This window comes from Pipra filicauda, unplaced genomic scaffold (assembly GCF_003945595.2).
Source record: "Pipra filicauda isolate LSUMZ 115617 unplaced genomic scaffold, ASM394559v2 scaffold70_size2993248_pilon, whole genome shotgun sequence".
Classification (NCBI taxonomy): domain Eukaryota; kingdom Metazoa; phylum Chordata; class Aves; order Passeriformes; family Pipridae; genus Pipra; species Pipra filicauda.
In genome coordinates, this window is record NW_024104876.1 from 1,767,354 (window position 1) to 1,874,024 (window position 106,671).

General features: G+C 50.1%; 4 protein-coding genes across 5 annotated transcripts; 3 read left to right on the forward strand and 1 right to left on the reverse strand.

The window, feature by feature from the left end:
• Positions 1-6,795: 6,795 nt before the first annotated feature.
• Positions 6,796-34,036, reverse strand: PLEKHO2 (pleckstrin homology domain containing O2). The gene is made up of 6 exons (XM_027714830.2): positions 33,826-34,036; positions 28,862-29,014; positions 22,493-22,609; positions 15,810-15,914; positions 13,585-13,683; positions 6,796-11,258 (listed from the first exon to the last, which is right to left on the reverse strand). Exons 1-6 carry the CDS (start codon positions 33,832-33,834, stop codon positions 10,038-10,040), a joined length of 1,704 nt encoding a protein of 567 aa, XP_027570631.1. The 5' UTR covers positions 33,835-34,036; the 3' UTR covers positions 6,796-10,037.
• Positions 34,037-38,886: 4,850 nt separating this feature from the next.
• PCSK6 (proprotein convertase subtilisin/kexin type 6) lies at positions 38,887-86,042 on the forward strand. Of its 2 annotated transcripts, XM_039389168.1 has the most exons (22): positions 38,887-39,107; positions 46,609-46,723; positions 56,689-56,793; positions 61,404-61,514; positions 62,136-62,279; positions 62,869-62,945; positions 63,621-63,709; positions 66,876-67,048; positions 70,791-71,003; positions 72,376-72,476; positions 74,035-74,138; positions 74,604-74,721; positions 75,656-75,844; positions 76,080-76,216; positions 78,152-78,331; positions 78,916-79,018; positions 79,576-79,772; positions 80,211-80,298; positions 81,339-81,430; positions 82,705-82,834; positions 83,842-83,954; positions 84,396-86,042. In XM_039389168.1, exons 3-22 carry the CDS (start codon positions 56,782-56,784, stop codon positions 84,491-84,493), a joined length of 2,469 nt encoding a protein of 822 aa, XP_039245102.1. In that variant the 5' UTR covers positions 38,887-39,107; positions 46,609-46,723; positions 56,689-56,781; the 3' UTR covers positions 84,494-86,042. The 2 variants fall into 2 exon arrangements, with proteins under 2 accessions (XP_039245102.1, XP_027570629.2); XM_027714828.2 differs by lacking the exons at positions 38,887-39,107; positions 46,609-46,723 and adding an exon at positions 51,373-51,591.
• Positions 86,043-89,766: 3,724 nt separating this feature from the next.
• On the forward strand, positions 89,767-95,618 carry SNRPA1 (small nuclear ribonucleoprotein polypeptide A'). Its single transcript, XM_027714839.2, has 9 exons — positions 89,767-89,898; positions 90,549-90,696; positions 91,199-91,277; positions 91,612-91,658; positions 92,365-92,467; positions 92,986-93,065; positions 94,342-94,417; positions 94,787-94,880; positions 95,456-95,618. The coding sequence occupies exons 1-9, from the start codon at positions 89,817-89,819 to the stop codon at positions 95,512-95,514; spliced, it is 768 nt and encodes a 255-aa protein (XP_027570640.1). The 5' UTR covers positions 89,767-89,816; the 3' UTR covers positions 95,515-95,618.
• Positions 95,619-96,065: 447 nt separating this feature from the next.
• SELENOS (selenoprotein S) lies at positions 96,066-102,158 on the forward strand. The gene is made up of 6 exons (XM_027714702.2): positions 96,066-96,201; positions 96,302-96,433; positions 97,926-98,032; positions 99,158-99,247; positions 99,338-99,413; positions 101,337-102,158. Exons 1-6 carry the CDS (start codon positions 96,084-96,086, stop codon positions 101,414-101,416), a joined length of 603 nt encoding a protein of 200 aa, XP_027570503.2. The 5' UTR covers positions 96,066-96,083; the 3' UTR covers positions 101,417-102,158.
• Positions 102,159-106,671: the final 4,513 nt, after the last annotated feature.

Sequence of the window (106,671 nt, forward strand, 5' to 3'; positions counted from 1 at the left end):
GCAACGGGCTGGGACCAGATGAAGCAACCACCAGGCAGAACTGGGAACAGCTGCAGAGTTTCTGCAGCTCCTGAGCTGACCTCTGTGGTCTGAAGGAGGTTGCTGGTGGTCTGTCTCTTAAAGGTGCTCAGTGCTAGGAGATCCTGCTTCCAGTGACATTGGCTTGCTGGTGACCATAAATCTGTCTCACCCACTCTCTTCCCACTGAAATAGGACTTGAGCTGTTTGGGGTTCTGTGGGCTGCCAGTCCTCAGAGGAAGGGATGATGTTTTACTTTGTATAGGCCTTTGTTGCACTGCCAGCTCAGGAGTCTCTGCTCCCTTCAGACCTGGGTGTTGCTCACTTGAACATAGTTTGTCTGCTCATCGGGGTGCAGGGAAACACCAGGCCCTGGTTCCTTCTCTTGCAGCATGATGGATGGCTTACTCTGTGCTAGAGACCGCAGGAGCATGAGTCAGAGCTGAAAACCTCACCTAAGATCGGGATAGGGAGGCTTTAGCTGTGAGGTGGGAACCAGTGCCTGCCACCACAGCTGGGCCAAACCCAGCCTTTCCCATTTCAGCCTCATTCCATGTGAAAACCACAATGCAGCCCTTCCTGCACTGCACAGGAGACCACAGAGCAAAACTCCAGGTGGGTGGGCTGTCCAGAGGACAAGGAGGATCTTGAGTCTGGAGCAGGGCCGTGTTAAAGCTGAGGCAGTTTCCTCTTGGCTATGGGAAGCTGAGGTTCAAGTCACAGGGCTGAGTTTTCCAAAGGGGAGCTTGGCCTTAAACCTGGCTCTGCCTTCTCAGCAGCCTGCTGCTGGGTGAGAGGCCACCCTAGGGTTCTGCCCTGTCATCATTCTCCTTGATCCATCTAAAGAGCTTTGATAAAAATTGTTCCACTGACTCTCAAATGAAAAGCTGGGGTTTTGGTTATTTTCTGGTGGAAAAATATTTAATTGGAAAAATTCCTGCATGGCCTTGGCATGCTTTCAGCTGGCATGCTGCCTGCTCCTCTCTGAAAATACTGCTGATTTTGACTGCAAACACTTGTGAGTCTGGTTTCTTTGGTTGTGATCCCTCACTTGGGTTTCTTTTCACCTCGAGCAGATGGTAGGAGTTGGCCTCTCATTACGTGGCACTGAAGTGACCTCCTGGGGCTGCCTGCGTGTCCTGCTGCCCTTCATGGCCGAGCTTGGCTGAGAGAGGCTGGAGTGGTTCTGTAGCATTTAAGGAGCAGGCACTGCCCTGCTGCTCCTGCCTGTCTGCTGTTAATACCCAACACCGCCCCCAGCTCTGGCAGCCGTGCTTGCGAAAAGCTCTGCGGGCAGTGGAAGCGAGCTGGTTTCATCATGACAATGTAGTTATCCTTTTAAGGGAAAATTCCCTCTGGGAGCCAACCCTCAATTACCTCTTGCTCCAGTGCCTTCTTGCTGGAGATGGCTTGTAACACAGCTGAGTTACAGACACAGGAACTCAGTCGAGTGCCCAACCGCTTGGAAAAAAAATAATAATTAAACTCTGTTGGCCTCCGTTGTTTGCTGAATCTAGAAATTGGGGTCAAAACCCAGTGGCTGGCTCCCCTCATCAGTGCATTTGTGCAGAACCAATCCGTGGACATGACATCTTCAAACCCAGATGCTATTCCCACGGTATTTATGGCGTGTGCAGACCCCTATGTGCACGTTCTTCCCTAGAGCAGTTTGTTGCAGTATTTGGGAGCTCTAGATAGGATGGACCTGGTGACAATTAGCCAATGCAAGTGTCTGCAAAATGCCAGGAAACTGGGGTAGGCAGTGGCTGCATTTCAATTTGCTGTTATTCACTGTGGTGAATGGGGAGGGTCCTCCAAGGGCCCTGATTCGGAGGCTGAAAAATTCCTTCTATTCTGCTGACATGTCTCATAGTCCACAGGAACGATGTCTAACCAGGATGGGGCTGTTGTGGAGGTTGCCCTCTGCCTCTGCCAGAGCAAGCAGAACAGGAGCTGTAGAGAACAGCCTGTGATCTTTCTATTCTATAGGAATGGTGGCCTTGGCTCCAAGCCCCCAAATTTACATCTCTTGTGTTTAGCACTGAAAATACTTTAATTCCAAACAAGCAGCTTACCAGAAGAACATGACAATCTTGAATTCAAACTTTTCACAGGAATGAGACCCAACTCCTTACAGTCTTCCTAGGGGCTCCTTCTTTTGATGTCTGCAAATTTACTGGGATTGTGTGAGAAAATGGCATTTTCTCTCATTTAAAAAAAGAACCCTGTACCTGTTCTCTTGAGCCAAAATAAATGTACCACAGCTCATGGCCTGACTGGATAATCTGAGAATGAAACAATGCTCCTTGGAGAAGCAGAGGAGCCAGGCTGGAACCCTGTGCCATATTTTGAATTAAATGCACAGGCATCCTACTTTGTCTGCCTAGGTCAGGCTGAAAAAGCTTTCACATCTTCTCAGCCTTCCCAAGGATTTAATTCTCTTCCCTTTATCTAGAACAAGGGAAAAAAATTTAAAATTTTAAAACTACTGTGAGCAAACAGGAAACAATTACATGAGCTCCATCAAAATACGTGATTTCGTACTTTTAAATAAAACTCTTTGGGTTAAATACTTAAAAAATTGTAAATTAACTAAAGTGTTGAAATTGCGTTTTCGAGCTGCAGAGCAAAACTGTCCCCTTTTGAAATGTAAACTTTTCAAAACTAATTTTTATGCTTTTTTTTTTGTCTATTGCACTTTTCCACAGCAGCAGCCCTCTGTTAGCAGCTTTGTGTTGCTGTTTTGACCTGAAAATGTTTTGCCAGAAAATCTTTCACCAGCAGTTCATGTGAGGCCCCAGTTCCACCCTTTGAGATGGGTGGTTTTGAACCCACCTGGATGGAACAGCAGAAGGGTGGCTAAGCTGAGAGCAATCCTGCCATTTGAATACATAACTATTGTTTGCACTGATGACCTTTCAGAAATTCATTAGTTCTTGGCAGTTGAAAACGAGTGGAATTTATTTGCCTCGCTCAGGAAATTCAACCCATGCTGTTGAAAATTCAGTGTTGCTCCAGAGAAAGAGCTGATCAGAGGCTCTGTGGTTGGGCAGGAAGGTTATCCCTGGGATGTGGACTGGCAGTGGAGAAGGTGGGTGCAAATCTCTATCTCCTGTGATCTCCCATATGACATCTGGCCATGTTTTTTCCTTTGAGTTTCATTTCCCCTTCACCACAGTTTCTTGCAAAGCCCTACAGTACAAGAAGAGCTGGGCAGTGCTTTGCTGTCATGGTGATGTGGTCTAAACAAACCAGGAGGATTTTGCCAGTGTTTCAAAACTCACTTCTCATCGAGAATGAAATAGCAGAGGAACTTGCAGTTTTGTTTTGCACAGATCCTTGCCCAGTTAGTCATGCTGGCTTTGCATTATCTTCTGGGCTTTTGGAAATCTTATCATGTTTTATAAATTTCAGTGTTAAATATCCCAGTGTAGGGTGTTGTACTAGATAACTTGTGTCTAAAGCAGATAAGCATTTCACCTGGAAGAAGCAGGTTTTTTCTGTGCAAGGTAGGTTTTTCTGGAAGGAAAAAATAGCTCTCCTCCAAAACTACTCGAGTTTTTGTGGAAGGGAGGGAAAAATATTAATATAGTTAAAACCTTCACCAAGCATCTGAAACTATTTAGAGACCAAGAGGGAATTAAATATTTCAATAAAGGGTAAAGGAAAGCCAGTAACCAGCTTTCAAATATCCTGATTTCTGGATATGGCTCTGCTGTGTACTTCTGAAGGAAAGGAGACTTTGGATCTGTTTGTGTTTAATAAATGTCATATCCTTATGCGAGAATGGGAGCCAGATCTTGGCATTGCATTCCCACGTCTTGCCCTCTTCCTGTCTCTGACCTCTTCTCCTTACAGTCTCTGCTCCAGATGGCTTTTTCTTTTTCCCCCAAAACATCTCCAAAATATTTCAAGTTCTTATTATTTTAAATGAACAATATGTCATATATAACAGAGCTATATAGTATTTTCATACTATGTCTTGTCCACTTATGGGCTACGAATACAAGTTCTTTAACTGTGATATTGCCCAAAACAAGCAGGATTTGGAGGTCCATTCCCATCCCTGCTAAGGGTTAGAAAAGTCATCAAAGGACAAATTCTCAGAATTGGCTTTTTGTTTGTTTGTTTGTGGTGTTTTTTTCTGGTTTTTGGAGCACTTCATGTGGTCATCTAATGTTCTGGTTATCTAATGTTTACTGGAAAATGTCACTAGTTCACCAATTAAAAATAAAAGTTAGGCAAAAAAAATGGAGGTAGTTCCAGCTGGGATTCCCTGCATTTTGACTTCCTTCATTTATTTATTTTGGGTTAATAATTTTAAAATTAATTGCCAGCCTTTGAAAAACGCCCATGTTCTAAAGCATAAACTTACCTCTCACGGGGGGAGGATGCGGGGAATATAAAAGTGGGGATTGTAGATGTAGGGGATGTAGAAAATGGCTTGTGAATGCGATGAGGGTGAGGAGTAAGGGTTTTCTTGGCAGCAGCACAACTAAAACTTATGGAAAGTTTCTATCAACACAGCGCTGAGCTTTCTAAAGATCAGTTGTTCTGGCAGACAAGGGGCATGAGATAAGAAGGTGGGTAGAGATGAGAACTGAAATCTGGAGCAGGAGAAGAGGATAAATTTGAGGAGAGCCGTCCAGGCTGCAGAGGTTTGAGCACGGTCTGCAGGGGATTTCTAGGGCACATTTATCATCTCACAGCTCCTCAGCGAGAGGAAAAGCAGGGTTAAAGACCTGAATAGCCTGTGAGGTTTATCATTCCCTGAGTCTGGTTGCTGAGGCTTCTTCCAGTGTTCTGTGGAAACCCTATGGCTGAGAAGGACCTCAGGCAACAGTTTGATCCACCTTTCTATGTGAAAGAAGGTGAGATACATTGTCCTTCTCTGCACATCTGCTCCTAAGAAATCCCAGTGATGGAGGTCCCTCTGTGGATCCCACTCTGGAATACATCCACCCTGGGCCTGGAAGGCTGTTCTAATTAGAAGTCTCCAAGGTTTTTTTGCAGCAAATTAAGCCAGCTTTGGTTTTTTCCTTTACCTAGTCACTGTGATGAGCTGTCGACAGCCATTCCTGTCGCAATAATGTCTTACAAATGGCATTTTGCAATATTCCAGTTTTCTTTTTTTTCCTATAGGTGTTAAGACGTGCTTTATGTATCATCTTTAGTAAAGATGCACTAAGGTAGGATTCTTTCACCATTTCTTCATATGTTGTGTTTACAACCTCTAAACTGCCAAGCTGGGTTAGCTCAGGAAGAGGGGACTGACGCTGCAGAGCTGAAGGGAAGCTGGTGGGACTGGATCCCTGATATTCAGGAGGGGATGAAAATAATGTGGCTTAAAGTACCTCACATTGATCTCAGACATCAGGATTGCTGCTGAGAACGAAATTGTTAATGTTTTGTGGCATCACCTACCACTGCTTGCCACAGGAATATTGTGGGTTGCTCAGGCGTGAGGTAAGGGCTAGGAGAACACAGTGACTAAGTTTTCTGGAATAAATCAAGCACTGGCTTTTTGAAGCATGTAAATTTTCAAAGCACAACAAAACAGGGATCTCCATTCTCTAAACACAGCAGGTACCTTCTGTGTCTACAGATTTTCTGACTCTTAAACTGGAAAGAGGAAATCTTGGAGAACTTCACTGCAGATGACTCATATTTAAGATAAAATATGCGTTTTTTAATAGCAAGAATAATTAGTCATCAGTGTAGGCTAGCCAAGGCTGTAGTAAATGTTTTGGCCCCCTGGGACTGGAAGAGCTCTTTCTGCTCCTTTTTAGTTGCAAATTATTGAGTTCTGTAGGATCACTGTAAGGAATCTAGGACCTGCATTTTCTATTTCAGATTACACAAGACAGTCTCTTCAAACCACTAACCCACAACTATCCACTGAATTAAAAGCAAATCAGGCAAATGATTCATATGCCAATACTATGAATATTTTCTTTTGTAACTTACATTGTTTCACATAGTGCTAGGCACTTTCCTTCCTTACAAACATTAATTTAAGGCCAAAATAAGATGTGCTGTGTGTTTTCTTAGTGCAAGAAGAGAGTGCCCTTCCTCTACAGAATATCTGTAGAAATCACCCCCATGCCTTGGAGATTCCTATAAGGAAGAGCCCCTTTCCCACCAAAGGGTTAGAGGGTCTGCTAACCACATTTTTTTACCCAAATGAACATTCTTATTATGCAATAAGATTGCATACTTGCACTCTTTTCCTTGCTTCCTTGTAACTTTTGGACCTACTGACCAGTTTGTGCCCAGTTTTCACAGAAAGGAAGCAGTCACTGTGATACCAGCTCCTTCTCTTCCTGCAGCTTCCTGGCATCCGAGCAGAGGAACAAGGCTCTGGTGTTGCTCTCCGTCACTGCTGAGTGAGCTCCACATTCTGTAGACACCCAAGAGTCCACATGAAGATGTTAAGGGCAGCCCAGCCAGCACTGCTGGAGACTGCACTTGGTGAGGTGATGCTTCCCACTGCTTTCCAGAGGGAGATCCTGGCCTTGGCTGTGCTTTCTGGCCAGGGCAGCCAAGCTGGCAGGCAGGGATGAGTCAAGAACTGCTCTGTGTGCAGCAGCAGTTCCAGCTCTGTGCCAGCCACAGCCCCCAGTGCTTCTCCTTCCTCCCATGTTGTGGTTAGCACAGCATCACCCCAGCCTGACCACAGCCTGTGCAACGTTCCCTCCTCCAGAGCAAAGCCTTTACGTGCTGCTCCTGGTGGCTCTTCCTTGCTCCTCTTTAGGACGAATAGCTCTGAAACAGCAGATTTTTAAAAGGAGGTTTTATTGCCAAATCTCAAAGCTCTTTACAAGCAGGAGACAAAGTGCTGCCTTTCCACGGGCTGCAGCAGCTGCTTTTCAGATCGTCATCCACACTTGCTCGCTTGCAAACTCACTTCCTTCCTGTCACAGACCTGTACCCTGGTGGCACAGCCCGAAACACACTCACACCCCAGCACTCCATGCCCAGAGGGCTTTCAGGCACAAAAAAAATAAAATAAAAAAAACCCAAATAAACCCTCAGCCTTAGTGCAGCCAGGAATTAGATGCAAGTTTAAATGTAAGTTTAAAGGAAGATTAAAAAAAAGTGCATGGTGGCTGGCAGGATGTTCGCCGAAGATGCGAGTTGCTGTAGAAGACTGAAAGTTTTAGGATGAAACTGTTAAACCTATTAGGAAATATAGTTAAAACCAAGAGTCTCAGAAGGAGAGTTACTGGGTGCTACAGAGATTCCACTTAAGTTATACCTATTTACAAGACATAATACAAATCTAGTATGTTCTGTTAGTACAGCATATACAGTAATTAGCTGTAGCTTGTAAAATGATTTAACTTGCCCATTTCCTAACAGATATAGGGTATTTACCTGTTAGGATTCCTACTGATGGGTATTCAGTAAAATGTCAGACATTTAATCATTAGAATATTCAGTATAATATAAAAATATACAGTAAATATAAGCACATCCTCTAGGTTTGGCTGTAACAGATAGGGATGTCTGGGTATTTTCATCAGCACTTTGCCAGATGAGTATCCACAGTACACACTGCCACAAGAAAACACTTGTGAGAGCAAAAAGCATTTGTATATAAATTAGGGGACTGAGCTACCCCATAAGCTGTTGGCATTCTCCTGGATTTCAGTTCCAGCCTTTGATTTGCCAACCCTGGAGTTTACGACTGGCTTCAGCTTTGGGATATGAACCTGTACCCAGAGTTTGCCCTGGTTTGTGTATATTCCTGTTAGTGTGAACTGGTTTTTTTCCCATCTAATTTATCTCTTGTTATAGAACTGCATCTTGCAAAAGCCTGCCCGCTCTCTGGAGCTGATGTCCCTTGACTTCCAGTGCACACCAGGTTCTGACAGCTCACATTCATACCACACAGTGTTCGGTAAACAAAAGTGCACATGCAGAAAAATACATTTAGATAGCAGATAGGCACTGAATTATTGTCTGTGTTCTTAGCCCTTGTCCTAAGTGTGTCTGGAAAGGTGAATATGACCCACAGTTCACATTGACTCTACAGCAGCAAATGACACAGATCCAGAGCTTGCTCCAGGCTGTGTGCCTGGGGGTGGGCTTAGGACATAGGAAACTTTTTTGTCTCAAAGCAAAGCTTTTTGGCACCCGAGCCCTGAGTGTTTGACTATGTAGAATTTTCCACTAGATAGAATAACAAGTGAATTCCCATGTGACATCTCTGCCTGTCTTGAGAGGGGGACAGACCACTAAAACCAAGGCCGTTTTAATCAAAAGAGACAGAAGCATGGGTTATAGTCACTACCTGTCTTACTGGCTCCAGGTGGTGAAAAGTAGGATGTTTGGAAGCCCAAAGCCAATATTTCTGTGCTCAGACCTGAAGTGCCCACTGCCCAGCCTAAGAGGAGGCTCAGATGAAGCTTTACAGCTGCTGTGGGGGTGTTTGCAGCCCACTGCAGCCTTGTGGGACCTGGGAAATTAGAAGAAGAAGAAATGGATGAACTAAGAGGGAAGTGCTGGCAAATGAGAGAAAAGAGTTTAGGTAGTGTGTCACTCCTTAGAACCAGACTGGGAAGGTCAGCCTTGCCTTTGCTTTCAGAGTCTGGCTCAAGCAAAGGAGAAGCCCTTTGGGCTGTCACATTCTCCTAAGAGCAACTCTAGAGAATAGGGGAGGGGACCCAGCTCGGGTACAGGGCTCTACAGCAGTAGTGCAAAGACATGATTTTGTCACTGCTGTAATCAATAAAGACCACAGGAACTGCGGTTGCTTTCAGCAGGTGGACAGGGAAGCTGTGGGAATTGTGCTGAAGCCTTCTGCAATTCCTTCCTCAGATCCTTCTGCAGCAATGCATTTTAATGTACTTCAGCAACTGGGACCAGCCCCAAAGTTGTGTGTGCACAATGCCTTTTCCTCCATGTCTGCCAGTTACAGAGGTCTGGGCCAAACCCTGGCTCTCAGGCTGGCCAGGACACTGCAGGTAGAGACATGTTCCATGGGAAGAGGGATCTCATCCAGACCCGCTGCCTGATGTGCCTGCTCCTGCCAGTTACTTCCCAAGACAACACTAAGGGAACGCACATCCCCAAAGCTTCCTAGTGACAGCTCTCCTGGGGATCTCCCAGAGTCAAGTTCTCCAAATGCCTGGCTAATTGTTCCCAACAATGCTGAGAGGATTCAGAGTTACCAGATGGGTATGGTCCTCAATAATAAACGTGTCGTGCTGCTAGAAGACACCTTCACAGGCAAAGTATAACCTCAATTTCCCTATTAATTTAAGAGGAACAATCAATACCTGCCTGGTAATGATGCCTTGAGACTTGTGTTCACGCAGGCAGTCCTTAGCACACCTAAAACTCTGCAGGACCAGACTCAGAGTGCCTTCATACAGCTGCTCCAGATCAGGGACACTACTTGGAGCCAGGAATTGGCCAGTTTGGTTTGCCTCTGTGTGAGGTCACTTTTTAACTGTGGATGTGGTTTTGAGAGTGTCTTTGGAGAAGATTAAACCGTTTATCTTTACATTCCTAAATGTCACTGGGCCAGGTGGTCTGGGAAACCTTGCCAGCAAGTGAACAAACACTGTCTACATTTATCCTTACATGATTTAACTGGGCAAACCAGATAGGTGCCAGTGTAATCTGGTATCTGCTTGTCTGTAAATACAGAGAGACAGGGGCTTTTGCTAGAATAGCCTTTCTGCTCCTTTCAAAAAATCTGGCTTGGTCGGATTACCAGTAATTTTTAAGGCCTGATCCATTGAAAGGACTTTGGACAGAGTCCTGGAAGAGCATTCACATTTTTGAAACTGTTCACTGTCCTGTAACCTTCTGCTGTGCTAAGAGGATTAGAACCAGACTGGTATGTACAACATGAAGAAAGATGCTATAACTGAAAGCTCAATTCTGCCCCACAAACATGGTGTGTGCACAGCGAAAGACCACCTTTAAACACTGGCCTAGCAATGGTACAAATCATAAATGGCAAATGTTTAGCTTTGATTTTGAGAAAGAAGTCTCTGCAGAGTATGTCAAGGAGCACTTCTCCTATAAAGAGTCACTAGATCCTTTTGCTTTTCTTTCTGTTTCTGTGTTGCTTCTTTTTTCAGTTCCCCAAGACCTTTAATTTCTTGCAAAACTTGTGTAGCTTGACGAAGTTGTTCTACTGCCTCATTGAGCAACGTCTCTGCCATCACTGGGGGTCCGTTCCCCTCCTGAGCCTGCTCCAACCCTTCACGTAAAACCTTCTGCAGAAGTTTTTCTGCCTTTTCCCTTTCATTAGCAACTTTCTCCTCCATTTTAGCTAAGCATTGATGGGAATCCTTCAGGAAACCTTGGCCTGCAAGTGCTCTCTGTTTATTTTTGGAATCAGACAGCAAGTCTCCCAGAGAAGAACTGCGAAGCTTGAGACCTGAAGTGCATTCTGTAGAATCTTTCTTCTCAATAGTTGCTTTTACACTTTCGTGGTCTGCTTCTGTAGCTAAGGAAGTCTCTGTCTCTTCTGCTGAAGTTTGCTGTTCCTTCTCAGCAGCAGTTCTCCCATTTCCTTCTTCTGTTCCAGTTGCTGGGGATGTGAACTCTGCTCCCTCGCTGGCAGAGATCCCGTTCACCGGGGGCTTGGAGCTGCCAGACTCCAGCTCTTCCCCTGCTTCCAGGTCACCATGGCTGGAGTTCACTGTGGCAAGCATTTTCTCTGACAGAACCTTAGGAGGAACAGGAGGCTTTGCAACATCTGCAGCAGCAACCTCAGCCAGGTTGTCTTTGCTGTCATCTCCTGATGATTCCAAGTCTTCTGCCTTTTTAGGCTCAATGGTTGGTTGGTCCCAAGCTACTTTTAGCTTGTCTGATACATTCTTAGGAAGTGGAACTGGAGGTTTTGCTATAAGCCTGTTGCTGACCTCAAAGAGGTTCTCCTTGTTTTCCTCACTTAGTGCTTGGGATCCTTCTGGGCTTAGAGAGTCCTCATCCTTGACATTTACATTGTCCTTTGATGTGACGCCTTCTTTAAGCTTCTTATCTGGAGGCACTGGAGGAGACAGAGCTTTTTTATGTTCCTGGTCAGGAACACTGTTGTCTGCATCTTGATTTTCTCTTGTGCCAGTGGGTTTTATAGGTGGCATAGGTGGCTTTGGAGTTTCTTTCTGAGGTGGCTCATTGTCACTTTCGCTGACAGTGGAATCAAAGGTCGGCGGTCCGTTGTCTACTATATCCAGATCCAGTCGCAGGATTCCATCGGATGTACACTTGGCAGCCTGAAGTACAAGAGAGAAAGCTTTCAATATCTCTCCCATCATCAGTCCTGTGCTCCACCCTTTAACTTCAAGTTAAAGTGCAAAACCCTCACAACCAGCATGGCAAGTGAGGCATTGCTGCTTCAAGCTGAGAGAGTTGAGAAGAGAAGGCTTCGGGGAGACCTTAGAGCCCCCTCCAGTGCCTAAGGGGAGCTTCCAAGAGAGCTGGAGAGGGAGTTTTCACAAGGGCATGTAGTGATAGGACAAGGGGGAATGGCTTTAAACTTATTAGGATTAGATATTAGGAAGAAATTCTTTACTATAAGGGTAGTGAGGCCCTGGCACAGGTTGCCCAGAGAGGCTGTGGCCTCCCCATCCCTGGAAGTGTTCAAGGCCAGGCTGGATGGGGCTCTGAGTAACCTGGTCTAGTGGAAGGTTCCCTGCCATGGCAGGGGAATGAGATGAATTTTAAGGTCCCTTCCCACACAAACCAGCCCTTGATTCTATAAAAAGCACAGAACTTATTTTACTACTTCCTTTGAGAACAACATCTCAAAGCCTGTTCCACCATAACCGTATTTCTTAGTTTTCCTGAGGGTGCTAATGTTAAGATTTGCCATATTTTTATCCCTTGTCCTGTGGTGGCTGTATCCCTCTGCCCCCTTCATTTACAACGTGCCTACCCAAAGGCTCACCTGCTTTCTGCTTTTGAGACTGTCATATTTTTACTTGAACAGATAAACCAAGTTGATCTTTAGATTGCATGGCCAGGGATACTACTGTAATCCTGTTGCCTTCTGCTTGCTTCTTCCAACCTGATGTCATCCCCATCTTACCAGGGCCAAGCCTCAGCTGGTTAAACCTCCTTCAGACCACAGGCTGTGTGCAAATAGCTCTAGTAGGGAGGTTTTCCTAAAAAGGATGGACTTAACAAAGACATTGCAGTGTGTAAGCTCAGTGGCCCAGAGGGAGAAACGCGGTGACAGTTCCTGTGTGAGGGAACCCAAAACCACACAAAGGCATAGCTGCAGCCAGGGCCAGGCTCCTGAAGTGCAGGGAATTTAGTTAAAGTCTCTCTTTGCATTTCCAGCCCATCAGAGAGACAGAGACAAGCTGCATCCTGGCCCTGACCTGTCCTCACCTGGCCTGCTTGAACACTGAAAATCATCTTTCATCCCATTTCCTTCACGGATCTGCAGCCAGCAGTTTTGATACACATCTTTCTGCAGGCTCTATTCCCTCCCTTTCCCCTCATTCCTGCTTCTGAATTTGTAAGCCAGTTTCCCCTGATTTTGGCTGAAGGTGAGAGGTCTTACAGGTATTAACCTTGGAGATATCTTGTGAAAATAGTGATCTGAGCAGAGAGATGTCTTTAGTGCCTAGGGAAGGGCTTCCCACCTTACCCAACCCATATTAGGCAACAGAGAATCCACACTTCACTGTTGCTGTGACTTTTGTCATGTTTTCTTCCGCAGTTTTATGGAGGAGTGGATGAGAATCTATGATTCATTCCCATGCATTTCTCTGGAAGAGACACTCTCCCTCCATTTCTATGCAAAGTAAAAAGTCTCAAGGCATCTCATTTTCTGCACAAGGGTCATCTGAGTGCTGTGCAGGCACATAAGTCAGAGTTTTGGAAGTTTGAAGAGAGAAGGTTTGATTTAAAAACCTTCCTTGGTTGAGATTAATGCTCTGCTCAATTATCAATCTGTCCGTGGAAACTTTTTCATAAATCACAGGAATCAAACATTAGTAAGAACCTTTCCCATGGAAATGAACTGCAGGTTTATTTTGTGATTTTGCTTTTTTTTTTTTTAAGTGACAGATCCAGAAAATCAGTTAAGAGTAGACAGGCTAGTCCATAAAACTGCCTGGGAGAATAATGTATTGTGTTTCAGACCTCAGGAAGGGCTTGTAAGCTTGAAAGCTCGTCTGCTTTCTCCAGTTAGCTTAATAAAAATACAACTTCTCCCCACAGACTGTGCAGTTCTTCTACCTTTAGACCACTGTGGCTACAAAACTGTCATGTCTTAGAAAATAAATACAGGAGCTTCGGTCTCTTCTGATGAAAAAGAAACTATAATGGTTCTCAACAGATGGTGAAGCAGCTTATGAGTTATGGAAAGCTAAATATATGGTAACTTGTCACAGAAGATACAGATCTATGGGAACCTGGAGCTTTGTTAGAGAGGTGCTGGCACAGTCTTTCCCAGAGGAAGTTGTTTCCCTCATCAGCTTTCTCTGGGCTGCACCTGGGGTTTTCCCTGGGGTTTTCTACCTAAGTGGAAGGAGCAGCTCTTGGTGATCCCAGCTGGTGGGATGGCTCACTGCAGGAGGCTGCACTTACCTCCTTTAGGTGACTTCTTGTGGGTGGTCTGCGCCCGTGGGACACCTTCACCCTGTCCCGAGTTACATGGTCCAAGGAAAGGCTCTCGTCTACTTTCACCTTTACCAGGGAAAGAAAAAAGCAAGAGGGTCATTAATTTCTCAAGATATGTCTATACTTACTGTCACACATGAAGGGATGTGGGTGAATCACCACTAGTCTCTGCCTCAGAGCTCAGTTACAGCCTGCCTGCAAAGCCCTGCATGTACATGACAGATATTTAAGGTCTCACAGGTTTGCAATGGCTGAGCTCCCCTCCACCTAAGGGGCAGGGAAGGCAAGACACAAGGAGCTTTGTTGTCCTCGCTGCTTGGACTGGGTCCTGCATGTGGCAGAGCACAGCACCAAAACTGCTGTTGCCATCTTAGAGGTGAAAGCTCATTAATAACCATGACCTGATGGTGAACTGTATCAGCAGTGCTTTGTTACAGCCCTTCCCTTCCACAGCTCTAATGACTGCAGGATGCTGAGGAGAAGGTGTGAGCAGTGACCTGGATTAATTGCAACTCCAGCTGAATTAACAAATTTATTTCCTGGAATCAGATGAGAAATCCACTGCCTCACACATGTAGGGAGGGAGGTCCCAGTGCCCTGACAGGTAGCTCTCTGTGACCACCCACCCACCCACCCACACTGCAATGGCCAAGGGCTGGAATCCACTCCATGCAGAGGGACTCCAGTGGCTGGAGATGGTGAAACATCTGCACGTTCCTGGTACCGCAGGTTTGTACAATAGGAAAGCTGGCAAGGGTGAAACAGGAATTTAAAGGGAAAAATGGGTCCCAACCTCTGGCTGATATGTGGCAGAGTGGTTTTACAGCTCTTTTAGCACAGAACAGCTAATCCAAGCCAGCTGAGGGCTTGACTCATTAGCCTGTGCCTGGCCTGTGTAGAAACACTTTAAATCTGAGGTTTGATCCTTACTGGAATGAATGAGAATTAAAGGCTGTATCCCTCTGTAAGGAGGATAACCCCAAGTCACCAGGCAGGAAGGTGACCTGAGATCCCACCTTGCTGTGCTGCTGAGGGGTGTGCAGAGTTCACTGCCCCCTGTACCCACCTGCTTTTGCCCTCTGCTGAACAAAAGCAAAGCCCAAGCTCTCAGAGTTCACACCTCTAGCATTGTATGGACAGCACTTAACCCTTTTCTCAAAACTTTTACTCATTGCTTTGGTTTCCTTTGCTAAACAGACGTTGCTGATTGTTTTGCCCCTCCTTACCCTGCTTGTTTTATTCTTGTGTCATTCCCGTGGTTTTGGTTTTGTGCACTTCCTTTCAGTTACTGAAACAACTGCAGAAGAGATGCTGCCCCTTTGGTTTAGCTCAGGGCTGATTCACAAGCTAACAGGGAGCAGGGCAAGGTTGAACAGGCTCTAGGATGTGCAGTCTTCATCCTTCCCTCTGTGCAGCAGGATGGGAGGAGAATTAAGGAGTGCAGGTGTGCTGGGGCCAGCTGAGAGACAGGCAGGTTTGGCTGGGGCCATGGAGTAACTTTCCACCAGACTTGTCTCTAGACTGCAGGCAGAATAGCTGGTGGACTGAGTCACTTCAGATTTTTCCAGTCTTGAAGACTGGGCTATGTCCTAACCAAATACCTCCATTTCCAGGCTGCTTGGTGCTGAGGATCATGGCAGCATGGGGAAGATGTGTCTCTCCAGGCTGCATCCCAACTCTACACAACTCAGCATTGCAGCTGCTTCTCTGCACCAGCTGCTTCCATTGGGAGAGGGGAACTCCCATGAATTCTCTGATCCCAAGCCCACTGAAGCCACCAAACCACCTCCCACCAACTTTAGTGAGCTCTTGTGTCCATGGGCCTCTTGATGTCAGCTCTTAGCAGCACAGTCCATCCCTCTGGCACACCATCTACTCATCCAGCTGCTCCTGCCTCCCTGCATCTAACCCTGTCAGAACAGAGGGAAAGGCAGCAAAGTGTAGGAGGGTACAAATGGCTCTTTCACATGTTCTGCCTTCTTGAGCTGGGAACTGAAGAGGCTAAAAGCTCCCAGCCTGAAGGGAAGGAACTTGCCTGGCTTTGCACACTGTCTTTCTCTTCCCTTGGACCATGGCTAGAACGCAGGGAGGACAGGGAGAATGAGGGTTCAGACAAGTTCTCCTTTTAGCTAAAGGAGCTGTGGATGAGAACTGACACAGAAACACAGGAGTTTGAAAACTATTTCTCTTACCTCATCAAATATTTTGTTTTTGCCTCTGTTGATCCCCTCATTAAGAGCTTTTATCCATGATTCCTTTTCTTCCAAAGTTGGAGCTTGAAATTTGATATCATGAACCTGCAAGAGCAGAGAGACAATTTTTCCCTGAGCGTTCCTTGTCAGGACCAGAGGTAGCTCTGAATCACTTCAGTTTCTATATAACTTCCAGTTCCAGCCTGTGTTTAAACTGCAGATTCCTTTGTGCTTTGGCATAGCTCCCATGAACAGGATTTTGTTATGCTGAACAGCCTGTTGCTGCAGTTTTATTTTGGTAACTAGTAACTAAAGTAGTAAGAAAGTAAATTTCTTCCTTCTGCAAAACACTTGGAATAGCTCTTAGAGCAGCAGTGAGTGGTACAGCAAATGTTTACACTGTGCACAGTCTCAGACTGAAAGTCCAAGTCATCTTGGGCTGGTTCAGATGGAATAAAATACTTTATCTCCCACTTCCCCCAGGCTGCAAGGAACAGAAAGAAAGGCTGCATGCAGTGGGCTCTGCCTGCTTCCCTGTTCCTGAGGCTCTGCAGAACAGAGCTGATATGGGAATCCAGGGCACTGACCTTGGCTGCACTAATCCTGGCTCAGCTGAGCAGGGACACGATGAGGCACAAGGGCGATGTAAGTGAAAAAATTCACTGTATCTTTTTCTGTTTGCAAATGAAATCCAGCAGTGAACGCTACAGAAATGAGCGCTCTGGGGGGCTGAAGAGCTGTCCTAGGGAGAAGGGAAGAACTGGCCATACAAAAGGGAGCTGGCAAGATGCATGGGTCACAAACAAGGAGGAAGGATGGATGATTGCATGGCCTGTCCTCCAGCCAGCCAGCTCTTCCCTTCTTCTAGGGCAGCCCCATGGCTTTGCTCAGTGTTTACAATCTCTTCTTGACCACAGCAGGGACAACAGATGTTATTTACTTCACTGCTGTTTTCTCTGAGCACCTCACCAGAATTGTGTAGCTTTGCCCCAGAGTACACTTCAGGTGAGGGAAATATCATCTTCACATTACAGGTGGCTCCGTGGCAGACCAGCTGGAATCCAAACAGCTCCATGTGGTGCCCTAATCCACACTGCCCAGGCACACAGGAATACTCCCGTGCTAAAGAACATCAGCAACGTTGCAAAATCAAGCCCTTAAAAATGAGACACTCCCAGTGTTTCTGGGGCTGTAGGGATTGTCAGCCTGCTGTGCGTGTTCCTCCCAGCACCATCCCTAATGACAGGATGGCACTTCTTCCTGAGTTATCCCATTGTGTGTTTTATTCTCATGGGTCAATATATCTTACTGATTGCACTCTGCTCCGGCCCTGCCCTGAGAACAGGATTCCTGATTCCCCCATCAGTATTTTTCCTTTCCTGCTTATCACTAAAATATCTGGGGGCTTCACAAGTTCCTTTTCAGAGCAACTGAAATAATCCACATCTTACAGGTGTAGAAGTGAGATACAGAGAGGCTCATTCAAAACATACTGGTGGGGTCTTGTTTGGAATAGGTTTTTTCAGGTATTTAACATCCTATAGGTATTCTTAACCTTCCCACTGCCTTCTACAGCAGTTGTAGTCTCAGTCTTTTTGTCAATGAGGCCCCACATTCTGAAATCATGGCAGTGTCTATATAAAACAGGGACTATATTAAATGAGAGGGACAAAGCTAATGGTGACTGACAGTCGAAGGCTCTTAGCAGCTCCTTGTTCATGGCACAACAAAGCACCAACTGTTCTGGGTCTCAGCAACTTCTGAAGGGACCATCAGAAATTCTGCAGAACTAAAGCCTGATCTCCTTACAGCCACTCCTGCTGTTAGAAACCAACTGTTCTTCCTTATGTATTTATTCCTCGTGTTAATGCCATGGATTTACATCTGCATAGCCACAAAGTGCCAGACCCTCCCAACACGACAAGCAGGGAGTTAAGGAGCAATTTGAGGAAAGATTATTTATTTGACAAGTTTGCATAGAAGGTAACAGGACCACATCCCTTCCTGAGAGTTCAGAGGAGAGGATAGGGCTTGACCCACAGCCCTCTGGAAAAAGAGCCCTTTGTCTGGGGTGCAGAGGGCCACTCTAACCAGGGAACTTAAGGGAAGGCAAGGCTCCAAAATGGAGTGACGGCCAGATTTTGTTTTAGTCCGAGCTGGCCTGGTTTTGTGTGTGCTTAAAAACTTTTTTTGTTTGGAAACGATTTTGCCCCAAAGCTTTGTGATTATAAAAGCTTATGAGAAAGCTCTACTTGTGAGCAGCTGAGCTGCTGCACTGCCTGGCAAAGACCTGGCAGCCTGCACTAGGGTTTACAAAATCTCCGTACATGTTGTTCAAGGGAAGGATTCCTGCCTCTCTTCAAGCTTCCTCTTCCAATGCCACTTTCTGTGCCTCATTCCAAATAAAGCCTCCCAGACTGTGACTAAGCGCTGGTGTCAGCAACTCTGTGGCAGGGCAGAGAGAACCTCGGGAGGGGGTGGCTCATCGTTAATGAGAAGCTGAGATGTCCCTCTGGCATGCAACCCTTTGCCATCAAATGCAAATCCAATGGATAGTGAGACAAGGCAGGAAGGAGCCGGGGGAGCTGGTCTCAGTCGTGCCTGTAACTGGGGCTCTCTGCACTACTCTGAGACTCCCCGGTTCCTTACAAACAAGGAATAAATGAATTTATCTTTTCTCATTTGAGTATTTACAAATATCAGCAGATGCACCTGAAGATGGATATTTCCCACAAAATGTTAAGCTGGGTCTGTTCTCCAGCAGGAATTTAAAGCAGAGAGTCAGTGACACCAATATAAGAGGGCAGCAGGCAGGGTAACACATTTACACTCCTTCTTGCTAAGCCAGCTGAGACTGAGTCATGCCATAAACAACAGGCTGGTGTGCCAGGAAAAGCTGTCATGGCCAAACCTAGTGACCATTGTAAGCCCTGAATACAGGCTACGCAATTTACTGTCAGTTGCTCAGAGCACAGCACGGCCAGTCAGCTCCTGCTGAATCACTGCCGAGATGTCATGAAACAAGAGCTCCCACACGGATCACTGTCCGTGACGGCAGCGGGCACAGGCTCCCTGACTGCTCCTTGTCTTCCTCAAGACATCAGTCTCCTCAAGCACTGACAGTCTGATGGCTGTGCTGAGCCTGCTTTCCAGGAAAGAGAAGTGTTCCCAGGGTCAGGCTGTTGTACTTGCACTGAATGATTTAACAGACAAGCTCTGGAGAACTGTGTAGCTGCAGTTTAAGACCTTTACCAGCACTTGCTCTTTGCTGAGCAATTCTGCTGATCTGCAGCAGAGGTGGGCGACAGAAACCTGTGCTTGCTCCTCACCTGTTCCAGTGCAAAGCCTGGTGTTGGGGCTGGGCTAAGCTGGACTGTGAACTGCTTGTGAACTGCTGTGGGGATGCTGACTGCTGACTTTTGCTACAGGGTGGTCACCTCCAGCGGAAGCTGACCAGAGCTGGGTCAGTAATGACTTAAACCACCAAGAGTGCAGCAGAGTCTCTCTCCCAAATGTGAGGTCTTTTCCTGCCTTCTTCTACATGAATTCATCTGGTTAGATCATGGAGGGAAAAGTGGAAGCCAAGGGACTCCCTGCCCGTGGCAGGGGAGACGGAACTAGGTGATCTTTAAGGTCCCTTCCAACCCAAACCATTCCATGATTCTGTGAGATGATTGTCAGAGTATTCTGGTGGTTTTCTGCAGCTGAACCAAGAGCTACCTCATCCCTGGGAATAACACAGCATCTCTGCCAGACTGGCAGACCCCAGGAGCAGACTCCTCCATGCCTCACTGCATTCTACTGCAGCTTCCAGGCTGGGCCCCTGGTGAAGGCAGTTCCAGGTACCTAACAAAGGGAAAAGTAAGCAATGCAAGTTTGCACCCCTGACTGCAGGTGTCTGGCCATGCTAGGGAGGAGCTGCAGGGCTTGCTGGTGGACTCTTTCCCTTACTATCACTACCTTCTTCCCGATGTTAAGACTTCCCTGCAGCTGAAGGCTTTCAGACCCACTAAGTACCAGACTTGTGCCAGTCTCTTGTGCCAGTCTCCAGGCACTTTACACCAAGCATCATTTACACTGCTTTTTGCATGGTGAGTACGTTTTAAAGTCCCCAGGCCAAGGCTGGTGCCCTTTCTTAGAAGGCCAGCTCTCTGCATCCAACAGTTTTCATTTAATTGCTATGGGTGGAATGAGGCATTTGAGATTTCTAAGCAGAACAGGGCTTTTGCATACTGCCAGCTTCCCTCCCTGAAGAATCGAAGCTCAGGAGGCAATGCTTTCTTTCAGTTCCATACCAGTGCAGGCGTGTGACATGCTCATATTGTCACAGCTTGACACAAATGTCATCCTTGTGAACAGGGCAAGCAGAATCTGGGGTACATCCATCAAAGGCCAGCGTTTAACAGGATAGTTTATTTATTCAGGTGAAACTTTAGCAGCCGAGTAGTTTTAACTGACATTCATCTCTGCTCTTCAAGAATTTCCCATCCAAGATTTAAACTGGGCTCCCTGTATTCAAGAGGGAGACTCTTATTGTACACTGAAACAGAAATGGCCTTTCCTAGCTTGTTCCTAAGTCCCAAAAACTCACTGGATTTCTACCTTCCTCAGCATTATACTCAGGAGATGGAGGGGGAAAAAAAACACCAACCTAGCAAGATGTGGTGGCTCACGGGGTGATTTTAAACTGTGGATGGCAGCAAGCCTCCCAAATGGAAAATGTTTAGCTGATATATATCACCACAGCTGCAATTTCAAAACAGAAGAAGGACAGTTGTGTACGTTTTCCTCCTAATTGAAGCCTGTACTAACATCTGCCAAAGTATGTTGTGTGTCAACACCCTCACCAGATTCCCAGCCAAAAGGAGGGTGGGAGGGGAGCTACAAACAGGGAACTTTTCATTTATAAAAGCCCTTCCTTTCACCAAAAGAGCCTTATAAAAAGTAGCCTCTATCTAGGTCTCCATTGAATCAGTGGCATGAAAAACAGGGGAGCTGTAAACTTGCCAGCATGCCAAAGGGATGAAGTTACCCTTTCGGGCATAATTTGGGCATATTTTTCCCATAGCAAGAAATAAAAGGTTTAGGAACAGTCTCACACCCTGTGTTGATTCATGGAGCAGTACAGAGACATATGCAGCTATTACACACTTCTCTCTCAGTGACATACTTGCAGATAATACTGATTCCTACCATGCTGCCCATCTCTGAACACACAGGGTTTTATTGGCCTTCCTACGAATAGGTGTGCACTTGGAATTACAGAATCCTGGAATGATTTGGGTTGGAAGGGACCTTAAAGACATCCAGTTCCAGCCCTTCTTCCATAGGCAAGGATACCTTCCACCAGCCCTGTCCAACGTGGCCTTGGACACTTCCAGGGATGGGGCAGCGAAAGTTTCTCTGGGCAACCCGTGCCAGGGCCTCCCCATCTTCACAGGGAAGGATTTTTCTGTGATGTGCTCTGGGCTCTGGTTCTGCACCAGAGCTCACCAGCCCAGGGTGGGGATTTCCAACCTTCCATCACTTTGGTGCATGGTGCTTAATATCACTTCTCTCCCTGATACAGACTGTGGCTACTTGCAAAACAAACATTGTTCACCTTCTCTCTCCATCCCCACCCTGGTCTGCGGGAGTGTTTTGGGGCAGGACAGTCCTTGTTTTGTTGTTTTGAACGAAGTTGAGCACAATGATGCCCTGAACTCAGCTGGGGTCTTATTATATGAATAAACACTAAGTGACTGAAGTGAAAGAATAAGCAACAATGACAACAAGGACTAAACAATCTCCATTTATTTAAACAAAATAGAGATGGGGGAATGCAGCAAGTCAGTATTTTTGCCTGCTCATGTTCTTATGGAACTGAATGTGTTTTGTCCCTTACAACCTCTCAGATTTGCAGGGGGAGATTTGGTAAGATTTCTTAGGGCAATAAAATCACACTGAAATTAGAAATAAGTCAAAGTGTGATGCCCCAAAGCAACAATGAAGCATCCTAGACCATAACAATGCTGAAATGGATAGCATGTAAGTAGGAACTAAGGAGAACTTCCAAGGATATGTAGTGATGATGAACCTGGATAGGAAGCAAGTGTCCTTGCATACAGCCAGTGCTCCTGTGAATGTACAATCTCTTTGCAACACCAGCCTTGGTTTTAGGTTCAGGATCTAACCAGATGCTGTGCAGGAAGCTAAAGAGGTGGAGTTTCATGAATTCTGCAAAATAAATCTTTTTTCCTAGGAACTGTTTGGCTGCAAGTAACTTTGCACTGGAATTTCTCAGATCACCAGTTCCAACTTCAGGAACTATCTCACTACATGGATTGGGATTATTGATTTAACTGGAAATTGGGCAAAGCTGCAGCACCTACAGCCGGGACAGGGACACATCCTCACCCAGAGCACATGGGGGAACCACAGGGAACGGTCATTCTCCACTGCACAGGGAGTACTGGAAGAAAGAAAGTGACAAGGCAGGAAAAATACCAAGAGGAAAAAGTTGAGCCATGGCAAGACCCCTTTCCCCATGACAAGAACAAAGTCTGCATGACAGTGTTGTTCCTCCTTACACACTCCCAGTTGCCAAGGACCTAAATCTCAGAGCCATTCTGCTCTGGGCACAGCTGCCTGGGAACTCATTTTGGAGTTAGCAGACTGGAGGGTGATGAGAAAGGCAATCCTACCTTCTTACCCGGGGAGCGGATTAAAATGAAACGGTTTTTCCTTTTTAGTAGTGCACGCAGCTCCTGGCACTTGTCATAACTCTCCAGTTCCACTGTTTCTATGCACTTCTGTTCATCCTGCAGAGAGGGAATGAAACATCATTATGAATAGGAGGCACTGAAATCAATCATATACCATCAAACTCTGCACGTCTTCCCCTTGCATCTGTCTAAAAGCTCTTCTGCCTTAAAAATAACCTGCATGCAGACAGCAAACCCCATAAATCAGGCTGGCACCTCACTAAGAAAACACCCTGGTCTTTAAGCTACAGTCCTAGTGGTCCACAGTGGCTGAGCAAATAACAGGTTATGGACAGTAACACCAGCTTCTGCCATAGCTGTTGGCCTCATCCAGGGATCTGCAGCCAGAAGTGACACTACTTCCTCCCCACAATGAAAGGAGGAGATGTCATCCTGCTTCTTCACAGGGAAGATGACACAAGCGTCACCACGGTCCAAGCAGCCCCCCAGGAAGCCCAAGGCAGAGCAGGGATAAGAGGGGAGCCCGGCTGCCACACTGAGCTGGGGCGGCTGCTCCTCATGTCAAAGAGGTCAGTGGGAGCCACGTGCGATGGACAGAGTCCTCTCGCAGCCACGCTCCGAGCTGTCAAAACGCTTAGGATTGGAAATACGGTCCCATAGAGCCAGCAGAACTGTCTGGGCCAGTGTCTCAGCAGGGAATATTTATCTCTGGAGTATCTCCACTGATGACTGCAGGCCACGATCTTGGCTCATTTTTCCCAGTAACATAACTAAGATTCCACACGTGGTGCGTGGCTCGGTTCAGCTGCGGAGCACCATCCCTAATAGGAATCGCAGCGTAACGCTGGGCAGATAATATTCTTCATGTCTCAGTAGCCCAGCAGAGACCAGAGCTCCCTTTAGCTAAGCACAAATGAGCAGTGAGAATCTCCGAGCAGCTCTTGCCGGTGAAGTGCTACAGTCAGCACAGCCCATGAACCTCTCTGGTACCATCCCAAATTAAAACTGCTGGCCATAACCAGCCCCAGCTCAGGCTCTGCTCCCAAGGCAGTTCCTTGCACCCGTATGACTTTGTATTTAGCAATTCCTGTAGCGGAGAGGGGGTGTGGGATGAGGAAACATGTCGTAGCCAGGAAGCTGCTGCGTGGCTGGAGGCAGGGAATGGAGAGTTCAGAGGGAAGTGGGCTGTGGGGAATTTCCTCCTTTTACCACTTGACATTTAAGTTGCTATGCAGAGCCCAGGCTGTGTTTCAGTTTTCTTAACCCTCCTACCTGGGGATGGGGGCCCGGCAGAGCCGATGCCGATACACAGAGCAAGGTCTGAGCCACCAAGGGATGTCTGGATCTAATTTAGGTTTATTATTTTAATGACATTACTGTTTATGTCATTTAACACTGAGTAGGTGAATGTGAACTGGGAAAATGCATACTAGGAGGAGGAGATTAATCCTGCCCAAACCTAAAACCCAGCCGATAAAATCCTGCTGACGCTACTGAGCCCTTTGAAGGCTCCTGCTGCAATCCTGTATTGCAATGTCACTGCAAAAGGACAGGGATGGAAATAATAACCCCTCAGCGGCCCACAAATGACAGAGAAGGGTGAGGTCAGGAATACATGCCTCGGGGATGGGTGATCTCATCCTGGCCTTGGGTGGATGACCGCCCACGTTCCAGCCCTGCTGCGGCCGGTGCAGCTCCAGCTCCTTCGCTGGGCTCAGGATGTGGAGGGCTTGGCAGCGCTCCGACCGGAGACCAGCACCACGGCTCCTGCCCACCCTCCCCGCTCTCAAGAGCAGCACTGTCCCCAGCAGAGCCCAGTGGCTCCCTGTCACCCTCCTTGTCCACACCATCCTTCCTGCCTTTTGGAACTTTTCCTCAGATCCCGTGCAAGCCGTCCTCCACTTCCTAAGGACTGTGGAGCACCGAGCTGGGGAGCAAGGAGGACCTGGCAGGGTGGAGAGCTGTGGTTTCACTATGAAATTGCCTCTTGCCTTCCAGCTGCCCCTCTCCTCCCTGGGGAGGCCCTGGGGACTGCGGCCTGACCAGGGAACAAGGGCAGAGAGGACGGGGACATGCAGGACCCTGTCTCCCAGGGACACCGGTTTGAGTGTGCAAGCTATGGCTCCTTCCTCTCAGGGGACCTGAACTTCCCAAGTGAGTTATCCTCTTCAGGGAGGGTGGGGAAGAAAGCAGCCAGAGAAATATAAAAACTCCAAGTCTGAGGCAAAGGCAAAGCATCTGAGTTCAGGGAGCACCAGAATAGGGCTTTTGTCTCTGTTTTACCCTTGGCAAGCAGCCATCCCCTCTCCGTGAGCCTACCTGGGTCACAAAGAGATCCTTTATGTCTGCCCTGCACCACCAAGATGAAGAATGAAGAATGAAATACCCAACCCTGTCGCAGGTCTCCAGGTCCCTTCAACCTCCTGGGATGTGCAGGACACTCAGCATCACACAGAGGTCACTTCCAGAGTCCTGCCCCAGCCTACAGGTGTCAGACACAGGCTCTGGACAAGCTCAGTCCTGGTACAGGAACCCCTACATTCCTGATTTAATGCAGAAAGACTATTCCATTAGCTATTCATGGAGCAGATCCTGTGACTTAAACATGTCTGTGTCTGTTGGCTTGGCCCTTAAGAAGAAAATTACTGAACACCTGGACACATTAATGCATGTGCTTAACCAAAGAATCACACTTGGCAAAGCTCCTTAATGAAAAGTTGATAAAAAGGGCGGAAAAAGACTCCTTGAAATTTTTATTTATATGAAGGTATAATGCTCAGCAAAGATCTCCTCACTGACACACATTCACGGGCTGGGACCCTCCATTCAGTGTAAAATGAATCTGAAATAATAATTTATTTCTGTACCTGAGGCTCTCAAAGTGTTTTAATAAATCACTTTTGGGTATACCTTGCTATCACTTTACCAGAGGCAAAATACAGATGATAACTGCCTGACTGTTGAATGCCAAGTGGATCCTTTGACCTCTAAAAGACTTTGTCTAGTAGGATTTTTCCCTGTCAAATAATACACTTACAAAAAAACCCTAAAACAGCAAGAAAACAACTCCAACCACTAGCTACACTGTTTAGGGGAAAAAATCAAACCCAAGACTGATGCTTTCTAATCCATGGAGTGATGATATTGATCTGTTTAGTCTCTCTACATAGCATTGCCTGGTCTTCAGATGCTCTCTGTAGGTTTTTTTATTCTGGCAAGAATATGTAGAGACAAGAAGACACGAAATCCCATTAGAAAATAACCTGCTTGGTTCTCTGTGGGCCTGCACAGTAGTTTCTCAGGATCCCAGTATTTGCATCAGTGCCTCCTTTCCTGAGATTTGGATATGTAATTATTATACAAATATTTTGCTTAAATGAGTCTTCATTTAGGTGAGGGTACAGATGTAGGGTGCTGTAGATGGAGGCACAGAGACAACAAGAAATCCATTTCCCTTCATTTCCCACCTGCTGAAAGAAACCTGAAGCCGGGTGGGATGACTTTCACCCCATCTGCTCCAGGGAACTTAAACCAAACCCAAAGCCTGACTAACAGATACAACATGGGGAACACTCTCCCATGGCAGGTCAGGAGCTCATTCCAGGAGATTACTACTGATGATGATAAATACAGTATTTGTGTGCTGCTCAGACTGTACTTTCCGGTGACACAGTACAACATTCCTTCCTGTATCTTGTGTTGCCCGCCCCCTCTGCTCTTGTTTTGCACCTAAACCTCAGCTACAAGTGCAGCCAGTCTCATGCAACTGCACCAACAGGGTGGCCTGCACAGGCAACAACTGCTAAAGGCAACATCAGCACCTCTTGGTGAAGGGCTGGACACGGGAGGGGCTGATAAAAGCACAGTGAGTCCAAGGCACTAGCAGTTCCTGGAAATCTGATGGGCTCAGACCAGCTGAAATATTCAGCCTCTAAACCTGCCCGCCCACATGGAAGCTGACCTCCCTCCCATTTAACCCATCTAGGTCTAATTTAGGATACATATGGAAATACGCCTGTATTTCTGTTGCCTGAGGTTTTATCTCCTCTCTTCTTCCAGGGCTCCAATTCAGGAAGAACTGAACAACCACATTTTAAAATGTTTCAGCCTGAGGATGGTCTGGGATGCTGTGTCCTTCTCCAGGGTCACACAAAGCAGGTATTTGGAGAAGATCCAGGGGGGGAAATGGCACCTTGAGCTCCAAAAATACAAACCACCACAGCACACTGCACCACAGACTCTTCTTATATGCTGCCCCTTCTCATCTCAAAAACTTAGTTCCCCAATTGTAAGATGGAGACAACTACACTGCCCTGACTCACGATAAAGGAAGATAAATACAGTAATAAACATGAACTGCCTCGATTCTGTGGCAACAAGACCCCTCCTGAGTGCAGAAAATTGCCATTTCCTTTGGTTCCCCTGTAGTAAGTCTGCACAATCACATGCTATCCTATTGTGCTACCAGATAATTTTGCAGCAATTTCCTCTCCCAAGACATCTGACTTCACTGTAAGCCAGTTTAATAGCCTATAGATATTAACATGATCCCTTATTTACAATAATGGGACCTTGCAGCTACTGTAGCTTACAGATGCAATTTATTACAGGATGTTACCACAATCCGCAGGCTACCAGAAAACATTATGCCTGGTTGTTACAAATGCCATTTTCCTTGTTTAGATAATAAAATAACCTTTTAAATGATTGGGATTTTTCCTTCTTCTGATTGTCTGTGAAAATTAATCTTACTTTAAAAGCCTCCTTTTCCCTTGTGGTAATGAGAGCCCCCATGTATCTTGTTTTTAAAGGCATGCCCTTTCCAAAAAACCTACGTCATATTCATAGATTTTGAATCTGCAAGTTCCTGAAGCTTCAGCAGGAGTCAACAGGTGTCCAGAGCACTGGAAAATGGTCTGCAGAGAGTCAACAGTTTGCAGGACCAGGCTGCATCCCTCTCTGTATGAGAACCCCTCCCGCTTTTCCTGCCTTCTGAGCTGTTCATCACCTGACATCGACTTCTCCTGTCATTATTCTTGTACTCTCCATGACATTTCATAGCTAAGAACAAACGCCTCCGGAAAGCTTTGGGATTTGGGAAGAGCAGGAGGGTTCAGCATAAGGGAGGAGGTAATACCCTTTCACCTAATCTGTTTATAACAAAATCTTCTTTATTAGGCAATAGTATGTTTTTAAAAAAAGAGAACCGAACTCACTGCTGGTCCCGTTGTTCCTGAAATCATCACAGCAATGCAGCTGCTGAGACATTTCCCCATTCTTCTTCCCTCGGCACGCTGCACAAGATGCACTACATGATTTTGCTTTTATATCATCCTGGTGCCCACACATGACCCAGACCCCCTTGGGTCAGACACCGCAGAGGCACGTGGTCCTTGTGCAGACCGTGCTGCCCCATCCTGCTGCACACACAAGCTTTGAGCCACCACATACCAGCAGGGCTCAGACTTATTCACCTCTCACCTCAAATACCCCTCGGTTGAAGCTTGTGCTCTGCACTGAAATTTCTGATTTTTGGGGCAAACTCTGCTCTTGCAGAAGCTGCATCCAGCCCAGGAACCGAGGGCCTCACTCAGGAAAGAGCCACCTCTGCAGCCCGGCAGGACCAGCCCTGCACTTTTCATTCTTCTTGCCTGAAAACGCAGCACAGATTTCACTTGGCTCTTATTTCTCATTTGTCTGGAAACAGCTCTAATCGCAGCCATGAACTCAAGGCATGCAGTTTATCTGGGGAAGTCCAGGACAAGGCTCCCAGGGGTCCTTTGCTCAGAACTGGCTCAAGTAAAGGGAAAAGATGAGCCAAATCCAGACTGTGTCCCTGCTTAAGGAGGACAGCAAACACAATATCTCCCTGCATCCATCAGTGGCTAAAAGAAACCCTGAAGAGTCTGGTTAGCAACAATTTGAGCTGCTTGAGGGGTGCCAAACAGCTGCAGGGTTGCCTGCCATCCCCTCAAGCAGCAGGTGGGAAGTCAGCCTGCTACAATCCACTTTTATCCTTCAAAAGCCAAAACCACATTGCACATATCCTGCTTCCGCCCGAAGCTTTACTCCGTTCACCTTCTCACAGGATGTCCTGCCCCCCTCTTTTTTTTTTCTTTGGCAATGGCACTGTCAAAATATTTACTGGCTAAAATATTTATGATATATAATATACTCAAAAACACAGCTGCTGTCTCTTTTTTACAGCATTTACCCTTCCTGGAGTAAACTGAAGAAGCCCTTTTGAAAGGGATGGGCTGCAGGGAAGAGTGAAAAACACAGGGACATACATGTGTCCCCAAGGGCCTGATCCTGCCCCTCACTGAAGGCTGTTAGCTGTGACCATACCTCGTCCTCGTAGACCACGAGCTGTGTTTTCCGTAGCTGGATGTAACGATCCTTCCACAATCCCAGGAGACCCCCACTGCTTTTCTTAATCCAGCCATATTTCTCTGCAGTTGGAGCAGACTTGGGTTTCTCTGACACCTCCTCCTTTGTATCCTGCAAGGAGAGAAGGGAGAGGGAATTATATTCAAAGCACTTTTCATGATGAGAAAGCCTTCCCAGAGAAGATCTCAGCACCCACCAAACGTGGTCCCTCCCTACCACATCACAAGGGAAAAGACTGGCATCTTCCAGAGGAAAACTCAGCCAGCTCCCACAGGACTGGAGAGTGGGCACAGACCCCATCCACCCCTGGGGACACTGTTGGGATGGCAGCAAGTCCACCTTGGACTCCCTCCTCTGTGCAGGTACCCCCTGCTCACTTGTGCACCAAGTGCACCTTGAAAATGAGCACCCTCCTCTCCTCTTTGCTTCTCCACCTCTCTGATGAATCCCACCAGCATGGATCCTGCTGGCATCAGTAGCAACACTCATATTTTAGCTCAAGACCACTTCTGCAAGTTTCTCCCCTGGGTCTACATTTGGTCATCATGCCCAAAACAACTCCCACGGGCAAATCCACAGCATGAGGGCCAGGACTTCATCCCATCTGCACTAAAATGTTCCTGGCAGGCTCCTGCGTGGGAAGGACTGGCAGAGAAGGCAGCACCAAGAGTGGGGGTGGTTTTTTTGTCCTCCCTTTAGCTCCTTGCTGTTTGTCACAGCCTGCTCTCGCCTGCCTGCATCAAGCATGGAGAGCTCCACTGTCCTGCACTGGGATGCTGCTGGCTTTCCAGGTCTGGTAAAAACCAGGAGACACAGAACTTCCCTGCACTGAAGAAACCATCAGAAAAATCCAGTATCAACATTCTCGTCAAACAGAGACAGGAAACCTAAGACAGGGAGCAGGTGCAGTTGGGCTTATTAGCTGATGCCTTCACCAGCAGACTAGTTAAAGATGAGAGCTTTCCTCCTCTCCAGTGTGCTGGAAGAGCCTTTGCAGAGGCAGGATCCCCCCCATATCCCCTCCCTTGGAGCCCCCTGCTTCTTCCAACATCCCATGGACCTCTCAATAAGCCTCTTTCCCTCAGCAAGGTGAGGGGAATCCCTCGCTGAGCCAAATCCCCGTACACAAACACCTTGCTAACCATGTGACTTGTCAGGAGAGGCCAAGCCCAAATCCTCCAGCCTCCTCCCAGGAACCCCACTGTCCCCTAGACTCAGTTTCCTCCATGTCTTCACCTCTAATAGCAGCAATCCTGCTGCAGAAAGCCGGCACACAAAAAGAGGATGAGTGACAAAGGAGAGTCCCAGACATGCCAAAATGGCCCTCACTGCTCAAGCTGGACTGGCTGGAGCTCAGACATCTTGTTTCATAACATGAGGAAATCCCACACGAATGGAAAGGAGTTGGAGCTGGACACTCCCATGGCCAGGACAGAGAGAGTAGAGACGGATGAGCTCCAAAAATTTGGAGGAGAGCCTTGCTGATGAATCTGTTTCCATGCACCAGACTCCCAGTGAACACACCCTTGGACAGCAGCTACCATTGGGGTAAGCTGTTATTCCAAAGCGGGAGCTTGCACCCATAAAAATAGGAAAACCATCTTAAATACACCATGCACCCACATTTATTCTGATCCCTGCTAAGGTCAGGAAGAGGCTGGGCTTTGCAGGTAGGCTCAGGTGCAGAGTGGGAACAAGAAACTCAAATGAACCCTGTTTCACCTAAAAGAAAACCAGGCCAAGACCTGTAACATCCTTGTTGCATTTTGCAGAAGTTATTTCAGTTGTACTGAGCCACATCTGAAATGGTCACAATACAGGATGACTGAGCACCAAAAAGTTTTCCGGGAAGCGAGGGGGGACTGTGTGGCGTGGGGTTTTTTTTAAACTTGACTTTTTAGGTCGCCAGGAAGTTGTATTCAGTTGAGATCTGCGACTTCAGCAAACATCAATTCCTGCACAAATATAGACCTGCTGGTTTCCTGATCGAGCACCCTTTTGATGTCATTTTTAGATAATTGGGCATGGACTTTAACCTCCCTTGTAGCAGTTTTGAATGGATGTAGCTGTATGAAGAGTTTATTTCAGTGAGTCCAGACCAACAATCAACAAAATGCTTTTACTCTTTAAGGCTTTTCTTGCTTGGCAGATAAATTTTTGCTGTTCTTTTTCCCCACCTGGCAGAAAGGCTGAAATCACATGGTAAATATGTCTATCCATGCTCTGCTCTGCAGAGTGAAAACTGCTCTGGTCTTAAAATAAAAGTACTCCTGTGAAGACACTGCACATACCATCTACCTCTGAAAAGCAACCCATCCCAGTAGAGCTGGGGCTCATGCTGACACCTCTGCATGAGGCTGAGCTGCTTTGGGGTCTGGCTCACCAGCTCTCCAGCCTTCCAGGGACAGCACCTCCCCTCCATGACATGGAAGGGTGGCCTTGGAGCTCACCCTCTCCCCAGGCCACTCCAGAGCCCTGGCTGGAGCCACCTGTCTAAATGGAGCTGTGCGTGGGGCTCCCTTGACACCAGACAGGACTTCCCGCTGTGCCAGGACCTGGGAGCATCCACATAGAGGATCCACGACTTCAAGCCCCACCTGAGCAGCCCAGGGGAGGGAAGATGAGATGGGATGCAGAGTGCTGGTCTCAGCAGATGACAGGGCATCTGCTGAGAAGCAAAGGGCTCTGTCCCTGTCACTGTGCAGGAGTCACCTGAGCCTGAGCTGCCTCCTCCAGTCTCCACTGTCAGGCAGAAGTGAGGGTGTGATCCTGCACTCCAGGGGGCTGCTGAGCTGCCGGGCTCTGGGTCAGCAGCTTTCCCCTCACACACCCAGCACATCCCCAGAGGGGGGGCAGGTGCTGTAATCCGTCATCTGCATTTTAAGGATGTAAAAAAATTGTGGATGCAACTTGTCTATTTGTTCCTGTGAAAGCAAGAAGAGTCCTGGAGACGGTTGCCTGACATTTTTTGCAGATTATTTTTATGCCACTCCTACCCTGAACCAGCGAGGGGAGGTTGGCTCCATCAGGATCGGGATATTGAGTCCATCCTGCCCTCTCTGCTTGCAATTCCACAACTAAAACAGGAGCATGGCACAAAGACATCAGTTGCTGTTGTTAACTCAGCTGTATGTGAGCATCATGCAAGAAACACCAACAAATCCTTCCTGGGATGTTCTTGTGCTGGATTCATTCCTGACACTGCAGTAAATCCATGAGAAGAACCCCTCTGACATCGGCCAAGCAAGCCAGGGTAAATGAAGGAAGAACTGAGTTATCCCAATGCTGGATCATGCCAAAGGCATTGCTCCCAAAACCAATCCATAACCAAGCCATTTTTGCATCTTATATCACGGTGGCATTAGAAGTGAAACACAAGTTCCACTCTTCCAGCTTGGTTTAGCCTCACATTTCGCAGCTCAGCAGAGATCCCAAATCAGGGGGACAGGATGGCTTTTTATTTAACAATCAGGCAGTTCTTTCTCCCCTCCCTGCCCTGTATTTTACAGGCCCACAAACCCACATACTCTTCATGTCTTCCAACAAAAAAAACCCCAGGAGTTGAACCGCGGTGGTACTTCTAAAGTTACACACAGTGCACAGAAGTGCCTTAGCCAGTTACAGCAACTTCATTAAAGCAAGCACCTCACTTACCACACAGTCCTCTCTAGCAAGGAGCAAATGAACAGGAGACAACCAGCATCCCCACACCTCCACTCTTTTCCTCCCTTTCCATTTTATCTTCCAAACCCGGCTCTTAGCACTTCCACTTCTCCCTGGCTCACAGGAGCAAAACTGTCTCACTAGAAATGAACTGCTCAGATCCACGTGGAACTTGGGGAACTGCATCTGGCACCCCCTTCCGCAAGTGCTAGATGGAGGATCCACGTATTGGTAATAAAGAGCGGCCGGCGAGACCCTCGGTTGATGCTGGGGTGGGTGTGAAGCCCCTTTGGCCAGTGGCCACCAGCTGGAAGCAGTTTCTCTGCCGTGGATTAATTTCATGGATGCCAGCGGATAATAACAGCTCTCAGCCACTACCAACCTGGGCTGCTTTGTCGTCTCCCTGCTGTTTTAAAAGAGCTTTCATTCTTGCCACAGAATGTTTGGAGCTGAAATAAGGGGGTGTGAGGGGGGAGAGACAACCCACAACTACCGGGATCGCATGTGCCAGAGCCTGAAGTCCTCGGGCAGTCTGTACTACTGGGAGCGAGCTTTGTGCATGACCAGCAAAACCTCATTCAAGGAAAGGAAGCAGGAATAATTGCATGGCCAGACGAGGGGAGAAAACGACCTGTTTAACTTGCTAACTAATTTGTGGCATCTTAATCAATCCGCACAGGGATGGATCACTGGGGCGTCATCCAATGGATGTGAAAAACTACGTGTGCAGGAGAAGCACTGCTGCCCTTCTCTGAGTTAACCCCGTCCCAAAGAGAGGAGAAGAACAGAAGTGGGGAAAGCTGAAGGTGCATAGACATGTCCAAGACGGCTGTCTGACCCAGGCCCGGCTCCAGCAGGGCAGGACAACACCCCAGCGGGAGTCACACGGGATGGCCCGAGCACGCGTGGAACCAGCGCTGGCCGAGCCCGGCAGCCCCTCCCCGGCCGGCCCGGTCCAACATCCCGAGGGCTGAGGGGATGCGCTGCCGAGGCTCTGCCCGAGCCGCTCCGGGGGCTGCTAGGTATGGGGACCCCCCTCCCCACGGTCTCTGTCGCTGTCTCCCGGGCGGAGAGGGGCCGGGATGTCCCAGCGCCGGCGGACATCCGAAAACACCCCGAAGTGGCCGGTGCGGTCCCTCCGCCCCGGCGGGCGCTTCTTCCGCCCGCCCCGGGGGGCCCCCATCCCCGAACTGCCCCGGGGGTCCCCCAGCCCCGTCCCAGGGACACTCCCCTCCCGTCCCGCTCCCGGCCGGACTCACTTGCTCCATGGCTCCTCGCCGCCCGCTCAGGGGCTCGGCCGCCGCCCCGCTGCCCCGCTGGGCTCCGGGCGGACGGTCATGCCGGGGGTGCCGGGCCGGGCCCCGCCGCTCTCGCCTCCGCAACAACTTCTCGGGGAGCCGGAGCCGCGGCAGCAGCAGCACCGCCGGGTTTCCGGCGGCTCCGGCGCTGCCAGCGAGGAGGCGGGGATGCCCCCGCCGCCGGCCCCGGCCCCGCCGCCGCCGCCTGGCCCGGCCCCCCCGCCTGGCCCGGCCCCGGCCCCCCCCTGCCGCGGGCGTGGGGCTGGGAGCCCCCGGGACAGGCTGGGACTGTGCCCGAGGAAGGGGGATGAACGGGATCCCTGCGCTCAGACGGCGGCTGCGGAGTGGGACATGGACTGTGGGATAGGACAGGATACCCGGGGCGGGACATGGAGCTGGGGTGGGAGAGGTCCCCAGGGTCAGATAGGGTCACTAGGCGTCAGGCCAGACCCCCGTGGTAGGACAGTGTATTTGAAATCGAAGGGTCCCTGAAATTGGAAGGTCCCCAGGATCAGGCAGGGTCCCTCGTGTCCATCAGGGTCCCCAGGGTCCAATAGGATACCCAGGGTTGGGCAGGGTCCCTGGGGTCCGATAAGGTCCCTGCGGTCAGGCCGGGTCCCAGGGATCAGACCAGAGCCCCGTTGTAGGGCAGTCCCTGAAATCAGCAGGTCCCACAGGTCAGGCAGGGTCCATGAGGTCTGACAGGGTCCCCAGAGATCAGATAGGGTCCCGTGGGATCACACCAGACCTCTGTAGTAGGACAGTATCCCTGAAATCAGAGACTTCTCAGGATCAGGCAGGGTCCTGGGGGTCAGAGGAGGTCCAGGGTGGGACAGTGTCCCTGGGGCTGAGGTCAGGTCAGGTCCCAGGAGCAGCAGGACAGGGAACGGGGTGCAGAGAGGTGAGAGATGCTCCACAAAGCTGGCATGGAGCAATGCCCAGGGCTCACGTGTAGCCACGTGGCTCCCACAGCCACAGTGATGGCTCCTGGCCATGGGGTGCTCTCTGGATAGTGGATTTCAGCAGAGGGGTGATGCCATTCCATTCACCCAAGAAAAACAGCTGGGGAATGGTCTTCAGTGGCAGAACTGGTTAACACAACTAGTCACGCTCAGAGCTATTGTTCTCCACTGGTATTCAGCTTTGCAGACTTCTGCAGCTATTTCAGGCCTGCTGGAGGGCTCATGTACCCAACAGCCTGCCTGGTTTTTCTTCTAATTATTTCAGTCAGTCTAAAAAAAGACATTACCTCCCTCTGCAAACCTTGCCTCCATTGTTCTCAGCAGAGAAAATAAGAGGGAAAAGAGAAGAAAAGTCTGACATCCTCTACCTCCAGGTTAAACCCTCTTCTGCATAGGTATGGCAAGCACTGGGAGGAAAAACAGGAGGCAGCTTCTGCTAACCAGAGGTAGAAGGGATAGCAGAGCATCCATCAGGGCTGGCTACCCCCATCCTGCAGGGCCAGGGGTTAATGGAGGAGCTGGGAATCACCCTGGGACACACCAGGACTTGAAATGAGAAATCCTGGTGCTGTCAAGGCGCGTTGACAGGAAAATGATTGCCATGTCAGCAGAAAGATATCCCACATGGGAGGGAGCAGCTAATAGCTGTGCTGGGTTTTGACAAGAGGCTGAGGCACCAAACACACTCAGAAAAGCAAACGGAGGACACAGTGTCTAACTGGCTGTCACTGGTGTGAGTGGGGAGAGAAGATCAAGAGGGGGAATCCATCACGCTGGCCACCATGGTCGGGGCATTGCCCACACGCTGCACTCACCCTCCTTCTCTCACCTGCAAGATTTTGGGGCAGGACCCCCCCCAGTTTGCTTTATTTGCACAGGGCTGCAGGAGCAGCAGGGGCAGAGACAGAACTAGAGCTCCTAAGAGAAACTACACACAAATAATTATTAGTGATAATTAGCAAAAGCACACTGATGACATCTCCTTCCTATCAGCTTAGCTCTGGGTTTGGCAAAGGCTCTGGTCTCGCTGAGACGTCCTCTTGTTGTGCAAACACCTTCTGTGGCCTCCCCTGCTTCTCCTCCATGGTCAAGAGCCAAAGTGGGCAAAGAAAATGCTGGCATGAATGTCAGTGATGGCATAGAGGGGCCTGGCCAGTAGCCAGAGGGTTGTGAGCATCCTTCAGATTCCTCCTTTACCCAGCACAACAGGCACCTCTGAGAGATATGACAAGAAAATCATCATTCAGAGCTGTCACCAAGCCAGGGTTAGCTCTCTGCTGCCTAAGACCAGATGAGAGCTGGTTTAAAAACATGTCTTCTTGTTTGATTTTCCGAGCCATCAAAATGGGGCTTTGGGTGGGGGGTGGGAGCATCCCAGCTCACCTACAGCCTTCTCAGTGGGAGTGTGAGAGCAAGACAGGGTGTCACAGTGCTGATTTGGCTCCAGGATGGTGCTAGACATCACAAAATGAACAACTGAAGAAAGGTGATAATTTAACCAGGCTTTTAAAATGACCGAAAAAAGACCCAAAGTACCAGAAACGTTGTTCAGTAATCTCTGTTTTCCCGGCAGGGCTGGAGGAGGTGAGGGGAAACCTCTGGCTGCACAGATAGGGTGTGGGCTGTGGTTCCAACTCTTCTGGAAAATTTTAATCGGTCAAAAAGTGGAGAATATTTTTAGCATGCCATCAACGTGCATGTGAGGACATGTGTGCTGTAAGAGCATGTGCTGCAGAGGCCACATCCCTGGGATTTATCAGCTATCCTCACACTTGCAGGCAGACCTGGAGAGACCCACTGTGATCCCACCAGCAAGAACGCAAGAGCAGCTGCTGCAGGGAGACCTGTCATATATAAGAGGATGCTCAGTGCAGAAGAACATGGAGGTTGGTCCAAAAATGCTGCAGGGAGAGGCTTTGGGCACCTGTCTGCAGGTGGGTCGGGCTGCCCTGTTGTCTTCTTCACTGATAAGAGATGGTGGAATGCTGCTGCCACAAAGTCCGAGTCACGAGTGACGCCAGGGAGGGTGGGCTGGTGAGTCACAAACTGAGGAAGTTTCCATGCAAGGGGACCCATGAGCCCTCCTGTTCCACACCTCACTGTCAGCATTTGGGGTCTGGGAAAACTTGGGAGGCAGAATGCAGAGGAGGATGGGGGTGCCGGCTGCTCTGGCCACAGAGACACAGCTTCCCCAAAGCTGAGACAGGACCGGGATGGGTGGGGAGTCCCTCCTGCCATCCCAAACGTGGGCAAACCAGTCTCTCCAGCCACAGACACCACATGAGAAAGCTGTGGTTGCCCTCCTGTCTACCTGCCATCCTTTCCCTGCTCCAGGCAGGGAGCTCCAGCTCCTGCATCCAACCCGAGGTACCTCATGACCAGGGTCAGCCACTCCACCTGCTCTCGCCTTGGTTTTCCTCCACCTCAAATGGCAATAACCCATCTCCGAGGTGCTGTGTAGCCAAGTTCATTAGTGCCTGGCTTTGTTAATTGCTTTCAGCAGGGCTGGAAGAACAGAGACAGAATTATGGCAATTGCCCTGTTATCTGCTCATCTTTGGGGAGGAGGAGGTGGACATGCTGGTGAGGCTGGATGGCAGTGCTGGGCTCAGTGTGGCCACAGGGCTCCTGCTCTGAGCTGGAGGAGAAATCCTCAACCCCTTCACATGCACAGTAAATTAATGTGGATGCTCTTAATTTCATCTGTTTGGTTGGGGCTAAAATAAAGAGGCCCAGAAAAAGTGCTGAGTCTGAATGGATGCTCAAGGGTAGGGCTGAATTCAGGCTCTTGATGCCAAGTAGAGCCCATGGCACCTTCTGCTCACGGCTGCAGTGTGTTTGTGGGGATAAACCATTTCTCAGGTGGAGCACAGTCCTCTAAACTACATGTGCTAGACAAGAACTGTGAAGGTGGCCACATCCTTGGGTGATGCACAGGGAATTAACAGCTGCAGAGGCTAAAGGAGATGTGAGACCACAGATAAGGGGCTAGCATGGAAGAAGGGCTCTCCTCACCTCCCTGTCTGCTTTCTGGGTTTAAATGTTTTGTTTCATGGACAAACCATCTGAAAGGTTGGTGTTTACAGTCATAGTCCCTACTGCAGCAGGGTAATCGGAGTTAGCACGCCTGGGTTTGGGTTTTGCCAAAGTCCTGGTTCTACCTGTTTTCCTCTTGGCTGATACTAGTCCAAGGTTCTGCCCAAATCAAACCTGGGCTTTCCAGCCACTCGTGCTCCCTATTTTAGTTACACGTTTGAAAGAGAAGACCCAGCTATCTGCCACAGCCATCAGCCTGCAAGTGCCTGCAGGAACTCGTGTGCTCTCCCTGCTGATCTTGCTGGTTTTGTAAGGAAAAGCAGTCCTGCAGAGGACATCTGGTGCTCACAGGAGGGACAAAGCAGATCCAAAAGTGTGGGTAAGGAGGTCACTTGCTGGGGAAAAATGGGGGAGGTGAGTGGTTTAAGTGATCTTAAAGCCATCAGTGAGTTGAAGGAACATGGCCAAGCCTTGTGGCACAATGGCAAGTGGGCCATGAGCTGCTTTGTTCTCTCTTCTTCCTTTCTGTTTTAACTCAGTGTTAGCAGTCAGCCCTACCAAAAGGCAGCGGGTGCAGGCTGGAAGAGGTGCCCAGTGATGTCAGAACATCGCTGCTGGTGTCCAGGTGATGTCCATGGTCTGTGCATGGGCAGGACAGGTGGGAAGAGGTGAAGAACCTGGTGGGTGAGAGCTCAGGATGACTGTCCCGCTCCATTGCTGCATGGGGTGAGTGGGAGCAGTGTGGGGCTGGAATAGGAGGTGGCTTGGATTGCCCATTCTGCCTTTAATCCTCAAGTCTTTTGCAGCCAGGGAGGTGTCCCACATACTGTAGGCAAAACCCAATCCCTGTGTAAATGGCTTGGAGCAGCTTCCCACATCCCTCATCTCATCACTCTGTGCCTGGGGCAGTTGCCTCTGGGCTTTCCCAACAGCTCTGTGCTGTTCCTCGCCTTCACTGACGTTTCCAACAACGACAAAATACGCCAAAAATAACCCCTGCTCTCTGGCAGGAAGATAGGATATAAACACACTGACTGTTTGTTAGTGTTAGTGTGTGATGGGCTTTCAAGCCAGGCTGAGCTTGAGGGGGATCGCTTCCTGCACCACAGTCCTGACCTCCCACTGCCTCCCTACTCTGTCTAGGCCGGGGAGCTCCCCAGAACACCTCTGCTCGGTGCATGCCACTTTGAGAAGGTGAGGCTGCAGTCCTGGAGGTGCTGGAGGGACTTTTCTGGATGAGGTTAAGGTAAGGCAGCATCTCTGGGTGCATCGCAGCCACAAGCTTTCCTCTGAGAAATGCAACACTGGGGTCCTACTGGAGCTGCTGGGATATATATATATAAATACTATATATATATATATATATATGTGGTAATACCCTCAGAACCTGATATTTACTATGATAAGAAGAAAACCATCAGAGAAGTGTCATCTGGCACCCGTGGCACTGATGACACCAGGTAATATGATGCTGCTTTGTGTGCTCTTGCTCTCAGGGCCCTCCCTGACCATGTCTATTCTCACATCCCTGCCTTATTCCTGGGGACAAATCCTGCTCTTGATTATGCCCAGTGCCACCTCTGAGGCTGGCAGGTGCCCTCTGTGCTGGCAGGGGAGCAGCTGGGGACGTGCCAACTGTCCCTGGGCATGCAAGGACCTGCTGGTTTTGGGGACCGATGATTTGCACAATGAGTGGTCATGGAGTTTGGCTAAAATTATGGTCTCTGTCATTTGGATGAGCACGTGGGGAACAGAGGGAAGCCACAGAAGGGGTTAAATCAATAGTTACATTTAAATCAATAATCTGATTTATGGTCCTGTCCCAGTGATGCTGCCTTCCTTTGTCCCCTGGTTTGAGGGCACAAACCTCAGTGGCTGATTCTGAGCCAATGTTTCTGTTGTGAACATGGATTTTGACACACACGCTGCAGGATTTGGTCTGGTTTGTTGATTTTTAGGGGTAGACAGAAAGCAAAAATGAAGGAAAAACCTGACCATGGCTGGGAAAATCCTGTCTCCTGGAACAGGGTTTCAGGGTGATGCTTTTCCTGAAGTGCCTCGTGCAGCAGCTGCAGATACGAGCTGAGCCTTAGAGTGAGCAGGGAGGGGAGTGAGATTTATAGCCATGCCCTGTGTGTTGTGGTGACTCATGAGGTAGGATTGGATCAAGTGAATTCTGTAGAATTTACAGCAAGTAAACCCTTTCACATGCAGGGTTTATCGTGTTGGCCTGTTGTGTCCAACAGGTTCTGGAGGTATTGCCCTTGGCTGAGCAGCCAAGGTGAAGCAGGGACTGTGAAACACTCCCCTGTGGTGGGTTTTCCTCCTGCCATGGGCTCATCCCTCTTTAACCCAGCGGTAAGGTGGTACTGGGACCACGAGCACTTTGCACCCCTCTCCCAGTGCTGTGGCCACCTCTCAACTTTTCCAGTGAGGCCAAGACCTCGGTGACCAACTGCCCAGGTCACAGCTGTGCCAGTGTCCCACCCTAGTGATGATCCAGCACAGACACATGGATGAAACCAGCTGTGGGACTCAGGATAAGGTCTGGCCGAGAAGAACACGTGGGAAGTATTTCCTTTCTAAAACTGCAAAATGTAATTAATAACCATTATGAGCCTGAGAGGGGTGAGGAGAGGGGCTCAGACCTTCTGACAGCCACAACATTTGCAATAACGCCCATCCAGCAGCCTGATGTGCTACTGGCTCGCTTGCTGCCTCCAGCATCCCTACCGCTCAGTCTCCAGCATCCTTGCCCCATCGTCCCTTCAGCCTTTCCCTTCAGCTCCATCCCCTCATTCCCCCGCATCCCGAGCCCCCGCTGCTCCCCGGGCAGCTCCGGCAGCAGCCGCTGCCCTTCCTCCCGCCCTTCCTCCTCCCCGCGGCGTGGTGCCATCCCCACCTAGTGCCGGCCCGGCGCACCGGCCGCCGGTCGGGGCGAAGACAGGGATAGGATGGAGCTCCCCGGGCTCGGGGGGCCGTGGCACATCCCCCACGCCCTCGGCTGCACCCAGACACCCGTGGCACGGCCCCGCGGGGGATTTTCCTCCCCCGGACCCGAGGGATGCTCCGGGGTAAAGGAAGAGTAGGAGAAAACGCGCTGATTATCCTCTGCACTGCTCCGGGGGATGGGTACAGGCAGAAGCCACCACGGACCCTGGGGATTTTTGCCGCTTCACGCCCCATCCCGCATCTTCGGAAAAGGGAGTGTTACCCTTTCCAGCTCTGGAAGCTCACGGCAAGGGGACAAAGAACAGGGCCATGTCCCAACCCCACTCACTGAGGGCCGGGGATGGATCCCATCACCGGGGCTGGACCCCCTCGGGCATCGCTCTGGGGATGCTCCTGCACATCACAGGTTCGGTGTCCTTATCAGTGGCATTTCCCAAGGACAAGTCCACATGGACCCCACATGTCTCAGCACCCAGGGAGCATCACCTCCCTTGGTGCCCCCAGACCCAGTGAGGATCAGCTGTTGATGTCCAGGGCTGAATGTGAGGGCAGTGAAAGCCTTCAGCAATGCCCCCCTGTACCAAGTCTTCCCTTGCTCCTCTCCAGCCCATCAGGGACTCCCAGAGCCATGATGTTTTCAATTTTCCTTCTCTCTCTGGATCCTCAGAACTATGAACAGCTTCACACCTGCCCCATCCCTGTGGCCAAGGGCTGTTTTGCCCAGCCACTGCCCAAACCCCACTTCCCTTGGGCTGTCCAAGCCACTCAGGGCATCCAGAGGCACCTCCTGCTCACCTGGGACAAGGTGGAGAGCAGCCATCCCCTGCTCAACCATGCCAGCCTCCCTGGGCTTGCAGCATCCTCCATCCAGTGTAATTTTGGTTGGATGGAGCCTCTACATGTTGCTGCATCCAGTCCTCAGAAGGAAGTGGCTCTTTGCACTGAAATTTTTCCATAATTTTGCTCTTTTTTTTGTGCTTTCCTATCTTTTGTCTAGCTCTGCCACCCCCAGGCCATTGCACAGGCACTTTCCTCAGCTCCCTTGGATGCTGGGGTCTTGCTGTCCCAGCCCCATGGGAGATATCAGGGTATCAGCCTGATATCCCTGGCTCAGGGGTACTCAGAGGTGGGGGGGGATGCTCTGCCAGGGGGATGCTCCCACTTGCCCACGGGGTGCTATGGAAAGCTGAGAACATGCTCGGAAATTTGCAAAGACCACAGGAAAGCATGGGAAAGATGGACTGCAGGCTGGGAGAGGAGGCAGGAAGAAAGGAAGATTAAGGGGCGATGTGGCCTCCTTCATATTTCCTGATTAAACAAGGAAAAAGCCCAACACTGCCCCTATTTTGCCTTGGAAAACCCCTTGCAGCTCAACCCTGAAAGCAGGATTCAGCAGCTCAGAGTAACTCAAATGTTTCCTCTGCAGCTTTAAAGAAAATGTTGGAACAGAGCGGGCTTAAAGCCTGCTGAAGAGGCCCATTTATCTAGGAACTGAAAGAAAATATTGGGATAATATTTGGAAAAGCCTGTGAATGGGCATGGCCCAGCATGTGCCGGGCAGCAGCAACCTGCAATCTGCAGGGGGAGAAGCCACCCTCTGTGTGTGGTTAATTTTCCCCTTTTCCCTCATTTCCTTCCCATTTCCTTCCTGGCTCTTTTGCTGTGCCTAGGCGGGTCCTTGAGATGTTTCCCACAGGAGAGTGGTAGTGCTGGAAGAAAAGGGGATTTTTCATGGGCAGGATGGACACAAACCCTGCCTGGTCCGAGTATCCTGGGGGTGCTGGTGGGGAGAAGGTGTTTCTTTCCCCTGGTTAACAACCAAGGCTGATCTGCAGGACTCGCTTAATCAGATATCACTGAAAACCAGGTTGATATCTGCCTAATTGGTCAGTAATAACCGTTTAATTGGCAAAGCTGCAACGAAGCTGCAGGCCCCCCCTTCCCAGGGCCATTAGCAGCATCAATTTTAACATTTCAAGCCTGGCTGGGATTCAATAAATGGGTTTTGATAGGGTTTTTTCACATTTAAAAACATTAATGTGTGTTCAAAATTCGATTGGACATCTCATTTGGCTTTGAAGTATAATTATGCTTGATGAGGACTAATAAGCAGCTTTCAAAATGAGACCAGGTTAGCATCTCTCCTGCCGTCTCCTGCAGGGAAGCCAATATTCCCCAACAGCTGATTTTTATGGGACTAATACAGACACATCCAGCGCTCCATAAAACCCTGCTTTGCCTTTGACTTTCTTTTTAAGAGTCTTTTTCCATTCAGGATGGGGTTTTATTGCTGTGGAGTTTTGCTCATTGCAGTATTTCCCTCCGCCACGGGTCTTGGGGTGCTTTTGCAGGATGCAAAGGGCAATTTGCTGAAAACAGACATTTTTACCTCCCATTTTCCAGCCTCATGAGGAAGGAAAATAAACACTGGAAGTAGGTTTTTTTCAATGTGACAAAGGGAAAACTCTTAGCCCCAAACTGACCCCAAGACTTGGGGCTTTGGTGTTGGCTTGAAGCTTGGCTGCAGGCTGAAGCAGATGCTGCCATTCCCTGGCACAGATGATGGTTGATGGTTGAACTGGTGTCGAGGTCGGCCCTGCTCTAGCAAAGCCTGCCCTAGGTGGAGCTGCTTCTCTTCAGCATCGCGGCCGCCCAGAAAACCCTGGATCCCATCCGGCTGCCCAAATACCTCCTGCCTGCAGCTTCTGAGCAGGGCTCAGGCAAAAGAAAACCCACCCAAACTGTGGGTTTGTGTTTGTTTTCCACTCTCCCCCATTGAAATTCCATGCCAAAGGTAAGCTTGCTTGGCGATTAGGCTTTGGCAAGTCTTGCTATGCTGCCGAAACCTCCAGGAACGCCCTTGGTGAGCCCCAAGCATGCTCTGCCACTGGGATGAGGAGTGAGTGCTGGCTTGTTGGGGATCGTGGTGACATTAGCCCACAAAACACTCCCTTCTCTGCCAAAAATTGTCCCTTCCCGAGGGGATCTCTCCTGTCCTTTACCAGCAGGGTGATCCCACCCATCACTCCCACAGTCGTCTCTCTGGCAAAGCTGCTGCTAACCAGGCTCTGAACCCCCAGATTCCCAACTGGGTCAAAATGCTCCCAAAATGCTCCCAAAACCCAAAGGTGACAAAGGAGAAAACCTGTCCTGTTCCGTCCTGGCACTGCCAGGCACGGCTCTGGGGGCTGGCAGAGGGGTTAATGGCCCCCAGCCAAAAGCTGTGGGGGAAAGACCTTTAGTCAGGAGCGCTTGTTGCTTGGACAGCTCTCCTGCATTTTTTTCCAAGGCATTTTGCAGCAATTAAAGAGCTACAGGTAAATGCCAAACCCCAGAGCTTGGCGAAGGTGCCAGCTACTCTGCAGTCAGGACAGACCCGGCCACTGACTCCAAGCTGACCATGTTCCAGTCCTAAATAGCTGCTTTTCAGGGACAGGTGGGTCACAGCAAAATTTATTTTTCTGTAAACAGCAAGTACATTGTGCAGAGCAGGCTTTCCAAGGATGCTCCCCACACCCTTTTCAGGAAATACCACGCAGCTCTCCTTCGTGCCATGCCAATTTTTTTTTTTAATTGGCATAAATGATAGCCTCGGCAGGGACATGCCGTGTTTTCCCTGGGCTGTAGGATTTTATTTTGAAATCACTGCTGGTTTGATCTTTGCATCTCTCCACCCCCAGGCTCATCTCTCTCTCTCTCTGTGTGTGTTTCTGCTCCCAGTGCTTGCTCTGGTGCAACAGGGTTTGCTGGGAAGTGAAAATGCACTGGGAGGGCTCATCCTGTGCCAGTCGCAGCTGGATCCTTGGGGACATCACCCAACCTGGAGACGTGAACTCTGTGAAATAAAAGATTTGAGTTTGATCTGACAAAGCCACCACAGCAAGCAGAATGTGGTCATCCCTGTCTGGCGACCCCCAGCTCTCCCTGGAGTCCAATTTTTGATCCCAAGTCCAGCCCTGGAATCATCATTCCAACGACAATGGCTGTGCTTCCTTTAGGGGAACCCAAAATAGCCTCCCCCTGCACGGCGACAACACGTCCCCCACGCAGCGCCGGTGTAACCGGCTTTTCCAAGACCTGCTATTCCAGGGGTGGGGTTGAGTTGGCCACAGTTTATTACCAGCTCCCTCTTGGCTCCAACGCTGTCCCCTGGTATGGTGCTCTTGGATGAAATGGGATGGTGGCAGCAACCAGGAGAGGAGGAGGACGGGTTCCTACCTCACATGTAGATGTGTCATGTGAGGTGGGTGCCACCAGGGCACATCCTTGGGGTATCCTCCCTCTCCAAGCACCCTCTCCTTGAGGATAAGCCCTTTTGCACCCCAAGTATTCCAAAACACAGTGAGTGGGAGCCAGGACAGCTCAAGTGCAGCTCCACAGGGATGCAGCGGGAGCTGGAGCATCTCCCCATCCCACCACGCCTCACTTGGGCATTTCCTTCCTTGCCCTAATTTCCAAAATAACAGTAAACCCAAAAACTATTTGAGATGGGTGAGAAGGTCTGGGTTTGTTCCCTTTCAATTCAAGACCAATCACACAGGCAATTATTTTAACTTATTGATTTTCCCACCCTGTGAATGTCTGTGCTGGGCCTGGCAGTCCCCAGAGCGCCCTTCGGCCACTGGGCTTCAATTGTTTCTAAAATTCCAGATCTATCTTTTGGATATTTTTACAGGCCTGAGTGCATAGCGGGGCCTTTCTCTTTTATTTTTTATTACTAGCGTTTTTACCAGGATGACATTTGGACTAGGCAGGAAAATCTACTTGCCTGCTACGCCAGTACCTGACAATCAAGATTTAATCTTTCGGAGAGGAAGAACGCGTCAGATGGGAAAAAAAAAAAGAAATCCAAATATCTGTGAAATTGCAGGAAAGCGGAGCAGGAGGAGCTTGCAGGAAATCTCTAGCCCAGCCTGGAGCAGTGCAGTGACTGCGCAAGCCCCGACCTCGCCGGACAGATGTTGGTCTAATTACAGCTAAAACCTCTGGCGCTGGGGATGCTCCGCTTCCCGTACCCCGAGAGTATCATCGCAGCCGGCCAGCCTCTCTAATCCCCAATTTAAATCCCTCTGGCTGCTGCCTTCAGTGCTTGGAAGAGGTGCTGGATGGTAGGAAACCATTGGCACATCCTCCTCGGTCATCCCTGTGGTTCTGAGCTCTCCCAGCCTGGCAGGAGCCTTTTTTTTCCCTGTAATTCTCCTCGTTTCTCACTGAGAGCTGCCAGGGATCAGAGATTTATAAAATGGGTGTTTCAAGCACTTGGAGATTAATTTCCCTGTGCCTGGGGTATTGTGACCAGGGCTGGGCACCAGCATGGAGCTGTCACTCATCCCCACCTCTCTGACCTTCCTCCACCTCATCCCCTCCTTCCTCCCCTTCATATTTGATGTCACCTCTTCAGTCTGAAAGCAGTCTAATCCAGATTTAGGAAGGAAAGGAAAAAGGCAGGGACAGGATTTTTCCAGTGGGCACAAATCTCCTGGGAATTCACCCAGGGTTTTCCCAGCTGCAAAGCTGGAGGTGGCTGCATGGTGACACTGGTGGCATTGCCAGGGCCCGTGTGCTGTGTGACACATCAGCCACGGGGATGATGCTTCACGGCGGCTCCAAATCTTATTTTCCACTGGCAAGTTTCACCATCAGCTCACTCGTGTGCAGGATTTTACCATTAATACTCCCAAAACCATCTGGCCACTAGTGAGTCTGGGGTTATTTTAACACCTAAAAGGACGAGGAGAGAAAAAAAAAGTTTGTTTGAGTGAATATAAATGGAAAACTACTGATTTCTCCTTCAGATTTACAATTCCCTGGAGTGGAGCAGGGACGGCAGTCGAGAGCCCTGTGCTTTGCAGTCGCAGTGTGCCAGAGTGAGCTACGGAAAGATGTTGGAGCCATTGTGCTGCTAGACAGGTTTGAAAGCTGGTGTTAATGAACTGGTGTTAATGGGCTGGTGTTAATGGGCAGTTTGATGGCAAGAAGTAAGCGCTGGAGCCGTGAAGGGGTTGGAGCTGGAGGGTTCTTCCACGTGGGCTGTCACCAGGGTGCGAAGAGTCAAGCTGCAGTAACTCCTCGGTGCAGACAAGATCCTGAACCACATTGCTTTAATTATGCCAGCGCAAATTTCGCTCATTTGGCTAAGCCTGGGAGCTACAGAAAGAGCTATTTCCAGGTGTGCTGGTTTAATTACCGCATGCCCTGGTTTGCCCACCGCGCGCAGCTGCAGGGCCGGGGTTTGTCGGGCTCTCCAGGCGCACCGGGACACATTCGCAGCCATCAGCACGGTGATGGCCCCGCTCACGCCTCTGCACGTCCCTGGGACACGCACACGGGCTTCGCTTGGGTCAGATAAATGGGGTTTAACCTGATTTTTGCTGTAATCTCCATGTCGACAGGCTCTCAGCACGCACAGGATAAAACCCCAGCTCCTGTGGCTGCGGGGTTTCACTGGGCAGCTCCCGCCAGCCACGTTGGGGGTCCGGCTGGTCGATGTCCCCGAGCCAAGTGGCCGCCCTGTCCCGGCATCCCGGGGGTACCTCTGGACCGTGTGTGTTTGCAAAACAGCTTTTGTTTGCTTAACTCCTTGCACTGGAGCAGGCAGAGGCACAGCTCCCACCTCCCCGTCCCTCCTCCGCAGGCAGGGACAGGGTGGCAGTCCCGCTGCCCAGGGCAGTGCCAGCCCTGCCATCCCACCCCTGGAAAAAATAGCACCTTTTGAGAGCCTTATTTGTACTTTCCTTTTCTGAACCTGCCTTAAAAAGAAGGGCTCGGTTTTCAAAGAAACTGCATTTAAATGACGTTCTTCCCTGCCCGTCCAGCTCTCAGCTATAATCTTATTGCCGTACGGAGCAACGAGCGTGAGTGGGACGTGGTGGGATTTTAACTGTAATTCATGGGCAGATATAAAACTGCCAGGATTATTATGAATTTTATTCAGGAGAATTTAAACGTTACTGGTTCAGCAGTGCCTCTTCCCGTGCTGCCTTTGCAGCAGCTTCTGTTTAACCTCCAGGCTGGCAAAATTTATTGCATCATTGGTGTCTCACTGTAATTCTCCAGGTTTTCAAATAATCCCACGAAAAGAGTTAAACCGGAGCCTCTGCCTTAGTCTACATCCATTGCAAAGCAGGTGGGGCCAAAGTCTGTTTTTCCTGACACCCCTGGTAAATCCCATGGGTTCATCTGGGAAAGTTGCCACTCTGAATTTCAAAATTATGCCAGTGGGAGAGGGGGCAGGAGCTGTGCAGGGACTGGAGAGCACCAAAACTGTGGCAATCAGCGCTTGGGTAAGGCTCTCACCCCCCTCGCTGTTGCAGGCTGAGCTGCAGACTGCCAGACCCACAACAGGGCACAAGGTTTTATTGGTACCAGTAACTATTTCCCAGGCTGATACATTGGGAGTTGTGGTCAATGGCCTTGGGATGGAAGGTTTGGGATGCAGGATGTGGATGGGTTTTGTTTTCAATGGGCCACTGTAGTGGGGTGGGGAGTGCTCCTGGATGTGGATTCAGCCTGATTCTCCCGGGATTTGCCTATTTTTCACCACCTAACACAGAGGTGATGAGGTTTCGCACCTCCTCAAGGCAACCTCTTTCCCATCTCTACTCCCTTTGCTTCAGAAAGCTTTTCCCACCATCAGACCCTAAATCTTCCCAGCTGCCCCTGGAGCCCATCCCTCCTCTGCTCCCCGTGGAGATACTTCGACCTTCCTTTGCACCCCCTGCCGACAGCAGTGGCCCCCACAGATCTTACCCAGCAGAACGAGGTGGATTTTGTGAAACCAAAGGGGTTTCTTTCATCTATTCTCACCTCTCCTGTGGCTCTGCCCCTCTGCATCTCTCTGCACGTGCGTGCGTCGCACACGTAGCACACCCGGCACCCGCCAGCCCTGCTCATCCATCTCACACACCTTAATCAATGGAAAACTCGAGGAAAAGCCCATAAACCAGATGGCAAGTGAGGATTGGATTTGCAATGTGCTGGTACTAATGGAAACCATCCTTCACCACGTAATCAGAAGGAATGGCCACGCACAACCCATCACTTCTGTCCAGGTAGCACAAGCGGCAGCCCTGCAAGGACATGTGGGATGATGAGCCCTGGAGGCTCCAGTGTTCCCATGTGCCATCACTGGTATTCACAGTGATTTCCAACAACAGCTTATGGCGGGCACAGAGTCCCCAAATTCCTCTTTGCCCATGGCAGCAAATTGTCTCATCGTTAGTGCAAGCACAACACACTCTGCACACAGAAACCCTCCAAATCCCCATTTCCTGCTATTTCTAATTTCCCATGACATGCCTGTCTGTGGCACAGGGGCTCACCTCCGTCTGCCTCTCTCCATAGACTTGCTGCCTGCAAACAGGCCAAATCCAGCCCAGTGCAGGAGCTGCCAGAGGATTTTGGCCCTGTCTGATGCAGAACAGGCTCCCTATAAATGTCTCTCGGATTAATCTCACTGCTGAGCTGGGAGCACTTCCCTATTCCCTCGGGCTGCCACTACCTCACCTGCCCACTGCCAGGGCTGCTACAAACTGATGGCAATAAGACCATGATTTTCCTCTCCAGTTCCAGTGTTGGGACATATGATGTGCTCAGTGCCCCCCTTTGCCCAGCCCGTGTCCCCTTCCTGTTGCTGGCATTGCTTTCCTGATGCTTCCTTGCCATCCCACAGCCAGGTGGGATTTGCAAAGCTGTTTGGGGCTTGGGAAGGTGTTTGCATTCAGATGGATGAGGCCGAGGGCTTGTGCCCCAAATGCCACTCGAATCTATTCAGGGACTGGAAAACAGATGACACCCACTCCGGGAATCACAGCCACTCTGAGACCATCCAGGCTGGAGCCTGTGGATGCAGCTGCTCATTGCCAGAGCCCTGGAAGACCTGGGTGCATTTCCAAAGCTCCGGCTTGATTCAGGTGAAGCTCTGATGTGATGCCAGTGAAACATCCCTTCATTTAGGGCAGTTGTCAGTTTGCTGCCCGGCTCGGCTGGCGCTGGCAGGGAGGGCTGTGGAGCAGAGCATCACCCACCCACTCCCAAGCCTGGCCTTTGTATGCACCGCCACCTTCTCCAAACAAAGCCCATTTTCTAATACTCCATGAGGTCTCTGCTATTCCCTGAACGGCCTCCTTGGGAGGCAGAATCAGCACTCCAGCTCTTCTGCCCATGCCCACGGCTCCCAGAGGTGCACCTCGGGCCCACCTCGGCCAGGCTTGCCCCAGATTCCTGCCCCAAAACCCTCCCCACCAGGCAGCCCCTCCTGGCCTTTTTCCTGAGCCCATGAGGAGCTGGCTGGGGGTCGCCTGGGGATGTAGGAGGGTGCCAGGGGCATGGGGGTAATGGGGGTGGTGGGGGTGGAGGGGAGATGTCCAGGGAATGTGGGGGGCAGTGCTGCAGGGATGCAGGGGGAAGTGCAGTGGGAGATGTCTGTGGGGGTAGTGCAGAGGGGTGGGCGAGATGCCTGGGGGGATGCTGGGGGAATGGGGGTGGGGGAGATGCTTGTAGGGATGCCGAGGGATGGGGGTGGGGGAGGAGCAGGCAGCATGCTGGGGAGGGCAGTGCCAGCGGGTTGCAGGGAGGCAAGGGGGGAAGGAGGCTCAGGATGGCTACCCAGGGGGTGCAGTGGGCTACCTGGGGAGTGGAGGCGGGGGATGCATGATGGGATGGCTGAGGGGATGCAGCGGGAATACCGGGACTGTCTCTGGAGCTTGCAGGGGTACCTGGGGAACAGAGTTGGGAGGATGCATGGGGGGCTGCCCAGGGAGGATGCGGGGACACAAAAGACAGTGCCATGGGGTGCAGGGGGAAACCCGGAGGGCAGTGCTAGGGCATGCAGAGGGATGCAGAGACTCCGTCCGAAGGGTGCCACGAGTTACCTGGGGAGCAGAGCTGGGGGAATGTATGGGGAACTGACTAGGAGGATGCAGGGTAGGTGCTCAGGGGGATGCAGAGGAGATGCCCGGGGGGAAGTTGGGACACAAAGGACGAGGAAGGGGGGTGCAGGGGGAAACCCGAAGGGCAGAGCTGGGGCATGCAGAGGGATGCGGGCAGATGCAGAGGGATGCAGGAGGCTGTCCGGGGAGCAGCACCGGGGCGAGCAGAAAGGACGCAGGGGACACAGGGGGTTGTTCGGGGACATGCAGGGGGAGCCGGGGGGGGTTCCGGGTCGCAGCACCGCGGCATGCGGGGAGGATGCAGGAGGCTGTCCGGGGAGCAGCACCGGGACGCACAGGGGGGACGCAGGGGGTTACAGGGTGTTGTCCGGAGATACGCGGCGGGGGGACGCAGGGCCATGCGAGGAGAGGTCCGGGGCGCTGCCGGAGGCAGGCAGGGGGTCTGCAGAGGTGCGCGGGGGGGTTTCCGGGGAGCAGCGCCGGGCACGCAGCGGGGCTGCCCGGCGGCGGGCGGGGGGGACGCGGGGGGGCCGTGCCGGGGGCCGCCCCGTCCGCCCGCTCTCCCGGGCCCTCCCCGCCCCCCCCGAGCATCCCCCCGCCCCCGCGGGCTGCGGGGCCGGTTAAAAGGCGCAGCGCCCCGCTCCGCCCAGCCCGGCCCGGCCCCGCACCATGCCCGCCGCCGGCCCCGGCGCGGGGAGCGCGGCCGCCCCGCCGCCCGCCCGCCTCTGCCTGCTGGCCCTGGCGCTGCCGCTGGCGCTGCCCGGGCGCGGGGCCGCCGCCGAGCCCGCCCGCACCGTCTACACCAACCACTGGGCCGTGCGGGTGCGGGGGGGCCCCGCCGAGGCCGCCCGCCTCGCTGCCGCCTACGGGTACATCAGCCTGGGGCAGGTAAGGGACGGCGAGGGGCAGCGGGGGGTTCCGGGCAGCGGGCAGGTGCGGGGGCACCGGGAGCGGGATGCGGGGGGGTCGCGCTGGGGGCTGGCGGGAGGGATCGGGGATCTGCCGGGGGGTTGCGGGGAGCCTGGGACCGGGGAGCTGCCCGGGATCTCACACCGCGAGTCCCGGGACCGGGAAAGCACTGGGAGGACCAGGACCAGAGGGGAGCCGGGGGTTCCGGGAAGCTACCGGGGGTCTCGGCACCAGGGAGGCGGCGGCGTCCCGGAAAACTGCCGGGGGTTCCGGGACCGGGAGCCTGCGGCAGATGCCGGGAGCTGGGAGCTGCTGGGGCTCTCGGTGCCGGGGAGCTGCCCGCGGTCTCGCACTCTGGGTCTCGGCACCGGGAAGCTGCCGAGGGTCCCGGGACCGGAGAGGCGGCGGGGGTCACGCGGAGGTGCCGGCGCTCCCGGGACCGAGGCGATGTCGGGAGATGGATCCCGGGCTCTCCTCGCTGCCGGGGCTCCCGCCGAGCTGCGTGGTCTCCCGGGACCGAGGCGGTGCCGGGCGTCCCAGGATCAGGAGATGAGCCCCGGGAGACCCCCGGAGCGGTCGGGATGAGGATGAGGACGATGCGGAGACGCTGGGGGAGCGCTTTGGCCTGGGGGCAGCCCCGGCCCCGCTCCCCCCCGGCTGAGTGCCCCTCCTCGAAGTGCCCTCGCTCCGCACCGCCGGGGGGGTTGCACAAGTTCCTCCCACCCCGGAAAGTTGCATTTATGGGTTTAACAAACTTTGGACTCTCTGGCCTGGGTTTATCTGAGATTTTGGGAACACGGAGAACTTTTGCTTTCAAGCCCACTCAGCACACGGGTGGCTTAAAGGCGACTTTCAGCACAGCAGCTCGTTTTCCTCTCTATTTCTTCATCCTCTGCAATCCCAGATGTGGGCTGGTGTCCTCGGAGTTTCCTCCAGAGTTTATTGCCATGGTGCTTTTTTGGCTGGGAGGCACTTCAGGTTGTCCTCCTGCCCAAGGTGTCTCCTGGACTCCAAATTATAACCTTGCTTTATATCGCAACCCTGCTTTTAACCATAATTAAAGTCACAGGGTGCTGCGTAAACGATCTTTTTTTGGGGGAAGGCTGGATTGGGGACGTTTTCTCCTGTCCCCGTGTCCGTGACCTCCCATGGGGGATAACCCCTCATGTCCCACCCTCGGTCTCCTACCTGCTGCAGTCGGCTCTAGTCCCACCAAGGAGAAAATCTCTTGTATTATTCAAACGCTTCTGTCACAGGGCTGGGCAAAGATGGTTGTGCAACCCAAAGGGCTTTTCAGTGTTTATCCCTCTTCAGCCAGAGAATATCTTGATTGAACTTCCCACTCTCCCGATTTGCATCAGCCTAACGTCAGCTCCTGGTTTGGGGTTTTGCTGTGTCCCTTCCCCGCTGGAGCATCTGTCGCCTCTCCCTCCTTCCCCAGCATCCCGGTTTTCTGAGCTCATCCTTGTGACGCTGGAGGCATTTGGCCTACGGGCACAGTGTGTCTCCACTGGAGCATCCATCCCTCCCCTCTGAGCCCTTTCCCGGGGCAGCCCCGTGCAGGCTGGAGAGCAGGGGAAATATTTCTGTGCTTGCATCAGGGTGTTCCTGGCTCCCGCCTTTCCAGTGGATACTGGGAGCTCGTGCGCTGCTGGGGCTTCCCCAGCTGCTCTCAACGCCTTGCCTGCAGCCCTCTGGCTTCTCAAGCCCCTTTGGCTTTTCCCATTGGATCTTCTCAAGGGCCAAACCTCAAAGAACCACTTTCCTTGCGCTCATACACTTGTGTGTGACATTTGCAGTGTTGTGCTTGGGGTTTGTGTTGTGGGGGCCTGGGTGTCCCCAGCTTCTCCTGCTTCGTCATCTGCTTGTGGAGCTGCTGGGGATGACACAGTCCCCAGTGAGACAGACCCTCCTGGGAGGCCTGATCCTGCACAAAACCTGCTGGAAAACTCTGCCAAGGGCGTTATCACCCTGCCCTGGGGAGATGTTCGGGTGGAGTCCAATGTGGTGGGGGAGGAGGACAAGAGGTGATGGTCACTGGAAGGCCCAACTAGGTGCAAGGAGGCTCAGCCCTGCAATGGTGACTGGTGAACTCTTTTCCTCTGAGATGCAGTTCTGGGGACTCCTGACATGATACTGCCTGGGAAAGGCATTGCTGGGGTTGGCACACACAGGTTTGAGCTGTTCCTGTGCCCAAACCACGAACCGAGACACTCCAAACCCTTCTGGGTCATGACAGAGTGACATTTCCCTTGGGGAATCACTTGCGTCAACTTCTATTTGAGTGAAGCAAACAACTCAACAAAAGAAGCAGCTCTTACAGCCCCGAACGCCTGCTCATTCCTCCCCGCCGGGCTTTGTTGGCGGCTGTGCCGGGCGAGCCGGGACAGGCCTGGCCGAGGGCGCTGTGAGGGCTGAGCGTGGCCGGGGCCCTGGGCAGCCGCTGCCCGGGGGTGGTGATGAGCCTGTTCCCATCCTGGGTGCAGGGTTTATGCGGATTTTTCCTCGTGTGGTGTCCAACGCTAAGTTTTAGGAGGGCTGGCACATCCTCAGCAGTCCCACCTGCAGTGCAGGAGGTGGATGGGATTCGTTCTGGGTTGGACTTAGAGCTTTCCTGGATTCCTGTTGTCTGGGAGATGCTGGAACTTGCAGCTCTGGGCTTGATCTTTAGTGGGCTGAATACGTCCGTGACCATCTGAGAATTCCTGAAGTTCAGCGGCTTGAGCCCTTGTCCATGATGGGAATGGGTGGTGTCCCCAGGAGGGGAGTGCTTGCAGCCTTCCTAACTGAAAACATCCTCCTGGAAGACACCAGTGCAGCTGCACTTCACAGAGATGGGATGGTTTGGGAAAGCTGCTGGAGGGCTTGCACTGCAGAGCCCTCACTGAGCTGACTCACCATGTGGAGAACAAATACTTTTCCATTTAAAAAAATGGCATTTTTAAATTCTCCTTAGAATACCTTGGGTGGAATGGGGCCCCTGGAGGCCACTGGGACCAACCTCTGCTCAGTCTTTCAAGTTAGACCTAGCACAAGAAGGTTTTTCTTATTTTTTCCCTCTGTAAATCCCAGGAGGATAAAGAACCTGGGGCACAGGGTGCTTTCCCTGCTGCTCTGGCCATGTATCCCCAGAGCCTGTGATGGGGTCATTGCCCTCCCTGTCCTCTTGCTGATTTGCATCACATGGTAATTTTGTGTTTATTTGCAAAAAGGAAGGAAGAAATCTTTCGCTTAGGAAGGAATTGTTTACTCTGGGCATGGTGAGGCCCTGGCACAGGTTGCCCAGAGAAGCTGTGGCTGCCCCATCTCTGGAAGTGTCCAGGGCCAGGTTGGAGATGATCTTTAAGGTCTCTTCCAACCCAAGCCATTCCAGGATTCTATGGAAAGCCCTGTGCTTTCATTTCCAGGCAAAGTGAGCAAGAGACAAGGTGGCCTTGCTCAAGGTTTCTCCAAAACATGGAGAAGCTGAAGCATTCTCCTTCCCTTTCCTAAGTATGAGTGGGTTTGATGAATGGGTTTTAAAAGGCGAAAGCAGATTGTGATGAGCAGCTGCTTTATGGGGATGTTAAAGAAAGTGCCCAGCTCTGCTGTAATGCAAAGAATACAAGGGGAGGGGGGAAGGGGGAACAGGGAGAGTTTAAATAAACTCAAGTGGAAATAAATTACAAAAATCACACCAACAGCAGTAAAGTTGGTGAAATGACAATCTGGCATAAAAGGCAGAGCAAGACTAATTAAATATTTAATGCCTGTAAGAGGCACTGGCACATCCCAAGGTATCAAGTGTGATAAAGATGTAAGTAGTTGTCATCTGCTTTAGCGTCTGATCTGGACAAACCTGTTTGCTCCCCCCTGCCCTGTTGCAGCCAGTCCTGGTCTGGCCTCAGGAATGTCACCCTGGCCCCTGGGTCACACATGGCCTTAAAGATGTCACCTCAGCTTCTGGGCCACAGATGTCTTCTTGTAGCATGGATCTTCCTGGTCCTGCGAGCCAGACACAAGGAATGTCACTGGATCCCAGCATCCAGCTCCTGACATGGGACGTGGTTTGAGATTTTTTTGTGTGGGTTTTGGGGTTTTTTTTCTTTTTTTAGAAAAAAAAAAAGAAGAAAACCAACCTCAGGCAAAAGGGAATTTATAGCATTGTCCCAATTTGTGCCCAAATTGTGTGATCTGGGAGCTGCATACCAGTGAGTGCAGCTTTTGAATCATTCCCATCCCTCTGGCTGCGAATCCCCACGGGATGTTTCACATGAGGTGCCTGCCTGAGATCCCTGACTCATTGCATAGCCCCAGGACTTTATCTGTGCTTTTGGGATGAAAAAAGAGGAGTTGTGGTGTCTCCAGATGCCAGGATGAGAGGGCCGGAGGCAGCACAGCCACCCTGGGGCTTGGCAGGGTGGTATGGCTGGCACTGTGTTTCCCTGCAATTGCTGCTGTCCCTGACTCCAGACTGAGCACATTTATATCCCACGCTTCCCAGGAACATCCCAGGGCTATCAGGGATCCCATCACCTCTCCTTATGGGCTGTTCCTGCTGCCAGGGCGAAGCCGGAGCGTCGGGTGGGGAAGGCAGGAGGATGAGGCACAGCTCCCCTGGCTCCACCGCAGCTGCTGAGCTCATTTTTAGCTCATTATTTCTGCTTGGGAGCTGATGAAAGGCAGTTTGCAAAGATGCATTTAATGGGTGAAAATTCATAAAAATGTTTTCCGGGCTCTGTTGTGCCGGTGCAGCGTCCGACCACCAACGCTGTTTGCCGCAGCGGTGGCACCGGGGTCCGTGCCAGCATCCTGAATGCCCCCTGCACCCCAGGAGCTCTGTGTGAGTGAGGGACTTGGGGTTCAGGGCACGGTGGCACCGGGGTTTGTGCCAGCATCCTGAATACTACCCTGAACCCCAGGAGCTCTGTGTGAGTGAAGGATTTGGGGTGCAAGGCATGGCTGCACTGATGCACAGAGGGACGCTGCCAGTACCAAAATGGGGGGCAACCACGGGAAAACACACTTTTAAAAAAAAAACAAAACAAAACACAAACCCAAACGAACTCTTTTTTTTTTTTTTTTTTTTTTTTTCAGATTGGAAGCTTAGAAAACTACTACCACTTTCACCACAGCAGGACGTTTAAGCGCTCGACGCTGAGCAGCCGGGGACCGCACAACTTCCTCCGCATGGACCCCAAGGTACGGGGCTGGGCAGCCCGGGGTCCCCTGACCTCTGTGGGGATGGGGGTGCCTGCTTCCCCCTGGAGGAGCCTGTTGACTTGACATGGGTCAAGTGTGAGCCGAAGCATCTTGGGATGACTTGTTATCCCTGAACCACGGCCCTGCGCATGCACGGGGTGACTCATTGGACATGGGGACGGAGAGCGGTGAAAAATACTTAAAAGTGACTAAACACTAACATCTGCCTGAAAGCCAGGGAGAAGAAAAGGGGGAAAAAGCTTTCCAGGATAGAAAGGCTGTTGCATGCTCAGGGTGTTGATCCAGTTGCCACAACACTTGCTGCCTCAATGGTTGCTATGTGTGAAATCCTTGGCAATAGCTCTGCATTGCTTTTTCCTAGAGCAAGCATCCAAAGGGATTTTCAGTGCAGCTGAATTGACAAAAGTAATGGGGAAGGGGGGGAAGAATGCAAGGAGGGACCTGGATGAGCTGGGCTTGGGGTGGTGGGGAAGGGCTGGGGCTCTACCTTGGCTCTTCTCCTCCCCCAGCTCACCCAAGCCCTGTGAGATGGGACTTCTGCAGAGCAGGGAAGGGTTAATGGTGGGGAGGGTCTTCTTTCTTTTGGAGAGGGGAACATAAACGCAGAAAAAGCCATTTTGGTGAAGGTACCCATGCTCTAGCAAGCTGCTAGTGCTCGCACCGATGCCTGGGGATGCTCCCAACCACCCTTGGGATGCTCTTTCCCGAGGCATCTCCAACCCACTCTGCACCACATGTCCCATCCACATCTCCCCAGGTGCTCAGAGCAACCCTGCCCTTCCCAGCCAGCCAGCTTTCTGGGGAAATTTGCTGTTAAATATTTGGACAAGGTCTGTTGCACAGTTCTGAGGAGGTGCACGCGTGGCTGCGCTGCTGGCGGGGAAACCTCAGCGAGGGGAGCTGGTGCCCTGGAAGTGTGCTGGGCTTTAATTAAAGCTGTTCGCCCTCGGGGAGGTGCACAGGCATCCCAGCAAACCGAGGATTCGGCTCTGCATGTGAAATACCTCCATTTAAATGAGTCTGGTTATAATGCAAACTAAATCAATTGGCTTTTAGTCATATTAACATTTACCTTACCTTGCTCTATGGGCTGCAAGCTGGATCAATTAGCTCCTGTTCTCTTAATCCTTCCTTATCAGTTTAAGACCTGTTGGCATGTCTTGTCTCTCCCCCTTTCCCATGTACATTTGCAAATCCTCTTGGAGATGCATTTGGATGGCACCAGCTTAGCATGCATGCAGGAAAACCTCACCTTGAGGCAGGAGGACAGGAGCTGGAATAGGGAAGATGGAAACAGATCTTGCAGAAATCCCGAAGAACCAGCCCATCCAGTTGTTTGCAGATGTTGGGTGGTTCCTGCCTTCCAGGGGCTATTGTTTCCAGAGCTGTTATTTATGTTTGCTGTGGGGGTCGGTGGCACAAGGACCCACAGCCAAGCTCTCCCCCCAGAGGAGGAGTCTGGGAGAGGGGAAACCCAGCACACACAGGGCAGCACCTGGCAACCTGGTCCTTGTGGGGCCACGCTGCTGCACAGCTCCCCTCTTGTCCCAAGAGACCCTGCAGCTGCTTTGTTTGGGGCTGATATGAGCCAAGTGATGTGGCAGGTCATGGAAAGGGAGGAGGAACATGGCAAATCCAGCAATTTTGGGGGCAGGTCGTAGCAGTGAGAGTAAGAAGTGTGGAGGGAGAGTGGGATGCAGAGTTGGGTCACACCATGCTGTGCCACCCCTCTTAGGGCTCCACTTGCAGCTCTTGTTGCCCTAGACTTTCCTGGCTCTCTGGGGTGCTCCTGCTGTTACGTGCAGGGCTTGAACCTCCAGCTCACTGCTTCAGTCTCTTTAATCCACATCAGAGGATGCCATGGCCTCAGTCCCTGTCCCTCTGGCCACGCACCGTGGCAAAATCAACTTCACCTTAATTATCTGTGCCATGCCATGGCAAACATATGCTGGAACCAACTTGTTTATCCTGGATCTCTGCTTTAACTCACGCACATCCACTGGTATAAGTCAAGCAATCACTTTTCTGGAGCTGGAAAGGGAGTTGCACCCTCACCCTTGCTGGTTATCGTGTTTGGTGGAGCCACCCAGGCTGGCTGGGTTGGGGCATCACCTGCTGAAAATCTCACAGTGAGGGGGAACACATAAAACTGCTGCTCTGTTTGCAGGAAGGGCGAAGGGTTCAGCTCAGTGATACCTGAGCTGCCTCATGGGGTCCTTTGGTGCCTCTCACAGTTACCTCCTTACTGCTAATTGTACCTCAAGGTGCTCCAAGAGAGCTGGAGAGGGACTTTGGACAAGGGCCTGGATTGACAGGACAGGGGGGAATGGCTTCCCACTGCCAGAGGGCAGGGTTAGATAGGATATTGTGGAGGAATTGTTCCCCATCAGAGTGGTGAGGCCCTGGCACAGGTTGCCCAGAGAAGCTGTGCAACCCCTGAAGCTGTGCCCCATCCCTGGAAGTGTCCAGGGCCAGGTTGGACGGGGCTTGGAGCAATTTCGTCTAGTGGAAGGTGTCCTTGCCCATGGCAGGGGATTGAAATGAGAAGAGCTTTAAGGTTCCCTCCCGACCCAAAGTAGTCTACGATTCTGTGATAATTAGGGTTTGCAGAGGTAGAACAGGGACCCCTGGGTCTCAGGACTGTAATACCTTGGGCTAGTGGTAAAAAGACTTTCAGTTTTTTAAATTTCCAAGAAGCTTTTCCCTCACCCTGGATTAACAATAGATGTTGATCCGAGTTTCACAAGCCACAGGAGCTGTTGCAGGGATGCCCCAGGCTCCTTCCTGCTTGCCTGTTTTCCCATGCCAGCCACATTGATTTATCAACTCCCCCTTGAAATCAATGCCCTTAAACTGCTGATTTCTCCATGTCCACACACACTGACTCCAGGCTGGCAGCACTGGGGCTGATCTGGAGCATGTTTGAGATGAAGACATCCCCACAGGGCATCACAGCTCCTGGTAAAAACCCCGCAAAATCCCATATCTTCCCATCATTCCTGCATCCAGCAAAGCTGCAGGGAAAGGCAGTAGCTGTGGCTTGGACAATGAGACCCATGGTAATGCTGCCAGGGAGTGGTGCTTTAAGGAAAAAACCCATAACCTCTATTTAATGTATTTTTATTTTTTTTTTAACTAGACCATGAAGTGGTATTTTTACTTCCAGTGCTTAAATCCATCACAGTACAAGCAAAGCAGTGCTCTGTCGTCAACCAAGGCAGCGTGGAAACTCATTTTTCTATGATATATATTTTTTTTTCCTTTCAACAGCGTTTTTTTCTTTAAAATATATATGTGTTTAAAACCCAAGCTGTAGGCTGGAAGCTGTCGGGTTCTGACACGCAGAGCTCCCAGTCCACCTCCATCCTAGGTACAAAGCTATAAACTGTGCAAGAACTCTGTTCAGCTGACAGTTATACATAAATGAGCCCAACAAAAGTTGTGTTTTGGATTTTGATTCTTTTTTGTTACCAACCCTTAGTCACAACAATAGAGACATCCCCATGAGCAGCTCCCAGAAGACCCAGAGCCGTCAGGAAGAAAGTGCCCAGCGAGGAGGGATGTGCCACAGAGCCCTCCCAGCTCATCAGCTGGTGCCTCTGTTCTCTCCCCAACATGGACACCTCTAAAGATTTGGTCTATAAATTATTTTGATAATCTCTTTTCACTAAACTTGGGCTTTACCTTCATGCTGAAGGCAGGAAAGCCCTTTTTTGTGGGGAATAAAAGGTTTGGGGGGGTTAATGCATGCCAGGGATGGGATGTGACTGCTCCCAGATCAGCACCGTAGGCAGCTCCCACCACAGCAAACACCAGCATTTCCCAATCCTGGCCTTCTCTGGATCATTTCTTGTTTGATCTCTTTGCATGTCATGCCCTGCTGAAAAGCAAACAAATGTCAGAGTGATCGGCTCCAAGGCCACCTCGCCCTTAGCCAGTGCCAAAAACACTTCTCTGGAGCTGGCCATGCCCCCCAGATCTGCCGTGGCTGTGTATGGCCATCACACATTTTTGGGAAACGTGTGTTGTCCTTGGGTTAATCCCCCAATTTTATTATTTTGTCAGGAGGAACGAGCTCAAAGGATGAGCAGCCCTGGAGCCAGGTGGCAAAGTCTCAAGGCTGAGCTGCTGCCTCCCAGCCGGAAGGATCAGCCCAAAGACTAAGCCAAGCACCCGAGCCTTCTCCAAAACTTTGACTAAACACTGAAATATGTTGTCTGTCTCCAGCAGGACTCCAGCATGTGCTTCTGTGCTTTGTGAAGCCAGGGGGTTTAGGCTGCACTCAGAGGCGACGTTATTTATGCTCGAGGGTTTTGCTGCACCGGGAGAGGAATCTGGTCCCTGGCTCAGAGACCACAAAGAGCTGAGCTCACTCTGTCTGTCTGTCCATCCATTCTTTTCCTTCCAAATGGACCTGCTATCTCCACAGCAGCTCTGGCCAAGGAGATGAGGGTTTGCCAGAGCATAGGGTGATGCTGGGATGGGTCCAGGCTGTGGCTGGCGTCATTTCTGCATCCCGTATCCCATTTCAATGGGCAATTCCGGGCTCTGTGCCCAAGGCTGATGCTGACCCATGTCTCTGCTTGCAGGTGGACTGGCTGCAGCAGCAGGAGGTGAAGCGGAGGGTGAAGAGGCAGGTCCGAGGGGAGCCACACGCTCTGCCCTTCAACGACCCGGTGTGGCCCAACATGTGGTACCTGGTGGGTATTTCCCCGCAGGGACCCCTCTGCCTTATGGGGGGCTCCTGTATTTTGAAGCAAATGCATCATCAATCTTTGTTCAGCCCAGCCAGTCATGACATACCTTGATATCAGCAAATGTGCTTGGCAGGAGGATTTTAAAATTGTGGACTAATGCACGTGAGAGTCCAATTTGAAGTGTTGCACCCTCGTTAGCAGCCCCTCATCATGGGCTGTGCAGCAAAGGCTTGGGAGCAGCACCACTGCATTTTACCCATCCCAGAGCTGCAGCCATCTATTTGTAATATCATTTTTCTCCTGCCTGCGTCATCGATCTGTTTTTGACAGGGAAATTCATTGAAAATTAAGGGCGGAAAGGAAACGAGCTCTTCAAAACCCAAGAGCCCACAGTATTTGAAATGGAAGAGGAAAAGAATAATAGGGAGATAGCATTGCCTGGATTAACTGCTGCTGGATGGGTTTGATCTGTGGAGTAAAGTTATAACAAATCTACGAGTTATATGGCAGGGGGTGGGTTGTAAATATATTTTCTGGTTGATTAAATGGGCTCCCAGCCTGGCTGTTTGCTTAGATGGGCTGGAATGGGGTTGCAGCATTTTGCAGCTGTGTTTGTGTCTGTAGCACTGCGGCGATAAAAACAGTCGGTGCAGGTCAGAGATGAACATCTTGTCAGCCTGGCAGAGGGGCTACACGGGCAAGAACGTGGTGGTCACCATCCTGGATGACGGCATAGAGAGGAACCACCCCGACCTCCTGCAGAACTACGTGAGCTGGGGGATGGACGGGCTGGGGTGAACGGGCTGCGGCTGATCCTCGCCACAAGTTGATTTATGGAGAATTTCAATGTATAAACACAGCTGAAGTCTGTGCATTGGCATATTTAGAGGAAAAGTTTTTTGGTTTTGTTGTTTTTGTTTTTTTTTTGTTTTTTTTTGAGAAAGCTTGAGATGTTTTTAAGAAGGAAATGAGGTTTTTAGATAAGAAGGTTTGGGGGAAACTCCCTTTGCAGCTGCCTGGGAAGCAGCCGCCTCCCTCTGCTCACCAGGGCAGAGCCAAAAACCTGCATGAACGTGCTCAGCCCCAGCTCAAAAACCAAATGGCCACAGTGGAGAGAAGGGGGGTGCTGGACCCAGCAAGATTTGGGGTTCAGAGGAGCAGTTCCTGAGGTAACAGGATGTTTCCCCTGGGAAACATGCAGTACTGCAGCCTAAAACTATTTATCCTGAGGAAACAGTCAGAAACTAAGGGGAAAATGTCGTTTCCTGCCCTGCTTGGCTCTGTTGGCCACCACTCCAGCTGCTGGCCACCACAACCACCTGGTAAGCTGAATCTAATGGTGGCAACATATTTTCAGGATCCTCTTGCGAGCTACGACGTCAATGGGAACGACCACGACCCGACTCCGCGCTACGATGCCAGCAATGAGAATAAGTACGTGATGCTAATTGCCATGGGGCTGGGGTCTGTGGGGTCCTGGGAGGCTGGGTGTCCCCACTGGGATGTCTTCCAGGTCTGTGGCCTTTCCCCATCCCCAGTGCTGCAAAGAAGGCTGCATTATGGGCTTTGCACAGTCATTGTGTTTAATGCAAGTCCAGCCAATTGCTAGTGGACCCTTGGGCCATCAAACTACAGCACTGTTGGGGGTTCCTTGCCCTGGCTGGGGATTAAACCACATGAAGTCAGGATGGGTGGCTGAGATGGCAAGCCTTGGACACACATTTTGGGCTTCAAATAAATAAAAAATAAAAGTGGGATGGGTACATGTGGAAAGGAAACAGGAGTCCAAAGAGGAGATTTTATCAAGGTGCAAGATGCAAAGAGGAAATTGCATTTAGGTGCAAAATGCAAAGAAGCAAGTCGCATTGAGGTGTAAAATGCAAACAACAGATTGGATTTAGGTACAAAACGCAAACAGCAAATTGCTTTTGGCATTAGTTTCTTGCACCCTCCAACACTTGCTGTGGGCTTTGGGTAAGGACTCTTCATCTCCTGGGGCACTTTCTTCTGCCGCTTTGGCCTCAGGGCTGGTTTTGGGGTGCTGGTTGGGGGTTGGCTGGAGGGACCCTTTGCCATGGACGTCAGCTGATGGGGGATTTCTCTTTGCAGACATGGCACTCGCTGCGCGGGGGAGGTGGCGGCGGCGGCGAACAACTCGTACTGCATCGTGGGCATCGCCTACAACGCCCGCATCGGAGGTGAGGCTGCACCTCTGCACTCCCCTGCCCTTCACTGTCCCCCCGGGGCACTGTGGCCACCCTAGCCACACTGATGGGCTCCCGGGGTGGGTGGTGGGAGGCTGTTCCCCCAAATACTGCCAGGAGAGTCTCCTCCTTGATGCCTCAGCTGCAGGGAACTCCAGGGGTGTTGGGGGAGGATGGGTGATATGGCATGCAAGGGACCCTGGCTCTGCGTATTTTGGGGTGGAAACTTTCTGCTTGGGCTGCATCCTTGCTGTGAGGGTGCACGTGGATTGAGGATGTGGTGATTTTACCCCCAAAAGTCCATAACTGCTCTCGGGGGGTCTGTCCTTGGAGTGGCTGTGTTTGCTGTACTCCATGGTACTGGTTAAGCTTCAGAGCTGAAGTCACTCATTTGTGGGGTCAATATCTGCAGATGAGCTGCTTGGAGTGGGGGGTTCTGGGGAGACCCCCAAAATACTCTCATGGGCAAAACACCAGGGAGGTGTGGGGCTGGAGCTGTGTGTAGGGCAGGCACTTTTGCACAGTCCTACAAATAACAGAATGTGCGGGAAGCAAATGAATCTTTATCACCAGATTGGATCCTGGTGGTAATTAGCATCTCAGAGTTCATTTGCATTAGCTGAGCTGGTTTGACCTGGGGCAGTCCTGGCCAACCCAATGAGTATAACACCCCTGGGGAGATGAGGGTCTTAGTGGGGGTGGGAGTGCAGTGTCCCATCTACCTGGCTGGTGGGACCATGCAGGGGACAAATACCTGGAGCTGGGTCCTCGCCCTGGGGGCTTCAGCCCTATCCCTGGCATGGCTGTAACAGGAGAGGGGTTTTTACTGCAGCCCCTCCTACCAGCCCAGCACTGGGAGAATTGACTATTGGGAGCGTGGACCCAAGCACCATGGGTTGGATTTGGGACTTAATTACTTCTCTTGTCTTATTCATCCTGGCTGTGTAAGAAACAGCTTTTGTTAGGGTTGTGTCTGCATGGGACCAGTGCCCACAGGGATCCTGCTCCTGGCCAACCACCTCCAGTGATTGCCTGTGTGGGGAAAGTCCCCAAAAGGGAAGAAATAACCCCACAGAGGGTGAATGGGGGGACTGGCAGGGGCACATCAGCCCATCCCATCTTTCTGCCTCCTGCACATGTGATGGCTTCTTGCTTCTTAGAAGTTTCTTGCCCCTAAAAACCCACCTCCAAGTGCAGACTAAGCAGCAGCTGAGCAAGGCAAAGCTCCTGGTGGGGTTTAGTGCAGTTTGGGATCCTGCAGGATTAGGCCATTCCCTTCCTGCTCCTTTTCAAGCCCATTTCTCTGCAGCTGCTGGTGGAGACGAGCTTTAGTTGTTGACTTTATGATGACCTATGGGTCTCATTTTAATTTGCTCCCTTTAATGAGTGCCTTGCCCCAGAGGTGTGCTGGGGAGGTGTTGAGTGAGACAAGGCACCTGGCAGAGGGCTGGGGGCTTCCCACAACATCAACAGGCAAAGGGGAAAAATACAGTCTGAGCCAGATGAAGTTTGGGATCATGGAGGAAAACACGTTATAGCTGCACCAAGAGTGATTCTAGATGGATTACACAAATAAAGCAGCGATTAATGAGCACAACTTGTTGGGGAAGCCTATTTGTCACACTTGGAGAGCTCCCATCTAATTTTACTGGCTGCTCTTCAGCACCCTTGCGTTGCTTTTCATTTGCTCTGGGCAAAACACATCACTGCTCAAGCAAAGGGCTCCTGCCATTCGTCCTCCTTTTCCCTCTCCTCGAGCGCTCACTTTGGAGGTTGGTATTGCTCCCTGTGTGGCACAAAGCTCATTTATTTTGCAGCATCCATCTCTGCTCCCTCCTGCTCCCCATTATTTGACCAGGGAGCCTGGCATTGCGGGTGGTTGTCTCTGAGTTGTCTCTGGGCTGGCTTTGGGTTGGTTTTGGGCTGATTTTGGGCTTGCTGGTGAACATGCCCACATTTAGCCAGCACAAGCCCCATCCCTCTGCTGGTTTTCCTTGCTGTGCCGCAGCCGAGTGCAGCTCAGACACCAGGCTCGGCTTTTAGCCCCTTCTCCTTGTGTTTTCTTGTTGACAAAGAGGAAGTTTTTGGGAACTGCTCAGCTCCCTGGTTTTACATTTCTAAGCTTGGTTTTGGCTGATCAGGGGCAGCGTCAGAAAGAGATATTTGAGTTGACTGGTGTCCAGAGTGCAGCTGCAGCTGGAATGACATCTGCCTGCATTTGTTTGCTTTAAGACAAAATACATGTGGAAGCGGAAATGCATTTTTATAAACCAGGCTATCCCTGGCTGATAAAATACAGTGCTGAAATTTCCAGCATGTCTTTTCCTGCAAGGGCTGTTTCTGGGCAAGGGCTGTTTCTGGGCAGCCCATTGGCACAGCCCTCCACCCACTGTGCAGAGTGGAAATCCTGCAGGGGAAGGGTGATGGAGAACAGAGCGGGCTGTACTCTCATAATTCAGCAGTTGGAGGCTAGGGGTGTGCAGCAATCCCCCAGCCCATCCCACCATGGCTGAGGGGCTCTGCCTGTGAGTACCCTGGCTGGTGTCTGCTGGCATTCCCAACTGGAAGTGAGGGTTATCCCAGATGGCACTGTTCAGCCATGAGTTGGGGTCCTGGCTCCGATTTTGGCTGTGCAAAGCACAGCCTGGGGCTTCTCCCACTCCGGAGAACTGCTGGCATCAGTTGGGCAGTGATGGGATTTGAGGACTGTCACGCTCATCCCCACTCAAGGGGAGAGGCTTCACCCTGCCAATGTGCCTGAGGCTGGGCGGGCATGAGTGATCAGGAAACTCCAATATCTTCCAAGGGGAGTGACGTGTTAGCTAATGAATTAAAAGGGAGGGAAAAAAGGTTTTTAGTGGGTGGATTTTGCAACTGGGGAGTGCAGTTCCACTCCCACCACCCGTTCCCCACTAATGGAGGGGATATGAATTTTAACCTCCCCCTCTCCATCCCTAGCCATGAAGCCAGCAACACAGAAAACTTCCCCAGCAGCTCCCCAGCATCCCGCTGCCAGGCTCGTTGGCATGCAGGGCCGCGGGTTGAAGCTATTCCAGGCGCGCCTGAGCCGTGCGGTTTCCGCTGCCGCTAACAAAGCCCTTTGATTGCAATCTTCATCCACGCCATGAAGCCCTAATGTCTGATGTTTTTGTGCTTTTAGGCATTCGTATGTTAGATGGAGATGTAACAGATGTTGTTGAAGCGAAGTCGCTTGGCATCAGACCCGATTACATTGACATTTACAGCGCGAGCTGGGGGCCAGATGATGATGGGAAGACAGTTGATGGACCTGGTCTATTGGCCAAACAGGCTTTTGAGCAAGGCATTAAAAAGGTGTGGATCCCACAGCGCCCAGATGCGCTCGCCCTCCTCCTCCTGTCCCGTGGGAACGCGTGCCAGGGCCGCGGCCGGCCCGGGGTCCGGCGCGGGGATGGGCAGCTCGGCCCCCTGAGGTGATGCCAGCACTAGGGCTGGGGCGGGGGGGAAAGCCAATCATCTCTAATTTTTCCTAGTTTTCCCCGGCGTCCCTAAGAGCTCCGGTGGATTTTTGCGGCCGAGGGTGGTGACGGCGGGAGGTGCCTGGCGATGGCGCGGCCCCGGTGGGACCCCTCGGCATGGCCGGCCCTGGTGGGACCACCCGGCAGCACCGGTGACCAGGCAGAGCCCTGGCAGAGCAGGGAGGCCCCAGGTTGTGTTGCGAAGCTCTGCCGGGATGAGAAACCCAGAGTAGTTCCTGGGGGGGGTGACTTTGCACCTTAAAATGTCCTCCCTGGATCCTGGCATGGGCAGAAGGGGACACCCCCAAGTATCTCCAACCCCTTCCTCCACCCTCCCTAGGCCCCTGGTATCCTCTCCCGGAGGTCTCTGCCACATTAAGCATTTCCCTGGTTTTCCACCTGGAGCAAGCAGCTGTGTCACAGCTGGGCAGGGACACGGGTGCCACCACAGGGTCCAACAGTGGATTATTATCCTTGAAATCCTCCAGCAAGAAAGTTCAGCCAGCATCACATGTGATTGACAGCTGTCAATCAATCCCTGTTGGGGATGCCCCGTGGCCCTTCTCTTTCTGGAAGCTTTTAAAAAATGCCCAATATTGGCTAAAAGCATCAGGAAAAAGACCTTTCTTGGCAGCTTGGTGGGTTCTGCGGATGAGTGTCATGGCAGCCCAGGGCTCCACATTGGGTGTTCCCTGGGTGCTTCAGAGAACCTGGGGTTGGAGTTTTGCCACCAGCAGCCCCAGGCTGGGCTGGGAACCCCCCCCATTTTGACCCCTGCCTCCAATCCTTCCTCTGCTGCCTCTTCTCACACCATGCTGTGATTTTGGGTGGCCACAGGCTGGGGCGAGCAGCCTGTCTCTTATCTAAAAATAGGGTGGAGTGTTTTTCCCACTGTTTACTTGATTTCCTGCTGGGGCGGTGAGCCTGCCGAGGAATCCATTGAAGTGCTGGGGAGTTCACGCCGTGTAAATACGGGGGGGGGAAACAAGCTGCTTTTTAGACCTTATTTTTCCACGCAGGAGCAAATGGATGGCAGCAGGGTCCTTGCCCAGCACAGCCCCACTGTTTTGGGATGCTTGTTTTTGTCTCCCAGGGGACAGCCCTGTCCCCCAGCTGCCACTGGTGTTTGTGGCACCCACTATCCCGTGTGCACAGCTCTTAATTGCCAACTTCTTCTCCTTAAATAACAAGGAAAGCTGCAAGGAGATAGTTAACCACCACCTTTAGCCTGAGCAAACAGCTGTAACTGAGTTATAAATCCTTAAAATTGAGTTTTTAATGGAAACATTAAAATAACCTTTATCTATTAGCGATAGGACTGCGCTGGAGTAATTTACCATCTTGTTTCTTGTTCCTCCAGCCACACTTTATTAGTTCCTGAGCTAACGAGGGGAGATTTATCCTGGTGGCTCATGGAGTGCCGTTGGGCAAACACCCAGGCCCCGCAGTGCTGCAGAAGCAGGAGATGCTGTGCATCCCACAGCCAACCATGAGCAGCTGGGGTGAGCTGGATCATCCCCACCTTGGACAGGGAGGGATTCCCTGGCTCAAATGATATTCAGATCCACATTTTATAGCTGCAAGGAGCCCCCTCCCTAGCATGGTGTTGGCTTAAGAGGATGGCAAATGAAGAAGTTGGGTGTTTGGGGTGTGCTTGTAGGAATCTTGGTAGTTCCTTGTTTGAGAGCAAAGGGAACGAGTGGATTTTTTCCCATCTGAGGGAGCTGCAATATGCAGTGAGCTCTCGGAATGCTGTCAGGTGTTAGATGTGTATTGTAGTGTCATTCATGTGCCTGTTCATGTCCTTCATGTGACTGTGCTGGCTCCAAACCCAGTTTCCTCCAGTGCAGCCCTGCCTGGGCCTCGTGGGGATGTGGGTTTGGATCAGGTCTGAGGAGCCTTCTCAGCTCCCATGGGGGCAACACTCGGGATGTGGGATGCAAGGGAGGTCTGGGCTCCCTGTCTTTTAATCCCAGTTGAAATCATTGCTACATCTGCACATGCTTCAGCAATCAGTGCCTGGTTTTATTTCTCTGATTAGGGATTTGGGAAGCTTGGGTTGCATGCAGTGGGACTCGTCCTTGGGGGTGCGTGGATTTTGGTATGGGCGAGCTGGACGGTCACTGTCTGTGCCGAGCATGTGGGCTGGGATGCTGCCTCCTTGGAGATCCAGGAAACCCTGGAAAGCAGGGTGGGAGATGCCAGCAGCAGGCTTGGTGGGCTGGCAAGCTGGGTCGAGCTCTCCGTGACGTGGAGCAGGGCAATAATTCCCTTGGCATTTGCACTTTTTCTTGCAGAGCTCCAGACAGCTCTATTAATCTTTGCTGGGGAAATACCCACCCAGTTTGGCTGGGAGGCAGCCCAGATAATGAAAACTTTCATAAAGTAAGGGAAAAGCCTGACTTAGCCTGTGTATCCAGAGGCAGGGTCAGCTCAGAAAGCCTCTGCTCCAGGAGGGGGGCGAGACAGGTAATAAACATCCCGCTCCCCCTGGCGCTTAAAACCCACAATAAATCCCAGTGAATTCCTCCAGAGCAAAGCTGCTTTATTATTATTATTTTTATTATTTTTTTGTGGAGGAAGCTGTCACAGAGCAGTGGGAGAGAGGCAAACACCAGATCTGCCCAGGCGAGTGCCGAAACCTCTCAGTGGCAGGAGTAGCCGCGGGGAGGATGGGGCTGCTCCGCTGTGTTCTTCCATCGCCTGCCAAGCCCGGCAGAGCGCCATCCTCCCTGGAGAACTCTGCCTTATAGGGCACGGAAGAGAACCAGCCACTTCATTTCCTGCCCCTAACCCCCTTGGATCACCAAAAATCCTCCTTTTTTGGGATGGCGGCACCTTGCTTCCAAACCCCTGCAGGGCTGGGTTATTCCTGGGCATCCCAGTAGTGGATTGGATGGAGAACAGGGCTCGCCCCAGTGACATCAGCTTCATTAGGGGCCCCTGGTTGGCACCACGGCTGCCACTGCCAGCTGGGATTTTCCCTGGCTCCAGGGAGGTCTGGGTGGCTGGTGCAGCCTTCCCGCCCCCCCAGTTCCCACTGGGCTCCCACAGCTGTGCCCAGTGGGGATGGCTCCATCAGATGTTCCTGCCAAGTGATGGGGATTTAAAAATTAAAAAACAAACAGAAAGAACCTAAAGAATAAGCTGGGGAAAGGTTTCTCATGGTTTGGGTGGTTGGTGAGGTGCTCTGTGGGCTTGGGAGACATGGGGTTTAAGGGGTTTCCTGCCAGTTCCTCATAGAACCAGGTGTTACTGGCTGGTCCAGGGACTCTGAGTACCCAAGATGTTTTTCCTCTGGAAAGCCTGTGGAAAATGTCAAAATCCCATTGCTGGAGGCTCTCCCATCCTCATGGAGAATTGCTGCCTGTAAACTGGGGCTGGCTGAGCTGAGGGGAGTGTGTGCGGGACTGACCCAGGGGGCTGAGCACTGGGCAGGATGGGACCCGTCCTTCCACCCTCATCATACCCGATATCCAGATCAAAAAATCAGACTTATCCCTTCCTCCCTGTGCCAAGATGGCCTCTCATCCTGGACAAACACCTCTTCTAACCCTCCATCCTCTCTCTGCCCACAGGGTCGCAGGGGACTGGGGTCCATTTTCGTCTGGGCGTCGGGGAACGGCGGCAGAGAGGGCGATTACTGCTCCTGTGACGGCTACACCAACAGCATCTACACCATCTCCATCAGCAGCACCACCGAGAACGGCTACAAGCCCTGGTACCTGGAGGAATGTGCCTCCACCCTCGCCACCACCTACAGCAGCGGGGCTTTTTACGAGCGGAAAATAGTGAGTTTTACCCCAGCATTGAGTGGGGCAGCACCCCCTGGGTGTTTTCGGCGTGGCTGGGCTGTGGGTGATGGCCCAGTTGTAAGAGCCAGGCTTTGCCCTTAGCTCTGCGGTGGGTTTTGCTCTGGTCGTGAAATGCTCAGGGATGCGGTGTTTTCCCTGGTAAATGGGTGAAAGGGCTGGAGGTTTGCAAAAATACCCATGTAAATATCAACCTGTTCCCCAAAGGCGCTTGCTCACTGTCCCTTGTTTGAAAAAAAAAGTTAATTTTGAGGATTTTTAGCCTGAGAGAGAAAAAAGAGGGAGGATGGAGGCATTTGGCAGGGATGTGACAGCTCCAAATGGACAGCTGAGACTTTAGAGGTCAGGAATTGCCTGAAAGTGTGTGCATGTGTGGATCAGATCAGCTTTCCTACCTCCCTGCTATATTTGCCCCATCCCAAGAACTGCTGTGTTCTTGTCATACCAAGGCTGTTCATTACTGACATCCTTGTGCATCATCTGAACCTTGGGCAGTAAAGCATCACCCACTGTCACGGCACCTCATCCGAGCTGGGAAGGGAGTTTTCCACCCAAATGAGTTTTTTGACAAAAACTGTTCGGTTTTTTAACAAGTCGATTAATTTTTGCATTCAGGAATGGGGGTTTTGGCACCTAAAAGACGAATTTCCAGCCAGAAAACAAAATCCAAATGGCATTTTCATACCACTCAGCATTTGCATGGCTGGAGCCAGCACAGTCCAGTACTACTGGAGTGTTGCTGGGAAAAAAAAGCAGATTTCATGGGCACCTTGGGGTGGAATCACCAGATTAACCCAAAACTCAGGAACCTGTTAAAAATGTGACCAATGGAGCATTTCTTGGCCCACTTCCTCTCTCCAAGCTTTTGGTACCCAAACACTATGCTCTGTCCTGGAACAAAAAAGCTGGAAATGGCTTTTTTTATCCCTATGCAAATGGAAATTCTTGCCCAAAACCGGGAGCTGGAGGTTTTAAGAAAAGCATTTAACATGGCACAGCTCAGTGTGCACCCATATATGCATAGCCCCAGCAGCTCTGCCCTGCTCACATCACTCCATCTGCCTTTTCCTCCAGCTGAACCACAATAAAATTGATGGCTTTTTCCCTTTTCAAATAGTTTCTGCCCCTTTAGAAAAGTGAAATGTAAGAAGGGTTGTTTCCTCATGCACCAAATGTACCTGCAGACTGTTTTTGGGGCTCTGGGCACCGTGATGGCACGTGAGCCATGGCAAGGGTTGGGTACCACGAGGATCAGCTCCGCTCTGGCAGCATCCCGAGCAAACCTGGGGTGCTGGATGGGGTAGTGCCCATGCTGGGAGCACCTTGGGAGCTGCAGCTTCTCTCCCCACAGGTCACCACGGATCTCCGGCACCGCTGCACCGACGGCCACACCGGCACCTCCGTGTCCGCCCCCATGGTCGCGGGAATCATCGCCTTGGCTTTGGAGGCAAAGTAAGTGTTACCTCACCAGGAAAAATGTTTCCATGTTCAGTACCTGGTGAGCAAACTCAGGAAAAAACAAAGTGGTTTTTTTTTTTTAATCTTTGGAGTGATTCAAAATGGGACAAAGTTGTTCTAAATGGCTCCTTTTTGGCGAGGTTTGATACAGCGTTGTTCTTTTGCATCTTCCCGCCGGTGTTTTATTGATCTAATTCTTCATCTGTTGAACATTTGGGGTTGGTGAGATAAGTCAGGCTTTTCAGCTGGTGCATTGAAACTGCTGACAGCAGGCTCCAACAGGAGTTTTATAAATCCTTCCTGTAGAAAAAAATATCGGAAAACATCACAGAAAATGGGAAATGTCCGTAGAAGTGATGGTTTTCAGCAAGTGTTGCATTTCTGGGGGTAAATGACTACTTCTGCATAATGTCAAAAACTCACACAGCTTGACCAACAAGCGACACACTCCCTGGTTCAAACAAGCTGTTCTTTTCCTCTTGTCCCCATCCCGTTCTCATCCCAGTCCCATCCTGGTTCTGTCGTGGTCCCCCAGCCCAGGAACGGCCCTGGGGCATCCCTGTGTTGCTTCATGGAGCATCTTCTCATGAACTTATTATTATTTTTATGGAGTGGAAATAAAATTAAGGCTGGGAATAAGCCTCAGGGCAGCACTGCACTCTCATCCAGGGACGGTGATTGTGGTTCCAGTCCTCCTCCTCCGGTTTAATCCCAACACCCAAGTCGGGTGAACATATTTCCGGAGATGCCGTTTTCATTACAAGTATATTAAAAGCTTTAGATGTAATTTTTGAATTGTTTAGCTGAGGCATAAAACGCAACATTAAGTACAAGAGCTTGGTGCTCAGGCACTCCATTATGACAAGAGAGAATAAATTGAATTTGTTTCCTTAAATGCTGCTCGAGAGCAATATAAATCCCAGCTCGAGATGCTGAAGAACTGACTGTAAGAAAAGCATGGAAAATTCTTCAGCAATATCCCTGGGCTGGGGTCTTGGGAAGCACAGAGCACTTGGTGTCCTGCACTCTGGACGCACAAACCTCACGCAAACCCAGTCTGGGGGAGTGGAAACCATTTGCATTTCATTTTTCCGTTAAATGAGCAACCCAGGGATTTTTCCAACAATTTTTGCTGTTATTGCTATAAAGGGAAGGTTTGCTCAGCATCATGTATCAATGAGCCGCTGAGCCCAGTACCCTGCCTCAGGATGTGCTTCATTCCTGATCTCCTGCATGAAAATGGGGAAAACACTCCTGATTTGCTTCATTTCTACCTCAGAGCATGAGACCTAAATTGCCTTATCCAGGAGTAAATCCTGCAATGCCTGTGGACATGTGGCATCTCTCCCTGGGGCATCGACCTCTGCTGGGGCACCCCAAGCAATGGCCAACCTCCAGGCAGGGTGTCAGCATTTAAATCATCAATTCTTGCTCTTTTTTTGAGCGAGAAAGAGATTTTTTTGGAGTTTTTTTTTAACCCAGTGGGTGTCCCTGCTGCTGCTGGGAAGACTGGGAGCAGCAGAGCCATCCCACGAGCCCTGTGTTGTTGCAGCCCCCTGCTCACCTGGAGGGACGTCCAGCACCTGCTGGTCAAAACCTCACGGCCGGGGCACCTGCGAGCGCCTGACTGGAAAACCAACGGCGCGGGGCACAAAGGTGAGAGGAGGTGGGGGTGGCACGGTGGAAACAGACAATGAAGGGAAAATAAAGATCTCCAGAGCTTTGTTTATGGGGAGGATTCACCATGTGTGGCCACTGTCAGCTTCCCTGGGGGCTCCCACCATCAGGCTGTTGAGGGGAGGGAGGAGAGGGCAGTAATTCATGGGGTGAGATGCTTGGAACTCTTGCTTGGTGGAGGTTTGGAAGCCTTGTTTGGTGGAGGCTTTCCTGAGCTGGAGTGTTTCCTGTTCCTTTCCATGGGCTGCTCCCAGCAATGGGTTTTCCATGGTGCCAATGTGGATTTGGGGTGTAACTTGAACAGGGTGATGAGGTCTGTGTGTTGAAGCAATGGAGTCAACTGTGCCTTCCTTGATGGTTGGGGGATGCTCCACCAAGCACTGAGGAGGAGCTCCTGAGCCCTGCTTGGAAGGCAGTGGGTTTCTGAGTCTTCTCTCTTTCCAGTTAGCCATCTATATGGCTTTGGGCTGGTGGATGCTGACGCTATTGTGGTGGAAGCCAAGAAGTGGAAGATGGTTCCTCCCCAGCATGTCTGCGTGGGAAGCCTGGACAGGGTGCCCAAGTGAGTGTTGTGGGGTTGGGTGGAGTGGGGTGGAGTGGAGTGCTCTCCCAGGGCATGCAGATGCTTGGAAGGAGCATTGGTGGAGCTGGCTCTTGCTATGCAGAGGCTCAGCTCCTGTCTCAACATTTGGAAAGGGAAATTAGGAGTCAGGGTGGCTGGGACAAGTCCATGGGCAGACAAGATGATGTTTATGGATTTTATGGTCAGAGTGATCCACACCATCCACTTTCACTTCCAAGATGGATGATCAGCAGGCAGTTTTTGAGGGCTGACAGTGAGAGACCAAATCCAACTTTCCTGCTGGGTCCTACATGAGCAGTGATGTCTTGGTCTCTCTGCTCTCTTCCATCAAACATTTTCAATCGAAGGGACCAAAAACTGGTGCTTTGTTGCAAAGGTTTCCAAATTTCCATTGTCTGGGATCTTTGAATTCAGCTTCGGATTCAAACCAGCTTAGATTCACATCTCATCCTTGGTAGGTCAGTCCCTGCTAGGTTAAAGGGTGGGATCACGGATCTGACCAAATGGACCCTCCTGATTTACCACTGCCTGGCTGTAGAGTGAGAGAGTTGTTAATCAGAAAAGTCTCTGGAAGACTTGCATATGCAAAACAGGAATGAATGTGGAGCCAAGTGTGTTCATGAAGCTATTTATCTGATACAGACACTAATTACAGCCCAAAGAGGAACACTGCACTGCTAATTATAATAAAGCAGTGCCCTTGCAGCCCATAAGGCTGCAGTTTGGAGCAGTTCAAATCCATCTCGTTACCATGCGGCAACTCAGCAAATTCCCATGCTAGGACACTGGGAATCGCAATGGAGGAGGAGATAATTTTTGCTGTGATAGCAGTAGGAGACTGGGTTCAAGTATAATTGGGTGTCCATACTGCTGGGAACTGTCCCCATCATGACTCTCTGCCCGACCCTGGCAGGTACATCCGAGCTGACCACGTGCTGCGCGCCAGCACCCTGAGCAGCGGCTGCGCTGAGCACCGTGACCAGCACGTGCTGTACCTGGAGCACGTCGTGGTGAGGCTCAGCATCTCCCACCCGCGCCGGGGAGACCTCCAGATCAGCCTCGTGTCTCCAGCAGGAACCAGGTCGCAGCTCCTCGCCAGGAGGTAAGAGCGGCCGGAGCCAGAATGTGTCCTCTGGGGGGTTGCTGCGAGTTCCCTCAGGGTTTTTTGGGAAGGTGGGGGCATGCCCAGGTCTCTGCTGCAGAAGGGCTCCATGCAAGGGTGGGTGCGTGCAAGGAATCGTTAATCCTAACATTAATCCTTAATCACCTATCTACCTTTTCCGATAAAATCCAACATCCGAAGTCACATTTCTTGGTGCGTGGCATTACCATTGCAGGGTGTTCGACCACTCCAACGAGGGGTTCAAGGGCTGGGAGTTCATGACCGTCCACTGCTGGGGGGAGCGGGCGGCGGGGGAGTGGACCCTGGAGATCCACGACACGCCATCCCAAGTGCGCAACCCCGCCGTGCAAGGTGAGGACCCCCTGGAGCCCACCAGTCCCTCTCGCTCCCAAAGCTCATTGCAGGCTATTTCACTTGGCTGTATATTTTGCTGTGAGTTTTTATGGTCTCCAGCAAAATGATATTGCCCAAATTTCTCAAAAGTGGGAATAAAACATCAGCCCTGAACACAGGAGGCTGCCAGTCTGGCTGAACCGGGAGCGGATTTTCTCCCAGCAGCAGCAAAACTCGCTGCACCCGAGAGCCAGGTTTCCAAAATTAAACCGTAATGAGCCAAAACAAGGAAACCCAAGAGCTGTAATTGTTGTTTGTTTGTTTTGCTTCGCTGCTGGGACATCTGGCGCGTGGGCTGGTTGTGCAACGGCGCAAGGGGACGATGTCCCTCGGGCTGCAGACAGACGGACATCCTCCCCGGGCTGCCACTGTGCTGGCAGAGGGTGGCTGGGCTCAGCCTGGCCCCTGCATGTCCCTGTGTCCCCCTCTCCCTGGCTTGGCTGCCTGCTCCCAGCAAAGGAGCCGTGCTGGCAGGATCTGGCCCCACCAGGAAGGGGCAGCTGCCTTGCTGGCTGGTGGCAGCGGGGCATGAGGAATCCTGCCCGGGGCTGGCGTGTGTTGTGGGGGTTTTAAATCCACACAATCATTGATAGGAAGCCAGGAGCATATTAAAAAATTTCTCCCACACGATTTTCTGGCGGGAGGTGCACGTGGGGGTTCGTTCATTGAGCACAAAGTGTTTCTGTTTGCTGCCTTCACCCGAAATCTTTTGAACTCAGAGAGCAGCAGCAAAGCGCCCACGGAGCTGATTTTTCCCCAGTATTTACAGTTCATGGCGGGTGTTTCTGAGCCCCTCAAGGGCATCAGGGCTCAGCTTTACCTGTCTTGGCAAAATGAAATGAAAACGAGAGCGTTTAGGCACCCCCTCAAAGGGTCTGCACCGGGTTTGAAGCAGAGAGGGTAAAGCGGGAGGAAAAAGGAGGGAAGATGCTCCCAGCTCGTAGCAGAAACCAGTATTAAATGTTAATTTAATACCACTAAATTGGTTAATCTAATACCAATTAAATAATATAGGTGTCCTGTTGCTGGCACTGCTGCATCCCCACATGAGCCCCGTGCAGCCTGGGCTTTCTTCACATGGGATATTTTAGATTTAAAGCAAATTTAATTCTTTCAGTGAAGGCACTTTCCCGGCGGAGCTGCCTCACAGGCTCCATGCTGGCGCTGCTCAGTGCAGCAGGTGGGTCCTCTCATCCCTTGGGGAGAGCCAAGGGATTTGGGTACTGGAAATTTTAAGCCCTTCCTGGAAACGCAGGGATTAGAAGTTAAAGCCGAGCGTGCCACGGGCATGAAGTGACTCACATTGATGGAGAATCGAAAGAAAAACAGCCTTGGAAAGAAGCAGCAGCATTTTTGGGCTCCCTCCCCAAAGCCATGTGGATCGTAGAGGGTCTTGGTGTGGGTGTAAGGCCTCGGGGGAGTCCTACCAGGTGCGCCACAGTCTGGTGGCTCCCACAGTGTCTTGAGGGGTGCCAAGCTCAGACCTCTGATATATTGGGCAAAGGGATGGCTGGAACTGCAGCAGCAAGAAATAATCCAGTGTGTGCCAGGCGGCTTTTGTCAGACAGAAATAATCCTCTATTGTGTAGCTTTTAAAGTTACTGGCTCTCTCCAGTGTTGGACACGAAGTCTATGGTGTTGCTGAGGTTCGTCAGATGATTTATAGAATTAAAAATCCCTTGTAAGTGCCTTAAACAGCTGCTTCTGTGTGGGCTGGGAGCTCAGGGGCTCCTCAGCATTTCTGGGTGTTCACTGTTTGCTCTTCTGCATTGCTGTGCCAGTGGTGATGCCCTGATGGTCCAGTCCATGCTCCTCCTGCTTCCCTGAAAACTGGGTCCCGCAGGGCGGAGTGAGACAGGGAACAGGATGGGTGACATTGTGCCTGCCCCACAGGGAAGCTGAAGGAGTGGAGCCTCATCTTCTATGGGACAGCTGAGCATCCCTACACTGCACTGGGTGGGCCCCAGTCCCGTGGGAGGTCGTTGGAAGTGCCAACATCAGAGATGGAGCCATCAAGAGCAGCCTTCCTGCAGAGCCAGGTGGAGGTGGCAGAGGAGGAGGAGGAGTATGCGGGTAAGTGTCAGCTTGAGCTGCCACATCCCCACCAAAGTGCCTGGGAAAATGCAAACTCTGATGAACTGGGGGGAGCCACAAGGTCTGATCCTGCCTGGGGCTGAGACAGGCTGGGAGGAGCAGTGCCTGTGGCCAGCAGGATGGTGAAATTAGAAGGTAGAAAAATGCCCCATCCCAGCACTCCCGCCACAAATTGCTGGTGCAGCTGTCTGAGGGGTAAAAAAAGCTCTGCCCACCTTCCCTCCTCTGCCTTGGGCAGGGGTGGGTGTCCCTGTTGGTCCCTGAGGAGCAGGTCACTCTTTCAAAGCTGCTTCTGCACCAGTGTTCAGGCAGAGGATGGGTGGGTGGGATACATTTCTGGAAGGATGATCTGCAGGAGACATGAGCACCCAGAGCCCTGCAGCTCCATAGGATAGATAGGATAAAATTTATAATATAATAGGTATAGGATAAGACAGGAGAAGAGTCTCCAGCCCTTTCCCAGCATCTGTCAGTTCAGGGAGGGTGTGCTCAGGGCATCCTGGCAGTGGGGTCTGGGGGATTCTCAGCTTCTCCCCCCACTGAACCAGTCTTTCCCCACCCAGGTCCGTGCCACCCCGAGTGCGGCGACCAGGGCTGTGATGGTCCCAACGCCGACCAGTGCTTGAACTGCATCCACTACAGCCTGGGCAGCATGAAAACTGGCAGGTGAGGTGGTGGGGTGTCCCTGTGGGGTCCCTGGGCAGCAGCAGCACCTTTTGCCAGGTCTTGCACCTCAGTGTGGGTGATAAATGTTTGCAGAGAGAAAGATACGAGAGACAAAATGGATGGAGGAGGAGGTGTGGGGATCCCTGCCTTGGATTAGGGTACAATGGGGTGGGGGATACAAAGTTCTAGAGCCCTGAAGGACTTTGGCCATGTAATCGAGCTGGGGAAGAAGCACTGACATCACCAGCTGGGGCCAGCCACGCCCAAGGGACAGCTAGCTAAGGTGACAAATCACTTCTGGAATTGGGGTTTCTGCTCTTCAGTCTCTTGGGTTGGCACAGGGAAAGTTTACCTGTAGCTGGGACAAGAGAGTCCCTGAGTCTGTATTACAGACCCATGACTTTCAAGGCACCCTAAATCTTAAGAATAAAAATAAATGAGCCCAAATTTCCTCCAAGGCTGGGGGACACCCCAAATGCTGTGGGTGAGGGGATGGCAGCAGGCGCCTGAGGCAGGAGGTGGCACCAACACCCGGGTGCTCTCTGTTCCTCCCCCAGGATGTGTGTGAGCTCCTGCCCCGCGGGGTTTTTTGGGGACAAAGGCGCCCGGAGGTGCCGCCGGTGCTACAAGGGCTGCGAGCGCTGCCTCGGGAGGGGACCGACCCAGTGCACGGCCTGCAAGAGGAACCTCTACCACCACCAGGAGATGAACACCTGCGTGGTGCTGTGTCCCACCGGCTTCTACGCCGAGGAACGTAAGGACGTTTTATCACTTGCAAGTTGTAGCATGAGGATGTGCAGGGGTTGCTTCTATTTTAAGCGCTATGGGTGGAGGAACACGCCTTGATTTTTGAGTATTGGCTTTGAGTTTCCCCCTTGACACACTTTGCACACAGTGAAGGGAGGAGGCAAAACCTCTGGGTGTTTGGAGGGTGGTGCAAAGCAGAGGTGCTCAACTTGGCTCTTAATTACAAGACTGTAATTAATGATCCTAGTTGCTTGCAAAGCATATTTCTTCTTAGCAAGCAGTGACAGATAAGGTCAGCTGCCATAGCAGGGATCCATTGGGGTGGATGTGCCTCTGCTCCCTGGGGAGCTGGCGCTGGGGTGCAGTGGGGTTTTACAGCTCTGACTGCTGCTTGCAAATCACTGTCCGCATTTCATTCTCCCTGCCTTGCTTTGTTTTTTGAAAGGTCAGAAACGTTGTCTGAAATGTCATCAAAGCTGTAAAAAATGTGTTGGCGAAGCAGACAAATGTACTGCATGCAAAGAGGGATTCAGGTAAAACACCGGCACGGGATGAGTTTATACCTGCAGCACTGGTTTAAATTTGGGATTTCCGATGGCAAATTAGAGAGTGAGTTAGTTAAAGAACCAAGATCCTGCTTCCATGGTACTAGGTGGTGATTAGTGTCCCTTTCTTAGCCGAAAACTATTATTTAAATTTAATTTCCTTTTCTGCAGCTCTTGCCAGGGTGGTGGGTAAGTGCTGTGTAGGGTTGGTCCCAGGCTGAGCTGTGCCAGGCAGGCTGGGAATGATCCCTGCAAGCCCAGAAACCCTTCTCTCAGATTTATCCACACTGAAAATTTTATCCAGTATACCTGCTGAGTGGGGATAGTAAAGGATGGTGGTTTTCCAGCAATGGTGGTGCAAGCAGGGCAGCCCTGGCCCTTTGAGGAACACTGGGTGCCCTTGCTGCTGGCCCCACAGCACCTGTGGGACAAAGAGCTCCCCTAGGGAGGGGCTGTTTTCCATCCGCAGTTGCTCATGGGAATATGATCCCACAGCACTTTGCAGTGTTCGGGCACTGTGAGTCAGAGCCACAGTGTAGCAGTGGGGCTCGCTCAGACAAAGAAATTCCCACTGCCAAAAGATTATCTACTCCCTCGGAAAAGCACAAGTGGAGGCACTTGTCAGACATAATCTGCACGGCGCTTGTTTTTTATTGTCCAATATCCTTTTAAGCCAGGACTTCAAATCATCCCTGCCATGGTGAAGCAGCACCGGCCCAGCCACGGCACTGAACCAATTTCCTTTGATTCCAGGGAGCCTTAATCGTGCAAAAGGTCTTTGGGAGAGCCTGGCTGGCTGCCCATGGGAAAAAAATAATTTTATTTCCTCCCGGATAATTAATTAAGGAACCTGCAGCTGTCCCTTTGGTCCAGGCAGGACTTTAATTTCTCCTGAAGCACTGGCTGGCTTTCTGACACGCTGCAGACTGAGGCTGTCGTAGGACGCGGGGGGGTGTGGAGCTGGGGATGGGCTGAGTCCCCAGAGCCCATAGCTTTGGGGGCAAACATCCTCTCTGCTTCCTTAACAGCCTGGCAGGAGAGAGCTGTGTGCCCGAGTGCCAGCCTGCCATGTACCTCAGCCGGGAGCCCCGGCGCTGCGAGACCTGCCCCGCCAGCACAGGTAAATCCTTCACCCCACAGCATCCCCATGCAAAACCCCAAATCCTCGTGCATCAGGAGCAAATACCCACCACATCCACCCCAAGCCAAGGCAGAGCGTGCCGGAGGGGAAGCAATCCCAACTCTCCAGCACATCCCACATTGTATGTGTTCACACTGGAAAGGTTTTTAGGGAGTTTTTACATTTTTATTGGAGCCGTTTTTTATTTCCCGGTCTCCCCGAAGCCAGGTGCTTTAGTTTAATAAGGTTGTGGGGGAGGCCATAAAACCCTCTTGGAGTGATGGAAGATGGGTTTGCAGCGGATAAAAATGTCAGGCAGCTGAGGCGTGTTATCCTGACTGCCCCTCGGTGCCGGGCTGGCCGCTGCTGCCTTCCCCCAGCTGCCCAAAGCCTCTCCCGTTCCCTTTAAATCCTGCCTTTCTTGCCTCTTGCAAGTCCAATTATTTTCCATTGTTAATGTTTGCGCCTGCCCTCGAAATCATCATAGATCTGATGATAATATGATCTCTAGACAATTCATGTTCAGTGGCGTGAACCTCTTCTATCATACATGGGCAATTTCCTTAGACTAAATCCAAAATATTTATTGATCTTGTTGGCAAGCGTGGAAGGGAACAGGCTCTTAATCCCATAAGAAAATTACTTCCCTTCTAATTCTTATTCCAGTCAGTGTAAATGTACTCCACCACAATTATTTTTCCAGCCCTTTCTCGCCTCCTTTTGCTGCATAACCATTTCTCAAGTCTGGTGCGTGGAAGGCCTCTAATGATAACACCTCCATCACTGGAGTTTGCTGTCCAGCCACAATGTGCTGGCGTCAGAGTGGGGTCCTCTGCTTTTCCAGCTCCTGTTCCAAGCCCTTCCCTTCTCCAGCTCCTCCACAGCCCAGTTTAGCATCTCCTTTTGCACTCTATGCAGAGTGGGAAGCCCAAACTAGTGCATGCTTGGGAGTGGTGGCTCATGGGCCTGAGGGGGTTTTGATGTGCTTTTCCCCACTGAGGCCTGGTGGCCGACTCTTGGTTCTGCAAAGGGACAGACACTGAGTCCTAGCTGAGAGTTTTTGGGGTGGGAACTGGTGTTTTTGAGATGGAAGCTGAGCTTTTTGGGGTGGGAGCCAAGCAGACATGCTGGACGCTGGTGACACAACAATCACCTTGTTCATGAGCAAGGCAGAGCCAAACTGGTGCCCCCTGTCTTATGTGGGGCTGTGGCCACACTTGGACTGTCTCCGAAATCACTCACATGCCATTTTGCCCTCTTCCCTGTCCCGACAGGGCCGGTAGAGGAGGACTGCACCCCCTGCACCCCCGAGGGCCCTGCACCCCACTGGCGCTGCGTCCCCGCCTGCCGCGAGGGCTTTTACCCCGCCGACAGCCACGGGCTGCCCAACAAGGTCTGCAAGAGGTACGGAACCACCCCGGTGGTGACCGGAGCAAAGCTGGGACCGATGGGGGAGCACTGTCAGCAATGATAAAGTAATGCCAGAAACAGCTCACAGCTGGAGCTGTTTACTAGGAAGATTAAAATAGGGATGAGGGAGCCAGAGCAGCCATGGGGCTGGACCCCACACATCCCTGCCCTGTGGATTTAAGAACTCCCCTGCTGGAGCCAGCCAAGGTGTCTTAGGGCTATAGTGGAAGGGACTCAGCCCCAGCCCCAGGCTCTCTGGAGGAGGTGTGGGAGGAATGGTAATATTTGGGTAAATACTGGAGCTTTCAATTAAAGCTGCTCCGTTCACCCTCTGGCCACGTTGAGGAGTGTTCCCCATTCCCTGGCCCAGCAAGGGGCTGCGTGCAGGAGACAGGGAGGTGCCGGGAGGCAGCAATTTGCTCCCACTCTCTGGCATCTGCTCCTCAAGTGGGGAGTAGGAGTGGATTCAGCCTCATTAAAGCAAACACGAAAGGGAAGGATTAAAGGTGACTTGGGAACACACAACACAGTCCCTGCCTGCCTGGGGTTTCACTCACCTGTGCTTGGTCTCCATCAGGGAGGAACAAGGGACCAGCATCCCTTCCCAGGGATTTCAGGTACAGTTTCCACAAGCCACTGTCCCCAGGCAGGAGGCACAGCTGCTGGGCTCTTCTTCCTGAAGAAAAGGAGGGGAGCAGCACAAGTTCCCCTCACAGTCCTTTTCCTATCTGGGATTGCTGGGAGGAGAGGTTCATGTCTCACTAAATCTTCCCAGCAGGCAAGAGCCTTTGGGATATCACTGGGCTTTGAGCTGGCACCACTGACCCCATTTTCCCAGGGCTTCAATAACTTTTCAAGGTTCAGATTTGCTGTTTTCCACATTCGCTAGTTTGGTCTGGATGTCACAGTGCTGGCATGCACATTTTCTGGCTGACAGCCCATTTTAGGTGGCTGGATCAGGGTGTTAATGGTTCAGACCACAGCAGGGTCTCTGTCCCCAGGTGTGACGATCACTGCTCAGCCTGCGAGGGCTCCAGTGGGAACTGCCTTCGGTGTAAAGAAGGTTTCAGCCTCCTGGGTGGCTCCTGTGTAACAAATGAAACCTGTACCAACGGTAAGAGACAGAGTTGCTGGCACCACAGTGCCTCCCTGGTAGGAAAAATGAGGGGTTTGGGGGATTCCCTTCACCGTGTAAAGCCAAAAGTGCTGGAGCTCCTGGGCTTGCTGGGGCACAGCTGCAGCGGGCTGGGCTCCAGCTGAGCCAGGCAGGTGGCTCATCTGGCATTGCTGCCAGGATATCTGCCTGTTGCTCAAACACATCCAAGTGTTTGTATTTCGTTATACTTTAGTCTTGGGGCTAATTCTCCCACTTGCTGCAGAGCCCTTTTATTCCTTCATTAAAACCATGTGAAAGATGCCCTTAAAAAGTGACTCCTTTTCAATTCTGTCTCCCCAAACACTGGAGTGAATTGCATTGCCTGTTACGTGCAATGTTTGTTTGTTTAAAATGTTAATCTGCTCTCATTTTCTCTTGTTCCTCGCCTTGGCCTCCCAGCTGACAAGACTTTCTGTGAGATGGTGAAATCAAACAAGCTCTGTGAAAAGAAGCTGTTTGTGCAGTTCTGCTGTCAGACGTGTCTTATGGCTGGGTAAAGTTCAGCGGCTGCGTCCATCCAGGACTTCCACCGACTGCCAGCCCAGTTTTGCCAAATGTTTAGGACAAAAAGTTTATTTTTTCAGCTTTGGGAGAGTTTACATGGTGCTGTCAAGCATTTTGCTCCTAAGTTTGATAGCTTTAATATCACTGTCAGCGCGTTTCTATAGCAATATGTTAAGCAGAGATCGGATCGTACCCTGAGTGATCACGTCCTGGGAGCAGCAGACAAGCGGTGATATTAATACTCTCAAACACTCCTCGTGAGCAGGGACTGATGCATGATCCATGTACACACGCTTGGTTCTTCGCAGAAATCCTACTGACCTGCCCGCTCCGAGTGGCTGGCGGGAGCCCTCGCCGCGAGGGATGCAGGACTCCACACCTGCGAGGAAAGAGCCGTTTGTGGCTCACTTTTCGGTACCCTTCTCTGCTAGGTGAGAGCTGATACAGACCTGAATTGCCAACGGCTCTGTACATAGGTAAAACGATGAACCAGGCGGTTCCGGAGCGGTGCCCTACAGTCCACTCTGAAATTCCTGTTCGGATTCGGTCAGTCGCTGTTTCCCTCTGGCCGGGGCAAGAACTGGAGGTTTGAGGACCAAAGCGAGAGCTGACCCACATGGCTCTGCAGGTGTGTCAGCCCAGCAGGGAACTGCAGGCAGGCAAAACCCGTGTGCCTGCAGGGGGTCTTAGGGATTTGGTGGGGTTTGTCTGCACGGACCAGCCTTACCACGAAGTGTATTTCCCTCCTGGAACTGCGAGTAAATTGCTGATTAATTCAGTTCTGGAACGAGCCAGATCCTTCCTCTAAACGAGATGCTGTCCCAGTTAATCTCTTCTGGCATTTTGTGTCATCATCCTTCCCCTGTTTTGCTGGGTATACCCCTCTCTCTCACAAAATCCTCCTATTCACGGCAGTGATTTTTCTTGGGCATCTATTTCCCAAATGAGACATTCCGGGGATCCAGACAGGAAACTTAATTCTACAAAACCCTCCCCCAAAACAAACTTTTTCATGCTCTCTCTTAATAGTAAGTCATGTGGTGTTTATATAATTGTGTTTAAAATATCCTTGGCTATGTTGTTTTACAGATTTTTAAAAAATAACTTATACAATCCTTGTTTTTTCTCTGTGGATTATTTTTTATATGGGAGTGGGGTACCTTTTTGTGTCTTATTCCTTCTCCTTTTCTCCTCTCTGACCCTGCAAAGCCAGTCTTTGCACCAGACGTATGTAAACACTCTTTCCTACGCTGCATGTTCTGATTTTCATTGTTAATAGTTTTTATGAGTTAAACCTTTTGCCAATGAAATCCTCAGTGTGAAATGTCACTAGTCCCTCACAGAGCTGGGATAATCCCTGCTTGGTTTCAGCTGCAGTGACACGTGCCCTGTCTGGGCTTGCCCACTAGAGCTCACCTCAGCCAGGTGGAAGAGGGGAAAGCCACACTGCCACTGGTCCTCACCTGCCTGGGCCAAACCCAAGGAAAGATGGAGCTTTGGTGAACTGACCTTTTAAGTTAATAAACTATTGATCTCCCCTGACAAGTGAATCTGTGCTTTTTCCAAGTTCATGCAGCTGCCATCCCAGCCAGCAGCAGGGCAGGGATGCACCGTGAATCTTTATCTTGCTGGACAAAGCAGCTCCTGATCAGCCCAGAGCACCTGTGGGAGAAACACTCAGGAACAGATGAGCTGCATCTGCTGAAACATCACTGTTGTTCTCATAAAGGTCTTTCACCTTTACCTGCCCCATGCCAGGCTGGGTTGGCATCCCTGGTGAGGTTTGGGGCTGTGCTTGGGCACAGCTGGGTGTGTTCTCTGGTGTGGGGGATCCTGTGTGAGCTGGCAGGAGGGCTTGCTCCCCTTTCCCACTCATACAAGGAATATCCTGAGCCCCCTAGTTCCCCACTGCAGTTCCCAGCAGCAGGGGAATTGTTCCCTGTTTGCTGTCTGGGGAAGGAGAGGAGCCGCTGGTGTGTTGGGGAACGGAGGGAGCTCTGGAGCCTTTTGTTTTTCGTGTTGGTTTTGCAATGTTTAACCATGGGCCAAGTGCCAGGGTAGTGTCTGGATATCTGAAACTGAGCTTTTTAAGTGTGAAAAAAAGAAAAGAATGGAGCCCTCCACAAGGGAAGATCCTTTCTCAGAGATGTGCTGCTGTGGGCTCCTGCCTCTTGTAGGTCTTCACATTTATCAGATGATAAATGTGAATTAATCACATGCAGGGATTCCTTCTCTTGCCTGAGGATTCCCCTTTCGGTCTTGGGCCAAACCAGAGGTCAGAACTGGGGTGAAATGCTCCTGTCTTCTGCCCCTGTGGTTGTAAAATACCAAACTTCATTTTTGTTGCTGTGTTAGTCAGAAAAAAGGAGCTGTGGCTCAGGATTACTGTGTCAGCCTTTCAGTTCTCTGGCTCACAGCAGCCTGCCTCTAAATACTGCTTCTTGGTATATTTAGATGTACTGAAATGCTAAAAAAAAAAAAGGAAAATGTTTACTCTTATATCCCTGACATAACTTAAAATACACACTGGGGGAAGCAATGAAATTTAAGATGACCAGTCTACGGCAGCCTCAGTTTTATCCTACTTTCTGCTGCTTTCAAGCCTGCCAGGGAAAGAGAAACAAATTCTATGCATCAAGTTTATGCAACAACATCAGCTTCCAGCCTTTCCCTCAGAAATCATTCTTGTAAAGTAATAAAATTCAGATTATTTCTCCAAGCTGTTGCAATACTTGCTTGGAGCTATTCAAGTCTGGCTCTGGTGTGCTCAGAGGATCAAAGTGGCTGTGTCTTCAAGATAAATGCATATTTAGGCAATTTATTAAAGCTTATTTCTCTATTGTCTCCTGGCACCAAAGCTAAATCTATAATAGCTGTTTTCTGGAAAATCTTAGTGCAGCCTGACTCCTTGTTTGCTGCTTGGCTGTGAGGCTGCATCCACGGCCATCTGCCATTGTGCAGTTGGCAGGTGGGGAACACACATCTTAAAAAACATTGCTTTGACTTTCCATTGCAAAGGAAGGGCTGTTGAGAGCTCTTGTGAAGCATCTGAGCCCCAGAATCCGTCTGCTCTCAATTCCAATTCCACCAAGGCTGTAGGGCTGAGGCAAACAGCTGCGTTGTGCCGAGGGAGAAAGGCCCGTGTTTTCTTTGGCCTTGTCAGAGGCAGGACCTGCTTTCCAGAAGACTGAAAAGAGTCTCCTTTTAACAACTGCCTGAAATGACTAAAGACTGTTGTCTTTCCCACTGCATGATGCCTGAGTCACGTACAACAGTGCTGCTAATTCCTAGTTTTTTCTTGTGACAGCTCCCTCTTGTTCTTGTTCTCTAACTGTTTTTAAACAAATGCAGATGTTACCAAAGCCTGGCTCTAGGTGCTTTCACTTGGTGAGGGGGTTTTACAGGAGGGAGCACAGGAGCTGCCTGGCCCCAGCTGACCCCTGCAACACCGCAGTCCTGGGGAAGGAGCCAGGCTCACGCTCAGGGTGATGCTCCAAATGCTCCCAAAGGAAAAGTATGAGCCATCACTCTGCAGTGCCAAGTGTGGCTGCAGTGTTTAACCTATTATCACATCCTCTGGGTTCACAGAAATGTCATGGCTTGTGAAAAACATCCTTCCCTCGATAGCAGTGGGTACAGGAATCGTTCTTCCTCATCTCGCTCAGGGAAACCTTGAGGGCTGAGGAAGGATTTCTCCAGAAGCAGTGGCTTGGTGACATTCAGCAGGTTTTGGGACTGGGGGATGGCCAGCTGCTTCTTTTCACATGTCACCTTCAGTCCAGTCATCCCTGTGGTTCACCCAACTCCAGAGCCCTCCTGCCACCAGCTGAACCTTCCCCATGGAACCAAGTCCCTCCGCCACAGGCAGAGCCATCTCAGCTCCCCCAGCACTACTCCCAGCTCTTTCTTGCTGTTCTACGCATTCCTAAAGCAGGTAAAGGGGATGCAGTGCCATCTGAAAGCACATTTCATCTCGCAGATAAAGGATGAGTGTCATGCCATAGCCTGTGTCATGTTCCCAGCCCATCACAGCATCTCTGAGACCAGGAATTCCTGTGGAAGTGACAGAGCAACTGCTCCAAACACTGCAGGGGGAAGGTGCTTATGGGCAACAGGATGTCCAAGAGCAAAGGCTGAGCTGCTGCTTGGAGGGAGAGCACCCAGAGCTGTGGTTGTTGTGGACACTGTCCTGGCTGTGTGGCAGGAGGGGAGCAGCAAGTGTTGGAACACAGAATTCCACCGGCTGAGCACACAGTAGCCAGCGGTGTCTGAAGGGAAGCAGCCCACCTGCTGCCAGTCATTGTGTGAAGCAGATTCCCAGCCCACCACCTGATTTCTGTGGATAAATCCATGCCTGGCAACATCAGAAGTTGGGAGGGAACCTCTGGTGGCATCTTTGTGCTGCTTTAGGGCACTGTTGATGGCAAAGGCATGTCCTGACTGGGTTTGGTGATCCATGGCTCAGGTACCAGGGTAGGGGCTGGCCCCGGGAAGGAGAGGGATGCCCGAGATAGTATTTTGGGGGGTACTGGGGGGTCTGTGTCACCCCAGGGATGGTGCTTTGGGGAGTAGTGGGGGGGGCTGTGTCACCCCGTAGATGAAGGGGATGCCTGGGATGGGGCACTGTGCCAGTCCAGGGAAGGAGGAGGATACCTGGAATGGGGTTTTGAGGGGTTTGGAGGGGGTATGTGTCACCTCAGGGAGGAGGGGTATGCATGGAATGGGGTACTGGGAGGGGGGTCTGTGTCAGCCAGGGAAGGAAGGGGAAACCCGGGATGGGGTTTTGGGGGGTACCAGAGGGCCTGTTCCAGGCCAGGTATGAGTGGGATGCCTGGGATGGGATTTTGAGGGGTTTTGGGGGGTCTGTGTCACCCCGGGGAGGATGGGGATGCCCAGGATGGGGTCTTGAGGGGTATTGGGGGGTCTGTGTCACCCCGGAGATGAGGAGGATGCCCGAGAGGGAGTTTTGGGGGGTTCTGTGTCAGCCCGGGTAGGAGAGGAATGCCGGGCATGAGGCACTGGGGGTCTGTGCCAGCCCGGGGATGAGGGGGATGCCCGGGATGGGGTTTGGGGGGTTTTCGGTGGGTTTGTGTCAGCCCGGAGATGAGGGGGATGCCCGGGATATGGTTTTTGGGGTGTTTGGGGGGGAGTCTGTCCCATCCCGGGGCGGGGCCGGGGGCGGGGCCGGGGCGGTTCCCGCCGCTCGCTGTCTCGGCGCTCGGCCGCGCGGCCTGGGCGCGCTCGGCGCTCGGCGCGGTGTCCTGAGGCGGCGCGCGCGGCCCGTGGCGGCGTGAGGGGCCTGTCGGGGCTGTCGCGATGGTGAAGCTCACGGCGGAGCTCATCGAGCAGGCGGCGCAGTACACCAACGCCGTCCGCGACAGGGAGCTCGACCTGCGCGGTGCGCGGGCCCCGGCGGGGGCTGTGCCGGGAAGGGGCCTGCGGGGGCGGGGGGCTGAGGGCTGGGGGCGTCCCTGGGGGAGGCTTGGGAGGGTCTGTGGTGGATCCTGTGATGGGATCTGGGGCTTTCCGTGGGAGGAGGCGCCGCAGCAGGTTGGGAAGGTTGTTGGAGGGGCCGCAGTGAGAGAGGTTGAGGACTGGGGGGGTTAAAGAGGCTTCTGTGTCGGGGAAACGTGGGGAGAGGTGAGGGGGGAATTCGGAATTATAGGGTCGTTTGGGTTGGGAGGGAATTTAATTATCTCGTTCCATCCCCCAGGGAGGGGAAATTGGGGGAAATGTGGGAGGAGGGTGCGGTGGAGGGGGTGGGATTTGCCCCCAGCACGGGGGATGTGCTGCAAAGGTGAGGGGTCACATACAGGGAGGGGCTTGGGGTGTCTGCTGAGGGAGGGGGATTGAAAAAGCCACGGGGGCTGTTGTTTGAGAGGGAAAATTTGGTCTGTGAGTGGTGTGGAGGAGTCAATCCCGAGATGTTTTGACTGAGACTTATCAGCATCCTCGGTCCATCCAGACGTGCCCCCCACACGCTCTGCTTTGCTCTGTTCTGCTCTGCTGTGGGCACCACCTGATCCCTGCCTTGGCCTCTCTCCCCAGGCTATAAAATCCCAGTGATTGAGAACTTAGGAGCCACTTTGGACCAGTTTGATGCCATTGATTTCTCTGACAACGAGATCCGAAAGCTGGATGGGTTCCCCCTGCTGAGGAGGCTGAAAACTCTGCTCATGAACAACAACAGGATTTGGTAAGGGGCTGTGTTTGGGCCAGGTGGGACCCGGGGGCAGATGAAGATGCTCTTGGGAGAGAAGTGTATGTGACTGTCAGTGCTGGGTAGGTGCAGAAGTGTTTGTTTTATGGAAATAAAATAGAGGTGCTGTATAGGCCCTCTTTGATTTTCCTTCCTCTTTCAGTGCAAAAGTCAGTCTTTGTTTTTCAGCCAGGACAACGAGGTGCAGAGTTTGAAATTTGGCCAGAACTTTAGATTTCTTTAATCATCCCCATAAAGAGAAGAAAACAGGGATACCTGCAAGTGCACGAATTTAAATCCGATATTGCACCCAGTGCTCTGGTATTTATTGCCAGCTTTGTTAGGAAAAGTGTTGTAGTGGGTGCTCACCCAAACTTCTGCCAGTGCCAGACTGGGTTGTTTCACAGGGCAGTCCTCTGTGTTGTCATGTTTCTGTGTGTATTTTCACCACTGCTCATCTTTGGCCTAAATTAAACCTTTGTTTTTTGTTGTTCTTTAGTCGGATTGGGGAGAACCTGGAGCAGGCTCTGCCCAGCCTCACAGAGCTCATTCTCACCAACAACAACATTGCTGAACTGGTAAGATGTGGTGCAGGATAAAGCTAAACAACCTTAAATTTGTGACTTTTATCTTTCTAATTAACCATTTTGCTGAGAGTAGTGCCATGTGCTTTAAGTAGTAATTGGTTCTTTTTCTTTAGAGTAATATCACATGGGTTTGGTAATAATGGTGAACGTACTTTAATGAACATGATTTGCAGCTTGCACAAAGCTTAGTAAGTTTCCTGTTAAAATTCTTGCAATACTTCTAATTAATCTCTAAAATAGATAAGAGTTCAGGAGCTTTGTTTTCAAATATTTGCTTTTTCACTAAATGGACTTAAGAGTTTCTTGCTTTGCTCTCGTTACCCAGGGTGAACTGGATCCATTAGCAACTATTAAATCACTGACTTACCTGAGGTATGTAGTCCTAAAAAGAAAAGCTGCTCTTCCTCTGGTGTTTGAACTCTGCTGCTGGCCTGGCTCTTTGCTTTGGTCTGGAATGTTCTGCTTTTTATGAGCTGTGACAGATCCTTTATGTCTAAAAATTGAATTAATAAACAATGTTTCCACTGCGCTTCATAAACATCTGGTATTTAATGTCTGAGGCTTTATGTCACTGAGAGGCTGCTGGACCAGTGAGATGTAACATCTCTATAAACCAGCAAGGGCTGAGGTAAACTTGACCTTTAAAAACCTAAAACCAAAAGGTTTAAACTTTTGGTTGTTCCAAAATACTTTAAAATATGTGTAAGCAATATTTTTCTGTAACCTTACATTTGATGTGAGGGACAAGAAGAAAAGTAGTTTGTCCTGTGATTTTTCAGTTGATAAGTGTCCAGGTGGGAAATGTGATGATTCAGTTATTTATTTGGGTTTTTTATTCTTATTTTGAGGTTGTTCTTTATGTCCTTCTTCGGTAAAATCTACTTATTGATGAAGTGCAAGTTTATACTATCGTTTCCATTATATTGAAGAACTGTCACTAGGCTTTTTTAGTGGTGTTATTTGTTGTCTGTTACAGCAAAAGCTACATGAATGCATTTCAGGTAAATTAATGTATTTCAGTACAAATGTATTTTAAAATATATTAAGGACTTTTTTATAACCCTTATCTACTTTATAGCGTTTTAAGGAATCCTGTAACAAATAAGAAGCATTACAGATTGTACCTAATCCATAAAGTTCCCCAGGTCAGAGTGCTGGATTTTCAAAAAGTGAAACTCAAAGTAAGTCTGCTTTCTTTTGATTTAGCACTTTTTTTTTTCTTTGCATTCTTGAAAATTCCTCACTAACAGAAAGCTTTTTGGCATAGCTGTAAATTTTATTGAAACTCTTTAAGTGGCTCTAAAACACGCTCCTTGTTTTCTTTCATAGTTTCATTCTGTTAAGGATATAGTCTATTTAATTATGTGTAATTAATTTTTAGTGCCTTTGTCCAGTGTTATTCTTTTCTGTCCCTCTGGTATTGGTAGAAGACAGACCTCTAGAGAAAGAAATGAGCAATCACAGCAGAGCCCTCAGCTCTCGGTGAAGTTGAGTGTGGGAAAGAGTTTAATTTTAAGAGCACAAGGTTGATACATCTTTGAGCTTTTTGGGCAATGTTTATCTGCTTGTTCTTACATCTGGTCCCCACATACCAATTTCAATGATGAAGATGAGCCAAAGTGTCTTTTCTTGGCAAAGGCAGGAGCTTTGCAAACTGTGATGTTCTCAAATTAACTCTGTGTGTGTGGTATCGCTGTAGGAGCGACAGGAGGCAGAGAAAATGTTCAAGGGCAAACGGGGTGCACAGCTTGCAAAGGATATTGCCAGGAGAGCAAAAACGTAAGATAAAATACACAAATTTACACTGGCATCCTCCTTCAGAAACACCACTTCCTTCGTGTGCAGTATCAGGCAGAAAACTGGAATATCAGCTGCTTGGCAGGATGCCTTAAAAGCTCTGGGAGCCAGAAGTGCCTTGTCCAAGCACCCCGAGTTTTGGATGGTGGTGAATACATCTCAGGAAAATCTTTGAAAGAGATCTTTGGTCAGGGTGGATTCACTGAAGTCAACAAGCAGGAAACATACATTTTATTTTTTCTTTTTGTTATTTAACTGTGGAGAGGTGGCCATTGTCTATTTTATGGTTTTTTTTTTTTCCCTAGACGATTAGTAACTAAAATTTTTTATTTTGCCTGGGAATATAAACTGTAAAATCTGCTGGAGTTATGAGGATAAATGCAGATGAAAATCTTTAGTTAAGCTATTACAAGTATATGTTTATTTAGTTTAAATCTTAAGTTGTTGTACATCGTGTGTTTTGTTTAATCTTTGATCAGCCTATTTGGAAATAAAAATTCAGATCATGTATGTCAACAGCATTTCTAAATTCATAGTTAAATAAAAAAATGTTTTGAACTTATGTAGCATTTAAAGCTATAATAGATGGACTCCAGCTGTAGTTTGTGAGTGGAAAGGAATTCATATCTGTGATGGTTTTAGAACAAGCAGCTGATTGAACTGAAGTAGCTCAATAAACAGGAAAACCTTTCTATAGCTGCAAGACAGGTTGCAGCACTCTGGTGCTGGATCAGCAGTTCAGGAATTTCTTTTCAGCTCTATTTTGACATAGTACAGATTTTTCTCTTTTTTTCCTTAAAGCAGTAGCAAATAACCTTTTCCTTTGGAGTGTTAAGATGACACCCAGTCTAGCATAGGCTTTAATATATTCTGTTGCAGTATCTCATTAGACACAGGAGAACAGGAAACCCAGTTTCAGTTACTCTTTGTTTATCCACCCTGCTTTTGTAATGGCAACAGACCCTCCTGAGTGTTCAACAACATCCAAATTGAAGAGCTTTTGTCAACTGCCTAATTAATAGCTAAGTTCTGCCTCTCTTTTTGAGCAGGTGAAAAGGTGTGGGAGGGGAATGGGACAGCAGGACAAGGTGCTGGTGTTTCTGAAGGAGGCAATTCTTCACTGTATCAGTTTGTTAACAAAGATAAGATACTACACCTGATTGAATGAAATGCTTCCAAACCCAGTTTGGAAACATTTCAAGTTAGAGAAGCACCCGTTCTTCAAAAAGTCTAAGTGGTCTTTATTTTTCCTTTGAAGCTTCAATCCAGGGGCTGGTCTGCCAACTGACAAAAAGAAAGCTGGGCCCTCCCCAGGGGACGTGGAGGCAATTAAGGTAAATGTGTCAGGAGAAAAGTGGAGGAGAAAAACTGTGGTGGATCCAAACTGAACAAATGTTTCCTTTGTTCAGACAGATAGATCGGTGTGTCCTGACTTTTGGTTAGGTGCTTTTTCTGTAATTTTTCTTCTGACTTACCTGTTTTTGGAGAACTTAAAATGAAAGTTAGTCCGAGCTTAGAGTTCTCCCAGGGGAGAGCAGTTTGTTTAATAAGGAGAGAAGCAAAATTGTACTTAGAATTTTCTAGAACTAGGATTTAGTAGAACTTTCATAGGAGCTTGGAAGAAAAACCCGTTTCTTATGTTAATTCTGAGCAGAGTGAGGTGCTGAGTGTGAAGATTCACTGTGTTCTGTGTCTGTTTTCAGGCTGCCATAGCAAATGCCACGACTCTGGCTGAGGTGGAGCGACTGAAAGGTTTGCTGCAGGCTGGGCAGATCCCTGGCAGAGAGCGAAAATCAGGTCACTGCACTTCTGTTACTCTTGTTTCCCAAACAGAATCCATCTTTCTGATGCTTTATGCAATCTCAGTAGGGAATTACTAGAAAAGGACACTTTGGGAGTTGAAAAGCTCGTTTTAGATGAGTGTAACTATCATCAGAAGGACTGTGAAGCACATCCTTTACTCTTAATTGGTGTAGGATCTGCCTGGCCTCGAGTGCAGCTCAGGGCTGTTACTGTATTCCCTCCAGAGCAGGTGCCAAACAAGGCGCTTTGCTGTATTGGATAGCTCCAAAATTATTTTTTAAATACTTTAAAAATATTTTTAAAAATGAGATTAATTACAAAGTCCATCTGGACTCATGCTGAGTGTCGGTGCCTGGGGTGTGGGTGCAGTAGTGAGTTCCTGGAGCTCTCCAAGCACACACAGCCCATGGCAGGGTCCACACGTCACCTGTTTGCTGTGTGTCAGTGCTGCTTGGATTTTCCTTCCTAATGTTTTTAAGAACTCCCATTATTACTCCTCCTGTGCAGAGGGGTGGGAAAAGAACATCAACGCCTGTGGCAGCTGCCCTGAAACTGTCATATCCTTTCAGGCCCCTCGGAGGATGGCGAGGAAGAAATGGAAGAGGACACGGTGCCCAACGGGTCGTAGCCGGCTCTGGTGCTGCCCCGGAGCCCTTTCCTGCCCCACTCGGGGCCCATCGCCCCCGTCCCTGCACATTTCGGTGTCCAATAAACCAACGGTCCCTTTTTTTCCCCGTGGTGTCGCGAACCCTTCCCGGGGCGGGAGCGGGGCGGGCGGGACCCTCTGCGCGCCCTCATTGGCTGCCGTGCGCTGCCTCTCTGCTCTCATTGGCCGGTGCAGCCGTCATGTTACCTCAGCGCTCTGCCGCGGTGTCGCGTCGCTTCCTGGAGTTGGCTGCGGACGAGGCAGTGATTGGCGGAGCGGGGCGGCGCCCGGACGTGAGGCAGTGACGGACAGGGCGGTGATTGGCGCTGGGGCGGTGCATGGGGAGGTGGTTGGCGCAGGCGGTGACAGACGGGGCGGTGATTGGTTCAGCCGGCGGCGGACGGGCCGATGATTGGTGCAGCGGGCAGCTCCTGGACGTGAGGCCGTGACGGACGGGGCGGTGATTGGCGCGGGGGGCGGTGGACGGGGCGGTGATTGGCGCGGGGGGCGGGGCCCGGCTCAGGGGCGGTGCCGGACGTGAGGCGGCGGCGATGGCGGCAGTGCTGGAGCCAGTGCTGGAGCTCGGGGGCGACGGGGCCGCGGCGGGGCCCGGGCCGGGCCCAGGGCCGTCGTTGGGCCGGGGGGGCCTGGAGGTGCTGCAGCACACGGGTGAGGCGAGCAGGGGCCGGGGGTGCGGGCGGGGTGCGGCGGGGCCGGGCGGGCCGGTTCCCGCGCGGGCCCCGCTCACTCCCCGCCTGTCCCCTCGCAGTGGCGTCGCTGCTGTCCAGCTATGGCTGGTACATCCTCCTGGCCGCCGTCGCCGTCTATCTGCTCGTGCAGAAGGTGTCCCAGAGCCTGGCGGCGCGGTCGAGCGGCCCCGGAGCGGCTGAGGCGGCGGAGGGTGAGTAAATACAGTAAAATAAGGCCCCGCGCCCTCCCCGGGGCGGTGTTTGTGCCCCTCCGGGTCCTGCCGGCGCTGCGCGGTCCGGGCGGGGTGTCTGACCCTGCTCGGACCCACACGCGGGTCTGGAGTCAGTAACAGCCCAGAAGAGGGTCGGTCCTGAGGGATGTCCACGGGGAGCGATGCTCGGGATAACAGCGTCAGCCCACTGTGAGGGAAGAGATCGGTGGGAAAAGCTGGACCAGGAGAAGTGTTTTTAGAAGGTTCTGAAGGAAGGGCTGTGTCCCGAAGGGACGTGTTTGGGAGTGAAGGAGCAGGGCGCTGCAGGGCGGGAGAACAGCTGCCCCTTGGTGGGGCAGGAGCTGAGGGAATGGTGGCTAAAAGCTGTTGTGGTCACTTACCAGATAATTTTCAGACTTACCAAACAAAACTGAAACGTCCAAATCTAAACCCAGGGGAAAATATTAACATTTATTTTTTATTAGTATTCATTATTTTTCTTCAAATTAGTCCTTCCCAGTTCCTGCTCTGGCAGCGCTGTGTACATTTGGGGTGTAGCAGCCTCCTGTCTGTGTTATCTCAGTGAGTGTGGCACAGGTTGCAAGGCTTACACAGTCAGGAGCCTGCTGTAAAGCACAGGCTGTGCCTGTGGATCTGCCAAGTCCACGAGTGCTTGGCACTCATCCCTTTGGAACCTTGAACGAGGGGCCCCAGAAAACCTCCCTTGCGTGCCCTTATCCCACTGCTGTTCTTTTGTGGTGCTAATTAAGTCGTGGTTTAACTACCAAAACTGCCTGTAAAGTGAAATTACTGAAAGTGCTGACATTTGTTTCACATAGTCATCACTGGATGGTGCAAACATATAAGGAGGCCAACAAATGGGGAGATACTTCAGCTGCTGGGGAAAAAAGGAGAGCAGTATTTGCTTTTTTTGGGGTGTAATTTCAATTTTGATTTCTCTTAAAGGCCAGTCATGAAGAGAAGCGGTGACTCAGTGTAGATTTTCCGAGACCTCCAGGTGTCTCTGGAGAGATGTGTCATGTTAGTAAGTGATTTCTGTGCTGGTGGGGTGTGTTAAATCCACTGCAGCACTGACACAAGCAGGACCTTTTGTGAGAAGGAGTAGGAGTGAATGTGGGCTGGTTTGCCTCATCCTTCTGCGTAAAAGAAGTTCTCTGGGTAAAAATGGGATCCCTGTCAAGCCTGGGTGATATTTCTGAATTTATCTGTATCAAACAAATGCTTCAGAAATAGAAGCAAGTACCCCAGAAGTGTGAGGTTAATTTTTTATGGGTTAGTTACATCGTTGTCCTTATTAATTAAAATCCTGCTTTAAAATGTGAAAGCATGATGAAATTTAAATCAGCATATAATTTACTGTAAAAGATTAGCTGGAAACTGGACTTAAGCTGTGATTTTCTGCAAAACAGCTGCAGGGAGAGATGTGAGCCCATCTAGAATTTACTTTGCAAACTCTTTCCCAATTTCCTAGAGCCTGATGTGGTGGTAAGAAGGCAGGAAGCTTTGGCAGCAGCTCGCCTCAGGATGCAGGAGGAGTTGAATGCACAAGCAGAAAGATACAAAGCAAAACAAAAACAGGTAACCAGAGAGTGCTTCTTTCTTTAACTCATAAGTTTGTCGTCAGGTACTTTGCTGCTGTTAAAGAAATTATTATTCCATGTTAGATGCAGACAAACAGGAGACTCGTTTTCTCTGGAATGTTGATGTAATTCATCTCTGTGAACTTGCTTCTCCACAAGTAATTGTGTGCCAGGGTCACTGTGGGCCTGATGTTGATTTTTCCCCAGGTAAATCTGTACCTGCAGGGACTTAGACGTGTGTGCAGTGAATGGCTGCAGGGGATTTACTGGCATTTAGATTAATTGTACCACTGCATACGTGTGTTGTTTGTTCTTAATGGTAAATGTGGGTGTTTGTACCTCAGCATTGCTGCAGTTTAAGGGTTTGAATTACAGCTTGAGGTAACAAGGAATAGCAGATTGCTGTGCGGGGCAGGGCAGAGGAGTGGGTGTGATCAGCAAGTTAGTCCCACCTCTTCTGTTTAGATTAGATGTTAGGAAGAAATTTCTCCCTGTGAGGGTGGGGAGGCCCTGGCACAGGTTGCCCAGAGAAGCTGTGGCTGCCCCTGGATCCCTGGAAGTGTCCAAGGCCAGGTTGGATGGGGTTTGGAGCAACCTGGTCTAGTGGAAGGTGTCCTTGTGTGGAACAAGATGAGCTTTAAGTCCCTTCCAATCCAAACCATTCTGTGATTCTTAACCATTAATTTATTTGGTTTTGTGGATAAATTTCTCTAGAAGAGAGCTGGGAGAGGTGTTGGTAATGAATATTGGGATGTAAATATGTAGCTGACTCTCTTCTGAGGAACCCCACGTTGAACATTGAATTCCTGTCATAGGCAATATTCTTTACTTAGTACTTTTTATAGGCTCAGGATTTAAGCTTGCCACTTGGTTCTGTTTTACTTTCAAAATGTTTAAAAGCATCAAGTGGCCAAAAGAAGCTGCAGACACAGTCTGAGGAGGGGAACATCCAGACACATACTGAGGAGGGGAAGATGTGGGTGTGTATAAAAGTAAATGCTTCCATAAGCTCAGAGTTACTGCATCACATAAAGGTGGATCCCTTGGGGTTTGATGAGTCTGTTGTAGATGTTTCTGAGGATTCTGTTCTGAAATCTTGTATGTCCTGGATTTTTTTCTGTAGCTTGAAGAAGAGAAGCGGAGGCAGAAGATAGCGATGTGGGAGAGCATGCAAGAGGGGAAGAGCTACAAAGGAAACCTGAAACTGAATCAGGTAACAACCCTGTTAATCAGGTCACACTTGTATTTATGTGTTTAAATTAACTGAAATTCACAATCAGTAACTTTCTGCTTCTCTGAACAGCAAGAAGCAGAGTCTGGTGCCTCCACCTCAGCAGTCCCGAAATCTAAACCAAACAAAAAGCCTTTGCGAGGAGGTGGTAAGTGTGGGATCCTTGAGACACCCTGAGCTTGAAACAGAGCATTTATGCAGCTGTGTCTGTAGTCATTGCACAGACTTTTTGCCTTCTTCAGTGAGGAAACAAAATGTGCCTTACAAATGAGCTCTGTATCTCTGGTCAGTTGGTCTGCTCTGCACTTTGTGCAAAAACCTGTCAGGAAGTTTTTGTGGTGCTTTTCCCCGGGAAAACAGTGCTCCAGGTTTTTTGTTAGTGCTTTTGCCATAATTTACTGAGATTTTTGTCACTCAAAATTGCAGATTTTTACAATATTTCTGGGATGCCTCCCCCATTATTGTAAAAGCCCAATAATTTAATACCTGCTCTGTCTTTCAAGCACCCATAGCATGAGTGAAATGCTGGAAGTAAATCTGTAGATGTGTTATGTAGATTCAGGAAGATGAAAGGCTTAATTATGCAAAATCTGACCTTATTTATCAGATACCACAGTAATGACCTATTGAATGTATAAATCCTGCAGAGTTTATCTTATCAACTGTCACAAAGCACCAGAAGGTCTCACCATTAAACTCACTGTCACCTGCTGAAATCACCTTGATGGATGAAATGCTTTCTATGGCCTCACATTGCCCTTGCTGGGCTCTTTGCCGTACACTGGCCATGCAGGCAGTCTCCTGTCTCTCCTCTCAGCCCAACAGCCTGTGCCTTACCTCCAAATGCTGTTTTGGGTATATTTTAATTACAGTTTTCCATAGTGGAGTGGATCATGTAGACAGCCGTAATCATAGCAGGCTGAAAGGGAAAACCCACTTAGCACTGAGTAAGTCACTTGATTAAATGTATAAAAGCTGCAGATTCTTGGTGAAACATATTAAACCTCAATAATACTGGAGTGATGAAATTTCTGCTTTGAATATTTTTTCTGACATTTGAAGGAATCAAGAAGTGTGATGTCTGATCCTGTCAGATACCTTTGATAGCTCTCACATGGGATATTTACCTCCCTGGGGGTGAGTAATGTGTGGGTGATAGCTGTGCTGAGAACCAGGATCAGGGCAGCTGGGCTGAGGCACTTTTCCAGCTTCTATCTGTCCTAGTTTAATCCTAAGCAAAATCTTTGCTTAAGTAACCAATTATAGAGTTAAAGGTCTTGGATCTTCTCATGAGGTGAAAGAACCATCTGCACTGTTCAGCTGCTGAATTAAGCTAGAAAGTGAAACTTGGCTACTCTGAGAAACCAAATTTCGAAGATGAAGGTGATGCTGGGAGTTTCAGTGGAACATGGAAACCTGCCTGGTTAACAGTGCTACTACAATGTGGGTTCTTTGCTTTGTGCAGAACAAACTGAGGACATTTGCCAGGTTGTATCTTTCTGAGTGTGTCCTGAAATGAGGTTACCCATGGTTGCAGCATTGGGATGTTCAACTAAAGTGTATTTGCCTTACTGCCTATGCTTGCCTTTTCAAATTCTCTAAAAAAATACCTTGCACTAGTAATGAGTGGATTTACCTTTTGACCTTCAGAGTATTCCATGCAGGTCTTATTTAAGTCCCTGACCATTAGGGCTCTTAGAAAACAGTTACACTCCCACAGTTTACTGTAAAAGCTGCTGTTACTTCTCTGTTTATCCTGCAGAGCAGCACTACAGCTTTAGTACAGACTTAGAGAAATCAAATGGTAATTAATTTCAATTTAATTTAATCCAAATTGATCAAATTAAAACACAAGTGTTTTGCAATGGCTTTTACTGTTAGCACTACAAAAATAAGCCCTCTCAAGTCTGGATATTTTCTCTGCTTTCATTTTCCATAAAATGCTGCCTATGTAGTAATTATGAACGAGGCGTAAATAATGGTGAGATTTATTTTTGGTGTTCCTTGTGTGCTGGTGAAGGGCTGTGGAGGATGACTGTTAACACGATGGATTTCTCTTCTGTATTCCCAGGCTACAACCCACTGTCTGGAGAAGGAGGTGGAACGTGTTCCTGGAGACCAGGCCGGAGAGGCCCGTCAGCAGGTGGATGAGGTTAACCTCCCTAGTGCCCCATAGCACTAGCAGGCTTGATCTTACCCACTGTCTAACTGCCTAGAGGTTGCCTGTCACAGGAACTCCTTTGGGGCTGGTTTAGTGCTGGTGGTCACTTAAAACAACCTTTTCCAAACTGCATTGGATGGTCCTACACAAGAAAAATACCTGGTCCTCTTACAGAGGACAGAGAAACAATTCCAGCATAATCAGTTATTTTTCACTCTTCTGTAGAGAGGGAGCTTAGTCTCCAGCCAAGGTGAATCACCTGGAATTGGTAGATCTGGGCTCTCTGGCTCTTCAAAACACTGGCCTCAGGCAAATTTAATTATCTACACTCTGTTTACCTCTGTAAAATGAGGATATTAACATATGTTACCAGATCTACTGTGTTTGTCTGGAAGGTCCTTTAGAGATGAAGGATATTATCATTGGCAGACACTTTGAATTTAGGCAGAGGGACTTTCAGGAAAAACACAGGTGATCTGACAAGCACCACGGATTTGCACTGAAGGCCAGTTATTGCAGAAGAGTCTCTGTGACAAGTCAGCTTGAATGATGTTTTCCTCATAAATGGTGAACAAACCAGTGAGGATAACTGATGCTAGACATGCTAGACAGCAGATGGGGGGGGTTCTTGCTATTCCTTTTTTTTTTTTTTTATTTCAACTGCTTTGTAAAAACAAGACACTGTTAATATTAAATATAATTGCAAACAAATGATAAATCTAGTACTTACAATCTCGTGGTTTTTCTACAGCATCTTTTCACAGAAGGCAGGTGTTCTAGTGCAATAAATGTGTATAAAGCAGGGTGGGAGATGAGATGACCCTGCTGCCAGGTTGTGCAGCACCCAGGCTGAGGGTGGTGAGTGCTGAGCTGAGCTCTGGCCAGTGAATGTGTCACACTGGCAAGTGAGGGGCTGCAAGGAATAAGTGTATGGTCTTCATCCTTCTGGTGTATATCCAGATAGAAGATAGAACTGCTCATCATAACTGAGCTCTGCAAACATCCCATCCCCTTGATTCACTCTCTAGCACAAAATGCAACAGGCAGATAAAATCCAGGCTGTCTTTGGAAAAGAGTGAAACAGTCCCTGTCAGCAAAGGACAAGTGTCCCTGTGTCCTGTTACTGGGCTTGTTTGTAGGCATTGGAGTGTGTACCAGTGTTCCTTGTGGCTTAGGGCTGCCTGAGCATGTTTCTAAAGACTTGCTCTTGGAATCCTTGTGTTCATCAATAGGTACATGCCAACTTTGAATATACTGTTCATGTGCATTAGATATTCTCTTGACTATAAATGTAACAGGAGCATGTTACCAGTGAGTTTTAAAGTTGCCAGATATTGAAATGGAAAGGCGAAGAGCCTTTTGCTTTAGACCTCAAAGTATGTGTTCAAGTGTGTGGAGAAGGTGAAGTGGGAATGCTGTTGATGTTCCTATGGAAACTAGTTTTCATTTCTTGGCTGTTGTCCATTTTGGTATGTAAACTTAAATTTCTATCATTGTAACACAGATTGGTGTATGTAAGCTCAGATTTTAATCTTTAACAAGGCAAAAGAAAACTGGAGGTGGGGAAAGATATTTTCAAGGTCTGAAGATTCCTCCTCAGGAAAGAGGACTAAGCTGTAATCTCAGTCCTGCCTTGGGGAACATCTTCCCCTTGTGCTGGGGAAACAGGCAACAGACTGATGTGTTGTCTTTAGAAAAACAGCTGGGGGAGGTTTGTCTTAATGAAGCAGAAATCCTTGTGCTGATAAAATGGTTAGGATGGGTTGATTTAATTCAGTAAAAACATTTTAAGAAATAAGCAGGTCTGGACTGAGCATGTGCTAATCTTTCTCTGTGACTCAAGACTTGCTTCTGGCTAGGACTAGGGATATGGCTTTTTGCCCAATTCTGAGATTTATTAGGACATACCCAGTAAGAATGAAGTGATTTACATGTTTCTGGAAACTTCAACCTTCTCTCTCCCCTTTTTTTTTTTTAATTTTAATCCTCAAGTTCCTAAATTTTTCTTGATCAGACACTTCTAAGCTATTAAACAGTGTGGGAGGAAGAACCTCAGTTTGTAAAACTTCTTTCTTGGCTCATAACCTGCACAAGATGGAAGGGTTTTTCCTCTGACTTCAAATGGAAAGCTCTCCCTTGATCACAAACATTATGGAAAGGTGGTTGCTTGCTGCTTTATAGCTTAAGAGTGAAGCATGCAGAAAGCATTAGGTGAAAGTGAACTATTTAATGAATCCATTGTTCCCGCTTTGGTATGAATTCCCAAGAACTTGAATTATGAAAGATCATATTAAAAAGCCTTCAGGAGATTTCTTTTTCCCCCCACTAGAGCAGTTATGCAAGAAGCCTCTTGCTCTACTAATGCAGATGCTCTGGAAATACCTTTATCTGGAAGAAGCTGGGTAACAAACTTAAGAGTTAATTCAAGGCTATTAAACAGCTCTATAATGGTATTTAACCACTGAAGAGTAATGTATTTTGGGTATTGAAAAATCCTAGATCAAGCAAGTGTTCAGAGGCACAAAATTCCTGAAAATGTGCAGCTAAGTATTTTTTATTGCTTTTGGATGATTTATATGCTGGAGGAGCAGAGTTTTTTGTTTTCTTTAAGTTGCAGATGAAATCTGGTTTGTGCATAGTTCTCTTAACTATTCATCAAGAGATACAGCACTGGAGTTAAAACTGAACAAAAAAACCCTGTGTTGTCACACTCATAAAATTTATTTGGCTTTATTTATGCCTTTCAAAAACATAGTGAAATGAGGGAAAGATTTTAAGAGAGATATTGTGTACTTGGGCTTTTAAAAAAATATGTTGCTTATGCTGGAAATTTTTAATAGACAGCAGAAGATGAACTTGGGGGAGTGAGGGCAATCAGGGAATCTGTCAGCAGAGCTGTTCCCAGGCATTCCAGAGTTATCTGTGTGTTAATCCAAGATCAGTGTGAATGAAAATGATAATTACACCTGTATCTGCAAGGAACAGCTGCCCTTGCAGAGTCTGAATGCAGGTGTGGGATGCCAGTACTAACAAATTTCATCTGCTGTGTTTTATGCAAGTCTGTACTATTTTGACTCAAAAAGGAGTTGGGCCGTGCTCAGACTCTGCTGATACTCAGCTCAGGTGTTTAAATTAGGGTGTTTTTTCTTGGGTTTTGTCTTATTCCACTCTCTAGAAGATGACCTCACATTCCAGAGCTCTGGGAAGGAGGATGGCATCCAGCCTGACAGTCTCCTGTACATTTTACCAGCAGCCCTGTGGTTGCATCTAAACCCCCCTGACGCTGTTCTTTCTGCCTCCTGATCAACCAGGTTGCTCCCTTCTATGGGTGACTGTGTTTTTGCAAGCCTGGCTGCACATCAGCACACATCTCTGCATCAGATGGATGAATTTTGCCCTTGTACAGGCTCAAAAGTGGCAGAGCCACTTTAAGGGATCAGTTTAGCCAGGAGTGGGGCTCGGTGTGTTTCTGTCCACGCTGTTGCTGAACACTGAAACTATATAATTTCCAGCTGTAAAAAAAAGCTGGTCTAGACTTGGATGGGTTGAAGCCTTGGGTTTTTCTTCCCCCCCCTTCCTTTGTGGAATGAAAGCTTGGCTTTTGAAACAGCTCTGCAACCACAAAGGAAAAGCACACGGCTGCTGGCTGGGTGGTGTCCTGGCCCGGCTGCACCGTTGTAGCTGATTTTGTGGGAGCTTCCAAGCCAGCTGTTCCACGCCTGACACACACCCTGCCCATATTCCCAGCTCCAGAGCCAGCAGCTTCAAAAACTTCCGTTATTTTTTTTATGAAAACCCGATGTCTGCAATGGGATAGGTCCCCTCAGCTCAACTTTGGGGGGGAAATGCACATTTTCATTGCAGGTTTCTGTTGCGGGGCACTGGCAGGTGGGCAGCTGCTGTTCTCATGTATTTATTCCTGTCATCATTTGTGTTTTGAAAAGCACTTTCAGCACAGAGTAGGATCTCCACTGATACATTTTCATTCCTCTGTCTGTGTCTAGTTTACTGATAGTTTGCTGATCAAGGTTCCCTCTGTGTGCTGGTTGCCAAGCTGAGCTTCCGAGCTGGTTCTGTGAGTAACAGTCGTGCAGGAATGGCAGGGAAAAGAACTTAGAAAATTATATTTAAAGAGAATGGAAGGAAAATCAATATCCTGAAATACCTGGCCTTTCAGTCTAGTTCTAGTGCTCTGCATTAAAATGGGGAGTTACTGTTAGCTTGGCCTAAAAGATGCACTTTGAAAAAGCCAAACCTGGGTCCTAAAGCTTCATCTCACGCTAGAGGGGGTAACACTGCCTGTAAATTCCATTTCATGGATAATGTAATTGCCACTTCTTCAGCTGTTCTGCATTTTAGGTTATCACATCTTGATGTTTGCTTTTTAAATACACGTTCTAGACTTTTCCAGTGGTTTGTTGACTCAGATCTGGCGGCAGCACGTTAAAAACAGATCACCTTCCCCTCCGTGCTGCAGAGCTCGAGTGCCTCTCCTGCCACCCGGGCGATGAGACCTGGAGGCTTGAGCAGACGCCTGAGGGGCTACGTGGGGAGCAGGAGGGGTTTCCATCACCTCCCAGAACTCCCGAGTCCTAACTCGGCCCCGGAAGGCGGAGGCCGGTGCGCTGCACTGCGGGGCCGGGCCGGGCGATGGCAATGTCGGGCCGGCTTTGAGCAGGAGCGAGTGGTGACAGTTCTCCCTCAGCCCCTTGAGCGGCACCTTCTGAGTCATTCGGCTGAGAGGAAAGCCTGGGTCTGGTCTGTGGCAGGACCAGAAGAGGATGGGGAGGGAGAAAAAGAAGTGGGTTCTGGAGCTGGGGAAGGAGTTTCTGCATCATTTGGGAAAATGCAACGGTACTGGAAATACTGTGACAGAGACAAATGCTGCTGGTTGCCCAGTGAGATTTTTTCCACCATGAGTCTGCTACCTTGAGTACATGAAATATGCTCATTTTCCAATGCCTGGGCAGTTTTTACAGTATAAGTTTAAGTACTGGAACATTCATAATTAAAGTTTCTGGAGCATTCAGGAAGTAGTTCACTTCTTTAACTATTATTTTAAAATGTGGTAAAGAGTGTATATTGTAGAAGGTACATCCTGCAAGTATTGGAGTGGGCCCATCAGAGATCAAAACCAATGGGAAAGAAGTGGTATAATATAAGATAGTCCCTTTTTCCTCTACAGGGCAGAGTTTCCTCTGTGGAAGAAATTTTTTCATTTGGTATTAAGGTTCTTTAGTCCAAA

Bases quoted from the DNA above. Each gene is read 5' to 3' on its own strand.
- PLEKHO2 (XM_027714830.2), bottom strand. The intron at 15,915-22,492 runs GTAGGATTGCCT...CTGCTCTTGCAG, and splicing joins TCCGCTCCCCGGGTAAGAAG to GTTCATGATATCAAATTTCA. The intron at 11,259-13,584 runs GTAAGTGCAGCC...CTTGTACTTCAG, and splicing joins CAAGAAGTCACCTAAAGGAG to GCTGCCAAGTGTACATCCGA.
- PCSK6 (XM_027714828.2), top strand. From the start codon at position 51,373: ATGCCCGCCGCCGGCCCCGGCGCGGGGAGCGCGGCCGCCCCGCCGCCC. The intron at 81,431-82,704 runs GTAAATCCTTCA...CTGTCCCGACAG, and splicing joins GACCTGCCCCGCCAGCACAG to GGCCGGTAGAGGAGGACTGC. The intron at 82,835-83,841 runs GTACGGAACCAC...CTCTGTCCCCAG, and splicing joins CCCAACAAGGTCTGCAAGAG to GTGTGACGATCACTGCTCAG.
- SNRPA1 (XM_027714839.2), top strand. From the start codon at position 89,817: ATGGTGAAGCTCACGGCGGAGCTCATCGAGCAGGCGGCGCAGTACACC. The intron at 90,697-91,198 runs GTAAGGGGCTGT...GTTGTTCTTTAG, and splicing joins ATGAACAACAACAGGATTTG to TCGGATTGGGGAGAACCTGG. The intron at 94,881-95,455 runs GTCACTGCACTT...ATATCCTTTCAG, and splicing joins TGGCAGAGAGCGAAAATCAG to GCCCCTCGGAGGATGGCGAG.
- SELENOS (XM_027714702.2), top strand. From the start codon at position 96,084: ATGGCGGCAGTGCTGGAGCCAGTGCTGGAGCTCGGGGGCGACGGGGCC. The intron at 96,202-96,301 runs GTGAGGCGAGCA...GTCCCCTCGCAG, and splicing joins GGAGGTGCTGCAGCACACGG to TGGCGTCGCTGCTGTCCAGC. The intron at 98,033-99,157 runs GTAACCAGAGAG...TTTTTTCTGTAG, and splicing joins ACAAAGCAAAACAAAAACAG to CTTGAAGAAGAGAAGCGGAG.